We start from the raw sequence: 144,179 nt of genomic DNA, 5'->3' as shown, positions 1-144,179 counted from the left end.
AATTACAATACAAAAAACATGATCTTCTCTAGTTAAAACACTTCAATATGTCTCAAACGGCTGTATAAATAAAAAGTGTAAATAAAAATAGTTTCATTGGATTTTTGAAACATCTCATCTCGTAGTTAAATTATTGGAAAAAAACGAACAAAAATAAACAAATTTTGACAATGTCACATACAAAAACAATCCATAACAATAAAATATTGGATTAACAAAATTATTTGCAGTATTTATTTTCATTTTTATATATTTAAGGATTATAAAATAAATAAAATACAATTTATGTATAATATGAATACAAACTTTTAAACTTTTTTTCCAAAATTGACAATGATTTTTTTATAATTAAGAATAAAATCTGTTTGATTTAATACCTTATAAATTTATGATGATTAAATCATTTTAAATCAAGAAATAAAGTTAGACTTAATGTCCAACCTTTTTTGATTAACTTTTATTATGAATATTTTTTTTTTACAAATAAGATTTATTTTACTGTTAGAAATATCTACAAAGATGATTATAACTATTATATATATATTTTTTTTATTATAACAAATGAGTTGGTTTTATCATTAAAATATATTCTTCAAATTATCTTTTATTTTTTAAAACATACAAAATTGTTTATAAAACAAATTGGTGTAAAAATAATCTTATGGTGATCTAAAAATAGATTAAATCATAATTATAAATACAATTAATAAAACCAAGTATTAAATTTTTTAATATATGAATAAAACTTCAAACAAAATTTGGTTTTTAGATCTAAGATTTGATATTTAACATATATATCACATAGATAATAGAGAATATTAATTAATATATGTTATATATATATATATATATATATATAATGAAAATAAATCAAAGAGGATATGCAAACTCTTAATTTTATTTTTGCTGAATTAGAAGACTTGATTTGAATAAATTTAAGGCTCCTAGTACTCCTATTTAGAAATAATATCTGTAAATGTGAACATATTTTGTTTTATAAATTTATTTCTCTTTTTGTTTTCAACATTAAAAAATAATATGGTTGATTTATAGTAAGTATATATTTTAAAATATATTTCTTTCTAATATGAATAACTTGACATTTATAATTCATTTTAATTAAATTTTCAAATCAATTTATACCAAAAACATATTTCTAATTAACACTATAATATTGCATATAGAAAGTTATAATATTTATCAAATTTATTTTAACAAAAAAAATCACCACACAAAAGGTAGAAATATTTACAAAATATTTTTTACCAAAAAAGTAATTAAGAAGATTTTGTCATTAAATATGTAATTAATTGATTAATTTAAATTACCTATAAAATGTTTTGTTTTTCAATTGTATACACATAACTCAATATATCAAAAGAAAAGAAATATAAAGATTTGACAATGTCAAGTTCAAGAAATACATATTCTACCTTCATTCTATTCTTCATGATTTCTCTTATGTTTGTTGTTTGTCTCTCCGACACAGGTATGGATTATTTTTAGAAATGATTTATAAATTCAAACTTTGGTGATCAGCTATATTATATTATATCTGTTATTTATTCTTATTTCAAATTAATTGTACTTAATAATAATATTTTTAAGTAGAAATTCATGAACCATTTTGTTATGCATGCATGTAATTAGCTGCCTTGGTGAATTAAATGGTATTATAATTTATAATTGTTGATACACACATAATTAATATTTTAATATTATTATTTTATGTTGTAACTGCAGGATATAATCATCCAATGAAAAGAAATCTAGTAGAGAACTATTGCTTACCAGTCAAATGTCCAAATAATACTATGGGCTATACTTGTTTCTTTGATCCTTCTGAATGTTACGATTTTGTGCCAACATGTATAGCAAATTGCAAACGAATGAGCTAGGAAGAGTACTACGTGATTAATTAATTAATTAATTATCACAATTAATTAAACAATAATAATAATAATATAGTATAAATTACAATTTATGTTCTCTTGGTTATATATATCATTCATTCACTCTATCATTCTTATAAATGTGCTAATACAAATTTAAATAAATATACCTAATATTAATTATTAATCATATAATCACAAAAAGCTTAAAAATTGACTATGTACACAATTATAAATAAATAAATAATTAATATGCAGGTAAAATAAAAATACAATAAAAATTTATATGTAGATATATGAGTTTATATTTAAAGATAGATTAAGATTATTAACAATAAAATTATAAAAATTAAAATATTTTTGATTGTTTATAATTAATATGAGATATTAAAAAAATATATAATTATGTAAAATTAGGTAATAAAACTACAGATAACTAAAAACAATTATTATAGTATCCACTTATTTATTTTCATTTACATTTATATAAAAACAAAATTTATAACATTACATATTTATAATATAAATAAATAATTTTGGTACTATATATATTTTAAGAAGATCTATGTAAAATAAAAAAATATACTACAAATTATTAATTTTAAATATATATATATATATATATATATATATTGATATATAAAGTATATACATATATACCCAAGTAAGTTCTATACATATGAGTAAAAAATGATTGAGACAAGATTTGTATAGGTAAACAACTTGCTATTAAAATATTAAAGATATGGCTGAATAAAATATAATTTTTATACAAGATATATTAGAATGTTTATTCATATATAAATCATTCTTCACATAATCTCTACATAAAATATTAAAAATATTTAATCAAATTAAAATATTTATTTCAATATTTAATTTATATAAAAGAAATTAGAATATATTTAATCAAATAAATATTCACCATATCACATGATTTCTACAAAAGAAATCATAATGTTTCAAGCATCTTTGACCGAAGTCGCTTAAACATTTATTTTCGGTTGCACGTTTGCATCCCGTAATATCGGCACGTTTGCCACATTATTCTCAAATCAAATAAGACTTTTCTTGTAATTATTTGATTTCAAAATTATCAAATTAAGTAAGTCTTAATGATGCAATTGAACAATGTATATGAAATATATTATATTAAACCAAAATTAATATATTCATATATATTATATTATATATTATTGTTTCTTTATTTTAGTCACCACGATGAAAAAAAAACTATAATATATATATAATCAATAACATAGAAACGTAATCTGATAAATAATATGTCATAATATTATTAAACAAATATATATACAACTTCATTTATCATTAAAAATACCGTTTAAAAAATATATAATAATTAATTAGAATATTAATTATTACACTTAATTAGAATGTTGATCATTTATCTTTAATCGAATATAAAACTAACTAATTATAAAAATAACTATTTATGTCATCAATTATTCGTTTCTTAATTAATTAGATGACCTTTAACATTCTATAACAAATCTTTGTCAATCAAAGAACACATGATTTGTGACAAATTTCAAAATTATCTATTAAAATAAAAATAGATAGAAAATAAATCTTAATTTATATATATATATATATAAATTTCTAGATAATCATACTTTTTATGAACTAGCATTTAGCCCGTGCATTTGCACGAGTAATAATATAAAAAACCGTGAAAAAAAATTACGAATAACATTTTTAATTTTATTTTTAACCGTTTTAAGTTTATGGGTGGGTCAATCCACAATCCGACCCAAGTATCCATTTACTCAACATCATTATATATTAGTTAGTTAAAAAATTGAATTTATATTAATGTTAAAACGTCCCGCGTTCATCAAATTTGGTGTTGAATTTAAAATATAAAGTATTAGTAGCCTAGTTGGTAAAAGGTTGTACTTATTTTTGTTAGGTTGCAAATTCGAAACATACCTCTAACATTTTTAATTTTATTTTTAACCGTTTTAAATTTAAAAACGGGTCAACCCACAATCCGACCCAAGTATCCAAATTAACCACACCCGACATTCCGGACACTTTAAAAATTAAGCATCATTATATATATATATAGATAACATGAATCATCATATTATTAGCTAATATGCATGATTTATATTAATAATCAATTAGCACATAATCAAATATATTTCATATATTAATCGAAGCACTTACATTGCCATGTTTTGAACAATAATCGACGTGAAACGACTATGCATGCTCAAAATAAATCTGAGTAGATTGTTCTCACCGAGACAATTTTTGCGAAGAAAATTTCGACTAACATAGTCGTGTCTATTTAAATACATGATTATAATAAGTTCTAAAATAAATAACTTATTTAATCTCATTATACATATGACCTTCATTTTCTGTCATTATGAATCAGATAATTTCTATAGTGTCCCATTTCATTTCATTTAATAATTTTTACACAAGAAATTAGAATAATTCTAACATCCATGGTTAATGTCATTTAGACAAATCATATTATATATTTATATATATATATTTATAAAAATCATTATGAACCCATTAATCTCATAATTTCTACACAAGAGATTAAAATAGTTTTAACATCAATGACTTTAACAAGTCTGATTTCTACCAAAAAATCATTGACTACCCATGCATCTCATAATTTCTACATAAGAAATTGGAATGGTTTCAACATCAATAACTTTATCAAGTCTGATTTCTACACAGAAATCATTGACAATCCCATTCATCTCATAATTTCTATACAAGAAATTGGAATGGTTTTTAACATCGATGACCATAGTCATTTTAGTAAATCTGATTTTTACAAAAAGAAATTAAATCATCTCATCAACTGGATTCGAACACAAGAAATTAGAATGGTTTCAACATTAATGACTTTATCAAGTCTGATTTCTACAAAGAAATCATTGACAATTCCATCCATCACGCACCATTGCGTCTGAACTTTGAACCACTGCGCCAATGCACTTTTTCATCATTCTACCGCTTTTATGACATTTTGTATCCTTTAATTAGAAGAATTTATTTATTTTATTTAAATCAACTCTGTCAACAAACAAATATATACACACATTTTAAAATGATATCTTAATACCATAATAAAATATAGTATGTAAAATAATGTAGATCATCTCTCCTTATTTAGTAATCATCCTACCACATTCTTATTAATTATCAACTCCTAATTAATTTAAGAATGCATATATTATAATTAATTATTTTAAAATTGAAACCATATGTTTTAATTATAATTAATTTTAATTACTATTAAATATAACCACTAATTTTATTTTATTTTAAAAATTATAAATTATACCTTTTAGTTACCTTTTCATTTATTAAAAATAATAATTCTAGTAACTATCAAACTTTTAATGAAAAAAAAACAAATTATTATTTTCTAAATTATTTTCAAGAAAACGTTTGTATAATGAATATACATCATTTTTCTTTAGAATCTAAATCTACATCAACATATATTAGTTTATAAAAGTAAGCTTTCATACAAATAATATTAATAATAATTAACATTATATATATAAAATAAAGACTTATCTTTATTTGTAAATTCTTCTATTTAAATGAACAACTTTATCTTATCGAAATAAGCCATCATCCCCTTTGCAACATTGCGACTCGTATTTCTGAAACATCAAAGACAGATTTTCGACGGCAAAAGTTACTAAATAACTTAGCACACGAAACTGTTTTAAGATTGTTAGAAATAATGTATTGAAATAAGAGAAAATATATATAAAATGATGTTACAAATAAATTAAATAAATACAATATTACAAAGAACGAAATCACTAGATTAAATGTTGATTCGAGGCATGTGTTAGAAACATTTCCTTAAAACAGTTTCATCGTCTCCCGTTTATGTTGGAGCTTATCGTAGATGGCTGTTTTTCAGGGTACAACGAATCCAGTAGTGATTCTACATTAAAATCACTACTCGTCAAACTTGATCAGCGTACCTGAACTATCACCGGGTTTCAACAGAAATATCGAGTAAAAACTCGAAGAACACTCATAAAAACAATAAGAGTGCTTTTGGAATTCTAGAGTGAGAAAATATAAGATGATTAAGTGATGTAAAATGAATAATGAATAGGTATATATTGCTGAGAATTAAACTTTCAAATAAAATCATCCAAACGTTTATTAGCAATAAATATTGCTCATTTATTTTTTAATTAATCCATAACTAATTAACATCAGCTTATACGTTCATTTGTTAATTTACAAAAATGCAATGTTAGACATTCAATGTTAGCTAATGGAAAAGTCCATACGTTAGCCAATAGGCCCATTAAAGCTAAATGTTTATCCTAATATTATGTTTTAATAATCTCATTAGGCATTAAATATTAATTAAACAATTAATATTTAATTATAATCTGGATTAAATTTATCGTTAATTCACGTTTAAATTTGTGTGAATTTTATTTATTTACAATCTTATTTTCATTCATTAATGGAATTAACTTAATTCTAACTGTATCAAACTCAAAATTGCTCATTTGAAAGATTGTAATGGACACACTTTTGAAGACAAATACATCACAGGGGAACCCAAGTTTTCATATTATTATTTTAAATTAAAGAGCATGTTATGATTGTGACATTTTAGTCTTAATGGTGGGGTAAATGATTCATATTATTATCACATATGCTCTCAGCAATATTTAAATCAATTCCATCAACTTTTATTAACAAAATTAAAATGAAGCAACCTAAAAATCTAAAATAAAATTTTTTCCAAACAACCAAGTTGAATTCATAACTTTTTTTTTGTTTTAAGTTAAAACTATTTAATTGATATATAATATTCACATTGTTAGAAATAAAAATAATAAATTAAATTTATCAAAAGTTAATGTTTCACTTTCATCCTCAATATTTCTTTTTCTTTTGAGTAAAAAATCATTCTATTGATTTTCATAAAAAAAAATGTTTGAGCATACATAGTTAGTCAAGTAATGAACATTAAAATATTTTTTTCTTAATTTAAGTATCTAACCTGATCCTTACTATTTTATTCTCACGTGTAACTGTTAGATTAGAGTGATAATCGAACTTCAAAATATTTTAACATTTTTTGGGAATGAATGCAATCTTATCATCCATCAATCCTGCTTCCAACTCCACCTTAATTATCAATCAAATTACATCATTTGTATTTGAAATCTGTTTCGAATGCAATGTTTAACTATCTTCTTGACTTTGGTGGCCTTTTATTCGAAATACTAGTAGTATAACCAATCAATTTCGAACATTTGTATCGTGTAAATTATTGCCTATCATCTTAAAGTTGATTCTAATAGATTAATTAAATTAGGGAGGTACATCACTTTATGTAATATATAAATGGACTCATTTCAAAGCTTCAAGGAGATTAATATATTTATGAAATCAATGAAGGGAAAATATGCATTTTGGGTATTCTTTCACCAATTCATGCTTCTTTCTTGTGTACTTGCTCAATCAATCAAATTTTCTTCCCCGGTTGAATCAATTTACGTACTTGAAAATACATTTTCAGACACTGGGAACGTCATTAGGCCTAACCCCCAAGTGTCACCATTTTTATTTTTTGTTGGAAAGAAACCAAATGTTACCTTCTAACCAAATTTTGTTTTCAAATCCAAAATTGATAATCAATGTTTTTGTGTATTTCAATAATATTGTAAGTATATTGTTTTTAAGATGGTCAATTACATACATGCTTTGATAGATAAATAGATGGTATTAGTGTGTTTTAATCTTGTAAAGTTTTATTATGTTTTTTTGTGTATTTGTACTAGAAATAATTAAATTTTGAATGATTTATTTTTATCTTAATTACAATACAAAAAACATGATCTTCTCTAGTTAAAACACTTCAATATGTCTCAAACGGCTGTATAAATAAAAAGTGTAAATAAAAATAGTTTCATTGGATTTTTGAAACATCTCATCTCGTAGTTAAATTATTGGAAAAAAACGAACAAAAATAAACAAATTTTGACAATGTCACATACAAAAACAATCCATAACAATAAAATATTGGATTAACAAAATTATTTGCAGTATTTATTTTCATTTTTATATATTTAAGGATTATAAAATAAATAAAATACAATTTATGTATAATATGAATACAAACTTTTAAACTTTTTTTCCAAAATTGACAATGATTTTTTTATAATTAAGAATAAAATCTGTTTGATTTAATACCTTATAAATTTATGATGATTAAATCATTTTAAATCAAGAAATAAAGTTAGACTTAATGTCCAACCTTTTTTGATTAACTTTTATTATGAATATTTTTTTTTTACAAATAAGATTTATTTTACTGTTAGAAATATCTACAAAGATGATTATAACTATTATATATATATTTTTTTTATTATAACAAATGAGTTGGTTTTATCATTAAAATATATTCTTCAAATTATCTTTTATTTTTTAAAACATACAAAATTGTTTATAAAACAAATTGGTGTAAAAATAATCTTATGGTGATCTAAAAATAGATTAAATCATAATTATAAATACAATTAATAAAACCAAGTATTAAATTTTTTAATATATGAATAAAACTTCAAACAAAATTTGGTTTTTAGATCTAAGATTTGATATTTAACATATATATCACATAGATAATAGAGAATATTAATTAATATATGTTATATATATATATATATATATATATAATGAAAATAAATCAAAGAGGATATGCAAACTCTTAATTTTATTTTTGCTGAATTAGAAGACTTGATTTGAATAAATTTAAGGCTCCTAGTACTCCTATTTAGAAATAATATCTGTAAATGTGAACATATTTTGTTTTATAAATTTATTTCTCTTTTTGTTTTCAACATTAAAAAATAATATGGTTGATTTATAGTAAGTATATATTTTAAAATATATTTCTTTCTAATATGAATAACTTGACATTTATAATTCATTTTAATTAAATTTTCAAATCAATTTATACCAAAAACATATTTCTAATTAACACTATAATATTGCATATAGAAAGTTATAATATTTATCAAATTTATTTTAACAAAAAAAATCACCACACAAAAGGTAGAAATATTTACAAAATATTTTTTACCAAAAAAGTAATTAAGAAGATTTTGTCATTAAATATGTAATTAATTGATTAATTTAAATTACCTATAAAATGTTTTGTTTTTCAATTGTATACACATAACTCAATATATCAAAAGAAAAGAAATATAAAGATTTGACAATGTCAAGTTCAAGAAATACATATTCTACCTTCATTCTATTCTTCATGATTTCTCTTATGTTTGTTGTTTGTCTCTCCGACACAGGTATGGATTATTTTTAGAAATGATTTATAAATTCAAACTTTGGTGATCAGCTATATTATATTATATCTGTTATTTATTCTTATTTCAAATTAATTGTACTTAATAATAATATTTTTAAGTAGAAATTCATGAACCATTTTGTTATGCATGCATGTAATTAGCTGCCTTGGTGAATTAAATGGTATTATAATTTATAATTGTTGATACACACATAATTAATATTTTAATATTATTATTTTATGTTGTAACTGCAGGATATAATCATCCAATGAAAAGAAATCTAGTAGAGAACTATTGCTTACCAGTCAAATGTCCAAATAATACTATGGGCTATACTTGTTTCTTTGATCCTTCTGAATGTTACGATTTTGTGCCAACATGTATAGCAAATTGCAAACGAATGAGCTAGGAAGAGTACTACGTGATTAATTAATTAATTAATTATCACAATTAATTAAACAATAATAATAATAATATAGTATAAATTACAATTTATGTTCTCTTGGTTATATATATCATTCATTCACTCTATCATTCTTATAAATGTGCTAATACAAATTTAAATAAATATACCTAATATTAATTATTAATCATATAATCACAAAAAGCTTAAAAATTGACTATGTACACAATTATAAATAAATAAATAATTAATATGCAGGTAAAATAAAAATACAATAAAAATTTATATGTAGATATATGAGTTTATATTTAAAGATAGATTAAGATTATTAACAATAAAATTATAAAAATTAAAATATTTTTGATTGTTTATAATTAATATGAGATATTAAAAAAATATATAATTATGTAAAATTAGGTAATAAAACTACAGATAACTAAAAACAATTATTATAGTATCCACTTATTTATTTTCATTTACATTTATATAAAAACAAAATTTATAACATTACATATTTATAATATAAATAAATAATTTTGGTACTATATATATTTTAAGAAGATCTATGTAAAATAAAAAAATATACTACAAATTATTAATTTTAAATATATATATATATATATATATATATATATATATATATATATATTTATATATAAAGTATATACATATATACCCAAGTAAGTTCTATACATATGAGTAAAAAATGATTGAGACAAGATTTGTATATGTGTAAACAACTTGCTATTAAAGATATGACTGAAAAAATAACAGAATAAGAGATCATATATATAAAGATTATTATTAGTGCATACACCTATTGTTTATATATATTGTTTCAAGGGGAAATTTGACTAAATAACCTCAAAGATGGGGTTATTTGAGCCGGTGGTAAACTACTAATTAAATTGCGATCGTGGTCTTTTTATTTTTAGCGTTTCGCTAAGTGGTAAGGTGTGAAATGTCCATATTACCCTTATTATTTAATATATCCTAGCCTATTTTTTTTCATTTCTTTTTTTCTCCTTCTCTCTCTTCCCGCTCTTCTCCTCGTTCTCTCTAAGCTGGGCGGCGGCAATCGGCGGCGATCGGCGGCGACGGCAAAATCCACGACGATGAGCTCCACGACGAGCACAAGCACGGTTCCACTTGGTACGTTTATCCTATGATACTTCAAGTTTATTATTGATGTTTGGTTTATGCATCTTCGAATTTGTTGTTTAGGGTTTACTTTCCGTTTCGCTAAGTGCTTAGCGTTTCGCTAAGTGCTTAGCGTTTCGCTAAGTGCTTAGCGTTTCGCTAAGTGCTTAACGTTTCGCTAAGTGCTTAGCGTTTCGCCTAAGGGCTTAGCGTTTCGCTAAGGGCTTAGCGTTTCGCTAAGGGCTTAGCGTTTCGCTAAGGGCTTAGCGTTTCGCTAAGGGCTTAGCGTTTCGCTAAGGGCTTAGCGTTTCGCTAAGGGCTTAGCGTTTCGCTAAGTGCTTAGCGTTTCGCTAAGTGCTTAGCATTTCGAAATGGATATATTGAATCCTATTTTTATTATTATTATTATTATTATTATTATTATGCATTGTTAAGCTATCTAGAGATTTTCTCATCTCTTTTAAAGATTATACATAATACAAAGGATATGTTAAGCATTTTCAACCATTTAGATAATTTTGGACAAAAGTTGCATGTTTAAAGTACATAGATATATTTTCTTATGGTGTATATTGAAGATCATTATGTATTTAGATAATCAATAAACGGAAATAATAGCAGTAGTAGATAGATAGATGATAGATAATCAGTAGTAGATAGATAGATGATAGATAATCTTGGACAAAGTCTGTCTGATATTTTGCTCCCTATGTATGTACAATTTCATCAATCCCTTTACATTTTATTTGTTGTTAACTGTTTGATTTATAGAAAGAGTTAAGAGCAGTAGTAGATAGATAGATGATTAACATTGTTGAGAATAAACTGAACTGAACTGCATGCAGCACTAAAGGTCCAGCAGTGGTAGGATGGGATATGTGGTTTTAAGGAGCTCATGACTCACGAGGAGGACGCAAGCGCTGGATTTGAGGTAATCTTCTTCTACTTCTTCCCCAATCCCCGTCAAGACATGGAGAAGAAACATATACATCATCCAGACATGGGAGATTGAAGGAAGATAATTTGTTGTAATTTTTTAATATAGCTAGAGAGAAAGAAAGAAAGAGAGGTGGGATGTTGATGAAGTTGGTGTTTTTTGGCATTGTAATTTTGGTTATTGTTGTTGTAATTCTGTCATTGTTATAATTGTCATTGGTTACTAATGAATTTGATCACAATTCTCTTTTCTTACTTCTTTTGTTTGTTTGTATATGTTCAAGTTTGGCTGCAATAATAGATGATGTTCTCTGCAAATAAATCAGATAATATTGTCATTACAGATAATGACGAGTTTCTTCTTTACATCCATTTCGATGAAACATTGATTGTAAAACACATTTCCTAATATGTTTGCTATATCGAGTTGTCTAGCTATTTCATCAACCAGTAGTCTCATCATTCACTATATTTGGTTTGTCTAGCATTTGTATATGTTTTTGCCACCAAATTTTATATTGTTGATCAATTTTTTTCAGGCTATCATTATCTTACACTTATTAGATAACATTTTTTTGAATATGATGTTATTAAATTAGAACAAAGCATAAATGCTTTGAAAGAATATGATGAAATTAAAAAATGTTGATCTCCTCTAAGAGGAAACAAAAATATAAGCGAAAAAAACACAATAGACTTTCCAATAAATGTTTTTTTTGAGTTTCATTGAGGCTGGCGACATCTTGTTCCTAACTGTTGTTGCTACCTATATTGTGGGGTCCTCCGTTGTTGGTAAACGAAACACGACTCTATGAACCCGAGGAAAGGACTAGAGCTTTTTGTAGTGCTAGTAGGAGCCCCGAAGCTTTTTGTAGTGTTAGCAAGAGCAAAGATTATTTGTTTATTTGTATCAATTACTGTAAATATGTACTTCACTAATAAACTATAAATACCTTTATTAGGGTACCTCTTGAGCTTGATTATATTGGTCTCGAGGTACTTTTAGTATATTTCTTCACGTGTAACGATACTTGTATCAAAACCAACCCGATAGTAGGAATAATGTGTCACGAAGAGTACCTCATGAATCTTAAAGAGATCGCAACGACTAAATCCCCATCATAAAATCACAGTTAATATAGTGATATATTTGTGGTTTGTTTTGGATATTTATAGTCTATTTTCTCACGTCTTACAATAACTAATATACTTTTTAAGAGTAAACTCTAGAATTTGTTTTTAATCATATATAAAAACAATCAAAATAAAAAGATGATGAATGTCAAAAGTACTGAAAAAAGGAACATTATATATTAATGCCACAAAAAGCACACAAGTTAAAACAATTATATCTACATAGCCAAGTTTAGTTTAGTTCTCTATAGAAACCTTATAAAAAGAAACAACATTAGTGTATCTGCTGCAACAAACAGCAAAACATCGTCATCATCTTAATCTTAAGTAGCATTCACACACATAACTAATAATAATAATAATACATCATTCCATCCATTCCGATCTAAACAAAGAGTCTTCATCATAAAGGCAACAATAATTCGCAAAGCTCAGTATATGTACTCATGGGAGTGATAATCTTCAAAAAATGGATTATAACTATCGCTCCTCATCTTTGACTCCTTATCAATCTGCACCATATGCAAGAGATTTTAGTGAAATTTTCAATTAGTTGTATAAAACATTTTTTTCATACCCTTATACGAACAAGGTCTAAAAAAAAACAAAAAGGTAAGCACTTAGCGAAACGGTAAGCACTTAGCGAAACGGTAAACACTTAGCGAAACGGTAATCACTTAGCGAAACGGTAAGCACTTAGCGAAACGATAAGCACTTAGCGAAACGGTAAACACTTAGCGAAACGATAAGCACTTAGCGAAACGGTAAACACTTAGCGAATCTTCCCTGAAACGGAACCAATATGAACCAAATAAGAACAGATTAAATCGAATGGTTTGAAATGAAGATAAGATAATGGAAACATGAACATAAATCGAATTAGGTTAAGGTTTGAAATGAAGATCTTCTTCTCCTTTTTTCTTCGACCTTGAAATCCTTAGAATCCTTCACCTGCATGCAAAATAAGTTTAGGGTTAGGGTTTGAAATGAAAAGCGTGTAATAAAAACATAAATCGATTTAGGTTAGAGTTTGAAATCAAGATCATGTAAGCTATGTCGCCTCCGTCGTCGTAGCCGCCGCCTCCGTCGCCGCCGTCAAAGAAAGAACAAGAGAAGAGAGCGAAGAGAGAGAAAGAAAATGAAGGAAATGGAAAATTTTAATTATTTATACTAAACTTAATCCACTTAACGAAACGTTAAGTCCCTTAGCGTTTCGCTACAAGGGCAATTTCGTCAAAAAAAAATAAAAAGACCACGAGTGCAATTTAATTAGTAATTTACCACCAGCTCAAATAACCTCATCTTTGAGGTTATTTAGTCAAATTTCCCGGTTCAAGAGCACAACCTAATAAAAGCAATCTCACATGTCAATAAATAAATTTATTTTTTTCATTGTAACTCATAAACCCAATCGATGAGAGTTATATATATATTAGATAAAAATAAAATCATGTTTTTAAACCATTATTAATTAAATATATATATTAAATAATTATATATATATAATTAAAAAAATATTATATATATATATATATAATATTCATATGTCATTAAGTATTATTACATTTTCCCCATAAAAATATATATAATAATTTAATATATATATATATATATATATATTTAATTAATAATAATTTAAAATTATTATGTTATTTTTTCTTAAAATAAAATATATAATAATATAATATATTATTTCTATCTTTAAACTATCCACTATAGTTATAGTTGATTTTATGAGTGAACAATGAAATAAATAAATTTATTGATTGACATGCGTGAACTAGTGAATGAAATTGGGGGTGCCGATAAAATAAGTTGCATCGGACTAACCTCTTAATGGGTCCAGAATTCATGATTCAAAATTTCCTTACAATTTTAATCCCAATAATACTCATCCAGTCTTGGCCAGAATAATATACTAGAATATTTTGAAAGAAGCCTTTAAGATAAAACGATATTTTATTATTATTTTGATATTTAGACTTGAATTACACCGCCTTAATATATATGTTAAAAAATAACTAAAAATCTTAATAATGAATATAAGAATTCTAATGTTTCACTCCTAATTAATTTAAAATAAAATATAAGAAAATAATGTAATTGATTGTTATGATTTTCTAATAATATATAAATAATGTAGTGGATGTTACACCACATTAATTTTAACACCCTCTAATGTGTCGTTGGATTCCAAGTTTAGCTCGGAGTTGTTGGAACCTCTCTTCTTGGAGGTGCTTTTATTAAAATGTCAGATACATGTTCTTCAGATCGACATAACTCAAGTTGTATTTCTTTTTCTTCTATCATGTGTCGGTTAAAATGATACTTGTCTTTGTAGATTCATTTTTTCACAAATGACTTTTTTGTCAGTTGGTTTGTCAACAAGATGTCATGTTGATTCTTCATGATCATATGGATTTCCTCCTCCATTAATTTTCTTCACGGTTCTTCTTTTATTGTTTCGTCAAAGTTTTTAGGCTGAATTGAACAATAGTTGCATGTAGTATATATATATATATATTGTTTATTAATTTGTACCTCTTTGGAGTTGAACTCGGGAAAGATGAGTTTGATGAAGTAAAATTAGTTGAGTGATGACTTTCTTCATTGAGTTGATCTAAGTTTGGATCTGGTATACATGACACTGATGAAATACGTTCATCATTGTTAATGATAATTAGAACGTCATTTTTCTCAACTTTGTTTTTTTTCCAATTTAATGAAGAATTTTCATCAACTTGACCATCTCAGTTGATAATAACTTGACCTTCTTTTAGGTTTGCATAATTGTTGTTGAGAGCAAAGCTTCGATTGACCATTTTGATCTTGGTGAATACCTTTGACTTATCTTGTCTATCAAAGATAACACACTCATTGTTATCGAATCAAAACTTATACCAATTTTCCACTAATTGTCCGAGGCTGAGTAAGTTTTGGCTTAAGCTCGACTCACATAGTATATTGTTAATATAGATTGGTCATTCCTTGGTCTTGATGGAGATCCTTTCAAGTCCTTTTGATTTTGTTTACTTTCCATTCCCAAACTAAATAGGGGAATTGACGCTTTTGTCGAGCTTGGAGAAGATTTATGAGGTCGACGTCATGTGGTTGTTGTATCCGCTGTGTTGGGTTAAGATTTTTAATTGATTTAAAATAATTTAAAAATTTTGATTTCGATGATTGATGAAATGATTTTTGATAATAAATGGATAAAACTAAGTTCAATAATTGTTAATCATATCAAATATATAAATATATATTTAGATATCAACATCTTAAGTGGTGTAGTGATAAGTATGCTTGTCTGTCACACGGGTGACCTGGGTTCAAATCTCACCAGGTTTAGAATTAATAATTAGAGTTTTATTAATTTGCAGGCACAGCTCAAAGTCAACGCGCGCGAGAAGAAGTCTCAAAGTCAATGCGTAGTTAGACGAGGGTGTCTAACTTGAGTAGATGACGTCTAAGCGTAGTTATACGAGGGTGTCTAACTTGAGTAGATGACGTCTAAGCGTAGTTAGACAAGGGCGTCTAACTTGAGCAGATGGACGTTTAAGATGATCACATGAGGCGTCTAAGCAGATGGACGACTAAGATGAGGCGTCTAAGCAGATGAACATCTAAGATGATCAGATGGCGTCTAAAGGAAGATAAATGTCTAAAGGTTGGGCATCTGAAGTAGATGAGTGTCTAGACAGCTGACAATAGAGCTCTTTAGACAGCTGACACTGTACTACCACGATCTCAAAATATATATATTCCTGTTGTACTACCTAGTATCTCATGAATAGTACATCCAACGGAAAGAGGACATGTGTCCAAGAGGAGGATTCGACCGTTAGTGCTTTTCAAGAATAAATAGTTGCTTAAGGATAACAGACGAATTGTTGGCTGGAATCATAAGAAAGAAGCTGGAGCTCTCTCTCTCATTGAATCACCAAATTTCTACGAGTTTGATTTCTTGAATCAACTTACTCTCTCTCTAAATATTTTATTCTCAAGTGTAATTTATAATTTAATACGTGAAGTTTAGAGATAAGTTAATGGACTATTTGATAGCCATTAACAGTGTGTTGTAAGTTGAACAGAGGTTGTTCTGTTCAACACTGTGTGTTCTAGGAGTTCAGAACAGGCGGTCAATTAAGTTTTGGGTTTCTAACAGGCTCTGTGTAGTGTGTTCTCAGAGAAAAATTATGTCATGTAGAAGGCGAGAGTCCACGCTCATATAGCTACCATAGATTATGACTTGTGGTTTATCATCACTGAAGGTCCGATAAAGATTGAGAAAGATAGATCTGAGTGGACTAATGAAGATAATTGAAATAATAACCTCGACAACATAGCAAAAGACATCCTCTACAAGACATTGTATGACAACATGTTCAACAAGATCATCACATTCCCCACTACCAAAGATATTTGGGAGAAGTTGACTCAACTGTGTGAGGGAAACGAGCAAACCAAAGAAAACAGACTCATGGCTGCCACACAGCAGTTCGATAACTTCAAGATGCATTCTAGAGAGACGATGACTGAGTTCGATGAAAGATTCAACAAGATTATCACAACTCTTTCCACTTTGGGCAAGACTTACAACAACATAGAGATTGCAATTAAAGTAATGCGTGCTCTGCCCAGGGAGTGGAATATCAAGACGATGACGATGAGGGAATCTAAAGACCTCAACAAGATGGAGCTCTATGATTTTCTAGCCAATTTGAAGGCATACGAGTTTGAAATAAACTCTAGGAACGAAGAGGAGTATTCCACATCTGCCATTTATACCAATGCGTTGGTGACTACTGAGGAGCCACTTGTTGCCATTACTATGAAGACTACTGCCGAGCAGATCAGCAACAACTCCATGGCTCTCTTCATGAAGAAACTCTACAAATTCATGAAGAAGAGCAATAATAACTCAAGCTCTTTAAATAATAATAATGATAAGAGTAATTATAAGGCTAACTTGAAATATTTTAATTGTGATGAACTAGGACACTTCAAGGCAGTAAGTAGCAAGTCGAAGCAAGATGAGAAAAAGAAAGATGAGAAGAAGAACAAGAAAGAGTTGAAGACTCTCATGGCGGCTGAAAGCAAAACCAAGTGGGCCGACAACAACTCACATGATTCATCATCCAACAATAGTGATGATGAAGATGTCACTTGCCTCATGGAAAAAGAAAAGTTGACTCTGAGGTATTTGATTTCTCCTCTAAAGAATTCTCAAGAGATGAATTAACTACTGCATTCAATGACATGTTCATTGAGTAAAAGAAACTGTCAGACTCTTTTAATGAACTAAATTTGAAAAACAAATATGACAACTCTTCTTCATCTCTAAACAATGATTCTAAAGTTTTTAAAAACAAAATGGCTGAGCTCTCATCTGAGAATAAGAAGCTTAAGGAAAAGGTCCAAACACTGTTTTCTAAAAACTAACGTTTGACTTATGTGGTCAGTTCCTGGACAAGGTCTAGAGATGTAGTTAGACATCAAATAAGTATGTTGAGGCCTGTCAGATGCAAATTTAGTTTAGGATTTGACAATGATATCCCAGACCAGTCATCTAAGAAGTTAAATCAAGTGGAAGACAAGCTTAAGGCTATAAGCTTTGTCAAGGGTAGTTTAATTGATAAAAGACCTAATTCAAGCCGTGAGGACTTAATCTTAAACGATGAGATTATTTATGTAAAGTCAACTTCAAGCTGACTGAATCCTGAGAGAAGGGAAGCCATCTGGTATGACAAAGAAAAACTTGACAGAAAGTTAAAAAGTTTTTATCAAACCTCATCTTTTAAAGTTAAAGAATCATCAGCAGAAAGAGAGCAATCTGTCAAATACTCTATACACACACAACGGGAAATCCATAAAAATAATCAAAGTATGGATTCCCAAGGGACTAATGAACCATAGACCCAAAGAAAAATAGGTACCAAATTTGTTATTGTCTTTGAATTCAGGTAAAACAAGAAAGAACTTGGAAGAGTCAAACGACATCTGGACAACTGGCTGCTAGGACATAGCATATGACAATCAACAGCCTGAAGTGACTGACATCTTCACAAAGCCACTTCCCGAGTCCAAGTTTTCTTACTTTATAAATATTTTTAGGATTGTTAGATTATGATAATGCCTAGATTATGTTTAAATCATGAACTCACCTGGTTTTGATAATTTAACTTAAATAATCAAAAAGGAGAAAATTGTTGGGTTAAGATTTTTAATGATGAAGTATGTTAAATCATGAATTCACCTAGTTTTGATAATTTAGCTTAAATAATCAAAAAGGGAGAAATTGTCAGGTTAAGATTTTTAACTGATTTAAAATAATTTAACAATTTTGATTTCGATGATTGATGAAATAGTTTTTGATAATAAATGGATAAAACTAAGTTCAATAATTGTTATTCATATCAAATATATAAATTATATTTAGATATCAACATCTTATGTGGTGTAGTGGTAAGTAAGCTTACCTGTCACACGGGTGACCTGTGTTTGAATCTCACTAGGTGCAGAATTAAGTCTTAAAGTCAACGCGTGTGAACTAGTTTATGAAATACAAAACTAGCATCTGGACTTGCAAAATTCATGAAAGTATGAGCTGGTCTCTGAAAAAGAATCTTAAACTAAAAAGCGATATTACAAATCTTTATGACATCCGACTAGGAAACGGGAAAGACGAAAGACGCTCTATTCTGGTACGACCCTTGGATCGAAAACCAAAGACAGGAATTGGGACCCACTCTTAATAAGAAAATCCAGAAGGACAGAGGATACTTGATCATATAATTAACATACAACTACACGACAGACCGGATATTCATGAATGAAAAGTTGAGGACAATGGGAAGCTGGTATCGAAGAAAATATGATGGGTAACCCGGGAAAAAGCGCAGAAAATAGAATGGGATTCTCTTGTATGGTCAATGAAGATTATCTCTCGACACCAGTTCATCATATGACTCACCTTCTAAGAAAGACTCAGCACTCGTGATCGTATCAGCAATTATATGAGCCATCCCGGACGCGAGCTGTCTTCTATGCAGAGAAAATGAAGAAACCATAGATCACTTATTCGGGAGCTGTTGTATTGCTTCGGAGCTTTGAGACACAGATTCAATAAAAGCCTGGAGTTGATCAGTTTCTCAAGCGAATGGAATGAAATCAAAGAAGCGGCACTACTCAAAGCTAAGGGAAATAGATTTGCAACAAGCGTGTTCAAGTGCGGCTTTGTAGCAGTGGTTTATAACATTTGGCAAGAACGAAATGCAATGGTATATGGAAGAAACTGCAAGAGCGTTGAAGAGTTATGAAAAGATATTGTATTGGATTGTAGCGCCCTCGCAGAAATGTGGAGAAAAATTCCAAGCACGGAGCAGAACTGGAATATCTGCAAGAACTAGAATTTACCGTTTTTAAACTCACTAGAATTGAAATCATTGTAATCAGATAATTCATTTACGTTTTTAGCTTTTTAGCTTTTATTCAAAATGATACGACTTCAAAATCATTTTAGGCCTGTCTAGAATGATCTCTTAAATTTATGATTTTTTTCCCGTTTTTGGGAATTTTTAATGAAATGACGTTATGTCGTTTTTCCAAAAAAAAATCTTAAAGTCAACGCGTAGTTAGACGAGGGTGTCTAAGCGTAGTTAGACGAGGGCGTCTAACTTGAGCAGATGGACATCTAAGATGATCAGATGGCGTCTGAAGGAAGATAGACGTCTAACGGTTGGGCATCTGAAGCAGATGAGTGTCTAGACAGCTGACAATAGACTTAATCAAATGAACGACTGCCACATACATTGTTATTCAAATTGACTGTACTACACTATATATACTACCACGATCTCAAAAATATATTCATGCTATACTACCCAGTATCTCATGAATAGTACATCCAACGGAAAGAGGACACGTGTCCAAAAGGAGGATTCGACCGTTAGTTCTTTTCAAGAATAAATAGTTGCTTAAGAACAACAGACGAATTGTTGGCTGGAATCCTAAGACAGAAGCTGAAGCTCTCTCTCTCATTAAATTACTAGATTTGTACAAGTTTAATTTCTTAATCAACTTACTCTCTCTCTAGATATTTTATTCTCAAGTGTATTTTGTAATTCACTACGTGAAGTTGAGAGATAAGTTACTAAACTATTTGATAGTCATTAATAGTGTGTTGTAAGTTGAACATAGGTTGTTCTATTCAATAGTGTGTTTGCTAGGAGTTCAGAATAGGCGGTCAATTAAATACTGAGTTTCTGACTGGATTTGTGTAGTGTGTTCTATACAAATCAAAGCTTTCTAGTGGACATCCTTCTAGTTAAGGAAGAAAGGGCGACGTATGAGTTTTATCTCTGAACATCCATAAACAAACGCTGTGTTCTTTACTTACTGTCATTTATTTTAAGTTTTTGAAAGATTCAAATCCAACAAGCAGTTCCGCACTTGAATCTGTTTCAAGAGTTTGGAGAATTTGTGAAGAATAGAAACAGATACTAATCCCTCACAGGATTATTATCGAAGATTTTATCGTAAGCTGTTAACAATAGTTAGACCCTAGTCTCTATTTCTAGCACCGATCCTATCACGCTGTTTAGTAACCATTCTCCTTTCTCTTTGTCACTAGTTATGTAACACACATAGAATGTTCCGTGTGTCTTTGGGGTTGTTTTATTTGCATCAGCCTAACTTTCTTGATGAGTGTTTCTACTTCGGCAATCTTTAGTGAGATGACCAAATCGATAACATTTGTTACATCTAGATTGACCTTTGTACCAACAATCATTCTCATAGTGGTTTGTGCTTATTGCAGTTATTATAATTTGATGTGTTGTCTTTTCTCTTGTCTTTTGAGCTACGTCCACCTTGTCCTCTTGAATATCATCTCCATTTTGATTGGTCAGAACTCGAGTTATCTTCTCGTTCGTTGTTGTTAGTATTGAGCTTTGACTGTAATGCACTATCTATTGACTTTTTAGAGTGTCTAGACAAATGATTTTAAGGATGACATCACTTATTGGATTGTGTGTTGACAATTCCTTTGTTTCTTTAATGAAGGCTACAATGAGATCATAGTTTTCAGGAAGGCATATGAGAATTTTTTGCACCATTCTCTAGTCTGTGACATATTCACCATAAGATTTCATCTGGTTGACCAAATTAAAAATTTTGGTCGAGAACTCCATCAGGGTCTCTGTCTCATTCGGAGCTTAATTACTCTAACTTTCACATCTCTTTGAAATTCACTCTGTAAGATCTCTCTCATGCCTCTTTGGCTGTATCGGTACACATGATTCTAGGAAAGTGGAGGATTGAAATAGCATTTACGTTGGCTTTTCTGGACTACTTTAGTTCCTTCATATCAGCTTTATTTAGTTTGGTTTTTTCCTCTGGCTCATTCCCTCCATTCTCCACAATCTCCCAATGGTTAAAAGATTGAAAAATAGACTTCATCTTTACGTACCAGAAATCATAGTCTTCGCCATTAAACTCTAGAATGAGATGGTTGATATTTGTTGATGCCATAAATTTGGATAGATTGGTAGAAGGCTTCGTGGATTGAAAGAAACTTGGAGAATTATATATAACCTAGAGGCTCTGATACCAAATGTTAGAGTATTTTGAAGAGAGACTTTGAAAGAGAATGATATTTTTTTAAAATTTTTTTATTTAAACTTGAATTACAAATTCTTAATATATAGACTAGAAAATAACTGAAAAATCTTGGTAATCAATATAAGGATTCTAACGTTTCACACATAATTGATTTAAAATAAAAGATAAAAAAAATAATATAATTGATTGTTATGATTTTTTAATAATATCTAATCAATATGATGGAGTAACACCAGATTAATTTTAACATAATAGAACAAGTACAAGTATTAGTTTCATAAAAAAAGTACCTTCATATATTTTTGCTACGATAATTGTGACCTCTCATAAGAATCGATGATTGTGGCACGGCTAGAACTAATATATTTTTTAATTCTTAATTGACTAGTTGATGACTAGAGATCGATTGAGCAGGTTCATGACTATCCTTAACACCGGTTGTGTCCTATGCATCAATTGTGATGAGTCAATTTCTAATTTATTTGGTGAATGTAAGTTCACTAAAGTTCTTTGGGTAAGTTAGTCAACAATTTCAGCTTAAAAACTCTCTTAGTTGATTGGAGTGATATTAGAAATTTAGTGTTTTCAAAGATCGAAAGAAACTCATTTAAGTCCAATTTATTCAAATTCTTTTAAGTATGTCTTGTGTATCATGTTTTGATGGAGAAAATGGTAGAGTTTTCTCTAGAACAAGAAGAAATGAAAATCAAGTATGGAATGATATTGTTGATGGTCTATCTCTTATTCACACATATCTCTTATTCACACATGGAGAAGAACTTCAATCACTATTGAGAATTGAGAGATTTGTCAAAGATGGGGATTTTATTTGATGAAGTCACAAAGGAATCAATGTTTAAGGTGAGATAGAAATGGATGTTTGCTTATTTGTTGGGTATTCATGATGTTGATATTTTTCTAAAATAAAAGGTGTTTTTGTGTTTGTTTGCTGTATTTTTCTAAGGGTTTGAACTTGTTATTTCCTTTAAATTCACAGGTTTTTTTCTTTCAAAATTTGGGATGTTTTTGTCTTAATATCAAAACTCTTGTAGCTTTCTTCCCTTTTGAGATTTTAATTAAATTACAAAAGGTCATTTGGGAAAAAAAATCATAATAAATCAAATATCCCAAAGTAGGATTCGAACCTGCAGTCACTCGATTAACAACCAACGTCACTACCACTGAGTTATTGGGGAATAACAACAGATTTGAACTCATAGAGTTCAATTCCGGTTCGTAGCCCATGACCAATATGACTCGATGTATCCTTCTGAACTACTGAAACTTCCTCATACTATCTCCCTTCCATGCCTTATTTCATAAGTTCCAAACTCCTAAGTGGCTATATTTCATCAATATCATTTTTCCATTAATTTAATATCTTTTTTTGTCATTGACATAACAAATGTCGTTTGGAGTCTTTATCTTTATATGGAAAGTTCAAAACTAATCTAGAAATTGCGACAGAGAAAAAAGTGTTTGAGATGATTTTAAAATCTTTTATACTAGGCAATCTAATATCTTATGCATAAAGATAATCAATTTGAACATTCTTCCTAGGGTCCTCTTATCTCTTCCAACTCAGAGTTCAGGTTATGGAAAGGGAGAAGAAGGAAGGTGAGAAAAAGGAAACCAAAAGAAGGTATCAACTGATTTTTTATTACTAGACAACGCATGATGTCCATATCAATCTATTATGCACATTTATATCTAGTATTAGGCAGGCCTCATACAGGTCTTAATTTTTACTCTATCTTTTGTTTCATTTCTTCTGAATTAATCATAAATATTTTTTTTTTAATTATGGATCTACTACTATAAATTATAATATACCACTATAAATTCGATACGTAATTTTAATATTCATTGTGTATTCCTAAATAATCTCATTCTACCAAGTTCATTGTTAGCCAAATTAGTTAACATTTATATGTTCTGACTCATCAACGAGATATTATTTGTAACAAGTAGTTTTGTTGGTTGTTTAATTGGTGTCGTTGTATTAGATAAAATTTACTTATTCATCTAATAAGTACCTTGGCTCATAATTAAGAAATTTTATGTCTCCAATCTAAGTATTTTCATATTTATTAACTGTGTTTACTATTTAGACATAACTCTCACTCATTTTTATAAGAAGTTGAAAGAAATCCCCAAAATTGAAAAAAAAAAATGTAGAAACCACTTACGAAATGAGAGAGATTAAACACAACAAAAGAGATCCACTGAAGGGGATACTTTTCTTTATTTTTTCGTAAGAAAATGAGAATTCAGACAAAATCAATTAATTAAATAGAAGAAACTCAATTGAATTAAAAAGTTAGAAAATGAATTTCATTTTTAAGAGATATACTGTAAAAATAGTCTATTTTTAGATATGGGTATAAATTTAAAAATAAAATAAATGTATAAGAAACCATTTTAAACAAAAATAAACATATATTACATCCTTAGATGTATAACATATCAAAATAAAAGCTTCATCATCTTTAAGCACCCCTTTCTATATAGGATTTTTCATTTTTTATTTTTAAAAAATACTTTATTTAGTCCATAAACTTTTTATTTTTATTTTTGTACCCTCTTATTATTTTTAAATAACTAGATAATTACATTTGAGATGGATATGCTTAATTGCTCTTAATTTATTTAAAGAATTTTATTTATATATACATTTATATATACATAGATAATATTATGTTATATATGTTTAGGGAGCAATTAATTGGATGACCCATTCTCAACCGGTTTTATGTCTTTTTGCATTCTTTTCATATTTCACTGTCTGATGTTTAATTAGTTTCAATTTATTTTTTCTATCAATTTAGGATTTGTTTTTTTATTGAGTTTCTTTCATATCTTCCTTCCAAAAAAAATATTCTAACTAAATTATTGATATCATCATCTAATTATTTTCCAATTTAATTGAAGATGATTGATTAACTGACATTCGGTGAATTTTTTAATAGACAATTAATCAGTTAAAGATATAGTTTACATTTATAATATTGAGAGATTAATAATCACTAAGTGGTTCTAATTTTCTAAATTAAAATAATAATAATAATTAACTGAATACTATAAAATTGAACAATTAAGTATTAAAAAATAAGCAGTGAATAAGGTGCAAGAAACTAATTTATGTTTGGATAAAAAGAGTTTATCAAAATTAATTTTATTTCATAAATTAAAATATGTAAATATAATATATATTTATTCTTGTAAATTCTCTCTCCTTTTAATTTGAATCTTTCAGGCTTGATAACAAAAAAAAAAAAACCATGTGAAAAAGTAGTTTAACTTTTTATTTTATTTTCAAGTTATTTTTGTAATCACCATCAAAATTACAATAATCTTTTAAAATTATAAAAAGTCAAACTAATAATATATGTATTTGGTATTAACATTATTATTGAACTAAATAAAACTTTTATAGGTAAAAAGTAAATAAAAATATTATTTTAATAAATTTTCAGAATATCATATTGATATATCTTTTTTTTTTTGTCAAAACAATCTTTGTATTATTTTATTTTTGTCAAGATAAGAATGAATTTCAAAATAGCTTTACAGCTAGTCTTGTTTGGAAACAGAGTTTTAATAATATATATATATATTTAAAAACATTTGTTTTAAAATATTTTATTTAACTATTAATTTAAATTAAATAATGTTCTAACATTTTTCGTTTAAACATAGCTGCACACATTTCATGTGTTTTCAAATAAAGTCTTGTAGGCATTATGACGATATAAACGAAAAGTAATTATGTAGGATAGGTGAAGCCTATGTAAACAATGTGCGAAAAATGTAGAATATTATTTATTTCTTTTTTACTTCGTAAATACGGTTTAGATATTTTGAAAATATGACTTTTCTTCATAAACACGTTTTTAATTTAATTGCAATTAAAATATTTAATAGTTAGATCTCGAATCAACTTATTAATGGTGAGTTATCAAATAAAAGTAATAATACTTCTATTTTATTGAATATATGTTGCTTATACGGGGGATGAGAATTAGAAGTGTTCGATATAAATAAATTGGTGGAAAATACATTTTGTCGGTTATGTAAGTTATACTATGTCAATAAGATATTAACGACATTACACTTGATCTCAATAGTTCATAGCATACCAAAATGAGAAACATGATTTAGAAGCTTTACATTGCGGCCATGTAAACAAAAATAATAATGGAGGATTCATGTAGCATTTGTAGACAATGCGTAGAACGTATGCTTTTACTTCATAAACACGTTTATATATTTTGAATATCCGACTTCATTGTTCAATATGTGTTCTTTTGTATTGTAGATTAAATATGGTGAGAAAATGTGATTGGTAGTGTACGCCAATAACATTAATAAATTATACTATGACATCAAGGCATAAACGACAGGACAGTTAACCTCAATAAATCATAACATACCAAAATGAGATTATTTAGATGGCTAACATTAATGATATTGCGGACAAATTGTGAAAAATGTGGAACTTTCTATTCTACTTCGTTAAATACGTTATAGACATTTCAAATATTTGACCTCCCTTCGTAAATACATATTTGATTTCATTGAACATTCAAATATTTAGCAATTGTACCTCGAGTCAACTTGTCGTTTACATACACGACAACAAATTAAACTATCTCATCAAGACATAAACGACAATTCGCTTAACCTCAATATGAAGAAACATTTCGACTCAAAAGAGGTCTTCTATAAGTGACATTTCAAGAAACTAAGTATACATTTGTTTACAAAAACATTTTCTAAGAAACTACAATTCAAATTCAAATTTTACCGCCATAGCTATTAAAAGATAAATATATATTATTATTATTATTATTATTATTATTATTAATATAATAAATAAAAAATCAAACAAGTCCTTAAATTGTATTATTTTAAACTATAAAGTGGCATTTTATTGTGATATCAAAAAAAGAACTTTTGACATAAATAAAAGTGCTTTTTTTTAATTATTTATTTATAAAAATATGCAAAAGAAAAGAGGGTTTTGAGTGTTGTTCACACCAAAGAGATTTCGTCAATCTATGGTCAAACTCTCAACTCTTATTATAAAAGCCCACCATGTTTTCACAAACACTCACCCATCTTCTTTCTTTCTTTCTTTCTTTCTTTCTTTGAGTTTTTTCAATGGAGAGGCTCAATTTAGTCCAGAGTGGTTTCTTAACGAGACTTCCAACTGGTTTCCGATTTGAACCTACGGATGAAGAGATCATTCTTCATTACCTGCACAACAAGGTCATGTCCCGCCCATTACCCCCTTACTTCATACCAGTAATCGATGTCTGCAAATCTGATCCATGGAATTTGCCAGGTACATTCTTGTTTTAATTTGTAATCCCCTGATTTGTTAATTTGGAATTCTATAAACTTCTCCGGCGCAGGTAATTCGGAAAAGGAGAGGTACTATTTCTTCAACACCCATGAATCTATGTACCCAAATGGGGACATGCCCAACTGCTCTGGCTACTGGAAGGACATCCGGATTAATAAAGAAATTTTGGTTGTTAAGGGAACTCAGGTAATAGTGGGGATGAAGAAAATCCTTATCTTTTACACAGGAAACTCTCCCTACGGTTCCATGACAGACTGGATTATGCATCAGTATAGCATACCTGCTTCCGCCGCCGCCGATGGCCCAGGCGGTTCAGTCATCAATCCCCTAAAGAAGATCAAACTTTCGGAGGTACCCATGTTTCATATCTTAAACTTTAATCTTGACAAGTAATCAATTTGGAAAATGTAAATTGTACAGGGCTCGAATGATGCTGCGGTCGCCATGGATGATTACTACTGGGTTTTGAACAAGGTTTTTAGGAAACAGATTAGTGAAAGGATGATGCGGTTCATCTCCAATCGGAACGCTGCTCCTGCTTCTTCCGATTCCAGTGTGATTACGATCGAAAACTCTCCTACCCGTGAACCAGATCATCAGGAGGAGGCAAGCAGCAGGAATCCTTAGGAATTAGGGTTCTTGTTTCTCTTTCTATTTTCTACCAATAAAAAAACAGTCTTTCGTACTATTTTCTCTTTCTTTTTATGTAATTTGACTCTTGTTTAAGAGTGTTATCTATTATCTTTATTTTCATGATTTCAAAAATTGTTCTTTAAGAGTGTTAAAAAAGTTTTTTTTATCAAATAATTATCATTAAAATAAAATTAGTTATAAATTAAGTTAATTATAATTTGATAATTCTTACTTACATCATCTTAAAAAAAACTAACTAAACCCAATTTTGATTCAAATTTAATTTAAAAAATTATAATTTCTTAAGCTTTAATTTCAATATATTTACTTCCAACTATTTTTTTAACTTAAGAGTAGTTGAAATTAAATTTTAATTTTTATAGACTAAGAATTAAATTTTAATTTTTATAGACTGAGAATTAAATTTTAATTTTAATTACAATTACAAACATTAATTGAAACCTAACCTAAAACAAACATTTTAGTTAAATTTGATTTTCCTAATTCCAATTTCATTATTGTATTTTTCCCTAAACAAACATATATTAATAGGACCGCCAATACAATTTTCATACCTAAGCTATTAATCTATTTTTAATATATTTATACATATTTTAATAAATTTTTAAATATATATTTTTATAACAAAAAAATATCACAAGTTCTTTGTTTTAAACTATTTTTTATTCTTTTGAAAAGATAATACTTTTCATTACTTGAACAGTACTCTATAGAAAAGTTATTATTATTTTTATTATTATTATTATTATTATTATAGATATATATAATTATGAAATGTATTAAATGTGATATAAATAAATAACTTTCAACTGTAAAATTTATTAAAATATAAGCTTAAAAATGGGGAAAAACATTACTTGTCCAAAAACTAAAAATACACTCTCAAGTCAAAAGTACTAGCATGCATACTTAATTCTTATTTGAAGGCTACCTAAAATTGATAAGGTGAAATTCAAATTATATATAATTCTAGTTGAATTAATATATTTATAATTTTTTAGTTTTTTTTCATAATATTAATTACCTTTAAATATTAATTTATCCAGGATTTAGTTTAACATAAATATAATTACGGGCTTACCACAACTATGCTTTATATTATAATATATACTTTTGAAGTAGATCTCATTTAACATATTTCATCATCTCTTTTACTCAATATATTTTTCTTATATATATATTTAGAAAATAGAAGATGAAAAAAATGTATTGTTAACTTATTTTAGAAAATAAATTATAATTAAAAAAAAGTTTAATAAATTAAAAAAAATAAAAAGAATAATGTGTAAATTATTTTTAATGTCATGGTTTTAGTTTTCACACCCGAAAGTTATAAGTATATTTATACCTTTTGACAATTCAATCTTGCTTGAAGGCTTAGTTACCCAAAATTTATAAATTCATCAAAATAAAAAATATATATATAAAGTTATAATAAATGTGATTGAAATTTAATTTATTGTTTCTTTTCAAATAAAGAATCTTAATAATCCACACAAAGAAATTTTCTTCAATTGCCTTCTTGCATTGATAGTGTTGATGTCTTCTCTTCTCTTTCTTTTTTTAATTGGTCAAAAGTTTCAATTCCACCTTCAAATTACAATTAGGAAAGTTCTCAAATACATAATAATTAATTTATGATAATGTGAAAATGATAGTTCTTATGAGAAATTTCCATAAAATTAATTATTATGATATTAATTTTCATAAATAATGAAATGGAATGATAGAACAAGTAATCAATCTTCACAAATGGAAAAATGATTCAAAGAGCCCTAGGCCAAAAGAACAATAAGAGTCAAGACAAGTTATAAAAGTTAAAATCAATGTTGACTAGGGCTCTTCAAGTGGAATTTCTTGACTCACTTTACTATCATAATTCACTCCATTGTAGAATTTATTTGTTTAGTTTGATTTAACTTTGTTCTGATTTTTATTTTCAACAATTCTCTTAAGTATGATTTCAAAATGTGCTTGTGTGTTTTCATATTTACCGAGTTTCTTGAAGAGGTCTCTTAACAAAAGTTTGTCTTCAAAGCGCATGCATTAATCAACTCATTCACACACATTAAGTGGTTCATTGATGGAGGCCCAACATATCTTTCTCTCCTCCTTTCGCCTCCAAAGTTTCAAAACGATTTTGATCACAAAGACACGAGTTGTATCTCCTAATCATCTCTTCCGCCTTCCACTAATCAGAACTTATCGAGATAACTTATATATTTTGAATTCCAATTCCAGTTACATCAATACAAACATTGGATTTTCCTTGTAATTTTAATTATCCTACTTTTACCATAAACCAACCTAACTTTATGGTAAATGATATATTGACATATTAGGTTCATATATGCCAAAGGATATCGATTACTTTTTTTGGAAACATTTATGTATTGAAAAATAGAAAATATGAGAAATGTGTTACTGGTGATCTAGGCCAAAGATTTTCTAAATATAAGTTACTAATTCCATGAAGCTTAAACAAAGGTAAATGAATCCCCTCAAACAATAACAAGCTAATTAAACATCCCTTCCAAAAGTTAACTAAATCTTTTATCCAATATTAACTAAAATCAATAGCGACGGTATTTGAATCCGTCCTGCTCTTTCCTTTGCATTTTTAAGTACAGTTTAATATTATGTTTATTTCAAATCTTCAATAATTCAAGAATAGTGTTATTTAGCTTAAATTTATTGAAACTGAATAATCTTAATTATTTATTTTCAAACAATTTAAGCAGAGTCCATTTGAAACACCTTCTTAAAATAGATTTGGACAATACAAAGTTGAATAAATTGATTTGAATACAATTTTTATTTTATCAATTGTGGCATCCAAGATGTTGATTTAAAATAATAATTGATTGAACATAATTTAGTTAGATATATATTTATAACTTTTTAAAACATAACTTAATTAGATATAATATTTTAAAATAAAACTCACTAAGGTAGCTAAGTAGAATGAGTGGTTCTTAAAAAATTAAATGTCACCGGTTTTTTATTCTCATTTAGAACGCTCTAAATTGAAGTGAAGGTAATGACCGTGGAGATAATGTTATTGTTGACTTTCAATATTTCAAAAAAATAAAAATTCAAATGAGTTCAATTATATTTTATATATATATATATATATATATATATATATATATATATATATATATATATATATATATATATAATGCAGGGGAGAGGGAAAAAAGTGAAATGAGCTGATTTGTGTAAGATGAGGAAAGACGGTGGAATCGGGTTGAAGAGTTACGTGGAATGGAATAAATCTATTATTTTTAAGCATTTATGGGCGATTGAACAAAAGTAGGATTTGTTATGGGTTAAATGGGTGCACTCAAGGTTTATGAGGAGGAAAACTAGTATATGGACGAGCAAGATTAAAACGAAAATGGCCTGGTCACTTAAAAACATACTTAAAACTTAATGACAACTCTACATCATTGTTTGATATTCGGTTGGGAGATGGTCGGGATACTTTGTTTCGGCACGATCCTTGGTTCGAAAATCAACCATTGTAATTAAGGTGGAGTTCGGGGTGATCGAATAAGGAGAGACTGTCTTGCTTCCATGGTTAAAGATATACGAGATGGGGAATAAAATGGACTAATGAGGCGTAAACCGGAAGAAGAGCGAATATTTGAGCAAGTCAATTGAATTCAGCTTCACGATAGAAACAGCTCACACTCATGGGAAGCTGAAGTAGATGGAAAATTTTAATTAAAATCCAGCAGCAAGGGTGCAGATTGAGGAGTGGGCTCCCTTAGTTTAGTCTTCGAAAGTCATTCCAAGACAGCAATTTATACTATGGTTAGTGTTCGTGGGAGATTGAATACGAGTGATCGGATTAAAAAATATATAGATATCCTGTATACAAGCTGTCTATTGTGCGAAGGAAACGAGGTGTCCATAAGTCATCTATTGGGGGATGCCCGTTTGCTAGTTCGATTTGGGATAAGTTCTCCACAACTATGGGTCTTTCTATGTTTATGAGGGAGTGAATTGATATTAAAGAATCTGCTCTCATTAAAGTAAAGGACAATCAATTTCCAGCAAGCGTTTATAAGTGTGGATTTGCTTCAATCATCTATTATATATGGGTTGAAAGAAACGCAAGGGTGTACTCAAGGGTTAGAAGAAACGTGGATGAAGTTTGGAATATATATATATAGTGTTTTATTGTGGCTCCCTGATGAGAACGTGGAGGCGTATACCCGCAAGCAAAGTTGGAGATTATGCCAAAGTTAGAAAATCCCCCATGATGAAGTCACTCTTTCGGAAAATTTCAAAGCGAGATAGAAGTTAAAGTTTGTTAATTTTGTAATAATGTAATAAACATGTTGTTTGTATGCTTTTCTTCTTATTCTGAATTTTTTCGTTTAATCATGTCTAGGTATGTATACGAATAATTCATGTCAATTTTTCCCATTTTGGGATTAATTTTTAATAAAATGACGCGTTTTTCCCAAAAATATATATATATATATATATATATATATATATATATATATATATATATATATATATATATATATATATATATATATATATATATTATCTCTAATCATTTTTCATTTCAAGATTTATGGAAAACATCATGGGTTCTCTCCTTTGAAAGATTTTTCTTTGTAGGAGGAGTCATTCATATCACTATATTTCTTTATTGTGATTCATGAAACCTCAATTATTATTTTATGGGTTCAAACTTGTAAATAATACTATATATAGTAGCTAGCATAGTTCTCACCAAGATCATTTAGGCGGGTTCATCAATTATTAGTTGTCCATTTATTTTACCACATCATATTATAGAGTCACATATTATAAAGTACATTATTTTCGTCATAGGACTTAAAGATTAAGTAAAAGGTTAGGAATGATTATTTGTGAGATGCGACGATACGCTTCTTGAGTAAGGTGAACTCCGTCCCAACTTATGTAGGTTGATGGATTAGGGCAAACCGTTGTACCAATTGAGCCACACATTCTGTTTAGGTCGAAATTGTATTTCCCTCCCATGCCACAACATGCCTTCACCAATGTTTCTCTTTTGAAACCTGCCAAATTCAATAAATTTACCTAAAATCATTTTTTTGATATATTTCGGAAATAAATCTAAATGAGATGGCACTTCGAGACATAATTTAATTAGGCATAAATATATACAAGTATTAACATTTTATCATCCAAACCTAGATCCAAACCTATTAATTACATACCCAAAAGTGGAGCTCCTAGAAGGAGAGAACGAAAAGCATTGTAAAAGTCTGCATAAAGTATTGTAGCCTGAGGGAATTCTTGTTGAAGAGAGATAAGGGCTGTTTGGAGATCCTGGTTGTATAACTCCACTAACACATTGAAACTACGCAAGCATCCAAACAGATCATAGCCATTTGTATTGTTAGTCCCATTGGAGAACAGAGTAAGATAGGCTGGACGGCATCCTATGGGAATGTTCCCCGGAACCACAACTCTCTTCCCTCCCAGTTCTATAATCTCCTGCATTCAAAAATATTATATATATAAGTGAAGAAAATATTATTAAGTCTAATTATTCATATATATTATAACAAAATAAACATTTTTGTTAAATTAGGTTTTTATTTGTAATGAACACAAGACCACAATTCTATCCAAAGACATACTTTAACGACGTCAATAATGGAACGGATTATAAGGGGCACATAGGTCCGAACTTCCGAAATTGATTTCCCCGACACGAATGCATTATTAAAGTCGTCATCTCCCATCACACTCACAAAAATCACCGACTTTTGCAGTCTATTTTTGACACAATCTGATCATAATACATATAAATGAAAGGAATTTTAAAAATCAAATCAAATTTATGTCTCCACGCCTACTCTTAGAAAGAACACTATTTTTTGTGTACCATTCACACGATTTATGTATGTGTTTGCTAGTTTACAAAATTACCCGTTTCTTTGGTGGCACAAATATTGTTGAGGTTTGTTTCAAACCATTCAAGTTGTTGATGGAGAGGAATTGTTTGGGGCACGATTAGTTGGATTCCTCTTTCTGCAAAGAAAGAATTATTCAAAGCCGTCCCTCCATCTACTGCAAAACTAGCACCTTTATCGAACGAAGCTGTCGTATCCAAACTTGGAGGCGTCAACGGCAATTGAAGAGCTTTAGCTACGCAAGTGCAAAGAAACATTAAATGTTGCCCTAGTTTTGCATGGAAATAAATGACCTTTAAGTAAGACCAAATTGAACTTACAATGAATTAATACTTATATAATAATAATTAAAAAGAAAATAATTTGAGTATTTCGATGGCCGATAGGGAAGCATTCAAACTTCGAACGATGTTAACAAACTATGAGAAGAGGCTCAACACAAAATGATATAGGAAAGTCACAACAAATGGTTAGTCATCTTTATACCATTTTTACTTTGTTTTAAATAGATACCTTATGACAAATTATGTCAATTATTTAAAATAACCTACCTTTTTTATAGTTTCACTGTTTAATTATGATTTTCGCAACTAAACAAATTAATAAAATATTTCATCGATCATTTCACAAAAGTAATAATAAGTTTACCGATATAGTCTATAATGAGAAGGCCATCGCTCAACCGACCCGTCGCTTTGCCAATTGTTTGACCGTAAGGTAAACGTGCAGAGAGTGCATTAGGATTAAGCCTAATGATGTTCCCAGTGTCTGAAAACGCGTTACCAAGCGCATAAATTGATTCAACCGGGGAAGGAAATTTGATTGATTGAGCAAATACGCAAGAATGAAACATGAATTGAAAAAAGAATTCCCAAAATGCATATTTTCCCCTCATTGGTTTCATGGATATAATAATCTCCTTGAAGCTGCAAAATGAGTCCATTTATATATTAGAGAAAGTGATGTACCTCCCTTTTATTTTATTTAATCTATTAGAGTCAACTTTAAGATGATGGGCAATACTACACAATATGGGATGTTTGAAATTGATTGGTTATCATACTAGTATATCGAATCATAGGCCACCAAAGTCAAGAAGATTGTTAAACATTGCATTCGCGAATGGGAATCGTTTTAATTAATTAATTATTAAAAAACAAACAATTATCGAATACAAATGATGTAATTTCATGGATGATAAGATTGCATAAAAGATGAAAAGTTCTTAAATTTGATTCTCACTACAAATGGTTTAGTATAAAAATATAACCGTAAAATCATGTTAAATTCTTAAATTAAAAAAAAAAAAATCATCCTAGTATTCTTAACTTGACTAACTATATGTGCTCAAAACATTTTTTCATGCATTTAAAATTTTTGTTTTGAGCTTATCAAAAATATGCATCAATAAAAATGATTTTACTCGAAAGAAAAAGAAAAGATTGAGAATGAAAGTTAATTTTTAATGAATTTAATTCACTTTTTATATTTTGAACATATGGGAAAATTATGTATCAATTAAATAGTTTTAACTTAAATAAAACAAAAAGGAAAGTTATGAAGTTGGATAGAAAATTAATTTATTTGAGATTATTTAGGTTTGTTCTTTGTATATTTTTGTTAATATATTTTTGTTAATAAAAATTGAAGTGATCGATTTATTTAATTGTTGAAAACATGTGTGATACTAATAAGGAATTATTTGAAAACAAATTCCAATAACCCAAGATCAATCAAACTCTAATGACTTGAAAGCTTGATAAATATTCTTTCTCATAGAATGTATTTGCCTTCAAAAGTGTCCATTACAATCTTCAAATGAGCAATTTTGACTGTGATAATCAATTAGATATAAAGAATGATTTTTCCTTTATTTTGTCTTTAAATAATTTTAAAATTCAGACTAACAACTTTGTTAACGTCTATTTTTCTATCATACTCGATTATACTTTTATTGAGAATATTTCATACATATTAAAATGTTCATGATATTATAAAATAAATAGCGGTTTAAAATTAACGACAAAAACATAATAATTGTGAAGATAATCAAACAAATAAATATAAATTAATGTGTGCGAAGATACTCCAAAAGGACAATGAGATTCACGAACAAATTTGTCGGTTTCTCATATCGAACCTCATGTTATATCAAAGACGACATTATGAAAGAAAAGATTTCATATATATATATTCAAATAATCAAGAAATTATGAAGAAGAATTTGGTGAATTGCATCATGTCTACCAAATTGTGGAAGTCTTGTCTACCTAAGAAGGCGCCATAGTCAAAGTGATGGATAATTGGTCCCTAGCTCCTTCATATTCAATCTATTAGAAATTAATATTGTCAACTCTTTTAACTTAGGGTCTTTGGGTATAAATTTATTTAAATAAAATTTTAATTATTAAAAAAAAATAGTTAGGGTTGGGACGAAATCCGACCACTTATTTATGGGCAGGTTATAAATAAAAAGAAATAAGTCAGGTTTTGGAGAAATCTTGCCTGCCCGTTTTGGAGAAAGCTTCTTCTGTGTAACTCGCTTGTGGCCACCAGTCTTGACCACAAATCTAGACCGAACGCAAGTAATGTTTCCACGTCCTCAAGTTTGCAATGCGATTGTTGCTCGATCCAGCTATGTCCATTGAGCCCAGTACCATCACTGTCACTGCATGCATTCAGATAAAATGTGTAGAATAATTAGAGGTGGAAATCTCAACCATCAAAGTTTCCCAGGGTCGCATTTAGATACAGATGAAAACATTTTTGTGATATTAATATATAATGATAAAATAATATTATAAAAATAATAAAATTATTTTAGTATTTTAATTAATTAATTGGGTGATATTGCTAATAATAAAGTGAATGAAATAATTTTTGAATATATTAAAAAAGAATTCAGTCAAACACGCCTAAGAATAACAAATCTCTTTAAAAATAATAAAGCATACTAATATTTATAAGAACAATAATAATAAAACATAATGGTAATAGAAGCATATAAATTATATATAAATATTGAAATGTTTGTTAAAAACATATATAAATGATTGATTATAGGATGTCAAAGATAACATAGATACACTTGGTCCAATTTGAAGTTCTAACATAGTGGATATTAAAGAGATAGATGATGATAATTGATAGGGTACTTTAATTTGTTGTTATTATTAAAGAATTAATCTCGATTTCGTGAATTTATGAGTTCGATAATTTATTAGGTGACATGTTTTTGTTTTTATTTTTATATATATGTTACTTTTTTGTGTCGTTTATATTTTTAAATGATTTTTTTTATTAAATAGGTTTAAAGAAATATATGAGAACAAATGATTCAAAATTAAGAATTTACATAATTTTGTTTGCCAATTATAAACTCGTAAAAGTTTAATTAAAAATATTAATTATATATAAGAATTTTTTAAATGTACATGTATATTAAAATAAAATAATAACCATTTAAGCACAACGACAAATATTACATTAAAAGAAGAAAAAAACTATAATAAACTATCGAGCTCGTAAATCATCGAGAAGAACGATTAACTCTCCTCCCCGACAGATTCTACTGACTTTCTTGAACGAATATCCGATAGTGTCAAAATAATAGTATTTTAAATGATACGTATCGACGACTACGATCATTGAAAGTTCGACGATTTCCTGCCAACCAGATAGTTCACCAAACATTAATTGGAATGATAACTCAAATATGTAGTACTAACATATCAGCCGTAACAATCCAAACATCTCAATAACTACCAAATGACTCGGGCATCACTCAATGAATCCTAGTAATACTCCACAAAATATTTCAAATATTAGTCACTCTTCGACAATGCAAAAGTAAGTGAGTTGCCGGTTCAATATTTTGTGACACATACGACTAGCCATAATACAACATATTTTCATGCACATATTTCATCTAAAGAATGAGATATTTGATGGAATCTTTGACGCCCAGAGTTTTTCCCAACAAAAATTATATGGAATCATCTTAGCGAACAACTTGTATCAATGCCTCACATGGAAACCATTCATATATTGTCAACGCATAACGTCTTGCTTAGACGGTGACACTTGTTTGTGTCCTACCAAAAGTAAAACTATATTATGTGACAAAGTCTACATAATGTTTAATATTCTTCTATATCTAATTCGGCTAGCAAAACCACTAGTCCGATGATCAAACATTTCTACATATAACAATGGAATAAGGATCGGGATACGTCGTAGCTAGACTTTTGACACTGCACCAAATGTCGTCCCAAAATCTAATAAAGAACCATCCCTCACAAAGAATTTAGACTGCTCACGAAAACTTTTCCACACAAAATAAATTACTCTTTAAATGCTACACCCTTTTGGATAATTAGACATTTTGTTAAACTAACTGGACCAATCATTAAAATACTTACATCTGATTATTGATGCCCAAAGACAAATCTACTAAACCATTTCGATAGAAGAACATTATTAAAATAAATAAGATCTCGAATATGTATTAAAGTATTATGAGTAATAAGTGAGCATATTAAGAATATTAATCGAACCGATGCACGAATAAAATAAAATAAAATTGTTCAACTGAAAATCTATGAAAGTTAACAAAATTTTACAGATTATTTAAGTTGCAACATTATATTCTTTGTAAAATAAAATTCATCTATTATAGAATTCGAATCAATATCTTCAACAAACTCTCGTTCAATATAAATTATCATAATATCTACTAAAAATTCTTATTCCATCTTATTTCGTTGAACAATTTTTACATTTTTATTGGTAAAAATTATCTTTTTATAGTGGCGGTAAAATCTGACAAAATCAAAATAAGTCGAATCAATCTATCAATCAAATTATAATTTGATAATGTGCTGTTTCAACTAATTTGTGACATAATTCAATAATTGAAGACATATTTTAAAAATTCTCATTACGAGAAACGTCAATTTTATAATGCTAGAGTTGGGAACTCAAATAATACATTTCACTAGTAAAATATGTACCATTACCGAGAATTTTCGTCGAGAGAAAAAGAATGCTCTCGGTAATATTAATATCATCGAGAGCAAAGAATTGTCCTTGTAGATATAATTGTTAATACTACCGAGAGTAAAGGGTTGTCGTCGGTGATAATTATTATTACCGAGAGCAATTGAATACAGCTCTCGGGGATATTCATTTAATATTATCACCGATAGCACCCAACACGCCTTTGGTAAAAGTATTCTCATTTTTCCCTAATTATGTGGCTGCCTCTTTCTTCTTCCTCTCGGCTGCTCCTCTCCCCATCGCCAACTCTCTTGGGGAATTGGACGCTAGAAGAGCGCCGAATTTTGAAGACTTTCAATGGTGGCATGTTAGGATCGGGGACGCCCTTGGAGGACCGGGGTATTTTTCCGGTTTTCGATAAGGGTGACCGCTTACACAACACACACAACTCTTTGGTGATAGTCCGGTTAGAGACTAAAACCTTTCTCAGCACTGCACAACCTGTCACAGACTCTTGAACCGGGTTCAAGGGCGGAAATGTCTGTTTGAGGTTGAAGCAACGAATGCGACTTTTAGATGATGTTTTAGAAGGAGTAGGTTTTATGGATATGAGTGACCGGTTTTAGAAGTATGATTGGTTTTGAGGTTAAGGTTTAAGCAAGCAAGAAATGAGAGCAAGAAAATGAACACGAGACACAAGATTTGTTTATGGATGTTCGGAGTGAACCCTCCTACGTCACCCCTTCTTCTCAGGTTATGAGAAGGATCTCCACTAACTCTTTAGAGTTACAGTTACACTTCCGGTCGAGCCCAACTTCGCTACTCGCCGGTTACACCAAACTCACACTTTGATGTAATACAACAACTCAACACAAACACACACAGAAAGCTTCCGGTTTTAAGGACACCGGTTTTAGAATACAGGACTTTATCTCTCTAGAATTTAATGCTTTATGACTTTCAGAATTTATGATGCTCACAACTACAAGTACCGAACTGCTGCTGCATTGAATGAAGACGATCCGTCTTCCTTTTATAGCTGAAAGTAGCCAACGGTTACTTTCTTCTCTCTCTTGCGGATTGGTTGATCATTAGCACGCCTATTTGCAGAAAGGTTGCTTGAACGCTTCAACTTCCTCAACACCTGGCATTCATGCAGGTGACTCTGAGCATATGATGACATAGCCGGTTTTCAGATTGATACACGTGTTGAACATCCGCTTCTGGCTGTCAGCATCGGATCAGCAAAGCATCATTGCTTTCCTCGCATGCTTCTGATCGGATCTGATCTTCTTTTATTCTTTCAAGACACGTTTCTTCCGTCATGGTACGTCACTCTTGAGATTTGAATCTTCTGACTTTTGATCTGTACTGTCCGGTTTCTGTGTCTTGTGCATTATGATCCGGTTGGAATGTAATCTTTTGTTCTTCGTTAACCGGTCGCTTTGAGAAAGTAAAACCGGTTCCTGTGATCTTTTAACTCGATCACTTGAGGCTGGTTTCATTGAAGTAGTAGCAACCGGTTTTTGATGCCTCAACCGGTTCCGGTTTGTTAAGTACCTGCACATGAAGATCAATCTCTGTTTAGTTTATTTGGCCGGTTAAAAAATTAATCTACTTAATTTTTCTATCAATTTCTCCCTTTTTGATTATTTAGAATAAATATTCAAAAATTGTAATGTGTGGCCGGTTTTAAGAAAATTAACTTACTTAATTTTTCTATCAATTTCTCCCTTTTTGATTATTTAGAATAAATATTCAAAACTTGTAATATATAGCCGGTTAACAGTATGAGTTCAATTGCTTTGAGAAAAACGTGTTTGAAAAACATGAGTTTGATTTTTGATAAATGTATGTTTTGAAGAAAAATAAGTAAGATTTTTAAGAAAAATATGTTTGAAAAACAAAAAAATATGTTTGAAAAACATAAGAGATAGCAAAGTAACCAAGTTCTGAAACACATTAAAACATAATTGTTCAAAAATAATTATAGAAATAGAGTTTAGGGCTTGGATGGTCCCCCCTTGTGTTGCTCTTTTTCCAGCTCTTTTTCCAACCGTCTTCTTTCTTCTTCTAGCCTTGCTCTGTGTTCTCTAGCACGTCTGTCGGCATCGATCAGCACACCGGCCCATACACTTGAATGACCGGTGCCCTTATTCTTAAGGTTGAAGTTGGCGCAAACTGGCTTTGGCGGTGGAGGAGGTGGAACAGTCGAAGGTCTGAAGCTTGGAGTTGCTGTGGATTCTCCGGTTGTCCTTCTCTTCCGTCTGTTAAGTTCCTCCGGATCTTCTTCTTCTTCCTCATCAAGCGGTTCCGCATTTATCGTAACCGGTGTGGCTGTTTTCTGTTCTGCCCGCTTCATCACGTTTTTAACGGCACTTCGTTTCTTCTTGTTCTTGTTCCTTGTACTCATGGAGTGGGACGATTGACCCAGTATCGGTTCCTGGACGTTAGCCTGCTCCTCTTCATTGCATTGTTGGGCAAGCTCATGGTCTTTATCTTCAAGTTCCTTCTGTAGCCGTTCTCTTTCAATCTCTTCTTCTTGCAATTTCTGTGCGGTTTCAGCATCCTTTTCGATTTGTGTTTGGGTTGAGCTGACTTGAACCTTGGACATTTCCCCGATTTGAATTGTCATTGCTTGCAACATGTCCAAAAGTGGAGCGGTTGCGGCTTTGACGGACTCGGTAATCATGGCTTTAACTGTTGTTTGCATGGTCGTGTCCATCATGGTTTGTAGAGAATTTAACATTTTATCTTCAGCCACTGAAATTCTTTCGTCGGTTACTGCTTTAAAGTTCCCAAGGCATGAATCAGCTGTTTCCACCACTGCTTGCTTGATTTGATCTATGTCCAGAGCTTTGACCGGTTGAGAGGCTTCTTGTTCCAGGTTTTCAGAGGTGCCGGATGTTTCACCACTTATAAAGAAAGGCTTACTTTGATATAACTCAGCATTGTTGAATTGACGTTGGCAACTTTTCCACCATTGTTTGTCAAGACGATCGAAATTTCGCACAAGTTGTTCTCGTACCCCAAGAAATCGTTCGGCCATCTTCATTTCAATCGGTTCTAGTGTCTTTCCTTTGATTTCTTGAAAGGCATTCTCAACTGCCTGTAACCGAACGTTTTCAAGGATTACCGGAGCTTTGTTAAACGCCGGTTGGATTAGATTGGTGTTAGCTAGCTCGAGTGCCCTTTCTTCTAGCTTGACGAGTTTGTCCCACTGTCTGTTTCCACTAAAACCTGGAAGCATGTCGGATAATTTGGTTTCGCATCGGAGCTTCACCCACCGGATGTATGGAGCTAGCGCATCACTTGCACCTTTGTTCATGTCTTGAATAAATTCCTCAAATAGCTCATTTTCTTGCTCTATGGTGTATGGAAACTCGTCTCCGGTTATGGCTTCAGTTTGAGGGTCGATTTGCAACGTGCCCGTTCCGGTTTCCGTTGTTTCTTCAAAAAGAATGCCTTTGCCTTTGTTTATCGGAGTAGGTCCTTCTGGAGCTGTCTTGCCTCCTGCGGAAACGGAGGGTTCCTGTTCTTCAATATTTCCCTCCTGAGCCGGAGATGCAATTTCTGTTGATTTGGTCGTCTCATCGACCGGTTGAACTTCTGTTTGATCAGGTATTTCAACCTGATTGTCTGGCTTCCGACGACTTGAGACATCGTCCTCTTCGGTTTCTCTTGTGATCTCCTGGACCACATTCTGAATTGCTTCTGAGGTATTCAAGCCCACATCGGCTATTACCTCTTCGGCTTGCTTACTGGGTGACTTGGAGGTTGCAGAGTGAACATTTCCCTCTGCCTCCTCCTTTGAGTTTGACTTGTTCTCCTTGCTCCCTGAAGATTCGGTTTGCCTTGGAGAATTGGATGGGATGGGAGTTGGGATAACGGTGTTGATTGGGATGGGCTGAAGTACATCTGCGGTTCTTTCCGGTGGATTGTCCGAGGAAAGCGTTTTCTCGGAGTCCGCCGGTTTCTTTGAACTCTTCTTCGCAGCTACCTTCTTCCTCCTCTTCGGTTCTGGTGGAGCTTCTGCCTCAACCGCTTTTCTTGACGGTTTCTTCTGTCTTGTTTCTTCTTCAACTAGAGCCGATGAGCTAGCTCCCTTAGATGATTTAGTCTTTGAGGATTTAGGTTTGATCGTCTTCTCCGGTTTTTCTGTCATTGACTCAGAGTCAAGAATGTTGGAGATCGGAAGCGGTATGCCTTCACCTAGTTCCACATTAAGGAACTCAAGAATTTTGACGATTTGCATAGCATAGGCCTGCACCCGGCCATCTTTCTTAATCACCATTTGACAGAATTCTTCATAGATGACGTACCCCCAGTCCACCTTGTCGCCGCGAACAATGGCTAACAACATTCTGAGTTTAAGTTTTGTGAGGTTATCAAAATTACCTCCCCTTCCTTGAAGCGATTTGGCGATGACGGTCACTAACCATCTGTATTCCGGTTTTAGCTTGATCTTCCGGCTGGAATGGATCACCAGATCCTGACCTGAGAAAGATACAACCAACCGGGCAGCATTTGATTCTGCTTCGGTTAAGTCGAACTTTAGGTCTGAACCTGTGTTGGGCAGACCAAGTGCTTCCGCAAAATTTCTTCGGTGATGAGGACGGCCTTCCCGTTGACAGTCGCCGAGATCTTCCTCTTCGACAGCGTCGCCGTTGCCAAGAACTCCGTCACCGCCGCCGGATGAATGATGAACGGACCAGAAAGGAACTTCTCCAACCCAGATTCTCGTAGAAGTTGAAGAACAGCCTTGTTCTTGTCGTCAGCATGCTCGTCAATATCTGCGAAATCTACCTGCAACATCCATTGAAATGGAGCTTTGCCTAGATCCATGATAGTATTTGAGAGAAGAAGATGAAGAGTGATGATGATCGGAGAGAGGAGATCTTTGAAGTTCTGGAAATTTTAGAGAGAGAAAGCACGTGTGTTGAATGGGCTGATTTGAGTTTATATAGATGGCGGTTCCAAGCGGTTTTGAAGATGAACCGTCAATTTAATGTTTTGGCGCCAACTTTCCCTCCAAAAAGTTACTGCCGTAACTTTCGGCGGTAAAAGCGGAAATTCGATGGGCGGTAAATTTTGAGAGGTAAAACCATGGGCGGTTAAGATTTTTCAAATTTGCATTTTTGCTCGAAGTTCCGGTTCCTCTTGAAGTTTTGTTAACCGAAGATTGTTAAGTTAACTTTAATTTTTTTTTTTTGTATAAGTTTGAAAAACCGGAAAGGAATAGTGTAAATGAAAAACCGGAGACTTTTTAAGAGTTGAAATATTTCATTAATATGGGAAAGGAAATGATTAACATAGGAGCGGTTCTGGTCGTACAACAAAATGACCAGAAACCGGAAATAAAGCAAAAAGAAAGAGAATTTATTCAGTAAACCATCCTCCTTCCAACCTCCTTTCATACCACTTCTCCATGGTGTTTTGAGGAGACCGTTCTGAATTCTTAACACACATTTATAGATCATATCTATAGTGATGGTGTTGAAGGATCCAACCGGAACACCTTTTCCAAGGTTGCGACGCTTGGACATGAGAAACCGGGTGATCTGAGGAGCGTAGCTGATTCTTCCTCTTTTACCGGTCATAAGCTGCTTCAGCTTATTGAAAAGATAGGACGCCCAGTTGATGGCGGTTTCACGGATGATGGCTATCATAATATCGAATGCCTCCCGGCTGTAGTTCTGATTGGGCATTCGGCCTATGATAGACCTTTGGACCAAATCGTGAAAGACTTGGTAGTGGGGAGCGAGATCTTCTTTCTTCCCAAAGTCCTTAACAGAAGTGTATGAAGAAGAGAAGATCTTGAAAAAGGTTTCCTTAGCCGGTAAATACGGCGTCGGAAAATCAGAGAAACCTTCCGTTGGAAGGTGAAAGAATGTGGCAAATTCCTCCTCAGAAAATTGGAGGAACTGACCGTCGATGATGGTGCGAATACTGCCATCATCCAAAACATGACCGTTGTTATAGAATTCGCACACCTCCTCCACGAGGATGAGGTCCGAACCCTTGAGAAAGCCTTTCAGGCCAGACTCTATGACATGCTGATAAATGCATTCATAGTAAGAACTGTGTTTGATGTCTTCAAAATCAATGATCAGGGTGTTTCTTATCTCGGCAGACATGATGATGAAGAGAAGAAGATCTTTAAGAGAGTTCTTGAGCTTTCGAGTTTTTAGAGAGAAGAATGCTTGAAGGCGTGTTTTGAAAAATGAAAGTTGAGCCCCTTTTATAGCCTGGAGTGAATGAGAGCATTTAATGCGAGGATTTGAAAATCTAGCCGTTTATGCTTAGTCATTAATGTTTTTGTGATTTTCCAAGAGAATAAAGGCAAGTCTTGTCAAATCAAGTCGGGCATGCTCCTTGATAATGAGGATTTATGTTCCCAAGAGTGAAATGATTTATTTTTGATACGACGCATTGAATATTTTAAATTTTTGACTTGGAAAGAAATGAAATCTGATTCATTAATTGAGGTACGAAACCGGTAGTACAGCAAAAGTACCGGTTTTGTAAAGAAAGGATAAAAGAAAAGAGGAAAGACAGGTTTAGACATTTGATGACTCAGCCGCTTGAGCGTTTGAAGCCTCAGCCGCTTGAATTTTTCTGGCTTTAACCGCTTCCCACCGGTCGATCATCTCTTGTACTCGTTCTTTGGTGAGCACGTGCCTTGGGTGAAGAGTGACGAAGGGTCCGGAGTGGATGTCCAGACTTGCACAGAAACCGCTCAGCTGAGGAGCGTAGCCGGTTTTGTTGGAGAGAATCATCTTCTTCAGGTTACTGAAGATGATCCAGGACCAGTTGACCGGTGTCCCAATCGTTACGGCGATCATCATCTCGAAGACCCTTTGAGTGTAATAGTAACTTTTCTCTCTGCACAAGACAGATTTTCCCAGAATCTCGTAGAGAATCTGGTACTTGTGAGAAAGTTGACTCTTAGCACCCCAGGGTTTAACCGGGATGTCAGATCTAGAGAACCGGCGACACATTTCTTCCATTGTCACCGGAGAATAGGTTAGGTCGGTTACCCATTCATTGGGTAAACCGCAGTATACAGCGAAATCCGTCTCGCTGAATAGGAATTTTTGACCGTAGACCTGTGCAACGAGTATATCTCGATGCACCTCTTTCACGGTCTCAAAGAGTTCTTCGACTACAAGGTAGTCGATGATGAACCTGTTTTCAAGAAAACTTCTTAGCCCACTCCTTTCTATGGCTAAGAACATTTCCTTTACTTCATGATCCTCATATTGGTAGATTGATTCAAAATCTGCCAATAGGATCTTCTTGGCTAAAGAGTTGGTATTCATGTTTGTTTTTGAGAGAGAGAGAGGATTTTATCTCAAGAATGATACTTGTGAATAGTGAGCTTGTGATGTTTTGAAAAGGATTAAGGATGATTTATATAGCCCGGGGATTCGGCTTGGTCTTTAATGAGTTTAAGCATGCCTGATGATGTCATCAGCTATTTAATAGACTTAACTTGTTGAAGTAACTAATGGTTATTTCCAAGGTAAATCTAATAATTACTAAGATAGCAATGATGAAAAATATCTATTGACAAGATGTAAGTCTCCCTCTCTTGATGATGGACACATGTCGTCATCTTGATTGTGGTAGACTTGTTTTAATTAATTACAGGCTTCATTTTTCAAAACATGCACGAAAACTCGGTCAGTCATCTTAGGTTAACCGGAAAAGTTCATTTCATCAGACCAGAGTGCATATGTACTGAGCGGTTTTCCATGACCGGTTTTAGTAGGATATTTCCGTTTATGAAGAAAAGTTGATTAATGTCAACAGTTGTTCAACTTTGGATTTGTTTCATCCACTTCAACCTAGTTATTTCAACCGTATAGTAAACATACATTTGATTTGAAATAATGAGATAATCGGGCATAACTGGAGACTTCCTCCCGGTTAGCATATTTGATTTATTAATGGCCTATTTGAATCTGGTTTGAGAAGCTTTAGCTTCTCCCTGAACACATATCCCGGTTTTGTATACAAGCATTCATCATGATTATATCAATTGATTAAGATTAGTAAGACCCAAGATATTTCGAAAATGTGAAAACTTAGCTTCCTGTAGCGGTTTCGTGAAGATGTCCGCTACTTGTTGCTCGGTCGACACATATTCCAGCCGGATGTGTTTCTCCTGAACATGCTCCCGGATGAAATGGTGTCGGATGTCGATATGCTTTGTTCTTAAGTGCAACACCGGATTATATGTGATCGCTATGGCGCTGGTGTTGTCACAAAATATTGGAGACTCCTTTGCTTCTATTCCGAAGTCCCTGAGTTGCTGTTGAATCCAGAGGAGTTGTGCACAGCAGCTTCCAGCCGCTAAGTACTCCGCCTCTGCGGTTGACGTTGCAACGGATGTTTGTTTCTTGCTGCTCCAAGTGACTAGCCGGTCATCCAGAAACTGACAGGTTCCACTTGTACTCTTTCTGTCGATTTTGCATCCCGCGTAATCGGCATCTGAGTAGCTTATTAGATTGAAGCTCGAGTCTTTTGGGTACCAGAGTCCCACTTCTTGAGTTCCCTTCAAATATTTTAGGATTCTTTTAGCCGCCGTGTAATGAGATTGCTTTGGATTTGCTTGGAACCTTCCGCATACTCCAACCGCAAACAGGATATCAGGTCGGCTTGCAGTGAGATACAGCAGTGATCCGATCATTCCTCGATATGCTGTGATGACAACGGCTTGACCATCATCATCTTTGTCCAGCTTCACGGAAGGACTCATTGGCGTAGCCGCTTCGGCATAAGTATCCATCCCAAATCTCTTCAGCAGTTCGGCTGTATACTTCGGTTGACTAATAAAGATTCCGGCTTCCATCTGCTTAACCTGAAGTCCTAAAAAGAAGCTCATTTCTCCCATCAAACTCATTTGAAATCTATCAGTCATCATTTTTCGAAAATTTAATTGATAGAAAAATTAAGTAAGTTAATTTTCTTAAAACCGGCCACACATTACAATTTTTGAATATTTATTCTAAATAATCAAAAAGGGAGAAATTGATAGAAAAATTAAGTAGATTAATTTTGGAACCGGCCAGACAAACTAAACAGAAATTAAACTTCATGTGCAGGTACTGAACAAACCGGAACCGGAAATCGTGCATCAATAACCAGCTGCTATTACATCAAAGAAACCGGCTTCAAGTGATCAAGACAAATGATCACAGGAACCGGCTTCACTTTCTCAAGCAACCGGTTAGCAAAGAACAAAAGAATACACTTCAACCGGATCATAATGCACAAAGACACAGAAACCAGAAAGTACATATCAAAAGTCAGAAGATTCAAATCTCAAGAGTGACGTACTGTGACGGAGGAAACGTGTCTCAAAAGGATAAAAGAAGATCGGATCCGATCAGAAGCATGGGAGGAAAGCAATGATGCCTTGGTGATCCGATGCTGACGACCGGAAGCGGATGTTCAACACGTGTATCAATCTGAAAACCGGTTATGTCATCATCTGCTCAGAGTCACCTGCATGAACGCCAGGTGTTGAGGAAGTTGAAGCGTGCAAGAAATCCTCCTGCAGATAGGCGTGCTAATGATCAACCAATCCGCAAGAGAGAGAAGAAAGTAGCCGTTAGCTACTTTCAGCTATAAAAGGAAGATCAAACGTCTTCATTCAAGGCAGCAGTGAATACGAGAAATTGAGTAGTTGAAATTGTGAAAGTCATAAAGCATTCAATTCTAGAGAGATAAAGTTCTATATTCTAAAGTCGGTTTGCCTAAAACCGGAAATCCTTGTGTGTGATTATTGTGTTGTGTTGTATTACATCAAAGTGTGAGTTTGGTGTAACCGGCGAGTAGCGAAGTTGGGCTCGACCGGAAGTGTAAATTGTAACTCTAAAGAGTTAGTGGAGATCCTTCTCATAACCTGAGAAGAAGGGGTGACGTAGGAGGGTTTGCTCCGAACATCCATAAACAAATTTCCTTGTCTTGTGTTCTTTCATTTCGCTTTCATTTCCCGCTATCTTACCATAAAACCGCAAACCAATCATACTTCCAAAACCGGTCACTCACTCTTATTAAACATCTTCCTCCTTAAACATCATCTAAAAGTCGCAAACGTTGCTTCAACCTGAAACAGACACTTCCGCCCTTGAACACCAGTTCAAGAGTCTGTGACAGGCTGTGCAGTGCTGAGAACGGTTTTAGTCTTTAACCGGACTATCACCAAGTAGTGTGTGTTGTTGTAAGCGGCCACCCTTCCTAAACCGGAAAACAACCCCCGGTCCTCCAAGGGCGTCCCCGATCCTAACAACTAATAAAGATTCCGGCTTCCATCTGCTTAACCTGAAGTCCTAAAAAGAAGCTCATTTCTCCCATCAAACTCATTTGAAATCTATCAGTCATCATTTTTCGAAAATTTGTCACATAACTTTGGATCGGTTGATCCGAATATGATGTCATCAACATAAATTTGAACAAGTAAAATTTGCTCCTTTCTTTCAAATTTAAAGAGGGTTTTGTCTACCGAACCGATTGTAAATTTGTGATCAAATAAGAATTGAGTCAAAGTGTCATACCAAGCTCTTGGAGCTTGTTTCAAACCGTAAAGGGCCTTATTCAACCGGTAAACGTGATTTTCATGTTCTGGATTTTTAAAACCTGGAGGTTGATTAACATACACCTCTTCATTTACTTTACCATTTAGAAAAGCGCTTTTTACATCCATTTGATAAACTTTGAACTTTTTGAAAGCTGCATATGCTAAAAATATTCTAATGGCCTCAAGTCTAGCTACAGGGGCGAATGATTCTTCAAAATCAATGCCTTCTTCCTGCCTATAGCCTTGAGCCACTAACCGGGCTTTGTTCCTCGTAACTAAACCGTCTTCATTGAGTTTATTTCTGAATACCCATCGTGTGCCTATAACCGGTTTGTTTTTCGGTCTAGGAACTAGGTACCAGACTTTATTTCTCTCAAACTCGTTTAATTCCTCTTGCATTGCCAAGATCCAATCTGGATCTGACAGTGCTTCATCCACCTTTTTCGGCTCAATTTGTGATATGAAAGCAGAGTTTCCATAGTGATCCAAATTTTGTTGCCTAGTTCGGACAGGTGAGGATATGTTACCTATTACTAGTTCAAGAGGATGATTTTTGTTCCTTCTGAGGTTAATCCGAGACGTGTCTACCAAGCTTTCGGCTGGCTGATCAAGGTTAGACTGATCGGTAGGTTGAACAGAGTCAGACCGACCGATTTCTTCAGTAGAAACTGAAGCGTCAACTTTCTGCGGTAAGGCAGCTTGATCAGGCTGAATTTCAACATCAACCGCTTGGTCCTTGACAAAGCGTCTAAAAACCGGAACCTCGTCTTCATCATCAAAATAGATATTGAAATTTTCCATTCTGTTGTGAAGGTCGAAGGGTAATGCAGTGTTTCGCTCAACCGATTCATCGAAAACAACGTGTGCGGTTTCTTCAACTGTTAAAGTCCTAGTATTGTATACTCTGTAGGCTTTACTCACAGCTGAATATCCCAACATTATTCCCTCATCGGATTTAGCATCAAAAGCGGTCAAGTACTTCTTGCCGTTATTGTGAACAAAGCATTTACTACCAAAAATTCGAAAATACCGTACACTTGGAATTTGATCAAAATAAATTTCAAAAGGAGTTTTCGAAAACCGTTTAGTCACTAGAGATCGATTTTGTGTATAGCAAGCGGTGTTGATAGCTTCAGCCCAAAACTTTTGAGCGATACCCGAATCGGCTATCATTGACCTTGCGGCTTCCTTGAGAGTTCGGTTTCTTCTCTCAGCCAGGCCATTTTGTTGAGGAGTTCTGGCACTAGACAACTCGTGCCTAATACCGGAATCATCAAGAAAAGTAGTTAAATTACTGTTAATAAACTCAGTTCCTCTATCACTTCTAATTTTGTTTACTCGAATAGATTTTTCATTTTGTATTCTCAAAATCAGTTTAATCAAGTTTGAAGTTGCTTGATTTTTAGAAGCTAGGAAAGTAACCCAAGTAAATTTGGAGTAATCATCAACAACTACCATAGTATAATGCATGCCTCCTAAACTAGTTACTTTAACCGGACCGAACAAGTCCATATGCAACAGTTCTAAACATCTTTCAGATTGATAATTTCCTTTACTTTTAAAGGATGATTTCATTTGTTTTCCCATTTGACATGCAACACATACTTTATCTTTTGAAAATTTAACATTTGGAAAGCCGTGAACCAGTTCCTTGGAACAAATAAAGTTAATCGTTTTGAAATTCAAGTGATTTAACCGTTTATGCCAAAGCCAATTTGGATCATTTCCGGTTATCATACACACAGGTTTTTCGAAATCAGTTTTCCAGTTCACTTTGTAAATGTTTCCTATCCGGTTACCGGTTAACAAAATGTCATCATTTTGATTTTTGACTAAACATGAGTTTTTATGAAATTCAACTTTGTAGCCCACATCACACATTTGGCTTATGCTTAGTAGATTAAAGCTTAGTTTTTCTACTAATAGCACATTATTTATGGATAATTCACCATGGACAATCTTACCCTTGCCCACAGTTTTACCTTTTGAATTATCCCCGAATGTGATGAATGCTCCGGTTTCGTACTTGATGTCGGTCAGTAGCTCCTTGTTTCCGGTCATGTGCCTTGAGCATCCGCTGTCCAAGTACCATTCAGAATTCTTTAACCGATTGCTCCTCCTAACCTGCAACAAACAATTATTTACACCTTTTTGGTACCCACATTTAGTTGGGTCCATGGTAGATTAGTCCCTTTGGGATCCAGACTTGAATTAGTCGGATCACTTTCCCGGTTATTGTTTTGATAACTTCTTGGCCGTTGCTCAAGAATGCCTTATGTGGTGATGGGCTTCTTTGATGTTGGTTTTTATTATTTTTATTTGGTTTCCGGTTGGCTTTCCTTCTCTCAGGATGAAGCCATTTTTCAGATTCGTTAGGACCTACATACTTAAGCGTTTCTTCCGGTTTTAGGTCATTTTTGGTTTGTGAACTTTTGACAAATTTTATAAATGGAAGATTGTTTTTCGTTAGTTTCATCCCGTTAGATTGTTTTGTTTCATTTTGTTTACTTGGATCATAACCGATACCATATCTACATTTCGGATGTCGTTTATAGTTACACATTTGTTTCACTGCTTGACGTGATCTCTCCCACGCAGCCGTGACGTACATTGCTCGTTCATCGGTTTCCATTACCGGTTGAACTGTCTCCTCATTATCCGAGAATAGTTCATCCGGTTCATGTGTTTTGATCTCACATGTTTTATCGTTTTCATCATTTATTTGTTCGGTTTTAGGTTTTACAGATGTTGGTATATATGCAGATATATTTCTGAACTCAGCAACCATTTGGTTGAGTGCAGAGACTAACTCTTCTTTAGTAAATTCATCAGAAGAGAAATCAAATACCTCTTCGTCGTTTGCCATGAAGCATGTTACTTTCTCTTCACCATCTTCATTGTCGGAATATGCCCACTCGCTTCCACCGTCGGATGCAATGAGAGCTTTTTGGATCTCCTTTCTTTCATCAGCATGTTGATCATCATTTCTTCGGTAGTCGTTTCGTTGGTTGTTGTTGTTTCCCCGATAATTATTTCCTTGATAATTATTTCCCTGATACCGGTTGCCTTGATAATTATTCCCTTGATAATTATTTCCTTGATAATTTCCTTCCGGTTTTCTATCGTCTCTTCTTGGTTTTCTACACTCTGACCTGAAATTTCCAAAACCATCACAGTTATAGCATCTTTTGTTTGATTTATATACATAGTTATAATTAAAATCATTATTAGATGGTGGTTGGCTCTTCTTCATGAATTTCCCGAATTTCTGGGCTAGCATCGCCATCACATCGTCGGTTATTTGATCAGTGTTTTTGACTGGAGCCGGTGCGGTTGATACTGGAGCCGCCGGTTCCACCGATGTGACCAAGGCTCTTGTTGCGGTTGATGTAGATGCTTCATCTTCGATCCGAGACTTGATCTCGAATTCGTAGGCTTTCAAGTCCTCAAACACATCATGCAACTTCATCTGCCCAAGGGTGCTAAACTCCCTCATCACCATGGTCTTGATATCCCACGTGTTTGGCAGTGATCTTAGAGCTTTGATGATCACTTCTCGGTTGTCATACTTCTTTCCGAGTGTCTGAAGCTCGTTTACTACGCTGGTGAACCGATTGCTAAATTCCTTCATATTTTCTCCCGGTTTCATCCTTATGTTTTCATACTTCTGCGTAGCCACCAAGATTTTATTCTCCTTGGTTCTTTCGTTTCCCTCGTGGATCTGGATAATCGTTTCCCAGGCTTCCTTTGCATTTTCGCACTCTGATATTTTGTTCAAAGTGTTGTTATCTATAGCTTTATAGATATGCCTCATGCAATGGTTGTCCAGGTTGCTTCTTCTCCGATCTTCACTCGTCCACTGGCTTTCCTCCTTGTTGATCTTGATCGGTCCTTCTTTCAGGACTCGGCTCATCTCATCATCTAACGTTATCAGATGTAGATACATCTGTTTCTTCCAACTGCTAAATGCTTCGCTGTTTAGCATTGGCGGCTTGTCGCTGTGGGTCATGCTTCCCACCATCTTTGGTTGCTTGAGTGCTAAGAACCTCGCTCTGATACCACTTGTTAGGATCGGGGACGCCCTTGGAGGACCGGGGTGTTTTTCCGGTTTTCGATAAGGGTGACCGCTTACACAACACACACAACTCTTTGGTGATAGTCCGGTTAGAGACTAAAACTTTTTTCAGCACTGCACAACCTGTCACAGACTCTTGAACCGGGTTCAAGGGCGGAAATGTCTGTTTGAGGTTGAAGCAACGAATGCGACTTTTAGATGATGTTTTAGAAGGAGTAGGTTTTATGGATATGAGTGACCGGTTTTAGAAATATGATTGGTTTTGAGGTTAAGGTTTAAGCAAGCAAGAAATGAGAGCAAGAAAATGAACACGAGACACAAGATTTGTTTATGGATGTTCGGAGCGAACCCTCCTACGTCACCCCTTCTTCTCAGGTTATGAGAAGGATCTCCACTAACTCTTTAGAGTTACAGTTACACTTCCGGTCGAGCCCAACTTCGCTACTCGCCGGTTACACCAAACTCACACTTTGATGTAATACAACAACTCAACACAAACACACACAGAAAGCTTCCGGTTTTAAGCACACCGGTTTTAGAATACAGGACTTTATCTCTCTAGAATTTAATGCTTTATGACTTTCAGAATTTATGATGCTCACAACTACAAGTACCGAACTGCTGCTGCATTGAATGAAGACGATCCGTCTTCCTTTTATAGCTGAAAGTAGCCAACGGTTACTTTCTTCTCTCTCTTGCGGATTGGTTGATCATTAGCACGCCTATTTGCAGAAAGGTTGCTTGCACGCTTCAACTTCCTCAACACCTGGCATTCATGCAGGTGACTCTGAGCATATGATGACATAGCCGGTTTTCAGATTGATACACGTGTTGAACATCCGCTTCCGGCTGTCAGCATCGGATCAGCAAAGCATCATTGCTTTCCTCGCATGCTTCTGATCGGATCTGATCTTCTTTTATTCTTTCAAGACACGTTTCTTCCGTCATGGTACGTCACTCTTGAGATTTGAATCTTCTGACTTTTGATCTGTACTGTCCGGTTTCTGTGTTTTGTGCATTATGATCCGGTTGGAATGTAATCTTTTGTTCTTCGTTAACCGGTCGCTTTGAGAAAGTAAAACCGGTTCCTGTGATCTTTTAACTCGATCACTTGAGGCTGGTTTCTTTGAAGTAGTAGCAACCGGTTTTTGATGCCTCAACCGGTTCCGGTTTGTTAAGTACCTGCACATGAAGATCAATCTCTGTTTAGTTTATTTGGCCGGTTAAAAAATTAATCTACTTAATTTTTCTATCATGGCACTTCTAGTCTCTCTAGCTCTTATTGTCTCTATTGTTTTGGCACAATTAGAATCCCACGTCGGAAGATGACGGGAGTGAAAGAAGTTTCTTAATATATAAAAGAAACTATATTCACAATTAGAATAAATCTCACATCGGAAGATGATGGGAGTTGGGGAAGTTTCTTAGTGTATAAAAGAAATTCTCCCCTATTTGGTTTATTGCACACAATATTTGTATCTCTTCTTCTTATTAATTGATAGCCTTAGTGCTCAGAGACGTAGGCAACATTTTTGCCAAACTCCGTTATCAAATTCTGTGAATATGTTCTTTTAGTAGTTTTCTTCTTTTGTGTTTCTATTAGGGTTTTTCCCAACAAGTGGTATCAGAGCCGAAGGTTCGTCCTTAGCATGGTGGAGTTTTCAAAAGGGGTGTCAACTCCTTTGCCATCCTGGATGAGGACACCGATGTTGAATTTGAAGTTTGCGGTGGAAATCTTTGATGGAACTGGGCATTTTGGCATGTGACAAGGTGAGGTTCTAGATTGTCTTTTTCAGTAGGGTCTAGATGTTGCTATTGAGATTGAAAAGTCAGATGGTATAGAAGAAAAAGAATGGAGTAACATGAATCGGTTGGCATGTAGAACAATTCGATTGTGCCTGTCTAGAGAGTAGAAGTATGCCGTGAAGAATGAAACTTCTACACAGAAACTGTTGCAAGCATTGGAGGAAAAATTTCTGAAGAAGAGTGGTCAGAATAAACTTCTTATGAAGAAGCGGTTGTTCCGGTTTGATTACCAATCAGGTACTACTATGAATGGACATATTACTAAGTTTAATGAATTAATAGCAGATCTGTTAAACTTTGATGTTAAGTTTGAGGATGAAGATCTTGATTTGATGTTGTTATCGTCCTTTCCTAATTAATTTGAACACTTAGAAACAACGTTACTTCATGGGAAGGAAAATGTTTCTTTTGATGATGTAAGTTCTGCTTTATATAGTCATGAATTGAGAAAACATGACAAAAGGAAAAGTAAAAATAGGTACAGCAGATGAAGCATTGATGGTCAGGGGTCGTCAGCAAAGCAAATCAAAAGGGAAAGCAGGAAGATCTGAAAGTAGAGTTGTCAAAGATGAATGTGCTTTTCTGTCGTGAGAAAGGACATTGGAAGACTAACTGCCCAAAGTTGAAGAAGAAATAGAAAGATTCTATATATGCAAATGTTGCAGAAAACAATGTTGATGCAGATTCAGAATACTCTTTATCGATGTCACACACAACATCACATCTTGATGCGTGGATATTGGACTCAGTCTGCACTTATCATATGACACTAGTTTGAAAGTGGTTCTTTGACTTTAAGGAGCTGGATGGTGGAGTTGTTTACATGAAAGATGTTAATACATGTAAAATAAAAGGGATAAGTTCAATCAAACTGAGAAATGATGACGGATCCACCATAATTATCAGAGATGTTCGGTACATACCGAATATGAAAAAGAATCTCATTTCTTTGGGGCCTTAGAGTCAGAAGGTCTACATGTGAAAATGAAAAATGAAATTCTTAAGGTAATCTTTGAAACGCTAGTGATGTTGAAAACTATCAAGAAAAGTAATAATTTGTATTACTATCAAGGTAGTATAGTTAATGGGACAATAGTGTATCAACTTCCGGGAGCAGTAAGGAATTAGAGGCAACAAAGATATGGCATATGTGATTGGGGCATGCTGGTGAGAAATATATGCAAACTCTTGTCAAACAAGGATTTTTGAAGGGTACAAAAGTTTGTAAATTAGAATTTTGTGAACATTGTATTCTGGGAAACAAAGGCGAGTAAAATTTGGCACTTCTATCCATAACACCAAGGGTATTTTGGACTATGTACACTCAGATGTCTGGGGACCTGCCAAGACTCCTTCTCTTGGAGGTAGACATTATTTTGTTATTTTTATTGATGATTTTTCCAGAAGAATATGAGTGTTTACTATGAAGAACAAAGATGAAGTGTTTGAGATTTTTCTTAAATGGAAAACTCAAGTTGAAGACGAGACAGGAAAAAAAATCAAAATTCTCCGGACTGATAACGATGGAGAACACAATAATGGTTCATTCCATAAGTTATGCAAAGAGTGTGGCATAGTTCGACATTTCACAGTAAAAAAAACACCACAGTAGAATGGAGTATCGGAATGTATGAACGGGACATTGGTGGAGAAAGTTCGATGTATATTGTCTAATACTGTGTTAGATAGGAATTTTTGGACAGAAGCTGTGTCATACGCTCAATATTTGTTAAATCGTCTACCATCATTTGCACTTGATGGCAAGACTCCATTAGAGGTATGGTCTGGAAACCTGCAACTGATTATGATTTTTTCATATTTTTGGTTCTACTGTATATTATCATTTAGTTGAATATGAGTTGGATTCACGTGGGAAGAAGACTCTTTTTATGGGATTTACTACGGGAGTTAAAGAATATCGCCTATGGTGTGTTTGGATGCAAAGAAAACCATTATCAGTAGAGATGTTACTTTTGATGATTATTCAATGTTGAATAGTAACACCAGACAAGATTGATTGTATTTCGTAACAGGTGGAGTTTGAGCAGATAAAGATAAGCCCAACTATAAGTGACTATCCGACGACAGACGAAGAGTTAAATGAGGAAGAGGTTCCGACCCAAGAACCTTCAGAATAACGTGAATCAATTGTTGTGAATAGGCCAAGACGAGTTATTCAAAAACTAGGTCGGTTTGTTTACATGGCGGCCTATTCACTTCTAGTCGTAGATGATGTTCCATCCACTTTTTCAGATTTCAATCGAAGTACTGAAAATTGAAAAAGGAGAGGTGTTATGGAAGATGAGATGCAATTTCTTCAGAAGAATGAGACATGCAAGTTGACGCATCTACGAAAAGGGAAGAAAGCTATTGGTTGTAAATGTATCTTTGCTAAGAAAGAAGGATATCTCGAAAAATTTGATGTTCGCTACAAGGCAAAATTGGTAGTTAAAGACTACGCCCAGAAGGAAGGAGTTGATTATAATGAGGTACTTTCTCCTGTTGTTAAACACTCTTCCATTAGAATTTTATTGGCCTTGGTAGCGCAGATGATTTTTGGAGCTAGCTCAACCAGATGTGAAGACTGCAGTCCAACATGGTCATTTGAACGAGGAAATCTAGATTTATCAACAAGATGGATTCAAAGTTGCTGATAAAGAAATTTGGGTTTACAAGTTGAACAGATCATTGTACATGTTGAAGCAATTGTTGAGACAACGGTACAAGCGACTTGACAAGTTTATGATTGAGCACAAGTACACAAGAAGAAGATTCAGTTCATGTGTGTATTTGCGCAAACTACAAGATGAGTCTTATATCTATTTACTCTTGTACGTTGATGATATGTTGATAGCATCAAAGAGCCAATATAAAATTGATAGATTTAAGGCTCAATTGGGTAAAGAGTTCGAGATAAAAGACATGGGAAAAATCAAATCTAAACATTATTTAGATTTGGAAAACATATTCCGCGTTTGATTCGGCGCTGAAAAGCGCCAATTGGAAACACTTAAGAACTATTTTTAATAATGAAGATTTGTAATTGGATATTGTGCCAATGTGGAGATTTGTTGTTTTTGGCACAATTAGAATCCCACATCGGAAGATGACAGGATTGAAATAAGTTTTTAGTATATAAAAGAAACTATATTCACAATTAGACTAAGTCCCACATCAGAAGATGATGAGAGTTGGGGAAGTTTCTTAGTGTATAAAAGAAACTCTCCCCTATTTGGTTTATTGCACGAAATATTTGTGTCTCTTATTCTTATTAATTGATAACCTTAGTGCTCGGAGACGTATGCAACATTTTGGCCGAACTCCGTTATCAAATTTTGTTAGTATGTTCTTTTAGTTGTTTTTTGCTCGGGATTCATAGTTATCTTCTACTACCTTGAATGGAGAGTCTCATGTTTGTAAAAAGAGTATGATAGGGAGCGAAAGATTTGTAGCGAATGAGGCAGGTGGAGTGCTGATTATACATGAGGCATTCAATAAAAAAAAATCATTTTTTATTATTAAAAAATACCTAATAATTTATCTCTTTAATTTTTATTATTATAAATATTCTTTTTTTAAAATTATTGTACATACCACTCATTTTAATTATTTTTCTCTCTCAATAATTTAAAGTATGAATGCATTTTTTATGAGTATGTGCATTCTAAAACATCATTAAAGCAATTTGTTGAGCAGTATGATAATGCTTTGAAGAGTAAGATTGAAAATGAAAAAAAAAATGGATTTCATTTCTTTTAATTCAATCATGTCCGTAATAACTGGTTATCCTATTGAGAGACAATTTCAAAATGTGTACACTAACACGATATTGAAATTGTTTCAAGATGAATTAAGAGGATTAATGTTTTGTAATGCCTCGCTAGTAAAAGAACAAGAAACAACTTTGATATTTGAAGTAGTAGAGACTATGTTGGGGACAAAAGGTGAACCCCTACGAAAAGTTTGTTTTGAGGTACATTACACTGGATTAGACTGTCAAGTTAAATGTTTGTGTCGACTATTTGAGTTTCGAGGAATTTTATGTAGACACGTCACACGTGATCTCCGTATTAATAATGAATGGGGTGTTTGAGGTTCCTATGAACTATATTATGGAGAGATGGTGCAAAAATATAAAGTGTGGGTATCAAAGTATCACTAACCTATATGATGATCATAGTTGTGATGATGTCAGGTATCGACACAAAATTCTCACTCCATTGATATATGAGATTCAACACCTTGGGGAGAAATATGACGAAGGTTGTTCTATTTTGGTGGATATTTTTAAAGATGCAAAATGATTGTAATTTGATACTAATTACTAACGATAGTGAAAAGTTTAAAGGAGTGACAATATCTAGTGTAAAAACAATACACTCTCCACTAAAAGTACGAGCGCGGGGTCGTCCACTCACAAAGAGAAAACAATCCGTTATTGAACAAATTTTGAAGAAATCGATTACAAAGGCTCGGAAAAAGGTTTGATTTATTATGTTTTAGACAATTATTTTTAATATTAAATTATATTAATTTTATTTTAAATTATATACTTCTCATTTGTCTTGTAGAAATGAAGTTTTCGATGTCAATATGTTGACGATAGAAGACTCGTGAAAATTACTATTGCGTGATGATTAAAGACAATTTATCGATTATATTATGTTTTTTGATTTTCTAAAAGTAGATGTTATGATATTTTTTGGTAAGTTTATTTTATTGATACTTTTTAATTAGATTTTGCAATTTATTAATATAAAATTGTAAATTAACTCAAGTAAATGTTTTTAATTAAATATAACACAATTAATTATTATTTATTTTAATTTGAGTCATTTTTATTTTTGAAAATAATTTTTTTTTTAATAAATAAAAGAAAACAAATTATTGAAAGAGAAAGATAATTAAAATGCGTTTTTACATGTATAATAATTTAAAAAAAGAATATTTATAATAATAAAAATTAAAGAAATAAATTATTAAGTGTTTTTTAATATTAAAAATTAATTTTTTTTTATATTGAATGCGTCTTATCTTATTAAAATAGAGAAAATGTAAATAATGAGAAAAGAGAATATTATTAATAAATATAAAAAAGAAAAATAAATAAATACTGAGTTAGCATGTCTAATCAGCACCACTCCAAAGTGTTCGCTGTCCCATTCCTATAAATCTTTCCCTCCCCTATCATTACTCTCGTAAAAAATGGTGTCTTGATGAGACCACCTACTGGTTTTAAGTTTGAACCGACTGATGAAGAGCTCATTCTTCATTACCTGCACAATAAGGTCATGTCCTGCCCATTGCCCGCTGACATTATACCCGAATTCGAAGTCTGGAAATAGGATCCATGGGATATGCCAGGTACATTATTAACATTCGTGATTTTCTGATCCTCGGTTAATTTGGAGATTCTGAGGACAATAGGTACTTGTTCGGCATCAATGAATCCATGAACTCAAATGGGAAATGAGGTAATTGTGGGTATGAAGAAAATCTTTGTTTTCTACAGAGGAAACTCAACCAACGGTTCCCAGACCGATTGGATCATGCATGAGTTTCGCCTGCCTGCTTCCCCGCCGCCGCCCACGGTTTGGCCGTCAATCCCATCCAGCTCTTGTCTCTTCCAAGCAAGAAGGGCTTGATCCAAATGATCAAACTTTCGGAGGTACCCATATGTTTCCCATCTTAAACCTTAATCTTGAGAAGTAGTGAATTTGGGAAATGTAAAATGTACAGAGCTCAGATGATGCTGCGGCTGCTGATCAAGGTTTTTCGTCAAAATGAGAGGAAGAAGGAGGTCGACATCTCTCCTACCCCTGAACCAGATCGTCAAGAAGAAACCAGCAGCGCAAGAAACCTTAGCACTTTTAGGTTTCTTGATTTAATAAAGGGGGATTATGGCCTTATGGGACTCGTGATAATGATAATTATGTTATATGTGGGTGGATGAAAATAAATCAATTGGAGGGTAATTCTGGACTGTGTTTCTTGTTTAAGAGATTATTATATAATCTTTAAAAATTAATTCAACTTTTTTTTTTCTTTTATATTACTCTTTTAGCGAGTGTTTATATAAGGGAGGGAAATTTTTTAATATACTCCACTCATTGTATTTCTTGAAATTATTTTTTCTACCATTTGGACCGTTTTGTTTTTAACCGTTATATCATTCTATCTAAAAAAATATTTATAAAGTTATATGCAGAAATATTTTAATATTATATATATATTGTAAAAGGAAGAATTAAAAATAACGAAAATAAGTCACGAATCTCAGGTGGCCTGCCACAGAATATGAGAGAGAAAATAAAAATTTTGTGAGAAAAACATCCAGAAAATGTTCAATTTCGAAAAAAAAAAGTTCAAAAGTTTTCAAAAATGTTCCCAAAGTTTTCGTTTTCATTTTCAGGAGAAAACGTCCAAAAAAATAAAAACTTTTGAAAAAAAAAGTCCCAAAAGTTTTCATTATCAGGAGAAAATATTTCGAGAATAGAAAACTTTTCGGGACAAAAACATCACGAAAGTTTTCATTTTTAGGAGAATACATCCAGGATTTTTTTTTTTAAAATGCCGAGCCACGTATAATTTTTGACCTTCCTTTCGCTGCCTTTTTGTTGCCCATATCATTTTTAATACGGTAATATGTTGAAATTTATATTATTATAAATTATTTTTTTTACAAAATATAAAGAATAAATAAATATATTGATAATGTTATATATTTAATTATATTTATTAGTGTTTCTAACAATATACTGTCCCACCTCACCTCATTCTTGTCGAAAACAAAAAATATAAAAAAAATATAAAGTTTTAAAGAAGTAACTAAACTCAATTAATATCTTACATTTTCTCTATTAAATAAATAAATAAATATATATATATTATATTACTTTATTTTGAAAATCCTTTATTTATTATTATTATTATTAATTAATAAATTTATGAAGATAATAATATTTCTCCTTTAATTTAATATTTTAATAAAAAAATAAAATTTGAAAATTCCTAATGAATTATAAATCACTCTATATAAAGTTTAATTTTTAAATAGAATAATAAAAAAAACTCATTTAAATGTATATATTTGTACAAATATCTCAATTATGTATGAATTAATAATTTTTCATTTAAATGTACCACTAAAAATAGGCTCATCTATCTTATATTAATAAAACAAATTTATTTTTTTAAGTAAATAATATTTATTTTTTAAATATTTATTTTTTCTCTCTCTTCTTTTTTTTATGAATTAAATATTCATTTTATCTCTTCTTTTTCTTTTTCTTTTTCTTTTTCTTTATCTATTATATTTCTCTTTCAGTTTTGTTTATAGATATTTTGTAAAGAGTTTATTATATTATAATAGGTCTAAAATTATTTAATAATTTATTTGTGAATTTTGTTTTAAAGTATTATTTATATATATATATATATATATATATGATTCTTTAAGTTTTATTTACTATATTTACTTCCAAAATCTAAATTTAGGATTTTTTTTAACATAAGAATAATCTTACTTCAATTTTTATAGACTTTAAATTAAGTATTCAAATTGAATTAAAATTACATCAATTACTTTAAACATGTAGCCTTAAACAAACATAGGAGTTAAATTAATTTGATTTCCTTCCAAATTCATAATATTTTTCCCTTTACAAACATAATATGATAGATAATACAGGAAAAAATATATAGTCATATTAATTATAATCATATACTACCGGTCCAAAATCAAGAAATATTTGTTTTTATCACTCTTTAAGGTCGATATTTATTACAAAATCATGTTTTAAACTACTATATTACAAAAGAAAACAAATTTGAAATGTATTAAATCAAATGTGATCTAAACAATAACTTTCACGTGTAAAAGTTATTAAATATAAACTTAAAATTGGGGGGAAAAGATTATTAAACGATAGACATGACTCAAAACTACTCATCCACATGTTGATAATTAATTCTTACTTGAAGAATACCCCAAATTGGGTCATGGTAAAATTTTAATTAACTACAATTCTTAGACTAAATTAATAATGCATCTTCACAATATATATTTTGTGGTCATAAGCAAAATTATTACAATCCTCAACAATTAAAGATAAAAGTATGTATCTACATTTTGACATTTCATCCTTGCTTATGGTAAACCTCAAAACTTGTCTTCATAAAACAAATATATGTATATAAAGTTATAGTAAATTAATATAATTGAAGATTTTATTTATTTATTTATTTATTCAAATAAAGAATCCAAATAATGCATGCAAAGAACATCACACATTTGTCTCCCCTCCAAGACTTGATTTAAATGTCTTTTTACATTGATAGTGTTGTCTTTGTTTTTTTTTAATCGTCAATTGTGAACAAAATCTTAAATTTTAACAAATTAGTCATTAAACTATCAATTTCACCATACCTTGATTACAATTATAATTTTTTTTCTCAAAACATTATAATTGATTTATGATACTGCAAAAATCACCATTATTATAAAAATTCTTAAAAAATCATTACAGATCAACTTATTAGATAGATTGTCAAGTTAATATCATACAATTATATAACAAACAATAAATCATAAGATAAATAATTAAAGAGAAATTATTTCAAGAGCTCAACGCAAAAAAGAAAGAAGCAACCAGAGTTGACACAAGTTTGAAATCAATGTTAATGAGAGTTCTCATTGTGTTGTGTTGTTTGTGTACAATCATATCGTGTAATTGGTGTGTTTGCATTTGAATCTTGAAAGTTTTTTTCCACCTATTTGAATTTCAAAATGTGTAACATTCACTTTACTACCTAAATACCTTATTGATATTTTGAATACCCGACTTTCCTTTATAAATATTTATTTACAAGTTAGAATATTTGACGGTTGGAACTCGAGTCAACTTGAGTTTCAATTTTGATTCATCAACTAAAAAGCTCAACATTCATATTTTGTTCAATAAATATTGGTCTGAATGGGAGATAATGAATGGGAGATAAGGAACTTAGAAGTATTTGAAAGAAATAGAAGAGAAACGATAATAAGGATAAATGAAATTACTAAGTTATGTCATCAAAACATAAAAAATAACACAATGAAATTGTTAAAGTAAGTTGTGCCATCAAGATATAAACAACAACCCAACGAGATACTAAATTAAACTATGTAATCAAGACATAAACGACAAAATGATAAGATTGTTAAACTAAACTATGTTATCTTAAACATATACGACAACACGACTAATTAGTGTATAAATTAAACACCAAGACATATATAAACGACAACGCGCTTGGCCTCGACCTGAGGAAATTTGGAACCACGTGATGAAAATTTGACATTCAATATGGATGCACGCATTATATGTCAACTCAAAAAAAAAGGCAGTGTCAACTATTATAAGAAACTATGTTCAATTACTTAACTAATTTGATGAATGAAATTATATGTGATATAATTGATTTTTTTAATAATAGAAAATCAAGATCAAACAAGCTCTTAAGTTCTTATTTGAAATTTCAAAAGTGGCCTTTTTTATAGGGATAATTTTAAAAAAGTAGAATTTTTTTACAGGGATCATACAAGTGTTGTTTTGATAAAAAATGCTAATAATAAAAGAAGTGGGTTTGAGTGTTGTTCACTCAAATGGGTTTCGTTTGTGTATGGTGAAGCTCCCCACTCTTCCTTCCTTATAACATTATAAAAGCTCCCCATATATTCACAACACTCACATATCTTCTTCTTTCTTTCTTTCGATCTTATTCTCTCTGATCAGCTGTTTCAATGGAGAGTGTCAAGAATGGTGCCTTAATGAGACTTCCAATTGGTTTTAAGTTCGAACCGACCAATGAAGAGCTCATTCTTCATTACCTGCGCAATAAGGTCATGTCCCACCCATTGCCCTCTCTCATTATACCTGAATTCGAAATCTGTAAATCGGATCCATGGGATTTGCCAGGTACATTCTTGTTTTTTCTGATCCCCTGTCTGTCTGTTGATTTCGAATTCTATTAATCTTTTCCAGCGCAGGTGATTCTGAGAAAGAGAAATACTTCTTCAGCGTCAATGAAGCCATTTACCCAAATGGGGACATCCCCAGCCTCTCCTTCGGCTACTGGAAGGCCACCGGAATCGACAGACAAATCGTGGCTTCAGAGGGAAATGAAGTAATTCTGGGTATGATGAAAATCTTTGTCTATTACAGAGGCATGTTTCCAAACGGTTTCGAGACCGATTGGTTCATGCACCAATATCGCATGCCTGCTTCCGCAACCGCTGACGGTTCAGCCGTCAATCCCAAGAAAAAGATCAAACTTTCGAAGGTACGTACCCATGTTTCATATCTTAAACCTTAATCTTGACAAGTTATCAATTTGGGAAATGTAAATTGTGCAGAACTCGGGCAATGCTGCGGCCGCCATGGACAAGAACTGGGTTTTGAGCAAGATTTTTCGAAGGAAGGAGGCGAAGATGAGGTTCTTCTTCGATCTGAACGTTGATCCTTCCTCTTCCGATTCGAGTGAGATTACGGTGGAAAGCCCTCCTACCCATGAACCAGATCATCAAGAGGAAAGCAGCTGCAGCAATAAACCTTAGCATTTTTTAGGGTTATTGAGGGTCGTATGAAAATAAATCAATGGAGGATAATTTTGGAATTTGTTTCTTGTTTAATTAAGATACTATCATATTACTTTTATTTTCATAATTCCAAAATTTGTTCTTAAATATCATTTTAATCTCCATTAACAAATATTTATATCAAATTAATTATTTATTAAAATATATATATAATAATATATATGGTTATTATTTTTGATAGTTATGTAGGAAAAATTTGGTTGAATTTTTATCTTAGTATATTAAAAATTAATGGATACTTAATTAATTATTAAAATTAAAAAGTAGTAAATTAAAAGTGATCTATCTTTTTTTTTTTAAAATACTTTTTTTTTAATATATAGTTATATATATTTTATTTTATAATTTATAATTATTAAATATGTGTTTATTTATTATTATTATTTTATTTGTGACGTTGAACCTTCCTCTTAATAAAAGTTAATCTTTTTTTTGTAAAATAAATATATATTATATATATAACCACCTGTTTAAATAAAAATAAATTATTATTTTTTTATTATTTATCATTTTGTTATATTAATATTTTTTTAGTTCATTCCATATTTATCCATATTTATTAGATATATTATTATTTTAATTTTTTTCATTTAATTTTATTATAATTTTTATATTTTTCTTAAAAAGTAATTTTTTTTATCAATAATTATATTTGTATTAATTATTTTATAATCTATATATTTATATATATTGACATTTTTTAATTATATATAACAATCTATTTAAAACAAATTTAATATATATTTAAATAAAAATAAATTATTTTTTTCTACATTTTATATTTAACAGAAATTAAAAAATAATATATTTTATACTGAAAAAATTGTTATAAATTAATTAATTTTTAATATTTTGTCTATTTTTTATATTTGACACAAAATGGTAAATAATATATTTTATACTGAAAAAATTAGTTTTAATTTATTAATAAAAAATTATTTGTCACTTTATAAAAAATAAAAAAAAATTGAAATTTTATTAATTTACAAAATAAACAATTTCATACACAAAATTATAAATAAAATTAATTAATCATAATTGGTTTGATGATTAAAGTGATCGACTTCTACACTCAATACACTCAATACTAGAGTTTGAATCCTTACAAATGCAAATTTAAGTGAATTATATAGGTAGATATGAGACATATAAAATATATTATCATATATTTGATTAATCAAAATGTGAGATCACGAAGTTAAGGGTTAATTGAGATTGGTGATTGATTTACCGAGAGATAAGATATCGGTAAGAACAAATAGTCACTGAATTAGAGGTCAACTAAGATTAATGGTTGATTTTTAAGAGATAAAAGACGTGTGAAAGTGTGATTGAGATATGATTTGTCAATGATTAAAATATTGGTAACAAATAATCGTGAAGTCACAAGATTAGAGGTTGATTGAAATTGATGGTTGGTTCTTTTAATTGTCCTTCTAACTATCTATTCCTAAAAAATTTGAATGTCTTTGCTTCACACTCTATAAATCTCACAAAATTGATCTTCGTACTCTAAAATGTTTTTTTATTGGCAATAGTTCAAACCACATATGCTATCGTTGTCCACATTTTCCTTCTAGAAGAATATACATCTCTCGTCATATCACTTTTGATGAACAAACATTTTCATTTAGCCTGAAATGATTACCCTGCGAAGATGATCATTTCAATCTATCAAAATAGTGATAAATCATCCTTATTCTAGAAACTTAAGCCAACAACAACCAAATCCATTAATGGCTTTTGGCCGATTCATGCCACTAGAAGCCTCCACCGACTTAGATTAGCTATAAATACCCCCAAGTCGTTCCCAAACGAGAGAATCCAATCTCCTCTCTCAAATCACGATTTTACAGAAATCCGCCATTGAAGCTCAAAGATTTTGGATTTTTCGAAAATCCGTTTGAAGCCTTAAAGCTTCAATCTGTGCATCCAGAAAGCTTCCTTAAGGATCAAGAAGTGTTCTCCAATCCTTGGTAAAGTTCCAATCACCCTCTAATTCATATTTACAGTTTAAATTTAAATATTTTATATTTCAAATTGCATAAGCTTGCATGTTTGCTGTTTATGATGTTTTATGGATAGAAATCGATCATAAGATCATTTAAAAACTATCTTGATAGGATAGAACCGATCAATTAATCTAAATAACAAAAACCTAAATTTGAATTTTCAAAATCCAAAAACGGGTTTGTTGTTTCTTGGTTAATTATGTTGAATCACAACCTAGAAAACTTCCCAACATAATTGTAATAATGGGCAATAGTTTGAATCATGTTTGATCAATCCTGATCATGTTTAATCAAAATTAAAATTTTCAAAATAAATTGAAAATTTTGAGTTATTGAATTGGTCAAAACGAACGGGCAGTGTTCTTGTTTTGGTACAAATCAAGTATATGTAGTATAGGGAAGCTATTGGATAACTCTTTACACTTCAAACATCTTTAAAATTAAAAAAAAAAAACTCGATTTTTTATCATAAACTATTTTGAACAAATTGATCATCATTCATGTTGATTCATACCTTGAGATGATGATCAACATGTTATTGGGAGCTTTGTGAAGCTACCCAAACTCTTTGATCAAGAATCCAAGCTAAAAAAAAACGAATTAAAAAAATGAACCTTTGATATTCTTGAGGCCGAGGATTGTTGGCTTAGGACCGAGAGGTTCGACCGATGATCCTTGGTTCGGACCGAACTGTAGGTTCGAGAGGTCCGACCGATGTTCTTGAGCTAGGACCGAGAAATCTGACCGATGGTATTAACCTATGACCGAGAGGTCCGACCTTGGGACCGAGACTCTCTAACCCTAAGACCGAGAATCTTAAACCTAGGATCGAGAGTCCCAACCCTAGGATCGGAATTTCTAACCTTGGGACCGAAACTCCCTAACCCTAGGACCAAGAATCCTAACCTTAAAACTGAGAGTCCTAACCTAGGACCAAGAGTTCTAACCCCAGGACTGAGAGCTCCCGCACCCAAAATTGAGGGACTTAGCTTAGAGCTAGCCCAAGACCAAGATGTTTATACGCCTCGACCGTGAAACTTAGACCAGGATAACCCAAGACTGATAGGTTTTTACACCTAGACCGATAAGATCAGCCAAAGACCGAGAGTCCTTAGCACCTCGACCAAGGGACTTCGACCCTCGACCGATAAACACAAACCCTAGTGATATTATTTAGGTGTTTCCACTCTAGTTATATTCTGCAACATGTACCATCATTTAAATATTGTTGTTTTAATATTTTAAATAAAGTTAAAACCTAAAATCGTGACTAGGAGCGAAAGTATAATTGGTTAAAACTCAAACGTTATACAGTCGATTTTCAAAAAATCAACATTATAAGTAGATACCATTTTTAAAACAGGTACGAAAGATGAAGCGCGAAAGTCCTTTCTCGAATATCACCAAACTACGAACTCAAAGAAAACTTTGGTCAATACGTTTGTATACATATGTCAACTCTTATAGATTTTCAAAAATCAATTGGCGACTTTGTTTCAAAATAAATAATCTTGTAAATTAATTATGTTTAATTAATTTAAGTTAATGGATTTTTAAATCAAATTATAATTTGATAAATCCTTGAATTATTTAAAATTGAATCCCACAATTAATTATTTTTAATTATTTTAAAAATTCTGTCATATATTAATTACATCTTTTAAAAATTATATTTTATTTTAAAAGAAAATTATTGACACGCACATCGATGTTGAACTTCTCAAAACTCGAACTTTTCCACATAACCCGATACAAAGGAGATTTGAGGGGGTTACAATTTGTATGGAGAGAAAAATGATAAAAAGGCTAAATAAAAAAAAACAAAAAAAACATTGTTTATTCCATAATAAAATAAAAACAACATTTCATTCAAGTATGCCAACAATTGCTTACAATTTTATATAAGAAAGGGTGAATAATTTCTCTAGGCTACTAAACTTGCTTGAGAATTTATAGATTTAGTAATTTGATTGATATTAATGTCTCATTTATTCTAATGATTAAATTGTTTAATTAAGGTGTTAAAAAATCTTCATGTTTTTCAAATATCATTCCAAATTTCATTGAACTATACTATTCTTTTCTTATTTTCTAATTTCATAAATTGTAGTATCGAAAAATCAATCCAAAATATTGGAGAAGAAGTTACATGTTCTATTTTTCTATATCATTGATTCCCTAATTGTATCTAAGGAAAGTTGAAACCATTATGCATTTCCATTTTGTTTCTAAAGTAAGGATTTGGAAAAACTTTCTATTTGAATTAAAAAATATATATGATTATTTAAGTTTTATTTTTACTATATTTACTTCCAAAATCTAGATTTAGGACTTTTTTTAAATAAGAATAATTTTACTTCAATTTTTATAGAATATTTAAATTAAATATTCAAATTAATTACAATATATATATAAAATTATATAACGATGCTTGCTTACTATATAAGCTCTATAAAATCATCCACGATTATTAGGTAATTTATATTTCTTAATTTATCTATTTTAATTATTTTTCACTTTTAATATATATATTTATCTCTTTTAATTAATTTTTTTTTCTTCTTATATGATAAATTTTAATTAATTATTTTATAATCCATATAAAATATAAATTAATTATTAAAAATATAAAATTTATATATAAGAAAAATTAATATATATAGAAATTTTAACACAGAGAAATCCTTCATATTAATTTTTAAAAATATTTATTAGTGTATAATATTTAAAATGAGGATAACCTTGGTGAGTGATTAGATATCATTGAATGACCAAAATAATGAATATATCATTGTATCGTAGTAAGTGTGTAAGTTTCATGTATTAATAATTTAAAGGCAAGGCGGCCCTCTGATCGCTCACTTTTAGCCTTCAAATTATTTTTTTAAACAAATTATCCTTTCAACTTTTAGAAAGGTCAACAATGACTCTTCCGTCAACTTTTTAATTAAACATAACGATTTAAGCTTTAAATATTATTTTTTATATATTATTTTTATATTTGAATTATTAAATCGCTTATATATAATATTAAATATATTTTTTTTATATTTATATAATTATTAAATATTTTATATAATATATAGATAATATATATTTATATTATTTATTTTTATCTATATCTATATAAAAAAAGTTTAAAATAATTTATATAATATATATATATATATATATTTAATTTATATACATTATCTTTAATTATTAATTTATATATAATATTTATATAATATATATTTTAAAAATAATTTAAGAGTTAAAAGGTATTTGAGTAGTTGAAAGGTTATATTACTTTTAACCATCAAATTATTTTTTAAAATATATATTATATAAATATATATAATTAATGATTAAAGATAATATATATAAATTATTTTTAAACTTTGTTTTATAGATATAGAAATATATATATATAAATTAATAATATATATATATAAGAGATTTAATAATGATATAAATATAAAAATTAATGATAAAAAAAAAATATATATATATATATAATATTATATATATAATATTATATATATATATATATATAAGTGATTTAATAATTATATATATAAATATAAAAATAAGATTAAAGATAATATATAAAAAAAAAAATATTTTAAACTTAGAAGGTTATGTTTAACAAAAAAAAGTTGAAAGAAGGGTAATTGGTGACCATTCTAAAAGTTGAAGGGGCGATTTGTTTCAAAAGTGAGCAATCGGAGTAATTAGATGGCCGCCCAGACAATTTGACATAATTTTATAATTTATATAATTATATATTAAATATTAAACATTAAACATTAAATATGTATAAAACTTATTTAAAAATTAATTTATGATATATTTAAATAAAAATAAATTAATTTGTTTGATTATTTTTCTTTCTTTTATATTAATTTTTTTCTTCATTTATTTTTATTAGGTTAATTTTTTTTTATATTTATTAGATACGTCAATATATTATTTTTTTTCAATTTTTAGTCTTATATTTTAACTTTAATTGAATTTTGTACTAAATAATTATATATATATATATATATATATATATATATTTATAATTCTATTTTTATTAATTATTTTGTACTGTATAATTAAATATTAAATTATAAAAATATTCTTACCTCTATAACTAAAATGTTAAATAATTTTTTATATAATATATTTTTATATATTCGAGCTTATATACCAAATATATACATACACAAAACACAAAATTATAATAAAATTCAATAATCACAAGTGTATTCACATTTCAAACTTGAAATTATGTTTTGTGTCTTAGTTGATGCGCATTTTAAAAGGTGTATTATAAAGATTAAAATGATTACGATGATGATATATGTGAGTGTAAATTTGAAAGATTAAAAGAATTGTCGTATTTTAGATGAGATGTGTACGAATTTGAGGGATTAAGAGAATAGTTGTTCGAATTGAATCAAATGCACAAAATAAGGGTATAATGTGATCGATAATGACAAATTAGTTGGAGAAAAATGCCCAAAGTGAAGGTAGATGTTGGTCGATAATGAGATGTAGAAAAATGTTAATATTTGTGTTCAAAATTTTTATTATTTGCTCATTTCATATGTTTTATGGTTGCAATTGCACCATATTTAAATGTATATTTAATAGTTTCTTTTACTTTATAACGATGAATTTATTTGAAAATAATTTCATTTTAAACAACATTTTTTTATTAAAAATATTATTAATTTTTAAATATTTTATTTCAATTTAATTGATATGATGGTCTAGAATATACTTTAATTATATATATTAACAAATTTAATAACATTTTTTCGTTTTAACACAATTTCAATTTTATCTATTTCTAAATAGATTCATATAAAATTAATCAATTTAATTAAAAAATTATCTTACATTTAATTTGAATTTATTTAAAATTTATAAATTAATTTTGAAAATATATGATCTTAATTATTAATTCTAAAATATTTTTTAAACTGTAATAATTTAATATATATATAATGATACTTAATTTTTTAAAGTGTCCGGATTGCCGGGTCGAGAGTTGTGGTTAATTTGAATATATATGTGAGAGTAAATAGATACTTGGATCGGATTGTGGGTTGACCCGCCCATAAACTTAAAACGGTTAAAAATAAAATTAAAAATGTTATATGTATGTTTCAAACTTGTAAGCTAACAAAAACAAGTACAACCTTTTAACCAAGTGTGATTGAGATTTGGTTTGTCGAGAGATAATAGACCGATATCAATTGAAAGTGGTTAAAAAAATATGAATTAAATATTTGATTGGCCAAAATGTGAGGTCACGATGTTGAATATTAAAAAATATGAATTAAATATTTGATTGACTAAAGTGAAAATATAAGGTCACGATATTAGATTTTCCTTCAGAAAAAATATTTGATGAGATATGTGAGAAGATAAGTTATTTTATCGAATTGAATAAAATGTGGGATGAGAACGTTTTATTTTTTATTTTAATATATTATTCGTAATTTATTAAAAAATTTAAACATTAAATACATTTTATTAAATGTTTTATTAAATTTATTTTATTTATATTTTCATCCGTGTGCATCGCACGGAATCTTCCTAGTTTAACTAATTTTTGCAACGGGGATGTGTGCTAGTTACATTAATGGAAAAAAGCTCACTTAGACGTATGTAATAATAAAAGGTCATTTAAACATACGTATTATTAAAAGTTAGCTCATTTAACCCCTTTTAATAAACATAATTAATTTTTATTTTTCAATTTATATATTTATTAATTAAATATTAATATATTTTCACTTTTTTTTTACATTATTAAATCAGGTAATTTATTTCATATTTAATTCTTTTATTATTTTTATATTATTTTTTTTATTATTTTTTTTATCAATTTTTATTTCTAATAAATCTTAAATTCTCATTTTTAAAAAAAAAAATTAACAACTTATGAATTTTATGTCTTACTGTAATATTTTTTTTAAGCATTTTTTTCTTATTTAATTTAATATGAACAAAAATAAAATTAATAATTTTTTATTTAATTTTTATTCAAGACTTATAGTAATATATAATTAGTAACATTGTTTTGTCTAATATTTGATTATTATTTTTTTGGTGGTTGATGAATGAGTTTCTATTATTATTTAAATATTAATTAATTTATTTTTGTGTTAAAGAATTTTTATTGTTGAAATTATAAGTTATTGTTATATATTCAATAATTGAGACTAAACAATTTTAAAATAATTAATAATTAATGTTAATATAAGAAAAAATAATAAAAAAGAAGAAAAAAATATGAAGTTAAAATAATTAATTACTAATGCTTTTATTTATATATATATAATAAAATTAAAATAATCAATAATAAATACTTATATAAAAATAATAAAATATTTATGAAAAATATAAAAATAAAGGGTTTATTTATTAATGAGAAAGAATGAAAGAGAAAATATATTAATATTTAATTAATAAGTATATAAATTAAAAAATAAAAATTAACCATAGTTTACTGATGATAAATGAGCTAATTTTTTGATAGTAAATATGTTTAAATACTAGTTGTACAAGTACATACGTCTAAATGAGACTTTTTTACTACATTAACTATTTAAACATGTATCCTAAATTAAATATATGAGTTAAATTAATTTAATTTCCTTTCATTTTCAATTATAATAGATTTCCAATACAAACATAATATGATAAATAATACATAAAATTATAGAGTCATATTAATCAGAATCATATACTATCCATCCAAAATCAAGAAATGTTTTTTTATATCTCTTTAATGTCAATGTTTATTACAAATCATGTTTTAAGCTACTATATTACAAGTAAATAAAAAAAGTAAAATGTATTAAATCAAATGTGATTTAAGACAATAACTTTCACATGTAAAAGTTACTAAATATAAGCTTAAAATTGGGGGGAAAGAGTTAAACCGATAGGCATGACTCAAAACTCTCATCCACATATTGATAATTAATTCATACTTGAAGACTACCCAAAATTGGGTAGGGTGATATTTGAATTGATTCGAATTCTTGAAAAATATATTTATGTGGTTTATTAAGTTTAATTTTATCACTTGTAAATTACAATTCTAAGCAAAAATAATAATGCATCTTAACATTATATAATTTTTAGTCATAAACAAAATTATTACAATGATCAACAATTAAAAATAACTTGAAAAACTCAAAAGCATGTATCTACATTTTGACACTTCATTCTTGCTTATGGTAAACCTCAAAACTTATCTTCATAAAAAAATATATAAAAGAAAAAGAAAAAGTTATATATTAAATTAATATAATTGAAGATTTTATTTATTTACTCAAATAAAGAATCCAAATAATGCACGCAAAGAACATCACATATTTGTTTCCCCTCCAAGACTTGGTTTAGATGGCTTTTATTACATTCTAGTGTTGCCTTTGTTTTTTTTAATTGTCAATTGTGAAGAAAAACTTATTATTATTATTATTATTATTTTTAACAATTTAGTCATTAAAGTATCAATTTCACACTACCTCGATTACAATTATAAATTTTCTCGTAACATTATAATTGATCAAGTTATATATATATTAGATAAGTTGTCATATATTGAACAAACAATAAATCATAAGAAAAATAAAGAAAAATTATTCAAATAGCGGAAGACAAAACATAGAAAAAGAGAGTTCTTATTGTGTCTTGATTTTTCTTAACTCATCTACAATCACAATTGACTATACCTTGAAAGTTGAGTGTTTACCTTATAAGCTTGAATTTAGTTTTTCCTCCTACTTGAATTTCAAAATGTGTAACATTTACTTTTACTTCCTAAATACCTTATTGATATTTTGAATACTCGATTTACTTTGTAAATACTTCTTTGCAAATTAGAATATTTAATAAATTACTAAGTTTTGTCATTAAATAAAAACAACAATACAATCAAATTATTAAATTAAGTTGTCATCCAGATATAAACGAAAACACGATGAAATTATTAAATTAAGTTGTGCCATCAGAATAAAAAACGACAAAACAACGAGATTACTAAATTAAGTTATGTAATCTAGACAAACGACAAAATGATAAGATTATTAATCTAAACTATGTCATTGAGACATACGACAACACGATTAGATTATAAATTAAACACCAAGACATAAACGACAACGCGTTTGGCCTCGACCTGAGGAAATTTGGAACCACGTGATGAAAATTTGACATTCAATATGGATGCCGCATTATATGTCAACTCAAAAAAAAGCAGTGTCTAACTATAATAAAAAAACTATGTTCAATTACTTTACTAATTTGATGATTGAAATTATATGTGATATAATTGATTTTTTAATAATAGAAAATCAAGATCAAACAAGCTCTTAAGTTCTTATTTGAAATTTCAAAAGTGGCCTTTTTTATAGGGATAATTTTTAAAAAGTAGAATTTTTTACCGGGATCATACAAGTGTTGTTTTGATAAAAAATGCTAATAATAAAAGAAGTGGGTTTGAGTGTTGTTCACTCAAATGGGTTTCGTTTGTGTATGGTGAAGCTCCCCACTCTTCCTTCCTTATAACATTATAAAAGCTCCCCATATATTCACAACACTCACATATCTTCTTCTTTCTTTCTATCTTATTCTCTCTGATCATTTGTTTCAATGGAGAGTGTCAAGAATGGTATCTTAATGAGACTTCCAACTGGTTTTAAATTCGAACCGACGGATGAAGAGCTCATTCTTCATTACCTGCGCAATAAGGTCATGTCCCGCCCATTGCCCTCTCTCATTATACCCGAATTTGAAATCTGTAAATCGGATCCCTGGGATTTGCCAGGTACATTCTTGTTTTTCTGATCCCCTGTCTGTCTGTCTGTCTGTTGATTTCGAATTCTATTAATCTTTTCCGGCGCAGGTGATTCTGATCAGAAAGAGAAATACTTCTTCAGCGTCAATGAAGCCATTTACCCAAATGGGGACATCCCCAGCCGCTCCTTCGGCTACTGGAAGGCCACCGGAATCGACAGACAAATCGTGGCTTCAGAGGGAAATGAAGTAATTCTGGGTATGATGAAAATCTTTGTCTATTACAGAGGCATGTTTCCAAACGGTTTCGAGACCGATTGGTTCATGCACCAGTATCGCATGCCTGCGCCTTCCGCCGCCGCTGACGGTTCAGCCGTCAATCCCAAGAAAAAGATCAAACTTTCCAAGGTACCCATCACCCATGTTTCATATCTTAAACCTTAATCTTGACAAGTTATCAGTTTGGGAAACGTAAATTGTGCAGAGCTCGGACAATGCTGCGGCCGCCATGAACAAGAACTGGGTTCTGAGCAAGATTTATCGAAAGAAGGAGGCGAAGATGCGGTTCTTCTACGATCTGACCGTTGATCCTTCTTCTTCTTTTTCTTCTTCTTCTTCTTCTGCCGATTCAAGTGAGATTACGGTGGAAAGCCCTCTTACCCATGAACCAGATCATCAAGAGGAAAGCAGCAGCAACAGCAGCAATAAACCTTAGCATGTTTTAGGGTTCTTGACCTTTAAAAAATGGGGAAGGATTGTGAGTAATTCAGGGTCGTATGAAAATAATCAATGAGGAGGGTAATTATGTAATTTTATTATTGTTTATGAAACTCTTATATTTGTTTTATTTTCATAATTCCAAAATTTGTTCTTAGATAGACTTTTATGTGCATTAACAAGTATTTAAATCAAATTAATTATTTATTAAAATTAAAATAATAACAATAAACATAATTTTTATATAAGTTAACTATAAATTGAGAGTTCTTACAAACATCATCTTATAAAGAGGAAACAAATTTAAAAAAATAAAATAACAAAGCAGTAAAAAGTAACTAAATCCAATTAGTCTACTACCTTTTTCTAAAATAAACAAAAAAAATAATAATAAATAATAATAAAAGTTAAAGAACAATATTATTTATTATATATTTTATTATTTTTAATTAAAAAAAAAAAGTTAATTTCACTTCTTTAATATAATCTAATATCTTGAATTTGGTAGAGAAACTTATTTTCTTGTACTAAAACCTTTTATACAAAGTTTTAATATTTTCTCTATCATATTAATAATCTTGATTTTCCAAAATATTATATTATAATTCTATTTCACACTAGTTATCATAGTACAAAACAAAGTTTCAGGTGTTATCTTTATCATTAGATTTTCACTAATAGTTGTTAATTTAAAAAGTCTCTAAAGAATAATGTGAAAGATTTTATAGGCCAAACATATCATTAAGGTATGTTTGGTTCTCAATGAACTTTAATATATACAAAAAAAAAACATTTTATTTAGTTCAAAATAAAACTTAAGTTTCATTATTTCTAAACTTGAAATTAAATTCTAATAAATATCTATTTTTTTTAAATATTAAAAAATCAACACGATTACACCCACTTTCATTTAAGTTATTAGTGATAATCAAAGTTAAGTTTTTTATAAAAAACGTTTCTCACTTGAGATACCTTAGTGATTATTTTATTTTTTATGTTGAGTGTTTGGAAATATAGTTCTAATTGAATTTTAAAATATATGATTATTTAAGTTTTAATTCACTATATTAAGGGAAAATGTTGGGCTACACCTTAAAAAAATAAATATAAAAAAATTATTGTAAAAATGTGACATTACCCTATAATTTCTTAAAACAATTCAATATAATTCACTATTGGTTTATCTATTTATTAAAAAATAGTAAAATTTATATTTACTCACTCGTTTTATTTAAAATTTTCTTATTATTTTTTTTAAGCTTATCTTAATTTTTTTCAAATATTTGGATATTCACATACTATATTTACTTTCAAATCTAAGTTTAGGATTTATTTAACATAGTAATTAAATTTTAATTACAATTACATCAATTCAAACATATAGATAAATTAAATAATGAAGTTAAATTTGATTTTCGTTCCAATTTCTTATAGTATTTTTCTCTAAACAAACATAACATGATAAATAATATTGCAATTTTTTAAGTATATATATTCATATTAATTAGAATTATATATTAAAATTGGAATCATGTTTTAAACTATTTTATATAAATGAAAAAAATAAATAAAAGTGAAACATGTGATTTAAGACAATAAATAAATTAAGCTTAAAATTTGGAAAAGAATGACTCAAGAAAGACATCACCTATTTTGGAAAATTAAAAATATTCTACAATCAAAATTACTCATCTACTTAGAAAATATAACACACATCAATACAAATTAAAAAAATAATAATAATAAAGCAGTAAAAAGTAACTAAACCCAATTAGTCTACTACCTTTTTCTAAACTAAGCAAAAAATAATAATAAATAAATAAAAGTTAAAGATGAATATTATTTATAGATTTAAAAATACAAGTTAAAGAAGAAGAATATTTAATTTATGTGATTTAAAAAAAAAATACAAGAATGAAAATAAATGTGTACAAGTATATAAAATCGTAAAAATAAATAAATAAATGTTAGACAAATATAACATACTTAGGCATACATAATTTTGTAAAGTTTAAAAAAAAAAATGTTTTAGAAGAATTTAGAAAAAAAATCCAAAAAAATTCAAAGTGGCTAAAAAATTATTAAATTCGACGTCGAAATTAGAAATATTTTTATAATTATAAATATATCGATTTCATTCATGACAAAACAAATATTCGGTCAAACAATTCCTTATCGAATTTTTGTGCAAATCCTTAATTTTTTTCATTTTATAATTTTTTTTTAGAAATTAATTGAGGCATAGAACTAAATAAATTACCCACAACAATGAATAATATCATCACTATTTTTCTCGGTCGAAAACAATGTCATTGCAGAAAACTCATGACTAGATGGCTTGTAGGCAGAAAAACACAGTCGTTGGTATGGGGCTCACTAGATTTTTCGGTCGACTGAAACAATGACAAGGTTGATCTTCTCGATCGAAAACCATGTAAGAGCGTTCATTTTAGTCACTAGCTGTATTTCTCGGTCGTGGCTACAGAAAACCAGTTAGAAACTTAGACATGACTAGTTTTGGGGGTCGACCGACCCTAAAATCTAAACACACACAAACAACAAGAACACGAACTAGCGGAAAAAAATCAAAATTAAAATGTTTTTGGGACCAAATGTTTATTTTAAATTTAATAACAAAAATATATAATCAAAGAAAAATGATAGGGCACAAAATTATAACAAAATCAAAACGAAATTATAACAAAACAAAATTACTTGTCTGTCACATGTGTAAGAGAGATAAAAAAAAGTAATGAAAAACATCTCTTTCTTTCTCAATTCTGTTATTTCATCTCTCTATCAACTCTCGGCCAAAAATATATTTTTTTTTTTATTTTCCTGTCCGGCTATTGACGACTTCATTTCATTTCTTTCTCTCAACTCTCTTCGACGAAAATATATTTTGTTCATTTCTCTAACCGGCTACTGGCAACTTCTTTTTTCGGCGCGACGACTTATAAATAAATTACACACAACAATGAATAATGTCATCACTAGTTTTCTCGGTCGAAAACAATGTCATTGTTGAAAACTCTTGACCAGATGGCTTGTAGGCAGAAAAACACTGTCGTTGGCATGGGGCTCGCTATATTTCTCGGTCGACTGACTGAAAATCTCGCTAGTGACCTTGTTTTCTTAGTCGGATGGCGAGCAGGTGGAATCCTAGGTCAGAAACAACGACAAGGTTGATCTTCTCGATCGAAAACCATGCAAGAGTGTTCATTTTAGTCGCTAGTTGTATTTCTCGATCGTGGCTTCAAAAAACCAGTTAGAAACTTAGCCATGGCTAGTTTTGGGGTCGGCAAACCATAAAATCTAAACACACACGAATTACACCAAGAGCCCGAACTAGCGAAAAACAACTCAAAATTGAAATGTTTTGGGACCAAATGTTTATTTTAAATTTAATAACAAGAAAGAGAAATGATGATAGGGCACAAAATTGTAATAAAAGCAAAGCTATTGGTCTGTCACATGTTTAAGAGAGAAAAAGAAAAGAAAAAAAGTAATGAAACAAATCTCTTTCTCTCTCAAATCTGTCATTTCATCTATCGGCCAAAAATATATTTGGTTCATTTTCCTATCCAGCTATTGAGGACTCTATTTCATCTTTTTCTCTTCACTATTTTGTTCATTTCTTTAACCCGCGACTGACAACTTCTTTTTCAGGCGCGACGGCTTATATCTCAGTTGTGAAAATAAATGATATTTTTAAAAACATGATTATGTTCTTTTAATAAAAAAACATGAACTTGTGTAGAAATAAATTAACTGTTTTTTTTTTTAAAAAAAAACTAAGTAATTTTAACTAAAAAAGTGTTGAACATGAAGTTCAAATGGGCTGAACATAGAGTTCTTTGAAGCGAAACATAAAGTTCAAATGGGATGAACATGAAAAAAACTAAATTTTTTTAACTGACAAGAACATGAAGTTCATTAGCGGTTTACATGTTGTTCAATGGCGCTGAACATGCAGTTAATTGACACTGAACATGATAAACTTTTTTTTTTAAAAAATAATTTTTTTAACTTAAATATGACAAGAACATAGAGAACATGAAAAAAATTGAAAAAAAAACTAAGTATTTTAACTTAGTTTTAATCAAAAACAAAAATCTAATTTTTTTACTTAATTTTTTTTTTCCAAAAGGTTTATTATTTTCAGCGCCAATTAACTGCATGTTCAACGCCTATTTGAGTTAAAAATCTTAGGATTGAAATTCATATTCAGCCTTTTTGAACTCCATGTTCAGCGACAATGAACTTAGGATTGACAACAGGTACTCTGCCCACCCAGTAGTGAAGTATCAATTCCCGAACCCGATTTTTAATTTACTACCTGACCCCGACCCTGAACCCGACGAGTATCTCTATTTATATTCTCATCCCCGATTAGTCGGATACCAAATCCCGACGAATACCCCATTACATGATACTAGATATTAAAAAAATATTATATTTTAATTAACACATTTAAACTAAAATTATATAAATTAAATTATGTCATCAAGACTCGAACACAAACAAGATATAAACGACAATATATAAGATTCTTAACTTAAGCTACGTCATCGAGACATCAATGACAACTTATAAGATTGTTGTTAACTTAAACTATGTTATAAAAACATAAACGACAACATATAAGATTGTTAAATTAACCTCCGTCATCAAGACATAAACAACCACACGTTTGGAACATCATAAGAAATTTTAGAAACACAGACTCGAATTGGATGAAATTCAATTCCATATTTCAAACTATACGTGAAATTAGAAGGTTTCCAAATTATTTACAGATTAATTAGTAAAAAAACTACATTATAATTTTAAATTTTAACGTCATAACTCTTAAAAAAGATATTATGCTAGATTAATTAACTAATTTAATGTTTCAAAATATATATAAAATATAATCATTTTTTAAAAATAATGGAAAACAAAGAAAGACCTTTTATTGATTGATGGATATAAAAAAAAAAAAAAAGTAGAACTTTTGACATGGATCATACATATATGGTAAATCTTATTAAAGAAAGTGGTTTTTGACTTTTTTTGAGAGTTGGTCACACCAAATAGATTTGGTGAATATGTGGTGAATCTTGTAAAATATTGCTTCCACCATTATTATAAATATTGATCACCATGTTTTCACAACACTCACTTCTGTCTTAATTCTTCTTTCTTTGGATCTCCTTCTGGATCTGATCAGTTGTTTCAATGGAGAATCTCAAGTTTGTCAAGGATGGTGTCTCAGTGAGTCTTCCTACTGGTTTTAAGTTTGAACCCAGTGATGAAGAGCTCATTCTCCATTACCTGCACAATAAGGTCATGTCCCGCCCATTGCCCGATGACAATATTATACCCGATTTCGAAGTCTGGAAATCGGATCCATGGGATATGCCAGGTACGTACATTGTTAGCATTCTTGATTTTCTGTCTATGAATTTGGAATTATATAATCTTTTCCGGCGCAGGTGATTCTGAGAAATATCGCCACTTCTTCAGCATGGCTTATAATGAATCCGTGAACCCAAATGGGGACATCCCCAACAGCTACGGCTACTGGAGGCCCACAGGATTCGACATACCAATCACGGTTACTAAGGGATTTGAGTTCATTTTTGCAATGAAGAAAATCCTTTCCTTTTACAGAGGAAACTCTCCCAACGGTACCCAGACGGATTGGATAATGCATGAATATCGCCTGCCTGCAGCTTCCCCTGCCGCCGCCGCCGCCCACGTTTCGGCGGTCAATCCCTTCAAAAAGATCAAGCTTTCGGAGGTACCCATGTTTCCTATGATCTTAAACCTTAAATCTTGACATGCATCTAATCAATTTGGGAAATGTAAATTGTACAGAGCTCAGATGAAGCCGCGGCCGCCATGGACAAGTACTGGGTGCTGATCAAGATTTTTAGGAAGAAGAATGAGAGGAAGAAGGAGGTGAAGAAGGTGGTGAAAATGCCGTTCATCTCAGGTCGGAACTCTGCTCCTGCTTCGTCAAGCAACAAACCTTAGCACTTGTAGGGTTCTTGATTTTAATAAAAGGGGGATGATTATGGTGGGACTCGTGACAATTATGTAATTGGTGGTCGGATAAAAAATAAATCAACTGGAGGGTAATTCATGTGTTTCTTGTTTTAAGAGATTATTATATTAGCTTTATTTCAATAATTCAAAATTTGTTTTTAGATACTACTCTTTTATGTGCATTAGCAAGTATTTATATCCAATTAATTATTTTTAAAATAATAACTATAAAATTAGATCAATTGAGATTTCATACCTCCATCATCTTATCAAGAGGAAAAAAAAAATAGAAGTAAAAAATTTAAAAGTTGTAAAAAAGTAACTAAACTCAATTAATATACTACCTTTTCTCTATTAAAAAATATGTATATTATATTAACATTCATACATTGTATTACTAATAGTTGAGTCAACAAAGCTTAGGTGTTATCTTTTATCATTAGATTATTACTAATACTTGTTGTCTCAAAAAGTCTATAAACAATAATGTAAAAGATTTTGTATTCTAGAGATACTTACATATCAATGAGGTATATTTGGTTCTAAATAAATAAAATACATTTATTTAGTTCAAACTAAAATTTTAATTCCATCATTTTACAAATCTTAAATTCAATATTATTTTCTCTCATATCATTTTTGTGTCATCATGCGTAGACAACTCTTGTTATTTTTTATTATACCTGCATCATTTTTAAAAAATGATAATAGATGTGGCATAATTTTTAATTATGTTGGAAGAAGTTACAAAGTATTAAAGACACTACACTTTAGAGTAGAGATAAAAAAAAAATGATAATAGATTTAACATAAATTGTATCCACTTAAGTATATTGGTTTTCATCTTGTAACTTTTAATTTATTATAAATTTGTAAATCTTATAACTTTTTAGTTAACTCCTTGCTTTTTATAAATTTCTTTTAATTGAAATATGATACACATAAAATATATTCTTAATACATAGCAAAGAGTTTCTTTAATCTTATCTATATATATAATAATGCTTAATTTTGAAAGTATCTAGATTGTTGTGTCAAAAATTGTGGTTAATTTGGATATATATGTGAAAGTAATTGGATATTTGAGTCGGATTCTGGGTTGACCCACCCATAAACTTAAAACGGTTAAAAATAAAATTAAAAATGTTATAAGTATGTTTTGAACTCACAACTTAACACAAACAACTTAACACAAACAAGTACAACTTTTTAACCAACTAAGCTAATATTAAATTTGTCTCTTTTATTTATAATGTTTCAATGTTCTTTTTAATAAAAGTTAATCTTTTTAAAAATCAATATATATTATATATATAACCATATATTTAAATAAAAATAAATTAATATTTTTTTATTATTTATCATTTTATTATATTAATATTTTTTTAGTTCACTCCATATTTATTAGGTATATTATTATTTTAATTCTTTTTCATTTATTTTTTTTTGTAACTTTTATATTTTTTTTAAATAGTATTTTTTTACCAATAATTATTTTATAATCTATATAATTATATATATACCATTTTTAAAATTATATATAACAATCTATTTAAAACAAAATTTAATATATATTTAAATAAAAATAAATTATTTTTCTTCTACATTTTATATTTAACACAAATTAAAAATTAATATATTTTATTCTGAAAAATAGTTATAAATAAATAAAAAATTTTATTTTTTTTCTATTTTTTTATATTTGACACAAAATGGTAAATAATATATTTTATAGTGAAAAAATTAGTTTTAGTTTATTAATAAAAATTATTTGTCACTTTATAAAAAAATCAAAATTTGAAATTTTATTAGTTTACAAAATAAACGAATCCATACACAAAATTTTAAATAAAATTAATTAATCATAAGTGGTCTGATGATTAAAGTGGTCGCCTTCTACACTCGAGACTAAAGTTTGAATCCATACCGATGCAAATTTAAGTGAATTATATATATGTGAATAAGAGATAAATATAAAATATATGATCATATATTTAAATCAGCCACAGTGTGAGATCACGAGATTAAAAGTTAATTAAAATTGATGATTGGTTTACCAAGAGATAAGATATCGGTAAGAAAATATCATGAGGTTACAGAATTAGAGGTCAATTGAGATTAATGGTTGATTTCCAATAAATAAAAATGTGTGAAAGTGTGATTGAGATATGATTTGTCAATGATTAAAATATTGTGTTAGGATCGGGATCGCCCTTGGAGGACCGGGGTTCCGGTTTGAAGGGTGAACGCTTACAACAACAATAACACACACTGGTTGGTGATAGTCCGGTTAGAGACTAAGACCGCTTCTTAACACTGCACAAGCTGTCACAGACTCTTGAACTAGGTTCAAGGGCGGAAATGTCTATTTCAGCTTGAAGCAACACTCAAAGTTTGATTTGGATGATATTTATAAGGAGTCGGTTAGAAAGGAGAGAGGGACCGATTCGGTTAAGGAAGAGGATTATGTTCCGATTTGGTTTGAAGTAAGTGATAGTTCGGTTTAGAGTGAGTAAGCCGGAAATAAAGAAAATAACACAAGATAAGATTTTTTATGGATGTTCGGAGCAAACTCTCCTACGTCACCCCTTCTTCTCAGATGATGAGAAGGATTTTCACTAACTTGAATGTTACAACACTCACACAATGCCGAACAAGTCTTAATCACTACTCGTCGGTTACACCACTCACTATGGTGTAATACAGTAACTCAATACACATACACAACAACAATAATGCTTTCAAGAATTTCAACTACTGTTTAGAGTCGCGTGTGAGATTTCATTTTACTGTTCGATGTTTGATTCTTTCTCTTGCTAGCAGCTGTAGGTATCACGTTTAATGAAGACCCTTCGTCTTCCTTTTATAGTGAAGGATATCCTAACGGTCACCTTTTTCTCTCTCTGTTGGATTGGTCATCTGAAGCCACGCCGGTTCAAAGATGTTGCGTGCAAGTTTGATCTTTTTAACACTTGGCAAGCATGCATGCACCGGTCAGGTTCTGATGACGTGAGCGACTTGCATTTTGGACACATGGCAAACATGCACGCACCGGCCGCTTGATTCAGATTTTGCTTAGGATCTTGGATAAACAGATCATCATTGTTTTTATTGCATGCTTCTGATCTGGATCTTATTTTCTTGTATATTTCCGAGAAATCTCTATTTCGTCATGTTACGTCATCTTCTCGGTTTCATCATTTTTCAAATTTTCCCGTTAATCTTTTCGTAATATGAGCCGGCTGGCTTGATCTGTACCTGCACATGGAAATTGAGATTAATTAAGTTCTCTGACCGGTTTAAATTAACTTACTTAATTTTTCTAACATATTGATAACAAATGACCGTGAAATCACAAAATTAGAAGTTGATTGAAATTGATAGTTGGTTCTTTTTAATTGTACTTCTTACTATCTATTCCTCAAAAAAAATTGAATGTTTTTGCTTCACACTCACTCAACCATATAAATCTCACAAAATAGATTTTGAACTTTAAAAGGTATTTTTATTGGCTATAGTTCAAACTACATAAGCTATCATTGTCTATATCTTCTAGAATATATATCTCTTGTCATGTCATTTTGATGAACAAACATTTTCATTAAAAATACAACACCAACATTCCCTCCACAATGACATCGTCTTTTCCTTTTCTATCACGTTAATCACCTTCAATCTCTCAAACTTTAACATCACAAACCCCATATTTACAATTTTCCCAACACATGAACATTTGTCATCGTCATAAAATTTCGACCATCTTCACCAAACTAACCTCTTGAAACAATCCTCCTATTCTATATAAACTTGACTCTCCAATTATTAGAAATTTAATCACCACCCTTTAAAATAATTTTCAAAAAATTATAAATTCATTAATTAAGGTGAAAAATAAATTAAATAATTATCTTCATTATTTTGATCCAAAATAATTAAGGCTAAAAGAAAATTAAATAATTATCTTAGATAAATGTTTTTATTCATTTAATTCAAAATAATTAAAATTAAGACTAAAAATAAATTAAATAATTATTTAGGAAAAAATTATATCAATTTATCCTCAATAATTAAAATTATAGTCATTAAATAATTAAAATAAAGCACTAAAATACACAAAATAAATAAAATTGACATAAATAAATTTTATTTATATTAATTAATTTATATATTTGGCATATAATAAAAAATAAGAGAAGGCCAAAAAGGGCTAGGCCCCAAGCCACACACGGAGTCCAGAGTCCAGAGGCGCAACCATCTGGCCAAACGAAGGGACGCCCAGGGTAACAGAAGGAGACGAGGCTCCCAACACGGATAGCATGCCCAAGGCCGCACCCAATGCACTTTTGCGGGCACGACTACATCCTCATTTCCCTGAGACAAAGGAAAAGCATCAAGCCTTTTTGAACATGGTGCGGAAAATGTAGAGCATTCGATTTTACTTCTTAAATACGTTATAGATATTTTGAAAATCCCACTTTTCTTCATAAACATTTCTTTAATTTGATTGTTCTTAACTTTTTTTTTAATAGTTGGATCTCAAGTCATCTTGTCAATTGTGATTTATCAAATAAAAACTACAACTTATATTTTAATTAATATGTGTTGCACTTTATACGACTCAATGGTAATTAGAAGTGTTCGAAATAAATAAATTTGTGGGAAATGATTTTGTCGGTTATGTAAATTAAACTATGTCATTAAGATATAAACGACAATGCACTTAACTCATTGGCTCATAGTACTAAATTGAGAAACATCATTTAAAAGCTTTAAATTGCGGCTATATAATCAAAATAATAATAATAGAGAATACATGTAGCATTTGTAGACAAGGTATTGAACATTTAATTTTAAAAAAAAAACAGTTATAGTTATTTTGAATGTCCAATTTCATCGTTTAATACATGTTGTTTTGTATTGAAGATCAGATGGTAGGAAAAATGTGGTTGGTAGTGTATCAGTCAATAACATTATTAAATTAAATTATGACATCAAGACATAAACAACAACACTTGTTAACCTCAATAGCTCATAACATACCAAAATGATATTAAATGATCTCTAACATTAACGATATTGCCGACAAATTGTGAAAAATATTAGATAATTTCAAATATTCGACTTCCTTTTTTAAATACATCTTTGATTTCATTGCACATTAAAATATTTAACAATTGTACCACTAATCAACTTGTCGATTTATTAACTAAAAATGTTAACATAGATAGATTTTTGATTAAACTATTTCATAAAGACATAAACGACAACAAATTAAACTATGTACATAAACGATAATACACTCTACCACAATATGAAGAAACATTTCTACTCAAACTAAGGATTCTATAAGTGTCATGGCAAGAAACTCAACCATAAATTTGCTTACAAAACATTAAAAGATATATATATATATATATATGATAAATTATTATTAATAAGTAAAATCAAACAAGTCCTTGAAGGGTATTATTTTAAACTATAAAGTGGCATTTTATTGTGATATCATTAAGAACTTTTGACATAAATAAAAGTGTTTTTTTATTTATAAAAATATGCCAAATAAAAGAGGGTTTTGAGTGCTGTTCACACCAAAGAGATTTCGTCAATCTATGGTCAAGCTCTCAACTCTTATTATAAAAGCCCACCATGTTTTTACAAACACTCACCCATCTTCTTTCTTTCTTTCTTTGAGTTTTTTTCAATGGAGAGACTTCCTACTGGTTTAAGGTTCGAGCCAACCGAAGAAGAGCTCATTCTTAATTACCTGCACAATAAGATCATGTCCCTCCCATTGCCCGCTGACATACCAGTAATCGATGTCTTCAAATCTGATCCATGGAATTTGCCAGGTACATTCTTGTTTCAATTTGTAATCCCCTGATTCGTTAATTTGGAATTCTATAATCTTCTCTGGCGCAGGTTATACTTATCAGCAAGTGATTTACTTCTTCAGTACTACCGATGAAGCTAAGTACCCAAATGGAGACATGCCCAACTGCTCTGGCCACTGGAAGGACACCGGCATCAACAAAGAGATAGTGGTTTGTAAGGGAACTGATGTAATAGTGGGCATGAGGAAAACTCTTGTCTTTTACAAAGGATACTCTCCCAACAGTTCCATGACCGGTTGGGTCAATTATCAGTACAGCATACCTGCTTCCGCCGCTGCCGACGGCCTCGACGGTTCAGTCATCAGTCCCATGAAAAAGATCAAACTTTCGGAGGTACCCATGTTTCATATCTTAAGCCTTAATCTTGACAAGTAATCAATTTGCGAAATGTAAATTGTACAGGGATCGGCTGATGCTGCGGTTTCCATGGATAATTACTGGGTTTTGAACAAGGTTTATAGGAAAACGATTGATGCCAGGATGAGGATGATGTTCCTCTCCTTTTGGAACGCTGCTCCTGCTCCTGCTTCTTCCGATTCCAGTGTGATTACGGTCGAAAAATCTCTTACCCATGAACCAGATCATCAGGAGGGCGGCAGCAGCAGCGGCAGCAGCAGAAGCAGCAGGAAGCCTTAGGAATTAGGGTTCTTGTTTTTCGTTCTATTTTCGACCAATAAAAATGCAGTCTTTCGTACTATTTCATTTTACAAAGGGGACGGTTATTATGTAATTTGACTCTTGTTTAAGAGTTATTATATTATGTTTATTTTCATGATTTACAAAAATTTTCTTAGATATTACTCTTTTATGTGTATTAATAAGTATTTTTAATTATCATTAAAATTAAACTAAGTTAATTATAATTTGAGAATTCTTACTTACATCATCTTATAAAAAAAAACTAACTAAATCCAATTTTTATTCAAATTGAATTTCAAATTTTTAAGCTTTAATTTCAATATATATTATATATTATATATTATATATTATGATGATATGTATTAAATGTGATATAAATATATATACTCTCAACTGTAAAAGTTACTAAATATAAGCTTAAAAGTGGGAAAACATTACTTGTTCAAAAATTAAAAATACTAAGTCAAAAGTACTCATCTACCATACTTAATTCTTATTTGAAGGCTACCTAAAATTGGTTGGATGAAACTCAAATTATAATTCTAGTAAGTAAAAGATATGAAAAAAAATGTATAGTTAACTTATTTTAAAAAATAAATATTAATTAAAAAATGCATTGTTAACTTTTAATATATAAATTATTTGTTTAGCTTGATTTAATTTTGTTTCTGATTTTTATTTTCAACATTTTTCTTAAGTATGATTTCAAAATGCGCATATATTTTTATATTTACCGAGTTTCTTGAAGAGGTCTTTTTTTTCAAAAGTTTTTCTTCAAAATGCATGCATTAATCAACTCATTCACACACATTAAGTGGTTCATTAATGGAGGTTCACATATCTTTCTCTCCTCCTTTCGCCTCTAAAGTTTCAAAACATTTTTTTATCACAAATATTGCAAGAAGCATCTGCAACCAAGTCTGCTCCAATTATCTAACGACGTATATACATAAATTTTCTCTTAATCATCTCTTCCACCTCCACTATGGGATCTTGTGATTATTTCAGAACATTGATCAATCAGGATAACTTATATATTTAGAATAAAATTTAAAATGCTAATTTCAGTTTATCAATACAAACATAACCTAGCCAACATTGGACTTTCTTTGTAATTTTAATTATCCTACTTTTTACCGTAAACCAACATAACTTTATGTTAACAACCGAAAAATCTCACGCACATAGAGAGAAATTTTCTCTGGAGATTCTTGTTTGTCACTTTGAGCACGACCGACACATCAACGTCGCTGGAGCTTTCGACGTCGGAATAATCTCAAATTTCTCCAACAGGTGCGTCTCTTTCCCCCCTATAATCTGACCAAAGGAATTTCAATTTGGCCCGAGGCAGGAGCGGAGCCACGCATGGGCTAGGGTGGGCTACAGCCCCATCTAAATTAAAATCTTAAAATAAAACATTTTATATATGTGTTTAAAATGTGACTCTCAGCCCAGTTGTTTATATATGTAATTAAATTGTGAAAATGAGGTTAGGTGATCAAACCTTCGCCCTCACCTTTCATTTATTATATTTTAAAATATAATTTATCTATAAACTAATTCATAATTATTTTAATTTTATTAAATAATTATTATTAATATTTTATTTTATACTAAAAATATTTTCTAATATACAAATATTTATAATAATATATCAATTTTAATTAATATTTATTTATATAAATAAAGTATAAAAAATTATATATAAAATAATGTAAATCATATAATAATATTATTTATTTTAAAATTATATTTATATAATAATTATACATTATTTTTATTTATTTCCATATAATTAATAATACAAATTATTTATAAGGATAAAATATAAAAATTAAAATAATAATAGTGTTTTATATTTCTTAATTTTATAAGAAAAATATAAATTAATATTAATAAACAAGTTAAAATAGTTACATTGGTTTGATTCGGTATTTAAATAAAAAAATTGATATCTCTACTCAATAACCTAACAAATCTCCTAGAATTGATGTTGATGTAAGTTCTCTTAAACTTGATCCATTATTACGTATTCCGATATAAAAATATCCTTTTAATCAAAGGGATGGAATTAGACGAGCTTATATCAAAATGGGTCATATCAACCTATTAAGGATGAGTAACCGCCGACCAAATTTGGAAATCAAAATCGACGGTTCCAAAGTCATTTGTTTATGAAATTTACTTGGTTAGAATACTCTCCTTTGAAATATGCTACTTTTTGTTTCCCATGTTTCTTGTTTGAACATAAGCAACCCCAAAACCTACATTTACAATAGATGGATTCAAATATTGAAAGCGAGTTAATGATGAGGATAAATGCTCTTTTGTTATGCATATATGATGTAATATTTCACCACATAATAGGGCAGTTGAATATCTTGATAATCTAATAATATCCTTGTCATATTGACAAAGTACTGAATGCATAGTCTTCAGATGAAAAAAAAAACAAATTACGGCTTACAACAACTATTGAAAGCACTCGGTGGCTCACTTTGCAAGCGTGTGCATTGAGAGGCATGACGAGTCTCCATCTTCTAATAATCGTGGAAATTTTATTGAAAAAAAATGGAGCATAGAAAGTTAAATCTGATATGCAAGTTGGAGTCAGTCCCAGGTAATTTTTCATCCTGGCTCCGCTCCTGGCCTGAGAAATCGCGAGATATCGCGATTATAGTTTCTGGATCGGATATTTGGGTCGTTGTCGGAACGATCGGCACGATCGGCACGAACGCCACAAACGACACGGATTCTTGCCGCGACCGCGCTTCTACATCGGAAGTCGGTCGCCATCCTCCAACACCTTCGATCGGTTGTTGTGCGCCCTCTAGAACGTGTTTTGTTGTGCAAGGAACGACCGCGGTCATCTTCTTCTACCGTCGATCGGAGCATTTCATCAAAACCCCCTTATGCAGAGACCTAGCATCGAATCGGCGTCGGTCGCTCTCCTCTCCTCACTTTTCGCTTATAGGTTAGTTCCAACCTCGGTCGGGACATCAAACCACACCGCGAGGCGCGGGTAAGTCTCCATTGAACTTCTTTCTCGCCGTTTGAATAAAGTGGTCGGTCTGGAGGAAGCTTTCGTAGTTATAGGCCGTTTCAAAATTGCTTAAACCCTTTCTTATTTGAGCAATTATTTTCAAGCCCTGTTCCGGTGCGATTAGTTTCCAATCGTGCTGTTTGCGCCCACCCTTTGCTGCAGAATTCCAACTTCTGTGGCTCATTTGAAGATTAGGCAGTTTGAGCTTGATATTTCTAATGACTGGTACACGTCTGTCCAATGTTGTTACTCGGGCAAGGGGCGTCCTTCAAGTCCTCCCTGATGATCCTAAGAAGGTGTTGAAGGGCCCGTCGATAAGCAACAAGGCTAGGTCTGATAGACGAACGCGCATATCTCTTAACAATCCCAGGAAGCAGAAGCCAAAAATCATGGATGAAGTTCTAAAAAATAGAGAAGATGCGCCTATTGATTGTATGCTAAACACATCATCGGGTATAAGTTCTTTTTCACATGCTTATGAATTATATGAGAATAGTTATATTGGGGATTCATACTTTAATGATATGCATGTTCATAATAGAAATGATGACTGAATTGATAGGAAAATATAGTACTGCATATAGAAATGATAGGACTTTAATTTCAGAAATATATGTTGTTATTGGAATTGCTGCACAAAATGGACCGTTAGGGTCTCTAGTTGGTACCTTAGACCTGACTAGTCATTCTATTAGAAAATTGGATTTGAAATCTTGTCTGGCTGAAACTAATGACAATCGGGTTGCTTGTGCTGAAAATTCGGTCATAATGTTGAAAATAATCTGTCAAAAGGGCTCTAAGGTAATGCAGGAAAATGACATAAATTGTACATGTTTATCAGATCCTATTGAAAGCTCAATGTTGGGGTCTGTTTCTACATCGGGTGAAAATATTAAGTTGAGATCTATGTCTGTTTTGAATGATCATACTGAAGTTGGTATTGGGGTTCCTACTGAGGTAAATATGACATGGCTGAATAAGACTGTTGGTCAAGAATCAGTAGGTTCAAAAAATATTACAAGGTCGGGATTAGTTTCAGAAACAGAAAAACATGACAGTTTGGGTTATTCAGGTGTAGAGAAAGATCAGAAAACAGAGTTTACCGGTCCTGCTAGAGAGGATGCTGAACTGGACCAAATGTGTCATATTGAAATTGACTTTACAGTGTTTGAGATATCAGCTGCTTAAAGTCCATTGGGTCCAAAGAATGACATAATTTCAAAATCTTGTTCTGCAATGGAAAATCTTGCAAAACTGAAAGTCTTGGGTTCCATTGATGATCAGAATGCTAAGTCTACCTGCCCTACTAAGGATCAGATGAAAAGTCAGACAACCAGACTATGGACTAGGCTAGAAAAAGGTTGGACAGAAGACACTAAATGCACCCAGGATTCTGAAATTGAGGCTAAAATTGCAAGATTTTCTAAACAACCTACACATCTAACTGAAACTGTTGAAGGACATAATCTAACAGAATCTGGAAACACTGAAGAAATTGGATATGAGTTGGAGCTGGTCATAGAAATAAATTCAGCTAAATCAGAAAAGCCTAATAAAATAGATCTAAAGGATGATGAACTGAACTTAATTGGTATAGTCAATGTGAAAGTTTGACTGAGAATTATATTGATTCGTTAGTTAATGGCACCATGAATGACAATCTGTTTGAAAATCTGGGTCTGGGTATGGATCTCATGGAAGCTACAATAAAGTTGGGTCAGAATATAAATCAGGGTATAAGAGGTGAAGAATGTATGAAACTAGAAGAGTTAGCCAACGGTTTTCGCTTGTCTGGGTCTGATAAATGGTTAACCAACAGTTTTCGCTTGGCTGGGTTTGAAAAAGATAATTTGGTTGCTCACATAAGCCTTGGTGCTACTTACATTTCTGGTCATACAATTGTTGCCTCTGTCGGTCCTAATCGACATGATGATAACTCTACAATTAAAGTTATGAGCCACTAGTCGAATCAAAAGAACCAAAGCATGGATGTTGATTTGGAATTACACGATAGCACCAACTATGATGAGACAATAATATGTGACCTTGAATATCATAAGTCCATGAAGAAGATGTCAGCAACAAAGATCAAACCAAAAGCAAAGGGGCATAGTTCTTCCAAAATAAGTGCTGAAATTGAAAGGATCAGTCAAGTAATAGGATCAAATTATTCTAAAACAGTTAAGAAGGGTAAGAATTGATCGAAAATCAAAGAAAGAAAAAACATGAAGGCAAATAACTCAAGTTCCAAAAAGAATGCTAAAGTAAATCACAAGGAAACTATGACACCCGAGGCTAACCCTAAGATATTGAACATGGGTGCGTTTTCTCCACTCGTTAATTTGTATCCTGAAATTCCAATTGATAGCATTCAAAAGAGGAAAACCGACACACAAGAGAAGAGCACTGAAGGAGATATTCTAAAAAAGATTGGAACAATTGAAGGCAACAGTTTTGTGGGAAATATAAGGGTTAGATGGGCCGAAAAGAACAAACAAGTCAGGAAAGATAGCAACCCTGAAACAGTCATCTCTTCAGCTCCTCCTATTCCTGCAATTCCTGACAAAGAAAATACTTAGGCTGATAACAAGGATCCTACTACTGGTCCAACGTGGTCAATGAAGAAAAACAAAATAGCAAATTTCGCAGGACTGAGAAACCAGATGGAAAAGCTATTTTTCTAAGTTAATAAACAAGAGATTACGATGCCCCAGAAACAGTCACTATTTAAAGAATTGGAATCTCTTCAATAAAGACTAATATGATGAAGTGATCAAGTGGACGGTTGACGCCATGAAGGAAATTTCTAAATGTAATAAAACAAATGTGTATACAATCATGAGCAACCCAAACAAAACCTGGCAAGAAGGAAATGTGTGGAATGGAAATGCCATGAACGATCCAGAAAAGGGAAAATTCCAGATATACACCTTATACCCAAAAGTAATTACACTTGATCATCCGCATCGATTGGAGCTCCCACCAGAAATTGAAGAAAAATGCGTAAATACATGGGGTAAATACATGGGAGTTTGTCATAGTTGGTCACTTTATGGGAAACATGAAGGCACCATTTGCTGAGGTTAAAAAAAAGTTGATGGGTTAGTGGGAATCCTTTGGTTTGGAGAGGATCATAATCAATGATCACGGATTCTACTTTCTGTCCTTCAGGAATGGAAGCGAAATAAAGTCGATCATAAAGAGCGATTATATCTTTATCAGAGGAAAAAGATTCAAGCTGTACAAGTGGAGCGAGGAACTTAATACTAATCATAGACCACCTGAACTTGAACAAATATGAGTGAATCTCAAGAATGTTCTACCACACCTGTGCAACCCAATGAGTCTAGCCTATATTTCAAGCATTATAGGCAAACCACTTATGTTTGACCCAGCAATGGAAGACTACGAACGTGCATCTGTGGCCAGAGTTAGTGTCGAAATCCATCCAAGTATCTATCTTCCAATTAAGTTTGAACTTAAAGATAGACTGGGAAATTCATTTGATATTGGAGTACAATACGAATGGAAACCAAATCGATGTATATGGTGTAGCACTTTCACACACGCTACGAATAAATGTCTAGTCAATAATAATATAAAATCGAAGGTCAATAACAACGCTCAGGAATGCGGTATCAATGAATCTAACCAGACTCAGGTTGAGAGAAATGTGAACATGTCTGAACTTAACAACGATGAACACACTAATAATGATATGATGGGCAACCAAAAACAAGAACAGATAAGGGTAAGGAAGAAGATAGGAAAAAGAATGAAGTGGGTAAGGGTACAAGGTGGCTCTACTAACGCTGATCCTATCGGTCATGTTTAGGGCACTGGTCCAAGGGATTCTATTTTCTCAAGAATAGGTCCTATTCAAAACGTTGGTCATGGTTAGGGTATCGGTCCTAATAAAGTTGGACATAACCACACCAGTCTTAGAGCTTCTCATAATGCTACCGTACCTAGCCATATTGACCATGTTAAGCTTGGTCCTGGACTTGATGATCCGGATACTACTCAAGCTAATGGACTTGATACTACCGGTCCTGATGAAAAATGTTTTGGTTCTAAAGTTTTAGGAATTCAAAGATCTATGGGACGGGGAATACTTGGCCCATATGAAACAAGCAAAATTGGGTCTAATGGCACTCTAATAGGTCATGAGTCCACTCTTCACAATTCTAGAAATGCAAGTAGAAACCAAAAAAGCAATGTCATCAGAATTCGAAATGACCTGATCCATGGGCTTAGAGCCACCTTTCGAGATAATGAACAAGAGAATCCTTGACAAAAAAAACATTGAAAAACTAACAAGCAATAAAGAAGCTCTTGAGAATGAACTGGAAAATCTTAGGTTTTGTGAAATTAAAAGATCAAATCCAGAAGAAGACAATTTGGTCTTGAATAAGGCAGTGAGCCTTGGTTCTGAAGTATGGCGAATTAAAATCGATAACAGACATGAATCCAGTAGTAAAGAGGTTCAAAGTTAGAAAAGACCTACTAAAGAAGAACAAGCTAAAAAGCGAAGACAGAGTAGAAAGATCCTGGATCGAGAAGCCACCGACTCTATAACGGGAGAAAATGAGATCTATGTGAGGCAACCCCCACTCAATGTGAATAGTATTTCATGTAATCAAGCTGTAGCCATTGACGATAGAGAGACAAGTGATGCTTACGATTTCTCTGATGAAGAGGTCTAGGACAATCTAGAAAGTCAGGAACCCAACACTTATATTCATTCATGAATATAGTGACATGGAACATAAGGGGACTCAATGACTCTCTGAAATGCAAAGAAATTAGGAGGATCATTGAGAACCAGAAGATCACTATTATGGGTATTCTTGAGACAAAAGTCAAAAGCCGGAATGTTGAGAAGGTTAGAAAGCTGTGTATTGATAGCAGCTGGGAAATCATTCACAACTCAAATGACAAAATATGCAGAATCTAGGTTTTCTGAGATAACAAAGTTGTTGAGGTCAGGTTCTCTTTTTGAATGATCAAGAAATCCTAGTGGAGGTCAAAGACAGAATCACATGAATCCTTTTTAATCTTGCCATTGTCTATGCTAGAAACTCAAGCACTGATAGAAGACTCCTTTGGAATTGTCTTAGAAACTGAATCGGTAGTGATAAATCTTGGGTTGTCCTTGGTGATTACAACATAACCAGAAACGAATCTGATCGTAGCCTAGAATCTAAAATAACTCGGGATATGATTGACTTTAATGATTGTATCAGAGATATGGGTTGTATCGAGCCTACCAATTCTTGAAATTCTTCACTTGGTCTTCTACGAGAGGGAATGAGCAAATTAGAAGAAGTAGAATTGACAGATGTCTGGTAAATGAGAACTGAATTAACCAATTTCCGAGAAGTCAACTTCATGTTCTGAATCCGAGTATATCTGATCACTGCCCGATTAAATTGTTCTGGGAAAAGGAAGAAAGGTTCAAAAGGCCCTTTAAAATTTTCAAATTTTGGATGGAAAACGACAAATTCAAGGGTATTCTCGAAAGTGTATGTTCTACAGATGTTAGGGGATCCAACATGTACAGGGTTTCTAAGAAGCTTAAGATCCTGAAGAATCATCTCCAAAGCTTTGACAAGAAGAAGTTCAACAATATCTCCAATAGAGTTCTAGCTGCTAGAGAAGAACTAGAAGAAGTTCAAAAAAAGTTATTAATGGATGATAATGATGAACAACTCAATGAAACAGAAATGGATGCGCTTGAAAACTTCAGGAAGCTGAGTCTGCTTGAAGAAATTTTATTAGACAGAAATTAAGACAGAGCTAGCTCTCGTTGGGTGACAAAAACACAGATTTCTTCTACAGAAAATGCAAGGCTAGAAACATGAGAAACAATATATACAGGTTGAAGAATGATGATGGTGAATATGTTCAGGGTCAAAAGGGTGTACAAGATTTGGCTATCGATTTCTATAAGCAAGACGAGGGAGGAAAAAAAGTCAAATGGACCGCTCTCTACAAACCGAAGGACGAGGGAGGCATCGGCTTGAAGAACTGTATCGAGTGGAACAAGGCTCTCACCTTCAAGCATCTGTGGGCTTTGAAGCGCAATCAAGATTCACTATGGATCAAATGGGTGCATACGAGGTTTATGATATACGAAACCAGAATCTGGACCTGCAAAATTCATGAAGGTATGAGCTGGTCTCTGAAAAAGATTCTTAAACTAAGAAGCGATATTGCAGATCTTTATGACATCTAGCTAGGGGACGGGAAAGACACTCTATTCTGGCAAGACCCCTAATTCGAAAACCAAACTATCATCCACAAGGAGGAGTTTCAAAATACCCGCATCAGAAGGGACTGCACAAAAGAAAAAATTAGAGACATTAAAGACGGGAATTGAGACTCACTCCTGAGAAGAAATCCATAAGGACAAAGGATACTTGATCATATAAGTAACATACAACTACACGACAGACCGAATATTCATGAATGGAAAGCTGGGGACAATGGGAAGTTGGTATCGAAGAAAATATGGGAAGTAACCCGGGAAAAAGCACAGAAAGTAGAATAGACTCCTCTTATATGGTCAACGAAGATTATCCATAGACACCAGTTCATCCTATGGATCGCCTTCTGGGAAAGAGTCAACACTCGTGATCGTATCAGCAAGTATATGAGCATCCCGGACGCGAGCTGTCTTCTATGTAGAGGAAATGAAGAAACCATAGATCACTTATTCGGGAGCTATTGTATTGCTTCAGAGCTTTGGGATAGATTTAATAAAAGCTTGGAGCTGATCAGTTTCCCGAGCGAATGGAATGAAATCAAAGATGCAATACTACTCAAAGGCAAGAGAAATAGATTTGCAACAAGCGTGTTCAAGTGCGGCTTTGGAGCAGTGGTGTATAAAATTTGGCAAGAGCAGAATACAAGGGTATATAGCAGAACCTGCATGAGTGTTAAAGAATTGTAGAAAGATATTGTACTTCAATTTGGCAAGGACTTTTTTTAAATAAGAATAATTTTACTTCAATTTTTATAAAATATTTAAATTAAATATTCAAATTAATCACAATATATATATATTTATATAATGACACTTGCTTACTATATAAGCTCTATAAAACCATCCACGATTATTTGGTAATTTATATTTCTTAATTTATCTATTTTAATTATTTTTCATTTTTAATATATATATTTATCTCTTTTAATTAACTTTTTTTTCTCTTCTTATATGATAAATTTAAATTAATTATTTTATAATTCATATAATTATATATTTATATATATATATATATATATATATATATATATATATATATATATATATATATATATATATGTGAGATGATGAGAGAAAATAAAATATAAATTAATTATTAAAATTATAAAATTTATATATAAGAAAAATTAATATATAAAAATTTAACATAGAGAAACCCTTCGTATTAATTTTAAAAATATTTATCAGTGTATAATATTTAAAATGAGGGTAAACTTGGTGAGTGATTATATATCATTGATTGACTAAAATAATGAATATATCATAGTATCGTAGTAGGTGTGTAAGTTTTCATGTATTAATAATTTAAGGGCAAATTACTTAGGGCGGCCCTCTAATTACCTTGATCGCTCACTTTTAACTCTCAAATTATTTTTTGAATCAAATCACCCTATCAATTTTTAGAAAGGTCAACAATGAATCTTCCGTCAACTTTTTGGTTAAACATAACAACTTAAGCTTTAAATATTATTTTTATATATTATCTTTAATATTATTTTTATATTTCAATTATTATAACGCTTATATATAATATTATTAATTTTCATATTTATATAATTATATAATTATTAAATACTTTATATAATATATAGATAATATATATATATATATTTATATTATTTATTTTTATCTATATCTATATAAAATAAAATTTAAAATAATTTATATAATATATATATATATATAATTTATATACATTATTTTTAATTATTAATTTATATATAATATTTATATAATATATATTTTAAAAATAATTTAAGAGTTAAAAGGTATTTGAGTAGTTGGAAGGTTATATTACTTTTAACCCTCAAATTATTTTTTAAAATATATATTATATAAATATATATAATTAATGATTAAAGATAATATATATAATTATTTTTAAACTTTGTTTTATAGATATAGAAATATATATAGATAGATAAAAATAAATAATATATATATATATAAGAGATTTAATAATGATATAAATATAAAAATTAATGATAAAATATATATATATATATATATAAATATAAAAATAATATATAAAAAAATAATATTTTAAACTTAAACCGTTATGTTTAACCAAAAAGTTGAAGTAATGGTCATTGGTGACCATTCTAAAAGTTGAAGGGACGATTTGTTTCAAAAGTGAGCGATCAAAGTAATTAGAGGGAGCCGCCCAGGTAATTTGACATAATTTTATAATTTATATTATTATATATTAAATATTAAACATTAAACATTAAATATGTATAAAACTTATTTAAAAATTAATTTGTGATATATTTAAATAAAAATAAATTAACTTGTTTGATTATTTTTCTTTGTTTTATATTAATTTTTTTTCTTCATTTATTTTATTAGGTTAATTTTTTTTATATTTATTAGATACGTCCCTATATTATTATTTTTTTTAATTTTTAGTCTTATATTTTAACTTTACTTGAATTTTGTACTAAAGAATTATATATATATATATATATATATATATATATATATATATATATATATATATATATATTATAATTTTATTTTTATTAATTATTTTATACTATATAATTTTGTACTATATAATTAAATATTAAATTATAAAAATATTCTTACCTCCCTAACTAAAATGTTAAATCATTTTTTATAAAATATATTTTTTATATATTCGAGTTTATATACTAAATATATACATACACAAAACACAAAATCTCTCTCTCTATATATAATGATACTTAATTTTTAAAGTGTCTGGATTATTGGGTCGAGAGTTGTAGTTAATTTGGATAATTGGGTCGGATTTTGGGTTGACCCACCCATAAACTTAAATGGTTAAAAATAAAATTAAAAGTGCTAGAGGTATGTTTCGAACTTGCAACCTAACAAAACAAGTACAACCATTTAACCAACTAGGCTATTAAGACTTTATATTTTAAATTCAAAACCAAATTTGATGAACACGGGACGTTTTAACATTAATATAAATTCAACTTTTAACTAACTAATATATATATATATAATGATGCTTAATTTTTAAAATGTCCGCATTGTCGGGTCGAAAGTTGTGGTTAATTTGGATATTTGAGTCGGATTATGGGTTGACCCGCCCATAAACTTAAAACGGTTAAAAATAAAATTAAAAATGCTAGAAGTATGTTTCGAACTTGCAACCTAACAAAACAAGTACAACCCTTTAACCAACTAAGGTACTAAGACCTTTTATTTTAAATTCAACACCAAATTTTATGAATGCGGGACGTTTTAATATTAATATAAATTCAACTTTTCAACTAACTAATCTATATATATATAATGACGCTTAATTTTTAAAGTCTCTGGATTCTCGGGTCGAGAGTTGTGGTTAATTTGGATACTTGGGTCGGATTGTAGGTTGATCCGCCCATAAACTTAAAACGGTTAAAAATAAAATTAAAAATGTTAGTGATATGTTTCGAACTTGCAATCTAACAAAAACAAGTACAACCCTTTAACCAACTAGGCTATTAAGACTTTATATTTTAAATTCAATACCAAATTTGATGAACGCGGGACGTTTTAACATTAATATAAGTTCAACTTTTTAACTAACTAATATATATATATATATATATATATACTGATGCTTACTTTTTAAAGTGTCTGGATTACCGGGTCGAGAGCTGTGGTTAATTTGGATACTTGGGTCGGATTGTGGGTTGACCCGACCATAAACTTAAAACGATTAAAAATAAAATAAAAAATGCTAGAGGTATGTTTCAAACTTACAACCTAATAATATAAGTACAACCCTTTAACCAACTAGGCTACTAAGACTTTATATTTTAAATTCAACACCAAATTTGATGAACGCAGGACGTTTTAACATTAATATCAGTTCAACTTTTTAACTAATTAATCTATATCTATATATATAATTATGCTTAATTTTGAAAGTGTTCGGATTGTCAGGTCGAGATTTGTGGTTAATTTGGATACTTGGGTCGGATTGTGGGTTGACCCGACCATAAACTTAAAACTGTTAAAAATAAAATTAAAAAAATTAGAGGTATGTTTCGAACTTGAAACCTAACAAAAACAAGTACAATCCTTTAACCAACGAGGCTACTAAGACTTTATATTTTAATTCAACACCAAATATGAAGAACGCGAGACATTTTAACATTAATATAAGTTCAACTTTTTAACTAACTAATATTAATATATATATATATATATATATAATAATGATGCTGAGTAAATTGATACTTGGGTCGGATTGTGGGTTGACCTTCCCATAAACTTAAAACGGTTAAAAATAAAATTAAAAATGTTATCCGTAATTTTTTTCACGATTTTTTATATTATTACTCGTGCAAATGCACGGGCTAAATTCTAGTTATAATAAAAATCAATAATCACAAGTGGTGTATTCACATTTCAAACTTGAGATTATGTTTTGTGTCTTAGTTGATGCGCATTTTAAAAGGTGTATTATAAAGATTAAAATGATTACGATGTGTGTATATGTGAGTGTAAATTTGAGAGATTAAAAGTATTGTCGGATTTTAGATGAGATGTGTATGAATTTGAGGGTTTAAGAGAATGGTTATTCGAATTGAATCAAATGCACAAAATAAGGGTATAATGTGATCGATAATGACAAATTAGTTGGAGAAAAATGCCCAAAGTGAAGGTAGAATTTGGTCGATAATGAGATGTAGAAAAATGTTAATATTTGTGTTCAAAATTTTTATTATTTGCTCATTTTCATATGTTTTATGGTTGCAATTGCACCATATTTAAATGTATATTTAATAGTTTCTTTTACTCTATAATGATGAATTTATTTGAAAATAATTTCACTTTAAATAACATTTTTTTATTAAAAATATTATTAATTTTTAAATATTTTATTTCAATTTAATTGATATGATGGTCTAGAACAAATTTAATAACATTTTTTGGTTTATACACAATTTCAATTTTATCTATTTCTAAATAGATTCATATAAAATTAATCAATTTAATTAAAAATGTATCTTACATTTAATTTGAATTTATTTAAAATTTATAAATTAATTTTGAAAATATATGATCTTAATTATTTATTCTAAAATATTTTTTAAACTGTAATAATTTAATATATATATAATGATGCTTAATTTTTAAAGTGTCCGGATTGGCGGGTCGAGAGTTGTGGTTAATTTGAATATATATGTGAGAGTAAATAGATACTTGGATCGGATTGTGAGTTGCCCGGCCATAAACTTAAAACGGTTAAAAATAAAATTAAAAATGTTATAGGTATGTTTCAAACTCGCAAGCTAATAAAACAAGTACAACCTTTTAACCAAGTGTGATTGAGATGTGATTTGTCAAGAGATAATAGATCGATATCAATTGAAAGTGGTTAAAAAATTTTGAATTAAATATTTGATTAGCCAAAATGTGAGGTCACGATGTTAAATATTAAAAAATATGAATCAAATATTTGATTGACTAAAATGAAAATATAAGGTAATGAGATTAGATGTTCATTCGGAAAAAATATGTGATAAAATATGTGAGATAAATTATTTTATCGAATTGAACAAAATGTGGGATGAGAGGGTTTTATTTTTTATTTTAATATATTATTCGTAATTTATTAAAAAATTTAAACATTAAATACATATTATTTTTTTTTATTAAATTTATTTTATTTATATTTTCATTCGTGTGCATTGTAAGGAATCTTCCTAGTTTAACTAATTTTTGCAATATGGGGATGTGTGCTAGTTACATTAATGGAAAAAAGCTCACGTATATACTTGTATAACTAGCTCACTTAGACGTATACACTAATAAAAAGTCATTTAAACATACGTACTAATAAAAGTTAAGCTTATTTAGCCTCTATTAATAACCATAGTTAATTTTTATTTTTAAATTTATATAATTATTAATTAAGTATTAATATATTTTCTCTTTTCTTTTTTTACATGGATTAAATTAGGTAATTTATTTCATTTTTAATTTTTTTATTATTTTTATATTAATATTTTTTTATCTTCATTTTTTTTTATCAATTTTTATTTTTAATAGATCTTAAATTCTCATTTTTAAAAAAACTTTAACAACTTTTTTATGAATTTTATGTTTTACTGTAATATTTTTTTAAAGCATTTTTTTCTTATTTAATTTAATATTAACAAAAATAAAATTAATAATTTTTTATTTAATTTTTATTCCGGACTTATAGTAATAGTAAGTAACGTTGTTTTGTCTAATTTTTTATTATTATTTTTTGGTGTTGGATGAATGAGTTGCTATTATTATCTAAATATTAATTAATTTATTTTTGTGTTAAAAAATTTTTATTGTTGAAAATATAAGTTATTGTTATATTAAATAATTGAGAACAAACAATTTTAAAATAATTAAATGACGAATGTTTATATATATATATATATATATATATATATATATAATAAAATAAAATTAAAATCATCAATAATAAATGCTTATATAAAAATAATAAAATATTTATAAAAAATATAAAAATAGAGGGTTTATTTATTAATAAAAAAGAATGAAAGAGAAAATATATTAATATTTAATTAATAAATATATAAATTAAAAATTAAAAATTAACTATACTTTATTTATGATAAATGAGCCAATTTTTGATAGTACGTATATTTAAATACTAGTTGTATAAGTATATACGGTGTAAGTGAGCTTTTTTTACTATATTAACTATTTAAACCTGTACCCTAAATTAAATATATGAGTTAAATTAATTTGATTTCCTTTCCTTTTCAATTATAATAGGTTTCAATACAAACATAATATGATAAATAATACATAAAATTTTATAGTCATATTAATCAGAATCATATACTATCCATCCAAAATCAAGAAATGTTTTTTTTTTTTATATCTTTTAAGGTCAATGTTTATTACAAATCATGTTTTAAACTACTATATTACAAGTAAAAAATAAATAAAAAATAAAATGTATTAAATCAAATGTGATCTAAGACAATAACTTTCGCATGTAAAAGTTACTAAATATAAGCTTAAAATTGGGGGAAAAAGAGTTAAACCGATAGACATGACTCAATACACTTATCCACATGCATATTGATAATTAATTCATATTTGAAGACTACCCAAAATTGGGTAGGGTGATATTTGAATTGATTAGAATTCTTGAAAAATATATTTATGTGGTTTATTAAGTTTAATTTTATCACTTGTAAATTACAATTCTAAGACAAAAATAATAATGCATCTTAACATTATATAATTTTTAGCCCACCTAACAGATGATGAGATTCAATGATCAACAATTAAAAATAACTTGGTATGTATCTACATTTTGACACTTCATTCTTGCTTATGGTAATCCTCAAAACTTATCTTCTTAAAAAATATATAAAAGAAAAGAAAAAGTTATAGTAAATTAATATAATTGAAGATTTTATTTATTCAAATAAAGAATCCAAATAATGCACGCAAAGAACATCACATATTTCTCTACCCTCCAAGACTTGGTTTAGATGGCTTTTATTACATTCATAGTGTTGTTTTTTTTTTTTTTCTAATTGTCAATTGTGAAGAAAATCTTGTTTTTTTTTAACAATTTAGTCATTAAAGTATCAATTTCACCCTACCTCGAATACAATTATAATTTTTCTCATGATCAAATTATTAGATAAATTATCATATATAGAACAAACAATAAATCATAAGAACAATAAAGAGAAATTATTCAAAAGGGAAGGCAAATACAGTAAGAAGGAACCAGAGTTGATACAAGTCTTAAATTAATATTAACTTTTTTTTTGTCTTCATTTTTCTTAACTCATCTACAATCACAATTGATTTAGTTTTTTTGTTTTCCATACTTGAATTTCAAATGTGTAACATTCACTTTTACTTCCTAAATACCTTATTGATATTTTGAATACCCGATTTTTTTTTTTGTAAATACTTCTTTGCAAGTTAGAATATTTAACAGATTACTAAGTTATCTTATAAAACATAAACAACAATACAATAAAATTATTAAATTAAGTAGACATCAAGATATAAGTGAAAACACGATGAAATTATTAAATTAAGTTGTGCCATCAAAATATAAAAGACAACCCAACAAGATTACTAAATTAAGCTATGTAATCGACACATAAACGACAAAATGATAAGATTATTAATTTAAACTATGTCATCGAGACATATACAACAACACAATTAGGTTACAAATTAAGCACCAAGGCCTAAACGACAACACGCTTGGCCTCACACGAGGAAATTTGGAATCACGATATGCAAATTTGACAAATTCAATATGGATGCCGCATTATATGTCGACACAAAAAAAGAAGGCAGTGCATGTAACCTATTATAAGAAACTATGCTCGATTAATTAATTAATTTGATGATAGAAATTTTATGTGATAGAATGAATTTCTTTTTTAATAATAGAAAATCAAGATCAAACAAGCTCTTAAGTTCTTATTTGAAATTTCAAAAGTGGCCTTTTTTATAGGGATAATTTTAAAAAAGTAGAATTTTTTACCGGGATCATACAAGTGTTGTTTTGATAAAAATGCTAATAATAAAAGAAGTGGGTTTGAGTGTTGTTCACTCAAATGGGTTTCGTTTGTGTATGGTGAAGCTCCCCACTCTTCCTTCCTTATAACATTATAAAAGCTCCCCATATATTCACAACACTCACATATCTTCTTCTTTCTTTCTATCTTATTCTCTCTGATCAGCTGTTTCAATGGAGAGTGTCAAGAATGGTGTCTTAATGAGACTTCCAACTGGTTTTAAGTTCGAACCGACCAATGAAGAGCTCATTCTTCATTACCTGCGCAATAAGGTCATGTCCCACCCATTGCCCTCTCTCATTATACCTGAATTCGAAATCTGTAAATCGGATCCATGGGATTTGCCAGGTACATTCTTGTTTTTTCTGATCCCCTGTCTGTCAGTTGATTTCGAATTCTATTAATCTTTTCCGGCGCAGGTGATTCTGAGAAAGAGAAATACTTCTTCAGCGTCAATGAAGCCATTTACCCAAATGGGGACATCCCCAGCCGCTCCTTCGGCTACTGGAAGGCCACCGGAATCGACAGACAAATCGTGGCTTCAGAGGGAAATGAAGTAATTCTGGGTATGATGAAAATCTTTGTCTATTACAGAGGCATGTTTCCAAACGGTTTCGAGACCGATTGGTTCATGCACCAGTATCGCATGCCTGCGCCTTCCGCCGCCGCTGACGGTTCAGCCGTCAATCCCAAGAAAAAGATCAAACTTTCCAAGGTACGTACCCATGTTTCATATCTTAAACCTTAATCTTGACAGGTTATCAGTTTGGGAAACGTAAATTGTGCAGAGCTCGGACAATGCTGCGGCCGCCATGAACAAGAACTGGGTTCTGAGCAAGATTTATCGAAAGAAGGAGGCGAAGATGCGGTTCTTCTACGATCTGACCGTTGATCCTTCTTCTTCTTTTTCATCTTCTTCTTCTTCTTCTTCTTCCGATTCAAGTGAGATTACAGTGGAAAGCCCTCTTACCCATGAACCAGATCATCAAGAGGAAAGCAGCAGCAGCAGCAGCAATAAACCTTAGCATGTTTTAGGGTTCTTGACCTTAAGAAAATGGGGAAGGATTGTGAGTAAGTGAGGGTTCGTATGAAAATAATCAATGGAAGAGGGTACTTATTTAATTTTATTATTGTTTAAGAAACTGTTATATTTGTTTTATTTTCATAATTCCAAAATCTGTTGTACTTTTATGTGCATTAAGAAGTATTTGTATCAAATTAATTATTTATTAAAATTAAAATAATAACAATAAACATAATTTTTATATAAGTTAACTATAAATTGAGAGTTCTTACATACATCATATTATAAAGAGAAACAATTTTAAAAAAATAAAATAACAAAGCAGTAAAAAGTAACTAAACCCAATTAGTATACTACCTTTTTCTAAAATAAACAAAAAAATAATAATAAATAATAATAAAAGTTAAAGAAGAATATTATTTATTATATATTTTATTATTTTTAATTAAAAAAAAAAAAGTTAGTTTCACTTCATTAATATAATCTAATATTTTGAATTTGGTAGAGAAACTTATTTTCTTGTACTAAAACCTTTTATACAAAGTTTTAATATTTTCTCTATCATATTAATAATCTTGATTTTCCAAAATATTACAATAATTCTATTTCAGACTAGTTATCATAGTACAAAACAAAGTTTCAGGTGTTATCTTTATCATTAGATTTTCACTAATAGTTGTTAATTTAAAAAGTCTCTAAAGAATAATGTGAAAGATTTTATAGGCCAAACATAGACTTAATTACATATCATTAAGGTATGTTTGGTTCTCAATGAACTTTAATATATAAAAAAAAAAATATTTTATTTAGTTCAAAATAAAATTTAAGTTTCATTATTTCTAAACTTGAAATTAAATTATAATATATATCTTTTTTTTAAATATTAAAAAATCAACACGATTACACCCACTTTCATTTGAGATGTTATTAGTGATAATCAAAGTTAAGTTTTTTATACAAAAACGTTTCTCACTTGAGATACCTTAGTGATTATTTTATTTTTAATGTTAAGTGTTTGGTAATATAGTTCTAAATGAATTTTAAAATATATGATTATTTAAATTTTAATTCACTATATTCAGGGACAATGTTGGGCTACACCTCAAAAAGATATATATATAAAAAAATATTGTAAAAATGTAATATTACCCTATAATTTCTTAAAACAATTCAATATAATTCACTATTGGTTTATCTATTTATTAAAAAATGGTAAAATTTATATTTACTCATTCGTTTTATTTAAATTTTTCTTATTATTTTTTTAAGCCCAACCTAATTTTTTTCAAAAATTTGGATCGTCACATCATATATTTACTTTCAAATCTAAGTTTAGGATTTTTAACATAGTAATTAAATTCTAATTACAATTACATCAATTCAAACATATAGCAAAAATGAAATAATGGAGTTAAATTTGATTTTCGTTCCAATTTCTTATAGTACTTTTCTCTAAACAAACATAACATGATAAATAATATTGCGATTTTTTAAGTATATATATTCATATTAATTAGAATTATATATTAAAAATGGAATCATGTTTTAAACTATTTTATATAAATGAAAAAAGAAAATAAAAGTTAAACATGTGATTTAAGACAATAAATAAATTAAGCTTAAAATTTGGAAAAGAATGACTCAAGAAAGACATCACCTATTTTGGAAAATTAAAAATATTCTACAATCAAAATTACTCATCTACTTAGAAAATATAACACACATCAATACAAATTTAAAAATAAAATAAAATAATAAAGCAGTAAAAATAACTAAACTCAATTAGTCTACTACCTTTTTCTACACTAAGCAAAAAATAATAATAAATAAATAAAAGTTAAAGAAGAATATTATTATAGATTTAAAAATACAAATTAAAGAGAAGAATATTTAATTTATGTGAATCTTTTTTTTAAAAAGAAAATACAAGAATGAAAATAAATGTGTACAAGTATATAAAATCGTAAAAATAAATAAATAAATAAATGTTAGACAAATATAACATACTTAGTCATACATAATTTTGTAAAGTTTCAAAAAAAAAAAAAAGAATGTGTTAGTAGAATTTAGAAAAAATTCGAAGTGTCTACAAAATTATTAAAATCGATGTTGAAATTAGAAATATTTTTACAATTATAAATATATCGATTTCAACCAAGAAAAATCAAATATTCTGTCAAACAATTCCTTATTCGAATTTTTGTGGAAAACCTTAATTTTTTCATTTTATAATTTTCTTTTAGAAATTAATTCAGGCATAGAAATAAATAAATTACACACAACAATGAATAATGTCATCACTATTTTTCTCGGTCGAAAACAATGTCATTGCAGAAAACTCTTGACTAGATGACTTGTAGGCAGAAAAACATGGTCGTTGGTATGGGGCTCACTAGATTTTTCGGTTGACTGAAACAATGAAAAGGTTGATCTTCTCGACCGAAAACCATGCAAGAGCGTTCATTTTAGTCGCTAGCTGTATTTCTCGGTCGTGACTTCAGAAAACCAGTTAGAAACTTAGCCATGACTAATTTTGGGGGTCGGCCGACCCTAAAATCTAAACACACACAAACACCAAAAACACGAACTAGCGGAAAAAAAATCAAAATTAAAATGTTTTTGGGACCAAATGTTTATTTTAAATTTAATAAAAACAATATATAATCAAAGAGAAATAATAAGGCACAAAATTATAATAAAAGTAAAACTACTGATATGTTATTTCATCTCTCTATCAACTCTCGGTCAAAAATATATTTTGTTTATTTTTCTGTCCGGCTATTGAAGACTTCATTTCATCTCTTTCTCTCAACTTTCTCCGGTGAAAATATATTTTGTTCATTTCTCTAACCGGCTACTAACAACTTCTTTTTTCGGCGCGACGACTTCTAAATAAATTACACACAACAATGTCATCACTAGTTTGTAGGCAGAAAAACACGGTCGTTGGCATGGGGCTCGCTATATTTCTCGGTCGACTAACTGAAAATCTTGCCAGTGACCTTGTTTTCTTAGTCGGATGGCGAGCAGGTGGAATCCTAGGTCAGAAACAATGACAAGGTTGATCTTCTCGATCGAAAACCATGCGAGAGTGTTCATTTTAGTCGCTAGTTGTGTTTCTAGGTCGTGGCTTCAGAAAACCAGTTAGAAACTTAGCCATGGCTAGTTTTTGGGATCGGCAGACCATAAAATCTAAACACACGAATTACACAAGAGCCCAAACTAGCGAAAAACAACTCAAAATTGAAATGTTCTGGGGACCAAATGTTTATTTTAAATTTAATAACAAGAAAGAGAAATGATGATAGGGCACGAAATTGTAACAAAAGCAAAGTTATTAGTCTGTTCACAGGTTTAAGAGTGAAAAAAAAAAGAAAAAAAAAAAGTAATGAAAACAAATCTCTTTCTCTCTCAAATCTATCCTTTCATCTCTCTATCAACTATCGGCCAAAAATATATTTTTTTCATTTTCCTATACGGCTATTGAGGACTCTATTTCATCTTTCTCTCATCTCTCCGGTAAAAATATATTTTGTTCATTTATCTAATCGGAGTCTGATAACTTCTTTTTTCGGCGCGACGACTTATATCTCGGTTGCGAAAATAAATGACATTTTTAAAAACATGGTCATGTTCTTTTAATAAAAAAACATGAACTTGTGTAAAAAAAAATTAACTGTTATTTTTTTTGAAAAAAAAACTAAATTTTTTTAACTAAAAAAGTGTTGAACATGAAGTTCAAATGAGCTGAACATAGAGTTCTTTAGAGCGAAACATAAAGTTCAAATGGGATGAACATAAAAAAAACTAAATTTTTTTAACTGAAAAATGACAAGAACATAGAGTTCATTAGCGCTGAACATGTAGTTCATTGACACTGAACATGATAAACTTTTTTTTAAAAAAAATAATTATTTTAACTTAAATATGACAAGAACATAGAGAACATGAAAAAATTTGAAAAAAAACTAAGTATTTTAACTTAGTTTTAATCAAAAACAAAAATCTAATTTTTTTACTTAATTTTTTTTTCCAAAAGGTTTATTATTTTCAGCGCCAATTAACTGCATGTTCAACGCCTGTTTGAGTTAAAAATCTTAGGATTGAAATTCATATTCAGCCTTTTTGAACTCCATGTTCAGCGACAATGAACTTAGGATTGACAACAGATACTTTGCCCACCCAGTAGTGAAGTATCAATTCCCGAACCCGATTTTTAATTTACTACCTGACCCCGACCCTAAACCCGACGAGTATCTCTATTTATATTCTCATCCCCGATTAGTCGGATACCAAATCCCGACGAATACCCCATTACATGATACTAGATATTAAAAAAATATTATATTTTAATTAACACATTTAAACTAAAATTATATAAATTAAATTATGTCATCAAGACTCGAACACAAACAAGATATAAACGACAATATATAAGATTCTTAACTTAAGCTACGTCATCGAGACATCAATGACAACTTATAAGATTGTTGTTAACTTAAACTATGTTATAAAAACATAAACGACAACATATAAGATTGTTAAATTAACCTCCATCATCAAGACATAAACAACCACACGTTTGGAACATCATAAGAAATTTTAGAAACACAGACTCGAATTGGATGAAATTCAATTCCATATTTCAAACTATACGTGAAATTAGAAGGTTTCCAAATTATTTACAGATTAATTAGTAAAAAAACTACATTATAATTTTAAATTTTAACGTCATAACTCTTAAAAAAGATATTATGCTAGATTAATTAACTAATTTAATGTTTCAAAATATATATAAAATATAATCATTTTTTAAAAATAATGGAAAACAAAGAAAGACCTTTTATTGATTGATGGATATAAAAAAAAAAAAAGTAGAACTTTTGACATGGATCATACATATATGGTAAATCTTATTAAAGAAAGTGGTTTTTGACTTTTTTTGAGAGTTGGTCACACCGGTAAATAGATTTGGTGAATATGTGGTGAATCTTGTAAAATATTGCTTCCACCATTATTATAAATATTGATCACCATGTTTTCACAACACTCACTTCTGTCTTCTTCTTCTTCTTTCTTTGGATCTCCTTCTCGATCTGATCAGTTGTTTCAATGGAGAATCTCAAGTTTGTCAAGGATGGTGTCTCAGTGAGTCTTCCTACTGGTTTTAAGTTTGAACCCAGTGATGAAGAGCTCATTCTCCATTACCTGCACAATAAGGTCATGTCCCGCCCATTGCCCGATGACAATATTATACCCGATTTCGAAGTCTGGAAATCGGATCCATGGGATATGCCAGGTACGTACATTGTTAGCATTCTTGATTTTCTGTCTATGAATTTGGAATTATATAATCTTTTCCGGCGCAGGTGATTCTGAGAAATATCGCCACTTCTTCAGCATGGCTTATAATGAATCCGTGAACCCAAATGGGGACATCCCCAACAGCTACGGCTACTGGAGGCCCACAGGATTCGACATACCAATCACGGTTACTAAGGGATTTGAGTTCATTTTTGCAATGAAGAAAATCCTTTCCTTTTACAGAGGAAACTCTCCCAACGGTACCCAGACGGATTGGATAATGCATGAATATCGCCTGCCTGCTTCCCCTGCCGCCGCCGCCGCCGCCGCCCACGTTTCGGCGGTCAATCCCTTCAAAAAGATCAAGCTTTCGGAGGTACCCATGTTTCCTATGATCTTAAACCTTAAATCTTGACATGCATCTAATCAATTTGGGAAATGTAAATTGTACAGAGCTCAGATGAAGCCGCGGCCTCCATGGACAAGTACTGGGTGCTGATCAAGATTTTTAGGAAGAAGAATGAGAGGAAGAAGGAGGTGAAGAAGGTGGTGAAAATGCCGTTCATCTCAGGTCGGAACTCTGCTCCTGCTTCGTCAAGCAACAAACCTTAGCACTTGTAGGGTTCTTGATTTTAATAAAAGGGGGATGGATGATTATGGGACTCGTGACAATTATGTAATTGGTGGTAGGATAAAAAATAATTTAATTGGAGGGTAATTCATGTGTTTCTTCTTTTAAGAGATTATTATATTAGCTTTATTTCAATAATTCGAAATTTGTTTTTAGATACTACTCTTTTATGTGCATGCATTAGCAAGTATTTATATCCAATTAATTATTTTTAAAATAATAACTATAAAACTAGATCAATTGATATTTCCTACCTCCATCATCTTATCGAGAGGAAAAAAATAGAAATAAAAAATTTAAAAGTTGTAAAAAATAACTAAACTCAATTAATATACTACCTTTTCTCTATTAAAAAATATGTATATTATATTAACATTCATTTTATTATTGAAAACCCTTTATTTATTTATTATTATTATTTAATAAATTTATGAAGTCAATAAAGACTTCTCACTTTAATTTAAATGTTTTTAATAAAAAAAATAAAATGTGAAGATTCCTAATGAAATATAAATCACTCAATATAAATATGATAATCTATCATATTAATAATATTAATTAGAATTTCCAAAGTATTAAAATAATCTCTTGTTCACACTAGCTAGTTATCATAGTACAAAACAAAGATTCATGTCTTATCTTTATGATGAGATTATTACTAATAGTTGAGTCAACAAAGTTTAGGTGTTATCTTTTGTCATTAGATTATTACTAATACTTGTTGTCTCAAAAAGTCTATAAACAATAATTAAAAGATTTTGTATTCTAGAGATACTTACATATCAATGAGCTATATTTGGTTCTAAATAAATAAAATACATTTATTTAGTTCAAACTAAAATTTTAATTCCATCATTTTACAAATCTTAAATTCAATATTATTTTCTCTCATATCATTTTTGTGTCATCATGCGTAGACAACTCTTGTTATTTTTTATTATACCTGCATCATTTTAAAAAAATTATAATAGATGTGGCATAATTTTTAATTATGTTGGAAGAAGTTACAAAGTATTAAAGACTCTACACTTTAGAGTAGAGATAAAAAAAAATGATAATAGATTTAACATAAATTATATCCACTTAAGTTTATTGGTTTTCATCTTTGTAACTTTTAATTTTATTAGAAATTTGTAAATCTTATAACTTTTTAGTTAACTCCTTACTTTCTATAAATTTCTTTTAATTGAAATATGATATACATAAAATATATTCTTAATACATAGCTCTTTAAGCTTCTTTAATTTTTTTTTTTTTTTTTTTTTTTTTTGGTAAAAATGACTTAGCGTCATTTCATTAAAAATTCCCAAAAACGGGGAAAAAAACCTACGAGTTTAAGAGATCATTCTCTACATGCCTAGAATAATTTTGAAGTCGTAACATTCTGAATAAAAGCTAAAAAGCTACAAACGTAAATGAATTATCTGATTACAATGCTTTAAATTCTAGTGAGTTTAAAAAACAGTAAATTTCAGTTCCTATAGATATTTCAATTCCTACAAATATTCTAGTTCTACTCCGTATTTGGAATTCTTCTTCACATTCCTGCGAGGGCGCTGCAATCCGATACAATATTTTTCTATAACTCTTTCAACGCTCCTGCGGGTTCTACCATATACCCTTGCATTCCGTTATTGCCAAATATTATACACCACTGGTCCAAAGCCGCACTTGAACACGCTTTTTGCAAATCTATTTCCCTTGGTTTTGAGTAGTGTTGTTTCTTTGATTTCATTTTATTCGCTTGAGAAACTGATTAGTTCCAGTCTTTTATAGAATTTGTCCCAAAGCTCCGAAGCAATATAGTAACTCCTGAATAGATGATCTATGGTTTCTTCATTTCCTCTACATATAAGACAACTCGTGTCCGGGATGCTCATATACTTACTAATACGATCACGAGTGCTGAGTCTTTCCTAGAAGGCGAGCCAAAGGATGAACTGGTGTTTATGGATAATCCTCGTTGACCATACAAGAGGAGTCCATTCTACTTTCTACGTTTTTTCTCGGGTTACCTCTCATATTTTCTTCGATACCAGCTTCCCATTGTCCTCAGCTTTCCATTCATGAATATCTGGTCTGTCGTGTAGTTGTATGTTACTTATATGATCAAGTATCCTCTGTCCTTTTGAATTTCTTCTCAGGAGTGAGTCTCAATTCCCGTCTTTAATGTCTCTAATTTTCGCTTCTGCGTAGTCCCTTCTAATACGGGTATTTTGAAACTCCTCCTTGTGGATGATAGGTTAGTTTTCGAACTAGGGGTCGTGGCAGAATAAAGTGTCTTTCCCGTCCCCTAGTCGGATGTCATAAAGATCTGCAATATCGTTTCTTAGTTTAAGAATCTTTTTCAGAGACCAGCTCATACTTTCATGAATTTTGCAGGTCCAGATGCTGGTTTCGTGTTTCATAAACCTCGTATGCACCCATTTGATCTATAGTGACTCCTGATTGCGCATCAAAACCCACAGATGATTGCTTGAAGGTGAGAGCCTTGTTCCATTCGATACAATTCTTTAAGTCGATGCCTCCCTCGTCATTCGGTTTGTAGAGAGTGATCCATTTGACTTTCTTTCCTCATCTTCCGCTACTGCCCCAGATAAAGTTCCTCATCAGCGTGTCAAGCTCCTTCATTACCTTCTTCGGAATGACCATCTGCTGCGCCCAATAGCCAACTATGCCCATGACCACGGTTTTGATAAGTTCGATCCTCCCTGCATAAGAAAGTTTTTTCGCTGCCCAACCAGATATCATGTTTTTTACCTTTTCAATCAGCGGCTTGTAGTGTGAGATCTCGATCTGCTTCGCGGTTAACGGAATTCCAAAGTACCTTACGGGAAGCTTCTTTAATCTTATATATATATAATGATGCTTAATTTTAAAAGTGTCTGAGTTGTTGGGTCGAGAACTGCAGTTAATTTGGATATATATATATATATATATATTATAGGTATGGATATTTGGGTCGGATTCTGGGTTGACCCGCCCATAAACTTAAAACGGTTAAAATAAAATTAAAAATGTTATAGGTATGTTTTGAACTCACGTCATAACACAAACAAGTACAACTCTTTAACGAACTAAGCTAATATTAAATATTTGTTTTTTTTATTTATAACGTTTCAACGTTATTTTTAATAAAAGTTAATCTTTTTAAAAATAAATATATATTATATATATAACCATATATTTAAATAAAAACAAATTAATATTTTTTTTATTATTTATCATTTTGTTATATTAATATTTTTTTAGTTCACTCCATATTTATTAGGTATATTATTATTTTGATTTTTTTTATATTTTTTTTTAACTTTTATATTTTTCATAAATAGTATTTTTACCAATAATTATTTTATAATCTATATAATTATATATATACCATTTTTAAAATTATATATATCAATCTATTTAAAACAAAATTAAATTAAATTTAAATAAAAATAAATTATTTTTCTTCTACATTTTATATTTAACACAAATTAAAAAATAATATTTGTCAATAAAATTAGTTTTAGTGTATCAATAAAAATTATTTGTCACTTTATAAAAAAAAACAAAATTAGAAATTTTATTAGTTTAAAAAATAAACGAATCCATACACAAAATTTTGAATAAAATTATTTAATCATAAGTGGTCTGATGATTAAAGTGGTCGCCTTCTACACTCGAGACTAGAGTTTGAATCCTTACTAATGCAAATTTAAGTGAATTATATATATGTGAATAAGAGACAAATATAAAATATATGATCATATATTTGATTAGACACATTAGATCAAGAGGTTAAGAGTTAATTGAAATTGATGATTGATTTACCAAGATATAAGATATCGGTAAGGTAAGAAAATATCACAAGGTTACGGAATTAGAGGTCAATTAAGATTAATGGTTGATTTCCAATAGATAAAAGATGTGTGAAAGTGTGATTGAGATGTGATTTGTCAATGATTAAAATATTAGTAACAAATGACCGTAAAGTCACAAGATTAGAGGTTGATCGAAATTGATAGTTGGTTCTTTTTAATTGTCCTTCTAATTATCCATTCCTCAAAAAAATTGAATGTTTTTGCTTCACACTCATTCAACCATATAAATCTCACAAAATAGATCTTTGAACTCTAAAATGTATTTTTATTGGCTATAGTTCAAACCATATAGGCTATTATTGTCTATATCTTCCTTCTAGAATATATATCTCTTGTAATGTCATTTTGATGAACAAACATTTTCATACCATTCCCTCCACTTACATTATCTTTTCCTTTTCTATCGCGTTAATCACCTTCAATCTTTCCAACTTTAACATCACAAACCCCATATTTACTATTTTCCCAACACATGAACATTCATCATCATCATAAAATTTCGACCATCAATCTTCATCAAACTAACCTCTTGAAACAATCCTCCTACTCTATATAAACTTAACTCCCCCAATTTGTAGAAATTTAATCACCACCCTTTAAAATAATTTTCAAAAAATATAAATTCATCAAGGTGAAAAATAAATTAAATAATTATCTTCATTATTTTGATCCAAAATAATTAAGGCTAAAAGAAAATTAAATAAGTATCTTAGATAAATGTTCTATTCATTTAATTCAAAATAATTAAAATTAAGACTAAAAATAAATTAAATAATTATTTAGGAAAAAAATTATATCAATTTATCCTTCAATAATTAAAATTATAGTAATTAAATAATTAAAATAAAGCACTAAAATACACAAAATAAATAAAATTGACATAAATAAATTTTATTTATATTAATTAATTTATATATTGGGCATATAATAAAAAATAGGAGAAGGCCAAAAAGCGCCAAAGCAAATAGGCCGCCACGCGGAGTCCAGAGTCTAGAGGTGCAACCATCTGGCCAAACGAAGGGACGCCCAGGCTAACAGAAGGAGATGAGGCGCCCAACACGGATAGCATGCCCAAGGCCGCACCCAATGCACTTTTGCGGGCACGACTACATCCTTATTTCCCTGAGACAAAGGAAAAGCATCAAGCCTTTTTGAACATGGTGCGGAAAATGTAGAGCATTCGATTTTACTTCTTAAATACGTTATAGATATTTTGAAAATCCCACTTCTCTTCATAAACATTTCTTTAATTTGATTGTTCTTAACTTTTTTTTAATAGTTGGATCTCAAGTCATCTTGTCAATTGTGATTTATCAAATAAAAACTACAACTTATATTTTAATTAATATGTGTTGCTCTTTATACGTCTCAATGAGAATTAGAAGTGTTCGAAATAAATAAATTTGTGGGAAATGATTTTGTCGGTTATGTAAATTAAACTATGTCATTAAGATATAAACGACAATGCACTTAACTCAATGGCTCATAGTACTAAATTCAGAAACATCATTTAAAAGCTTTAAATTGCGGCTATATAATCAAAATAATAATAATAGAGAATACATGTAGCATTTGTAGACAAGGTATTGAACATTTAATTTTTTTTAAAAAAAAAAACAGTTATAGTTATTTTGAATATCCAACTTCATCGTTTAATACATGTTTTGTATTGAAGATTAGATGGTAGAAAAAATGTGGTTGTTAGTGTATCAGTCAATAACATTATTAAATTAAATTATGACATCAAGACAAGACAAGATAAACAACAACACTTGTTAACCTCAATAGCTCATAACATACCAAAATGATATTAAATGATTTCTAACATTAACCATATTGCCGACAAATTGTGAAAAATATTAGATAATTTCAAATATTCGACTTCCTTTTTTAAATACATCATTGATTTCATTGCACATTAAAATATTTAACAATTGTACCCCTAATCAACTTGTCGTATGTGATTTATTAACTAAAAATGTCAACATAGATAGATTTTTGATTAAACTATTTCATAAAGACGTAAACGACAACAAATTAAACTATGTACATAAACGATAATACACTCTACCACAATATGAAGAAACATTTCTACTCAAACTAAGGATTCTATAAGTGTCATGGCAAGAAACTCAACCATAAATTTGCTTACAAAACATTAAAAGATATATATATATATATATATATATATATATATATATATATATATATATATATATATATATATATATATATATATATATATATATATATATATGATAAATTATTATTAATAAGTAAAATCAAACAAGTCCTTGAAGGATATTATTTTAAACTATAAAGTGGCATTTTATTGTGATATCATTAAGAACTTTTGACATAAATAAAAGTGTTTTTTTTTTTTTACAAAAATATGCCAAATAAAAGAGGGTTTTGAGTGCTGTTCACACCAAAGTGATTTCGTCAATCTATGGTCAAGCTCTCAACTCTTATTATAAAAGCCCACCATGTTTTTACAAACACTCACCCATCTTCTTTCTTTCTTTCTTTCTTTCTTTCTTTCTTTCTTTCTTTCTTTGAGTTTTTTTTTTCAATGGAGAGACTTCCTACTGGTTTAAGGTTCGAGCCAACCGAAGAAGAGCTCATTCTTAATTACCTGCACAATAAGATCATGTCCCTCCCATTGCCCGCTGACATACCAGTAATCGATGTCTTCAAATCTGATCCATGGAATTTGCCAGGTACATTCTTGTTTCAATTTGTAATCCCCTGATTTGTTAATTTGGAATTCTATAATCTTCTCTGGCGCAGGTTATACTTATCAGCAAGTGATTTACTTCTTCAGTACTACCGATGAAGCTAAGTACCCAAATGGAGACATGCCCAACTGCTCTGGCCACTGGAAGGACACCGGCATCAACAAAGAGATAGTGGTTTGTAAGGGAACTGATGTAATAGTGGGCATGAGGAAAACTCTTGTCTTTTACAAAGGATACTCTCCCAACAGTTCCATGACCGGTTGGGTCAATTATCAGTACAGCATACCTGCTTCCGCCGCCGCCGACGGCCTCGACGGTACAGTCATCAGTCCCATGAAAAAGATCAAACTTTCGGAGGTACCCATGTTTCATATCTTAAGCCTAATTAATCTTGACAAGTAATCAATTTGGGAAATGTAAATTTACAGGGCTCGGCTGATGCTGCCGTTTCCATGGATAATTACTGGGTTTTGAACAAGGTTTATAGGAAAACGATTGATGCCAGGATGAGGATGATTTTCCTCTCCTTTTGGAACGCTGCTCCTGCTCCTGCTCCTGCTTCTTCCGATTCCAGTGTGATTACGGTCGAAAAATCTCTTACCCATGAACCAGATCATCAGGAGGGCGGCAGCAGCAGGAAGCCTTAGGAATTAGGGTTCTTGTTTTTCGTTCTATTTTCGACCAATAAAAATGCAGTCTTTCGTACTATTTCATTTTACAAAGGGGACGGTTATTATGTAATTTGACTCTTGTTTAAGAGTTATTATATTATGTTTATTTTCATGGTTTAAAAATATTGTTCTTAGATATTACTGTGTATTAATAATAAGTATTTTTAATTATCATTAAAATTAAACTAAGTTAATTATAATTTGAGAATTCTTACTTACATCATCTTATAAAAAAAACTAACTAAATCCAATTTTTATTCAAATTGAATTTCAAATTTTTAAATTTTTTAAGCTTTAATTTCAATATATATTATATATTATATATTATGATGAAATGTATTAAATGTGATATAAATATATATACTCTCAACTGTAAAAGTTACTAAATATAAGCTTAAAAGTGGGAAAACATTACTTGTTCAAAAATTAAAAATACTAAGTCAAAAGTACTCATCTACCATACTTAATTCTTATTTGAAGGCTACCTAAAATTGGTTGGGTGAAATTCAAATTATAATTCTAGTAAGTAAAAGATATGAAAAAAAAATGTATAGTAACTTATTTTAAAAAATAAATATTAATTAAAAAAATGCATTGTTAAATTTTAATATATAAATTTATTTGTTTAGCTTGATTTAATTTTGTTCTGATTTTTATTTTCAACATTTTTCCTAAGTATGGTTTCAAAATGTACATATGTTTTCATATTTACCGAGTTTCTTGAAGAAGTCTCTTATTGATAAAAGTTTTTCTTCAGAACGTATGCATTAATCAACTCATTCACACACATTAAGTGGTTCATTAATGGAGGCCCGACATATTCTCTCATCCTTTCGCCTCTAAAGTTTCAAAATGATTTTGATCACAAATATCGCAAGAAGTATCTACAACGAAGTCTACTTCAATTATCTAACTATGTAAGGACATAAGTTTTCTCTCCTAATCATCTCTTCCGACCTCCACTATGGAATTCTTGTCGATTATTTCATAACTTTGATCAATCAGGATAACTTATATATTTAGAATAAAATTTAAAATGCTAATTCTAGTTAATCATTACAAACATAACCTAGCCAACATTGGATTTTCTTTGTAATTTTAATTATCCTACTTTTACCATAAACCATAACTTTATGGTAAATAATATATAGGATAGCGATTACTCTTTTTTTTGAAAAATTTATGTATTGAACCAAAGATTTTCCAAATATAAAGTTACAAATTCCATAAAGTAAAAATGGATAAACGAATGTCCTCGAACAATAACTATTATCATCCAACAAGATAATTAAACATCCCTTCCAAAAATTATTTAAATATTTTATCTCTCTCTAAATCAGATAGATTTATTTTTTTCTATTATAACAAATTTATTTTATTAAAAAAAGAAATAAAAAGTATAATAAAGAATATTTATAATGTTTTTAAACCTAACTTAGTTAGATATAATATTTTGAAATGAAACTTGATAAGGTACCTTAAGTATAATTAGTGGTGTGGAGTCATATGCTAGCTTTGAATATTTCGAAAAAAAAAAAATATTTTTTGAAATGAGTTCAATTTTCTCTATAATAACATCAAAATCTATATATTATCTTTAATCATATTCCATTTCAAGATTTGTGGAAAACATCATAGGCTCTCTTTTGAAGAAATGGTCTCTCTTTTTTTCTTTTTTTAGGAGGAGTCATACATATATATCACTATATTTCTTTATTGTGATCCATGAAACCTCAATAATTATTATTATATTACTATAGGTTAAACTAGTAAATATTATTATTATAGCTAGCATAGTTCCCACCAAGATCAATTAGGCGGGTTCATCAATTATTAGTTGTCCATTTATTCTACCACATTCTATTATAAAGTTTCACATTTTAATAAGTACATTAATTCCGCGTTGGACTTAAAGCTTAAGTAGAAGGTTAGGAATGATTATTTGTGAGATACGACGATACGCTTCTTGAGTAAGATGAACTCCGTCCCAGCTTATGTAGGTTGATGGATTAGGGCAAGCCGTCGTACCAATTGAGCCACACATTCTGTTTAGATCGAAATTGTATTGCCCTCCTATGCCACAACATGCCTTCACCAATGTTTCTCTTTTGAAACCTGCCAAATTCAATAAATTTACCTAAAATCATTTTTTTTTGTCAAGTATATATTTCGGAAATAAATCTAAATGAGATGGCACTTCGAGACCTAATTTAATTAGGCATAAATTTATACAAGTATTAACATTTTATCATCCAAACCTATTAATTGCTTACCCAAAAGTGGAGCTCCTAGAAGGAGAGAACGAAAGGCATTGTAAAAGTCTTCATAAAGTATTATAGCCTGAGGGAATTCTTGTTGAAGAGAGATAAGAGCTGTTTGGAGATCGTGGTTGTATAACTCCACAAACACATTGAAACTACGCAAGCATCCAAACAGATCATAGCCATTTGTATTGTTAGTCCCATTGGAGAACAGAGTAAGATAGGCTGGACGGCATCCTATGGGAATGTTCCCTGGAACCACAATTCTCTTTCCTCCCAATTTTATAATCTCCTACATTCAAAAATATTATATATATATATATATATATATATATGTGAAGAAATTATTATTAATTCTTATTTATATATATCAAAATGACCACAGTTCCAACGATATACTTACTTTAACGACGTCAATAATGGAACGAACTATAAGGGGCACATAGGTCTGAACTTCCGAGATTGATTTCCCCGACACGAATGCATTATTAAAGTCGTCATCTCCCATTACACTCACAAAAATCACGGACTTTTGTAACCTATTCTTGACGCAATCTGATTATAATACATATAAATTAAAAGAATTTTGAAAATTAAATCAAATTTATGATTTTTGTACCACTGACAGTCTGACACGATATGTATGTGTTTGCTAGTTTAAAAAAATTACCCGTTTCCTTGGTGGCACAATAATTATTGATGTTTGTTTCAAACCATTCAAGTTGTTGATAGAGAGGAATTGTTTGGGGCACGATTAGTTGGATTCCTCTTTCCGCGAAGAAAGAATTATTCAAAGCCGTCCCTCCATCTACCGCAAAACTAGCACCTTTATCGAACGAAGCTGTTGTATCCAAACTTGGAGGCGTCAACGGCAATTCGAGAGCTTTAGCTACGCAACATGCAAAGAAACATTAAATGTTGCCCTAGTTTTGCATGAAAATAAATGATCTTTTAAGTAAGACCAAATTGAACTTACAATGAATTAATACTTGTATAATAATTATGAGAAAGAAAATAATGCGACTAAATCGTTGACCTGTTGGTCATTTTTTCTTTGTTTTGAATAGATAACTTATTATGTCAATATTTAAACTAAAGGGTTTCTCTATTTAATTATGATTTTGGCGACTAAACAAATTAATAAAATATTTCATCCTTTAACAAAAGTAATATATAATAAGTTTACCGATGTAGTCTATAATGAGAAGGCCATCGCTCAACCGACCCGTTGCTCTGCCAATTGTTTGACCATAAGGTAAACGTGCGGGGAGGGCATTAGGATTGAGCCTAATGATGTTTCCAGTGTCTGAAAACGCGTTTCCAAGCACGTAAATTGATTCAACCGGAGAAGAAAATTTGATTGATTGAGCCAGTACACCAGAAAGAAGCATGAATACCCAAAATGCACATTCTCCTTTCATTGTTTTCATGAATATAATGATCTCCTTAAGCTGTGAAATGAGTCCATTTATATATATGATGTTTGAAAGTGATGTACCTTACTCTAATTTAATTATACTATTTATTAAGATGATGGGCAATAATCTGTTATCCTATTAGTCTATCTAATAAATTAAGGGCACCAAAGTCAAGAAGAATGTTAAACATTGCATGTATTCTCGAATGGAACTCCTTTTAATGTAATTATTAGAAAACAAACAATTATTGAAAACAAATGACAAATGATGTATATAATTTGATTGATCATTAAGGTTGAATTTGCCGCCCTAGGCTAGGCTAGGATAGGCTAGGCTAGGATAGGATAGGCTAGGCTAGAAGAGGGATAACCCAATTTAAATTGAATTGTGAATATAATGTTAGGCCTTGTTCGGTTGTGGGTTTTTTAAAAAACCAAGAGAGAGAAAAATTGGATGATGGGTGATGATTTTGAGAAATTAATGATTAATTTTGGTAAAAAGACTTAAAGAGTATTGATATATATAAATAAAATAAAAAATAATAATTTAAAATAGAGGGTATTTTTGTATTTTGGTTAATGATATGAGTGATGTGATTGGTGAGAAGTGATTGATTGGAAAATGGATTTTGTATGGGTTTTTTAAATAACCCAAAGAGAACAAGGCCTTAGAGTTAGATTAGTTTTCTAAATTGAAAATAATAAAATAATTTGATTGATTGAGCCAGTACACCAGAAAGAAGCATATGAATTGGTAAAAGAATACCCAAAATGCACATTCTCCTTTCATTGTTTTCATGAATATAATGATCTCCTTGAAGCTGTGAAATGAGTCCATTTATATGTATGATGTTTGAAAGTGATGTACCTCCCTCTAATTTAATTATTCTATTTATTAAGATGATGGACAATAATCTACGCAATACAAGGTGTTTGAAATTGATTGGTTATCCAATTAGTATATCTAATCAAAGGGCACCAAAGTCAAGAAGAATGTTAAACATTGCATTCCCGAATGGAACTCCTTTTAATGTAATTATTAGAAAACAAATTATGTAATTTGATTGATAATTAAGGTGGAATATGAAGGATTGATTATAAGATTGCATAAAGGATAAAATTTAGTTTGATTCTCGATAACAAAAAAAAAAAAAAAAAAAAAAAAAAAAAAAAACCAATTTAAGTTGATATAATTGTAATTAGATTAGTTTTCTAAATTAAAAATAAAAAGAATAATTCCATGACTAATTATGTGTGCTCAAACATTTTTTCAAGAGTTCAATATTTATATTTTGAACATACAAAAAAGAATATTACGAATCAATAAAATGATTTTACTAAAAAATATAAAGTTGAAGATGAAAGTGATTTTTGATAATTTAATCCACTATTTTTATTTAATTTGGATCATTACAAAAATTATGTATAAATGAAATAGGTTTAAATTTTTAAAAAAAGAAAAAGAAAAGTTATGAAATCAACATGGTTGAATGGAAAATTAATTTATTTGAGATTATTTAAGTTGGTTCTTTTTATAGTTAATAAAAATTGAAGTGAGTGATTTAATTGTTGAAAACATACGCTAGTAAAAAAAGAGGTATCAAAAGTCGTTACTGAAAGCATCAAAAGTCGTTACTGATAACGGCAAATAAAACCGTTACCATATATATGTGATAAGAATTAAACAAATTCAAATACCCAAGATCAATCAAGCTCTAATGACTTCAAGAGAAATTCTTTCATGTAGTAAATGTATTTGCCTTCAAGAGTGTGTCTAATTATATATACAAATTCTCCAATGGGCAATTTAGAATGATATTTAGAATCTTTCATATATATTTTTTAAAATAATCCACAATAATATTATATTTAAGCACATCCACAAAAAATATTACATTCGAGTGAAGAGAATAATTAAATAAATAAAAATTAATATCTACGGATCAAATTTGCTGGTGTAAAATAGAAAGTTTATATATATATATATATATATATATATATATATATATATATATATATATATATATTAATCAAATAATCAAGAAATTGAGAATATTAATTTATTCATGTCTATGCCAAAATGTGAAGCTAGGCGTCCTAGTCAAAGTGATGGATAATAATTGGTCCCTAGCTCCTTCATATTCATTCTATTATAAAGTCAACTTTTTTAACTTAAAGATATTTTGTGTATAAATTTATTTGAATAAATTTTTAATTATTTAAAAAATATTTATTAGTTCAATTTTGAGAAATTTATTCTTTTTAAGTGAAAATTTAGAAGATATTTGATATATAATTATTAAATAATATTTTTATAAATATAAAAAAATATTTTAATTAATTAATTGAGTGATATAATTGATAATTTTTTTTTAATATATTACAAAAAATAAGATTTACAATTCTTAGCCAAACAACGTCAAAGAATAACAAATTAATCTGCTTAAAAATAATAAAACATACTAATATTTATAAGAACAATAATAATAAAATATAATGGTAATTAGAAGCATATAAATTATATATAAATATTGAAAGGTGTCTTAAAAAACATATAACTAGTTGATTTTATATGCTGTCAACATAGCATGCATATACTCAAATTGATCATGTTGAAGTTCTAACATAGTCAAGTAATTCTTTTGGGGAATGCAGGTGGATTGAGTCGAAGAATTAATCGTTTCAATAACAACTTCATTATTGATCGACTAGTGTATATCACCATTTTTAAGTATATGTAGTTAATTTTAGCGTAAAGTTTGAAGCTTTTTTATATGTCTGATTTGTTCACCCAAGCTGAAGTTAGAATTATTATTGTCGTGATTTATAACTTCGAATTGTTTTTTTTATTGTGATTTATGGAGGATGTTAGTACGATTTCAGCCCTAATGACCTTTGGACTTCCATTTAAATTATAAGGATTTTAATGAGAATTCAATGTATTTGATTTTTTTTTTATGTAAAACACTCTCTATTTGACTTATTATATATTGATTTAAAATTTTAAAATCTACACATATATTAGAAAATGTTAGAAATCTTGTCATGAAAATATATATATATATATATATATATATATGATGTTATAAACAAATTAAATAAATACAATATTACAAATAACGAAATCACCAGATAAAATGTTGATTCGAGGCATGTGTTAGACACACTTCCCTTAAAACAGTTCCATCGTCTCTCGTTTGTGGCTGGAGTTTATCGTAGATGGCTGTCTCCCAGGGTACAACGAATCCAATAGTGATTCTGCACTGAAATCACTACTCGTCAAACTTGATCAGTGTACCTGAACTATCACCGGGTTTCAACGGAAAATATCGAGCGAAGAACTCGAAGAACACTCACAAAATAAGAAGAGGGCTTTTGGAATTCTAGAGTGAGAAAAATATAAGATGATTAAAATGTTTGAGATTAGAGATGAGAGGTTTTATATTGTTGAAAAGTTAAACTTTCATAAAAATAAAATCAACCATTAATCTTTGATCCAAAGACAAACCTTGATTGCCTCTTAATTGCCCTTTGTATTTTCTCTTCATTAGAAAATACACGTTACATGATTTTCTAAATTGCTAATAAATTGATAGCAATAATATCATGAAGGTTACAAGGACAATTAACAAAATTAAATATATTTAATTTGATAATTGTTCTTCAAACCATTAAATGTTAATTACATAATTAACAAATTAATTATAATAATTTAATTAATTGGATCAAATTTCACTTTAATTCACGTTTGAATTTAATGTGAATTTTATTTGATTTTATTTATCAAAATTCTCATTTCCATTCATTAATGGAATTTATGAATTAGTTTAAAATTCCAACAGAAAATTGTATCATATAAATTCCATTGTTTTGTGTTCTAACAAATTATTAGCTAGGCCGGCGAAATAGGTTTAAAAATCAAGATATGGCTAGCCAATGAATTAGGTTTAAAATCCATTTAGCTCCTCCATGGGGGGCAATTCCTAACCTAGCAAGCATTAATATTTGAATCTATAGAGGAAAATACCATCATGAAAGCTTATCCTCACCACTCCATAGTCAACTAAACTAATTTTAGAGCTGCTTCGGATAGAAATATTTAAATAAATGTTGATCGGGTTATTTTGAGAAATTGTATTTTGTTTTAGTAAAATTATTTAAAAGGTATTCCTATATAACGATATAATAAATTATTTAAAAAAAATATAAGGTGTTGAATTATGTGATTGATGAAAGAATTAATAAAATAATTTTTATTATGGTTGGATTAAAAAAAACAAGCCGAATTCAAAATTTTATTTATAATAAATTTCATTTTTATCCATATAATTGCAATCTTATTGCAGAGTCCAACAAAGAATAATTGGATTTTGTTTTTTTTAAATAATAAACATATCTCCTATTCGGTTTTGAAAAATCCTGCATTGATACCATTATACCATATACTCTAAAAAAAATATAATAAATTATTACATAAAATTTTTAAAATATATATTTTTTAAATGTCCATATATATTAAAAATGAAAAGAAAAAAAATCGTTTAATTTGAACGACAAAACATGATATGAAAAAAAAAATAAGGTACTCAAAAGGTTATTGAACTCGTAAATTCTCGATAAAAACGATTAATTCACTCGACAGACTCTACTGGTTTTCCTAAACGAATTTCAGAAAGCGTCATAATAATAGCATCATTAATGATATGCATCGGGCAACTTAGATTATTGAATGATCGACGATTTCTCTCAAACCAGATAGTCCACCAAAAAATAATTGAGATGGTAACCTAAATAAGTAGGACTGTCATATCAGCCGCATTAATTCAAACTTCCCAACAACTACTCAAATACTTGGGTATCACTCAATGAATTTTGGTAATACTTCACAAAAGACTTCAAATATTAGTCACCTCTCGACAATGTAAAAATAAGTGAGTTGTCGATTCAATCTCTTTGTGACACATACGACTAACCATAATACAACATTTTTTCATGTACATATCATCCGTAAGAATTCTATTGTGAAATCTTTGACTCCCAAAGTTTTATTTTCTAACAAAATTATATGAAATCATCTTAGAGAATAATTTGTAGCAATGCCCAACATGAAAACTATCAATATTTTGCCAACGAATAACGTCTTGTTTAAACGGAGACATAAATTAATTTTTTATTAAATATATATTGTAATATATTAAAAATTTATATTATTATACAGAAATAAACTTAAAACTTTTATAAAATATAAAAGATAAATAAATATATTGACGTTATTATATATTTAATTATATTTATTAGTGTTTTTCGTCACATTTCCGGAAAAAACCGGTTATTGTTCTACTTAATTATGAATCATAATGGAATAGACACTAAATAATCTATAGTCTATCTAATATATATAATATAAAATAAAATAAATATTTTAATCAGAACTAATGATCAAAGAAAAAGGAATATGTGTGAAATAAAGAGTGAACAAAACTTGTGTGTCTTAAGCCTCTTGAAGAGGAATTAGGTACTTGGCCTATACACGCATCAAGCCAATAATGGAAAGATAACATTATGAATTAGTCTAATGAGACGATCGACTAGAATAATTAGTAGTATGAAAGATGAACTAGCTAGGTTTCATGATCCACCAAAACACAACTGGAATAAAAACTCATTGTTTGGTTTGGTCTGGTCAACAAGGGCCATAATAACCACGATCCATGCATCCAAAGTAAATTTCACAACTTCAAAATCATAAAATTACAATAAAATAAATATAACATCAATTTCACAAAATATAAAGAATCTAAGTGTGATGAAAACAATATGTTATAATAACTAAAATAAATATTGATCACCATGTTTTCACAGCACTCACTTCTGTCTTCTTCTTTCTTTGGATCTCCTTCTCGATCTGATCAGTTGTTTCAATGGAGAGTCTCATGTTTGTCAAGGATGGTGTCTCAGTGAGACTTCCTACTGGTTTCAGGTTCGAGCATACCGACGAAGAGTTCATTCTTCATTACCTGCACATTGCCCGCTGACGTGATACCCGAGTTTGAAGTCTGGAAATCGGACCCATGGGATATGCCAGGTACATTATTACCATTCTTGATTTTCTGATCCCCTGTCTGTCTGTCTGTCTGTTAATTTGGAATTATATAATCTTTTCCGGTGCAGGTGATTCTGAGAAATATCGCCACTTCTTCAGCTTGTCTAATGAATCCGTGAACCCAAATGGGGACATCCCCAACAGCTACGGCTACTGGAAGCCCACAGGAATCGACATACCAATCGTAGTTACTAAGGGACTTGAGTTCATTTATACAATGAAGAAAATCCTAGTCTTTTACAGAGGCAACTCTCCCAACGGTACCCAGACCGATTGGATAATGCATGAATTTCGCCTGTCTGCTTCCCCCGCCGCCGCCCACGGTTCGGCGGTTAATCCCTTCAAAAAGATCAAGCTTTCGGAGGTACCCATGTTTCCTATCTTAAACCTTAATCTTGACATGCATGTGATGTAATCAATTTGGGAAATGTAAATTGTACAGAGCTCAGTTGCTGCTGCTGCTGCTGCCGCCATGAACAAGTACTGGGTGCTGATCAAGGTTTTTCGTAAGAAGAATGAGAGGAAGAAGGCGGTGAAGAAGGAGGTCGAAATCTCTCCTACCCATGAACCAGATTGTCAAGAAGAAACCAGCAGCAAGAAGAAGCAAGAAACCTTAGTAGTATCTTAGGGTTCTTGATTAATATAATTATGTAATTGGTAGGTGGATTAAAATAAATCAAGTGTAATTCTGGACTTTGTTATATCTTTAAGAAATTAATATATAATATTTATTTTAATTCAAAATTTGGTCTCATATTATGCATTAACAAGTATATATTTATATCAAATTAATTATTCATTAAAATTAACTACTAACAATAAAATTAGATAATTCCATCATCTTATCAAGAGAAAAAAATATATATAAAATTGTAAAAGGTATCTAAACTCAATTAATATTCATTAAAATATATTAACATTGATTTAATTTTGAAAACCCTTTATTTATTTAAATGTTAATAAATTTATGAAGTTAATAAAGACTTCTCACTTTAATTTAAATGTTTTTAATAAAAAATAAATTGTAAAGATTCCTAATGAAATTATAAATCAAATCTATTATATAATTTGTTATGTTTGGGATGAGATATTAGATTGTAGATAAAATAATTTACAATAACTGGTTGGTTTATTAATATTTATGTATTATTTTAGGTATAATTTATACATTGAATGTGGTATAACATAGTACCTACTCATATACCTATTATAAAATGTATAAGCATTTATAAATTTTTATAATTCTCTTTTACTCTTTAATTTTATAAAATTATTAAAATTTTAATTTTTTTTATTATATTTTAAAATATAATAATAATAAACTATAACTAATATTTTTATTTTTATTTAAATTTGTTTAATTTTCTAATTTAAATAATAATAATAATAATAATAATAATAATAAATGTGCAATTAAATATATATTTTTTATATTTTTATTATCTCCATAGAAAAAATATATTATTTTAAGAATAATTAACCAATAATGTTAAATAAAAATACAAATTTATTAAAATTTTAATTTCTTTATTATATTTTAAAATATAATAATAATAAACTATAACTAACTATTATTATTATTAATTAATGCAACTTATATTTATATAATTTATTTTTGAAACTAAATATAATTATACATTCTAATTTCAAATATTATTTTATAAAATTATTATTATTTTTTAAAAACAATTAATATAAAAATTTTAAAAATATAAAAATATTTATAATAATACATAAAATTTTAAAATAATTACTAAATATTAATTAATATATAAATATATTTTATTTATATAATTATATAAGTTAAATTATATATAAAATAATGTAAACCATATAATATAATTCTTTATTTAAAAAAATATATTTATATGATGATTAAATATTTTTTTTAATAATTTCAATATAATTAATAATATAATTACCTATAAGATAAATATTAAAATAATAATTAAAAATAATTTATATATAGATAAAATAGTATTTTACATTTCTTATTCATTTCTTATATTACCAACCAAACACAATCTAATAAAACTTATATAATTTATACTTATTATATATTCTCAACAAAATACTAATAACTTATATAATTTATATTTTTTAATATATCTTATAATTTATACCCTTTATAATTTATACCAATATAACTAGTAGTATGTACCAAACACTACCTAAATAATATTAGACTTTATAATAAATTAAAATAATTTATTTCTCTTCTCACGTTAGTTATCATGAAACAAAACAAAGTTTCAGTTGCTTATCAAAGGATTATGACTAAAGGATTATGACTAAGGCCTTATTCGGTTATGAGTTTTTTTAAAATTCAAGAGAGATAAAAATGGAATGATATGTGATAATTTTGAGTATAGAACGATTACTATACCAAAAAGACATAAAAGATATTTATATATATAAATAAAATATAAATAATAATTTAAATAATAATTTAAATTAGAAAATATTTAAATATTTTAGTTAATAAAATAAATGATGTAATGCTAAAAAAATAATTAATTAAAAAAATTACTTTAGTAAAATTAAAATAAAAACAAGTAGAAAACAAGGCCTAATACTTGTAGACTCAAAAAGTCTATAAAAATAGTGTGAGATTTTGTATGGCAGAAATAGACTTACATATCATTAAGGTATGTTTGGTTCTGATTAAATAAAATACCTTCATTCATTTCAAACTAGCATCATTTTACGAACCTGAAATACCTTCATACCGAGAGGTTCGACCAATGATCCTTGGTCTGAACCGAACCGTAGGTTCAAGAGGTCCGACCGATGTTCTTGAGCTAGGACCGAGAAATCCGACCGATGGTATTAACCTATGACCGAGAGGTCCGACCTTGTGACTGAAACTCCCTAACCCTAAGACCGAGAATCTTAAACCTAGAATCGAGAGTCCCATCCCTAGGACCGAAATTTCTAACCTTGGGACCGAGACTCCCTAACCCTAGGACAGAGAATCATAACCTTAAGACTAAGAGTCCTAACCTAGGACCGAGAGTTCTAACACCAGGTCTGAGAGCTCCCGCACCCAAGATCGAGGGACTTCGCCTAGAGCTATCCCAAAACCAAGATGTTTATACGCCTCGACCGTGAAACTTAGCCCAGGCTAACCCAAGACTGATAGGTTTTTACACCTAAACTGGTAAGATCAGCCAATGACCGAGAGTCCTTAGCACCTCGACCGAGGGACTTCGACACTCCGACCAAAGATCCCAAACCGAGAGTTTTTTGACCTCGACCGATAAAAACAAACCCTAGTAATATTATTTAGGTGTTTCCACTCTAGTTATCATCTGCAACAGGTACCATCATTTAAATATTGTTGTTTTAATATTTTAAATAAAGTTAAAACCTAAAATCATGACTAGGAGCGGAAGTATAATTGGTTAAAACTCAAACGTTATACAACCGATTTTCAAAAAACTAATTTTATAAGTAGATACCATTTTTAAAACGGGTACGAAAGATGAAGCGCGAAAGCCCTTTCCCGAATATCAACAAACTACGAACTCAAAGAAAACTTTGGTCAATACGTTTGTCAACTTTTATTGATTTTCAAAAATCAATTGACGACTTTGTTTTAAAATAAATAATCTTTCAAATTAATTATGTTTAATTAATTTAAGTTAATGGATTTTTAAATCAAATTATAATTTAATAAATCCTTGAATTATTTAAAATTGAATCCCACAATTAATTATTTTCAAAACGCTGTCATATATTAATGACATCTTTTAAAAATTATATTTTATTTTAAAAGAAAACTATTGACACGCAAATTGATGTTAAACTTCTCGAAACTCGAGCTTTTCCACATGACCCGATACAATAGGAATTTGACGGGGTTACAATTTGTATGGAGAGAAAAATGATAAAAAGGCTAAATAATTAAAAAAACATTGTTTATTCCATAATAAAATAAAAATTACATTTCATTCAAGTATGCCAACAATTGCTTACAATTTTATATAAGAAACTTTCTTGAGAATTCAATCAGATTTAGTAATTTGATTGATATTAATGTCTCATTTATTCTAATGATTAAATTGTTTAATTAAGGTGTTAAAAAATCTTCATGTTTTTCTAATATCATTTCAAATTTCATTGAACTATATTATTCTTTTCTTATTTTCTAATTTCATAAATTGTAGTATCGAAAGATCAATTGAAAATATTGGAGAAGAAGTTACATGTCCTATTTTTCTATATCAATAATTCCCTAATTGTATTAAATCTAAGGAAAGTTGAAACCATTATGTATTTCTATTTTGTTTCTAAAGTAAGGATTTTGAAAAACTTTCTAATTGAATTACAAAATATATATGATTATTTAAGTTTTATTTTTACTATATTTACTTACAAAATCTATATTTAGGACTTTTTTAAATAAGAATAATTTTACTTTAATTTTTATAAAATATTTAAATTAAATATTCAAATTAATTAATTAATATATATATATATATATATATATATATAATGACGCTTGCTTACTATATAAGCTTTATAAAACATCCACCATTATTAGGTAATTCATATTTCTTAATTTATCTATTTTAATTATTTTTTACTTTTAATATATATATTTATCTCTTTTAATTAACTTTTTTTTTTCTCTTCTTATATGATAAATTTAAATTAATTATTTTATAATCCAAATAATTATAATATATATATATATATGAATGAGATGATGAGAGAAAATAAAATATAAATTAATTATTAAAAATATAAAATTTATATATAAGAAAATTTATTATATATAGATTTTAGCATAGAAAAACCCTTCATATTAATTTTAAAAATATTTATTATTGTATAATATTTAAAATGAGGGTAAACTTGGTGAGTGATTGGATATCATTGATTGGCCAAAATAATGAATATATCATTCGTATCTATCGTAGTAGGGGTGTAAGTGTTCATGTATTAATAAGGTCAAATTATATAGGTGACCCTCTAATTATTCGGTTCACTTTTAGCCCTTAAATTATTTTTTTTTGAAACAAATCACCCTTTCAACTTTTAGAAAGGTCATCCTTCCGTCAACTTTTTGGTTAAACATAACACTTTAAGCTTTAAATATTATTTTTTATATATTATCTTTAATATTATTTTTTATATATTATCTTTATAAATTATTTGAATTATTAAATCGCTTATATATAATATTATATATATTATTATTAATTTTTATATTTATATAATTATTAAATATTTTATATAATATATAGATAATATATATATATATATATATTTATATAATTTATTTTTATCTATATCTCTATAAAATAAAATTTAAAATAATTTATATAATATATATATATATATATATAATTTATATACATTATTTTTAATCATTAATTTATATGTAATATTTATATAATATATATTTTAAAAATAATTTAAGAGTTAAAAAGTATTTGAGTAATTGGAAAGTTATATTACTTTTAACCTTTAAATTTTTTTTAAAATATATATTATATAAATATATATAATTAATGATTAAAGATAATATATATAAACTATTTTAAAATTTTTATTTATTTATTTATATATATATAAATATAAATAATATATATAAGAGATTTAATAATGATATAAATATAAAAATTAATGATAATATATATATATATATTATTATATATATAAGAGATTTAATAATTATATATATAAATATAAAAATAATATTAAAGATAATATATAAAAAAAATAATATTTTAAACTTAAACCGTTATGTTTAACCAAAAAGTTGAAGGAGGTGACCATTCTAAAAGTGAGCGATCATAGTAATTAGAGAGTCGCCCAGACAACTTGACATAATTTTATAATTTATATAATTATATATTAAATATTAAACATTAATTATATGTATAAAACTTATTTAAAAATTAATTTATGATATATTTAAATAAAAATAAATTAATTTGTTTGATTATTTTTCTTTCTTTTATATTACTTTTTTTTCTTCATTTATTTTTATTAGGTTAAATATTTTTTTTATATATTTATTAGATACGTCACTATATTTGTTTTTAATTTTTAGTCTTATATTTTAAGATTACTTGAATTTTGTACTAAATAATTATAATTATATATATATATATATATATATATATATATATATATATATATATATTTATATATATATTTATCATAATTCTATTTTTATTAATTATTTTGTACTATATAATTTTGTACTATATAATTAAATATTAAATTATAAAAATATTTTTACCTCTCTAACTAAAATGTTAAATTATTTTTTATAAAATATTTTTTTATATATTCGTGTTTATATACCAAATATATTCATACACAAAACACAAAATTATAATAAAATTCAATAATCACAAGTGGTGTATTCACATTTCAAACATAAGATTATGTTTTGTGTATTAGTTGATGCGCATTTTAAAAGGTGTATTATAAAGATTAAAATAATTACGATGATGGTATATGTGAGTGTAAATTTGAGAGATTAAAAGAATTGTCAGATTTTAGATGAGATGTGAACGAATTTGAGGAATTAAGAGAATGGTGGTTTAAATTGAATCAAATGCACAAAATGAGGGTATAATGTGATCGATAATGACAAATTAGTTGGAGAAAAATGCCAAATGTGAAGATAGATATTGGTCGATTATGAGAGGTAGAAAATGTTCAAAATTTTTATTATTTGCTCATTTTCATATGTTTTATTGTTGCAATTGTACCATATTTAAATATATATTTAATAATTTCTTTTATTTTATAATGATGAATTTATTTAAAAATAATTTAACTTTAAACAATATTTTTTTATTAAAAATATTATTAATTTTTAAATATTTTATTTTAATTTAATTAATAGGATGGTCTAGAATATACTTTAATTATATATATTAACAAATTTAATAACATTTTTCATTTAAAGATAATTTCAATTTTATCTCTTTTTAAATAGATTCATATTAAATTAATCAATTTACTTAAAAAATTATCTTACATTTCATTTGAATTTATTTAAAATTTATAAATTAATTTTGAAAATATATGATCTTAATTATTAATTCTAAAATATTTTTAAAGTGTAATAATTTAATATATATATATATATAATATATAATGATGCTTAATTTTTAAAGTGTTCGGATTGTCGGATCGAGAGTTGTGGTTAATTTGAATATATATGTGAGAGTAAATAAATACTTAGATCGGATTGTGGGTTGACCCGCCCATAAACTTAAAACAGTTAAAAATAAAATTAAAAATGTTATATGTATGTTTCAAACTCGCAAGCTAACAAACCAAGTACAACATTTTACCCAAGTGTGATTGAGATGTGGTTTGTCGAGAGATAATAGACCGATATCAATTGAAAGTGGTTTAAAAAAAATATGAATTAAATATTTGATTGGCTATAATGTGAAGTCACGATTTTAAATATTAAAAAATATGAATCAAATATTTGATTGACCAAAATAAAAATATAAGGTCACAATATTAGATGTTCATTCAAAAAAATATGTGATGAGATATGTGAGAAGATAAGTTATTTTATCGAATTGAATAAAATGTGGGATGAGAGAGTTTTATTTTTTATTTTAATATATTATTCGTAATTTATTAAAAAATTTAAAATTAAATACATATTATTATTATTTTATTTATATTTTTATCTGTGTGCATCGCACGAAATCTTCCGAGTTTAACTAATTTTGCAACGTGGGGATGTGTGCTAGTTACATCAATGGAAAAAAACTCACTTAGACGTATGTACTAATAAAAATTCATTTAAACATACGTACTATTAAAAGTTAGCTCATTTAGCCTCTTTTAATAACCATAGTTAATTTTTATTTTTAAATTTATATATTTATTAATTAAATATTAATATATTTTCTCTATCCTTCTTTTACATGGATTAAATCAGGTAATTTTATTTATTTTTAAATTTTTTATTATTTTTATATTAGTTTTTTTTTTATTTCATCTTATTTTTTTTTATTAATTTTTATTTCTAATAAATCTTAAATTCTTATTTTTGAAAAAACTTTAACAACTTATTTATGAATTTTATATTTTATTGAAATATTTATTTAAAGTAATATTTATTTAATTTAATATAACAAAAAAAAATTAATAATTTTTTATTTAATTTTTATTCAGGACTTATAGTAATAGCAATTAACATTATTTTGTCTAATATTTAATTATTATTTTTTTAGTGTTCGATGAATGAGTTGTTATTATTATCTAAATATTAATTTATTTATTTTTGTATTAAAGAATTTTTATTATTGAAAATATAAGTTATTGTTATATTCAATCATTGAGACCAAACAATTTTAAAATAACTAATAATTAATTTTAATATAAAAATAATAATAAAAAAGAAGAAAAAATATAAAATTAAAATAATTAATGACGGATATATATAATAAAATTAAAATAATCAATAATAAAAATACTTATATAAAAATATTTATAAAAAATATAAAAATAAAGGGTTTATTTATTAATAAAAGAAAATGAGAGAGAAAATATATTAATATTTAATTAATAAATATATAAATTAAAAAATAAAAATTAACCATAGTTTACTAAAAGATGATAAATAAGCCAATTTTTGATATTACGTATATTTAAATACTAGTTTTATCAGTACATACGTGAGCTTTTTTTTTACTACATTAACTATTTAAATATGTACCCTAAGTTAAACATATGAATTAAATTAATTTGATTTCCTTTCATTTTGAATTATAATAGGTTTCCATTACAAACATAATATGATAAATAATACAGAAAATTATTTAGTCATATTAATCAGAGTCATATAATCCATCCAAAATCAAGAAATGTTTTTTTTATATCTCTTTAAGATCAATGTTTATTATAAATAAAATGTGATATAAGACAATAACTTTCCCATGTAAAAGTTACTAAATATAAGCTTAAAATTGGGGGAAAAGGAGTTAAACCGATAGACATGACTCAAAACTCTCATCCACATATTGATAATTAATTAATACTTGAAGACTACCCAAAATTGGGTCAGGGTGATATTTGAATTGATTAGAATTCTTGAAAAATATATTTATGTGGTTTATTAAGTTTAATTTTATCACTTGTAAATTACAATTCTAAGACAAAAATAATAATACATCTTAACATTATATAATTTTTAGTCATAAACAAAATTATTACAATGATCAACAATTAAAAATAACTTGAAAAACTCAAAAGTATGTATCTACATTTTGACACTTCATTCTTGCTTATGGTAATCCTCAAAACTTATCTTCATAAAAAAATATATAAAAGAAAAAGTTATAGTAAATTAATATAATTGAAGATTTTATTTATTTATTCAAATAAAGAATCCAAATAATTCACGCAAAGAACATCACTTATTTGTTTCCCCTCCAAGACTTGGTTTAGATGGCTTTTATTACATTCTAGTGTTGCCTTTGTTTTTTTTAATGGTCAAATGTGAAGAAAATCTTATTATTATTATTTTTTAACAATTTAGTAATTAAAGTATCAATTTCACTCTACCTCGATTACAATTATAAATTTTCTCATAACATTATAATTGATCAAATTATAAGATAAGCTGTCATATATAGAACAAACAATAAATCATAAGAAAAATAAAGAGAAATTATTCAAATAGCGGAAGACAAAACATAGAAAGAGAGAGTTCTTCTTGTGTCTTGATTTTTCTTAACTCATCTACAATCACAATTGACTATACCTTGAAAGTTGAGTGTTTACCTTATAAGCTTGAATTTAGTTTTTCCTCTTACTTGAATTTCAAAATGTGTAACATTTACTTTTACTTCCTAAATACCTTATTGATATTTTGAATACCCGATTTATTTTGTAAATACTTCTTTGCAAGTTAGAATAATTAATAAATTACTAAGTTTTGTCATTAAATATAAACAACAATAAAATAAAATTATTAAATTAAGTTGACATCAAGATATAAACGAAAACACGGTGAAATTATTAAATTAAGTTGTGCCATCAAAATATAAACGACAATATAACGAGATTACTAAAATTAAGCTAGGTAAACGACACATAAAAGACAAAATGATAAGATTATCAATTTAAACTATATCATCGAGACATATACGACAACACTTAAACACCAAGGCATAAACGACAACACGCTTGGCCTCGACACGAGAAATTTGGAATCACAATATGCAAATTTGACAAATTCAATATGGATGCCGCATTATATGTCGACTGAAAAAAAGAGGCAGTGTCAACTATTATAAGAAATTATGCTCGATTAATTAACTAATTTGATGATTGAAATTATATGTGATATAATTGATTTTTTTAATAATAGAAAACCAAGATCAAACAAGCTCTTAATGGTCTTATTTGAAATCCCAAAAGTGGCCTTTTTTATAGGAGTAATTATAAAAAAGGTAGAACTTTTGACATGGATCATACAAGTGTTGTTTTGATTAAAATTCTAATAATAAAAGAAGTGGGTTTGAGTGTTGTTCACTCCAAATGGGGTTTCGTTTGTGTATGGTGAAGCTCCCCACCCTTCCTAATTCCTTATAACATTATAAAAGCTCCCCATATATTCACAACACTCACATATCTTCTTCTTTCTTTCTATCTTATTCTCTCTGATCAGCTGTTTCAATGGAGAGTGTCAAGAATGGTGTCTTAATGAGACTTCCAACTGGTTTTAAGTTCGAACCGAAAGATGAAGAGCTCATTCTTCATTACCTGCGCAATAAGGTCATGTCCCGCCCATTGCCCTCTCTCATTATACCCGAATTTGAAATCTGTAAATCGGATCCATGGGATTTGCCAGGTACATTCTTGTTTTTTCTGATCCCCTGTCTGTCAGTTGATTTCGAATTCTATTAATCTTTTCCGGCGCAGGTGATTCTGAGAAAGAGAAATACTTCTTCAGCGTCAATGAAGCCATTTACCCAAATGGGGACATCCCCAGCCTCTCCTTCGGCTACTGGAAGGCCACCGGAATCGACAGACAAATCGTGGCTTCAGAGGGAAATGAAGTAATTCTGGGTATGATGAAAATCTTTGTCTATTACAGAGGCATGTTTCCAAACGGTTTCGAGACCGATTGGTTCATGCACCAGTATCGCATGCCTGCGCCTTCCGCCGCCGCTGACGGTTCAGCCGTCAATCCCAAGAAAAAGATCAAACTTTCCAAGGTACCCATCACCCATGTTTCATATCTTAAACCTTAATCTTGACAAGTTATCAGTTTGGGAAACGTAAATTGTGCAGAGCTCGGACAATGCTGCGGCCGCCATGAACAAGAACTGGGTTCTGAGCAAGATTTATCGAAAGAAGGAGGCGAAGATGCGGTTCTTCTACGATCTGACCGTTGATCCTTCTTCTTCTTTTTCTTCTTCTTCTTCTTCTTTTTCATCTTCTTCTTCTTCTTCTTCTTCTTCTTCTTCTTCCGATTCAAGTGAGATTACGGTGGAAAGCCCTCTTACCCATGAACCAGATCATCAAGAGGAAAGCAGCAGCAGCAGCAGCAATAAACCTTAGCATGTTTTAGGGTTCTTGACCTTTAAAAAATGGTGAAGGATTGTGAGTAATTGAGGGTCGTATGAAAATAATCAATGGAGGAGGGAAATTATGTAATTTTATTATTGTTTAAGAAACTGTTATATTT

At 29.4% G+C, this 144,179-nt stretch overlaps 11 protein-coding genes and 1 pseudogene across 11 annotated transcripts; 10 read left to right on the top strand and 2 right to left on the bottom strand.

The window, feature by feature from the left end:
* Nucleotides 1-27,638: 27,638 nt before the first annotated feature.
* Nucleotides 27,639-28,470, top strand: LOC124935500 (NAC domain-containing protein 83-like). The gene is made up of 3 exons (XM_047475931.1): nt 27,639-27,822; nt 27,893-28,194; nt 28,264-28,470. Exons 1-3 carry the CDS (start codon nt 27,639-27,641, stop codon nt 28,468-28,470), a joined length of 693 nt encoding a protein of 230 aa, XP_047331887.1.
* Nucleotides 28,471-33,357: 4,887 nt separating this feature from the next.
* On the bottom strand, nt 33,358-45,562 carry LOC124935499 (acetylajmalan esterase-like). Its single transcript, XM_047475930.1, has 7 exons — nt 45,355-45,562; nt 42,713-42,998; nt 35,076-35,353; nt 34,444-34,662; nt 34,152-34,303; nt 33,726-34,005; nt 33,358-33,563 (listed from the first exon to the last, which is right to left on the bottom strand). The coding sequence occupies exons 1-7, from the start codon at nt 45,560-45,562 to the stop codon at nt 33,358-33,360; spliced, it is 1,629 nt and encodes a 542-aa protein (XP_047331886.1).
* Nucleotides 45,563-65,678: 20,116 nt separating this feature from the next.
* LOC124935498 (NAC domain-containing protein 83-like) lies at nt 65,679-66,491 on the top strand. The gene is made up of 3 exons (XM_047475929.1): nt 65,679-65,853; nt 65,925-66,217; nt 66,291-66,491. The coding sequence occupies exons 1-3, from the start codon at nt 65,679-65,681 to the stop codon at nt 66,489-66,491; spliced, it is 669 nt and encodes a 222-aa protein (XP_047331885.1).
* Nucleotides 66,492-77,185: 10,694 nt separating this feature from the next.
* LOC124935497 (NAC domain-containing protein 83-like) lies at nt 77,186-78,044 on the top strand. Its single transcript, XM_047475928.1, has 3 exons — nt 77,186-77,360; nt 77,439-77,674; nt 77,814-78,044. The coding sequence occupies exons 1-3, from the start codon at nt 77,186-77,188 to the stop codon at nt 78,042-78,044; spliced, it is 642 nt and encodes a 213-aa protein (XP_047331884.1).
* A 5,222-nt stretch (nt 78,045-83,266) lies between these two features.
* On the top strand, nt 83,267-84,067 carry LOC124935496 (NAC domain-containing protein 83-like). Its single transcript, XM_047475926.1, has 3 exons — nt 83,267-83,453; nt 83,524-83,831; nt 83,909-84,067. The coding sequence occupies exons 1-3, from the start codon at nt 83,267-83,269 to the stop codon at nt 84,065-84,067; spliced, it is 654 nt and encodes a 217-aa protein (XP_047331882.1).
* A 5,713-nt stretch (nt 84,068-89,780) lies between these two features.
* Nucleotides 89,781-90,606, top strand: LOC124935495 (NAC domain-containing protein 83-like). The gene is made up of 3 exons (XM_047475925.1): nt 89,781-89,928; nt 89,999-90,303; nt 90,373-90,606. The coding sequence occupies exons 1-3, from the start codon at nt 89,781-89,783 to the stop codon at nt 90,604-90,606; spliced, it is 687 nt and encodes a 228-aa protein (XP_047331881.1).
* An 18,039-nt stretch (nt 90,607-108,645) lies between these two features.
* LOC124935494 (NAC domain-containing protein 83-like) lies at nt 108,646-109,497 on the top strand. Its single transcript, XM_047475924.1, has 3 exons — nt 108,646-108,820; nt 108,892-109,187; nt 109,261-109,497. The coding sequence occupies exons 1-3, from the start codon at nt 108,646-108,648 to the stop codon at nt 109,495-109,497; spliced, it is 708 nt and encodes a 235-aa protein (XP_047331880.1).
* A 5,111-nt stretch (nt 109,498-114,608) lies between these two features.
* LOC124935493 (NAC domain-containing protein 83-like) lies at nt 114,609-115,412 on the top strand. The gene is made up of 3 exons (XM_047475923.1): nt 114,609-114,795; nt 114,866-115,176; nt 115,254-115,412. The coding sequence occupies exons 1-3, from the start codon at nt 114,609-114,611 to the stop codon at nt 115,410-115,412; spliced, it is 657 nt and encodes a 218-aa protein (XP_047331879.1).
* Nucleotides 115,413-121,869: 6,457 nt separating this feature from the next.
* On the top strand, nt 121,870-122,682 carry LOC124935492 (NAC domain-containing protein 83-like). Its single transcript, XM_047475922.1, has 3 exons — nt 121,870-122,017; nt 122,088-122,392; nt 122,464-122,682. Exons 1-3 carry the CDS (start codon nt 121,870-121,872, stop codon nt 122,680-122,682), a joined length of 672 nt encoding a protein of 223 aa, XP_047331878.1.
* A 1,654-nt stretch (nt 122,683-124,336) lies between these two features.
* On the bottom strand, nt 124,337-126,388 carry LOC124935491 (acetylajmalan esterase-like). The gene is made up of 5 exons (XM_047475921.1): nt 126,154-126,388; nt 125,638-125,856; nt 125,371-125,528; nt 124,980-125,259; nt 124,337-124,821 (listed from the first exon to the last, which is right to left on the bottom strand). Exons 1-5 carry the CDS (start codon nt 126,386-126,388, stop codon nt 124,616-124,618), a joined length of 1,098 nt encoding a protein of 365 aa, XP_047331877.1. The 3' UTR covers nt 124,337-124,615.
* Nucleotides 126,389-132,305: 5,917 nt separating this feature from the next.
* LOC124935490 lies at nt 132,306-133,115 on the top strand (annotated as a pseudogene).
* Nucleotides 133,116-143,164: 10,049 nt separating this feature from the next.
* On the top strand, nt 143,165-143,886 carry LOC124935489 (NAC domain-containing protein 83-like). The gene is made up of 3 exons (XM_047475919.1): nt 143,165-143,339; nt 143,411-143,665; nt 143,783-143,886. The coding sequence occupies exons 1-3, from the start codon at nt 143,165-143,167 to the stop codon at nt 143,884-143,886; spliced, it is 534 nt and encodes a 177-aa protein (XP_047331875.1).
* The last annotated feature ends 293 nt before the right edge of the window (nt 143,887-144,179 follow it).

Source organism: Impatiens glandulifera, chromosome 4 (assembly GCF_907164915.1).
Source record: "Impatiens glandulifera chromosome 4, dImpGla2.1, whole genome shotgun sequence".
Taxonomy (NCBI): domain Eukaryota; kingdom Viridiplantae; phylum Streptophyta; class Magnoliopsida; order Ericales; family Balsaminaceae; genus Impatiens; species Impatiens glandulifera.
This window is presented reverse-complemented; position numbering and strand designations above follow the sequence as displayed.

Excerpts from the sequence above, each read along its gene's own strand:
- LOC124935500 (XM_047475931.1), top strand. The coding sequence starts at position 27,639 with ATGGAGAGGCTCAATTTAGTCCAGAGTGGTTTCTTAACGAGACTTCCA. Across the intron at positions 27,823-27,892 it reads TGATCCATGGAATTTGCCAG|GTAATTCGGAAAAGGAGAGG; the intron begins GTACATTCTTGT and ends TCTCCGGCGCAG. Across the intron at positions 28,195-28,263 it reads AGAAGATCAAACTTTCGGAG|GGCTCGAATGATGCTGCGGT; the intron begins GTACCCATGTTT and ends TAAATTGTACAG.
- LOC124935499 (XM_047475930.1), bottom strand. The coding sequence starts at position 45,562 with ATGTCTGCCGAGATAAGAAACACCCTGATCATTGATTTTGAAGACATC. Across the intron at positions 35,354-42,712 it reads GCGCTAGCTCCATACATCCG|CTTCAAGGAGATTATTATAT; the intron begins GTGGGTGAAGCT and ends CTCATTTTGCAG. Across the intron at positions 33,564-33,725 it reads TCTAGGAGCTCCACTTTTGG|GTTTCAAAAGAGAAACATTG; the intron begins GTATGTAATTAA and ends TGAATTTGGCAG.
- LOC124935498 (XM_047475929.1), top strand. The coding sequence starts at position 65,679 with ATGGAGAGTGTCAAGAATGGTGCCTTAATGAGACTTCCAATTGGTTTT. Across the intron at positions 65,854-65,924 it reads GGATCCATGGGATTTGCCAG|GTGATTCTGAGAAAGAGAAA; the intron begins GTACATTCTTGT and ends TTTCCAGCGCAG. Across the intron at positions 66,218-66,290 it reads AAAAGATCAAACTTTCGAAG|AACTCGGGCAATGCTGCGGC; the intron begins GTACGTACCCAT and ends TAAATTGTGCAG.
- LOC124935497 (XM_047475928.1), top strand. The coding sequence starts at position 77,186 with ATGGAGAGTGTCAAGAATGGTATCTTAATGAGACTTCCAACTGGTTTT. Across the intron at positions 77,361-77,438 it reads GGATCCCTGGGATTTGCCAG|GTGATTCTGATCAGAAAGAG; the intron begins GTACATTCTTGT and ends TTTCCGGCGCAG. Across the intron at positions 77,675-77,813 it reads TGCACCAGTATCGCATGCCT|AGCTCGGACAATGCTGCGGC; the intron begins GCGCCTTCCGCC and ends TAAATTGTGCAG.
- LOC124935496 (XM_047475926.1), top strand. The coding sequence starts at position 83,267 with ATGGAGAATCTCAAGTTTGTCAAGGATGGTGTCTCAGTGAGTCTTCCT. Across the intron at positions 83,454-83,523 it reads GGATCCATGGGATATGCCAG|GTGATTCTGAGAAATATCGC; the intron begins GTACGTACATTG and ends TTTCCGGCGCAG. Across the intron at positions 83,832-83,908 it reads AAAAGATCAAGCTTTCGGAG|AGCTCAGATGAAGCCGCGGC; the intron begins GTACCCATGTTT and ends TAAATTGTACAG.
- LOC124935495 (XM_047475925.1), top strand. The coding sequence starts at position 89,781 with ATGGAGAGACTTCCTACTGGTTTAAGGTTCGAGCCAACCGAAGAAGAG. Across the intron at positions 89,929-89,998 it reads TGATCCATGGAATTTGCCAG|GTTATACTTATCAGCAAGTG; the intron begins GTACATTCTTGT and ends TCTCTGGCGCAG. Across the intron at positions 90,304-90,372 it reads AAAAGATCAAACTTTCGGAG|GGATCGGCTGATGCTGCGGT; the intron begins GTACCCATGTTT and ends TAAATTGTACAG.
- LOC124935494 (XM_047475924.1), top strand. The coding sequence starts at position 108,646 with ATGGAGAGTGTCAAGAATGGTGTCTTAATGAGACTTCCAACTGGTTTT. Across the intron at positions 108,821-108,891 it reads GGATCCATGGGATTTGCCAG|GTGATTCTGAGAAAGAGAAA; the intron begins GTACATTCTTGT and ends TTTCCGGCGCAG. Across the intron at positions 109,188-109,260 it reads AAAAGATCAAACTTTCCAAG|AGCTCGGACAATGCTGCGGC; the intron begins GTACGTACCCAT and ends TAAATTGTGCAG.
- LOC124935493 (XM_047475923.1), top strand. The coding sequence starts at position 114,609 with ATGGAGAATCTCAAGTTTGTCAAGGATGGTGTCTCAGTGAGTCTTCCT. Across the intron at positions 114,796-114,865 it reads GGATCCATGGGATATGCCAG|GTGATTCTGAGAAATATCGC; the intron begins GTACGTACATTG and ends TTTCCGGCGCAG. Across the intron at positions 115,177-115,253 it reads AAAAGATCAAGCTTTCGGAG|AGCTCAGATGAAGCCGCGGC; the intron begins GTACCCATGTTT and ends TAAATTGTACAG.
- LOC124935492 (XM_047475922.1), top strand. The coding sequence starts at position 121,870 with ATGGAGAGACTTCCTACTGGTTTAAGGTTCGAGCCAACCGAAGAAGAG. Across the intron at positions 122,018-122,087 it reads TGATCCATGGAATTTGCCAG|GTTATACTTATCAGCAAGTG; the intron begins GTACATTCTTGT and ends TCTCTGGCGCAG. Across the intron at positions 122,393-122,463 it reads AAAAGATCAAACTTTCGGAG|GGCTCGGCTGATGCTGCCGT; the intron begins GTACCCATGTTT and ends GTAAATTTACAG.
- LOC124935491 (XM_047475921.1), bottom strand. The coding sequence starts at position 126,388 with ATGAAAGGAGAATGTGCATTTTGGGTATTCATGCTTCTTTCTGGTGTA. Across the intron at positions 125,529-125,637 it reads TTGTGCCACCAAGGAAACGG|AATCAGATTGCGTCAAGAAT; the intron begins GTAATTTTTTTA and ends TATATGTATTAT. Across the intron at positions 124,822-124,979 it reads TCTAGGAGCTCCACTTTTGG|GTTTCAAAAGAGAAACATTG; the intron begins GTAAGCAATTAA and ends TGAATTTGGCAG.
- LOC124935489 (XM_047475919.1), top strand. The coding sequence starts at position 143,165 with ATGGAGAGTGTCAAGAATGGTGTCTTAATGAGACTTCCAACTGGTTTT. Across the intron at positions 143,340-143,410 it reads GGATCCATGGGATTTGCCAG|GTGATTCTGAGAAAGAGAAA; the intron begins GTACATTCTTGT and ends TTTCCGGCGCAG. Across the intron at positions 143,666-143,782 it reads GCCTTCCGCCGCCGCTGACG|AGCTCGGACAATGCTGCGGC; the intron begins GTTCAGCCGTCA and ends TAAATTGTGCAG.